This window comes from Sinohyriopsis cumingii, chromosome 6, assembly GCF_028554795.1.
Source record: "Sinohyriopsis cumingii isolate HCF-2022 chromosome 6, ASM2855479v2, whole genome shotgun sequence".
Taxonomy (NCBI): domain Eukaryota; kingdom Metazoa; phylum Mollusca; class Bivalvia; order Unionida; family Unionidae; genus Sinohyriopsis; species Sinohyriopsis cumingii.
Genome location: NC_142966.1, coordinates 165,665,919 through 165,790,177, shown reverse-complemented (window position 1 = coordinate 165,790,177; position 124,259 = coordinate 165,665,919). Strand labels below are relative to the sequence as shown.

At 35.9% G+C, this 124,259-nt stretch overlaps 1 protein-coding gene across 4 annotated transcripts; it reads left to right on the top strand.

The window, feature by feature from the left end:
* Positions 1–44,578: 44,578 nt before the first annotated feature.
* LOC149798471 (uncharacterized) lies at positions 44,579–123,071 on the top strand. Of its 4 annotated transcripts, none has more exons than XM_089963666.1 (9): positions 44,579–44,672; positions 71,115–71,775; positions 73,158–73,253; positions 74,115–74,354; positions 74,874–74,908; positions 78,772–78,914; positions 86,000–86,311; positions 94,616–94,927; positions 121,549–123,071. In XM_089963666.1, exons 2-9 carry the CDS (start codon positions 71,125–71,127, stop codon positions 122,193–122,195), a joined length of 2,436 nt encoding a protein of 811 aa, XP_089819792.1. In that variant the 5' UTR covers positions 44,579–44,672; positions 71,115–71,124; the 3' UTR covers positions 122,196–123,071. The 4 variants fall into 4 exon arrangements, with proteins under 4 accessions (XP_089819792.1, XP_089819793.1, XP_089819794.1 ...); XM_089963667.1 differs by having other exon boundaries at positions 44,580–44,676; XM_089963668.1 differs by having other exon boundaries at positions 44,614–44,761; positions 86,006–86,311.
* Positions 123,072–124,259: the final 1,188 nt, after the last annotated feature.

Below are 124,259 nucleotides of genomic sequence, written 5' to 3'. Positions count from 1 at the left end.
AGAAGATGATCATGCTGAGTGTAAATTTCCAGTTCAAATCATTCAGTGAATGTTACACATGTAGACTAATTAAAGAGAGTGCTGAATATAAATAAATTTCAGTATATTTTGTGTTTGCATTCTGGTTCTGATCCATATGGTGTGTGTATGTGATTTGGATTTTTAATGTAGCTTTACAAAAGTTTCATCCATAGCGCAAAGATGGCTGCAGTGTGACAGTTTATAGTGATGTCTTGCACTGGGTCATCATGCCGCAGACATGGAGCATGATGTCACACTCAGTCACATTATCCTGACACCAGGCGGACCAGTCCTTACGCTAACTTATTAATGCTGAGTGTTAAGCGAGGCAGCTGCTACTAACATTTGTATAAGTCTTTGGTATGACTCGGCCAGGGTTCTAATCCGCAACCTCCCACATCCGAGGCGAACGCTCTAGTCACTAGGCCACTGGACTGGTCCAAATCCATATGGATTTTGCCCTTTGTGACAAGAATTTTGACTAGCTTCAGAACCAGGTTAGGAGGAAAAGTAAATAAACCTTTTCCTTGCATGCTGTAATTTTGGCATGTAATATATTGATTGCACTTATAAACTGAAATTACAATTTGTGCCACTTATAATAGCAATAATTACGCTTATACCTCTGGGGGATGGGTTGGCATGTATTCAGAGTGTGTATGTTATGTCTAAAAAGACCTTTAGTTCAGAATTTTGTTGTCACTTGCATTTCAGTAACACATTATCCAGGTCACATCATATTTGAAAATAATATATTAAACATTTGCCTTTTCCCTGTGCCCATTCCTACCCCTTGGTTGTGTCCTTGGATTTAGCCACGGTGTCATGCATGGGGATGGGGTACACCTCTTATTTTTTAACACCTATTTCCACAACACCTTTTCCAATTCAGTTATATCCGAATGTAATGCAACATATTACGTTAATCATGTTGCCAATCCCGTCCCTGTGTGTATCCATGAGATCAGGAAGTCCATGTAGGACACAATTTGGCTCAAGTGTCTTGGTTGTAGTTGGTAAATAACTTGTATTTAAATAACCCTTGGCACAATTCTCTGTTAGTGCTAGGAATGTAACATGTATACTCTCTTCCATCCCAGATGCAGTAGGTCATGTTACTGTGTGTGACTATGGGGTCAATATATTGGTCATGTTGTGGTTAAACATTCTACTCCATTTCTTGTTAAATATTTAGCGAATTCACTATGCATTTAAAATGTATTCCCCGCGCTATCCTTTTTCTCTTTATCTGTTTGGCCCCTGAGTTATGTCCCAGGATAGGGCATGGTGTCCAAATATAGGACAGGTGTTTGTTGCGAATTTGCTTTTCTAATATTTAAATGATCCCTTAATAGATTCAAGCCAAGGTGGTTGAACTTCAACATCATGATATAAAACTTCACCTTGTACTAATCCTTCGTTTGGATGACGTCTTTGGATACGTTTATTATGGCTGAGAACTGGGATGCATTTTTGTGTGGATTTTCCCCCACAATGTATATTAAATTACATCTCTGTGCAATTTACAGCCTATTTGGAATGTGTAATATCATATATTTCACTTCTTTGTTGCCTCCTACAGCTACTGTTTTTGGATTACGGCCTTGGATGGGCCCGATGGTGTAAAAAAGTGCGAAACCTTTTTGGGTAGGAGTTATCATTTTTCTTCCTAAAAAGTATATTTTAATTAATTCTGCATTCATTTGCATGTGTGATTTATATTGTTTACATAGCTAGAACAATTTTAGTCATATCGCTACAATGTCTGCAGTGTGGCAGGTTATGGCGATGTCTAGCATTAGGGCATCATGATGCAGACATGTAGCATCATGTCTCACCCTTTTTCCTTCGAATACATTAACCAATTACATTACGTTAGGAATATTAGCCCTACTAAAGACGAAAAACGTCTCATCCTGTCTATGTTTAGATAGACAAATGACAGTAACTCTTGACCATTACCTCCCCTTGATACCACCAGGTGTCACCAGTTTTTAGACTTTGCTGTGTGCTGAGACACACGCAGTGCAATAGCCTCCGACATTCCAGCCCAGTTTGTTTTATTCCTATCGAGCCATCCAACGTTTATTTTGCACCTGTGGTGTGGATTTATCGATCTAATGCAGGTTGTATGCTTTACTGTACAATTTCTGCCAATTTGTTGAGAGATTTGCCACTTGTCAGGACTTTGTCTTGTAGGACCACCGTCCCATCACGCTATCATTGACCTTACACAAGGTCATTACGAGTTAGCATAGATTTGACTATATTCGCTTACTCCGTCTGTTACGGAGATCTTAATAGCAAACTTCTGTAGTGCTGCTTGATAAGCATGCTTAATTTATTCATGTTTCATGCTGTTGTCACAATATCAGAGTAGCCTCACGTAGATTACTGCCAGAAGTATGTGAGCTTCACTTTTGAGCGCAACGTTTCGACCGGAGATATTGCAGAAGCTGTTGGCTATTATGAAGAGTAAACCTTCAACCTTCTCGAGTATTACCTCAGAAATTTAGCGTCGTAGAGATAAACTTCGATCTGGTAGGGCCGGTGGCAACAGCACAGACGGTCACCATACTCAACTAGACCAATCAACACAGCCTGTTAGCTTCGCTGGATTCGCCAGTGAAAAATATTGTAGGTGAGAAGATTTCAACTTATCTTCTCAACCATATAATAGTCCCAGATCCAAGGATCCCAGGCTGTTGCTTGTGTCATCAGGAAAATGGGTTATCTTTCATATGGGGAATTCAGCCACTCATCTCCAGAAGTATACTCGAGGTAGAGGTCGGATGCTCAGCATCCCCTCCTCCTATTATTTATTCTCCTAACGTAATGTGATTGGGGAACTTATTCGAACGAATTATGTTTCTCCAAGAATACTTACCCAGCCTACTTAATTAATTAACCTCCCACCGCGTTAGTGTCTCGCTCAGCTAAAACTGGCGACACCTGGTGGTATCAAGGGGAAGTAATGAGCAAGAGTTACTGCCCTTTGTCTATCTAAAGAGAGAGAGGATAAGACGTTATTCGTCTGTAGCATGGCTGGATTCGCTAGGTAGCTGACTAATATTCCTAATGTAATGTCATTGTGTAAGTATTCTCAGAGAAACATAATTTACTTAAAAAAATTGCTGTCACATTATCTTGACACCAAGCCAACCACTCCTAACATCTCGTAATGTTGAACGCCAAGCAAGGCAGTTGCTAGTATAATTTTTATAAGTTTTTGCTATGACTCAGCCGGGGTTCGAACCCACTTCCTCCCGCATCGGAGGCGGATGCGCTGTAACCATTTAGCCCAGCGGAACGGTCATAAGTTTCTGTAAAGTTTGCCATTAATTTGGTATGTATGGTATTATATATGTACACTGTATCTTAGTTTGTGTAGCAGCTATATAGCATTTCCGCCCCTTTGATCATGCATTAGCTGGGGTCACAATGTTAGAGTTATGCCCTTTGAAATATTGACATCTTGTTTCAGGGGCATATCATATGTGTCCAAAAGCAAAGTTGTTGCAGTATTGCATAAAAACTCTCAGACTGTTGAGATATCAAAGCCAGAATTTGTCGTAGACATACCACAGTTGTACTGATCAATTTCCATACAGTAAAGTGACAGCTTTTGATACTGTGCCGAATGTCAAGTAAATAGACTTGCCCACCACACTTTAAAGTAAATTACTTCCTTGAAGTCAAAAGGCTGCATCAATAAGGACTTCGATTTTTGGCTTATTGTCCAATAATTTCCAAACATAAAAATTTAAATCAAATTTTATTAACACAAAACAGAACAGAAAGTAATGGAAAGAACTTTATCTAATACATATGATGTGACAACATATAAACTAAGCTTTATAATCTTTAACCTTGTAAAATAAACGTGTTCTTGTTTTCCCCTCTAAGCACAAAATTTTCATAGCCAAACCTTTCATTGTAACATATTGCATAAAGCAAAGGCTGGTCTCTGTTAACCGATACAATGTCTAATTGCAGAGCAGGCATTAGAATTAGTCTGTTGAGAATCAGTTTGACAATAGTAATATGATATTTATCTAGCTGTTTTAGATAGAAGTAACCTAGTATGTAAGTCGCGTGTTGCAAACTGCTATGCATGTGTTTTCCTCTATTTCTCTATGTTTTTAAATTCATTTATTAGTTGTACAACGTTCTTACGTTACCTTGTACTATCCAGTGTGCATCAGAAATTATGTGCTTTAACATGGTAAACACCTTATTTGTTTTTTTTTTATAAAAATGATTAGCAAAGAAACCATGCAAGACATATCCATTTTGTCAATATAGTGGAATAAGGTTTCCCTCCCTTTTTGGATATCTTGAGTAATCTTTGACATTTTCAAGCAATTGAATTTAATAGTATTATACTGTTGCTGCTACCATATCTATGTAACTAATAATATATTGGGACAGTACTGCATGTTTTCTGCATGTGGACAATGCATACAAATGAAAACGTGGAAATTACAGAACGAATCTAAATATTGTAAAGCTCAATTACAATTGCAAGTACGTACTCGGTCATCTACATTTGGTATTTTAAAACACAAGTTTAAAAATGTTGCCTTTTCTAAGACAATTTGCATGTGCATCTAACACAACTGTTTTTACACAGGAAGGAACTGCCAATATAAATCATCACTCAGTCTAATAGCAATAACAATTCCCTTTTGTAGATGATTTAGTACAATGACTAGGACCAGAAAAACAATCCCATGAATGTTCCAACAACTTTCAATTTATAAGCAAAAAATGATAAAGGTGTATTTTTAAGACAGGTTAAAGATCAATATAAACATGATTGTCAGGATGTTCAAAATTTGGAGAATATTGAACTTTATGGCAATTGAGAAACAGCAAATGGATTATACACACATAAACAATTCAACAAGACATGGGAATCATAGCACAAAGAATTGGTTACGTGATTGTCAACAAGTGTATGCATGCAAAAACTAATGTAATGAATGCATGCAGTTGAGCAAACGTTACCTTCACACCGTCCATCAGTTGGAATAGTGGCCAGTATGTAAGATGCGTACACATATGATTGTACAGTAATTGCAATAACTGTAGCTAGAAATCATCCGTGTATCAGATTGTTAAAAAGCAGTCTGCTGAATAATCTTTTTCATCTGTGAGACCAGTCAGAACACACACGTTGAGCGTAATATCCCTACTCAAATCCGCACTTAGGAAGTAAATTCCGCTCTTAGAGGAAATCGCTACGTGTAATTAAATCAGTAAAGGTTGATAACCATAAAACTTGGGAAGACTTATGATCATCATTCACTTTGCTCCTGCGCTTTTTGTTAGAATTACTATCTGTTTTAACTTTAGAGCCTGATGTAGTACGTGACAGAATATTGTGAGCGCAACTAGTCAACAGATTTTGATGAATCATTTTGTTTTACCTACAGCTGGAGCTAGGATCATTTTGGAGCACGGAAAACTGGTCGTACAAACCTTCTCCTACATACACTTCACTGGCTACTCGTACGCAATAGAAACAAACAAAAACTATCTTCTCTCTGTTACATTTTGTTGACTGCTTTTAGTCTGAAATACCTCTCTGATCTCATCCATGTGTACACACCTGCTAGAAGCTTGCACTCCTCATCTGACACTCGCATTCTCAGTATTTCCAAGGTAAAGACTAAGTTATATGGACAACGATCATTTGCATATATGAGCCCAGCTACTTAGAATGAAATGTCTGAGGATCTCAGACACAAAGAAACCATGTTCACATTCAAAAGTGCTCTCAAGACACATTGTTTCTACTGGCAAGAATATATTTGACATTTATCCATTTTTCATTAATTATTTTATTGAACCTTTATTGCAAACTCAATTTGTGTAAACTGTTTAGATTATTTTCTGTATATTTTGCCCTATTGTGACTCTATTCAGTTTTAGAAAACAATAAACATTAAATTGGTGCGTGCTAACAGTGAAGCTGATTTTGATGTAAATGCAAAATTTTCATTAGTGGCTAATGATTGGGGCTTATTTAGGTCACATCAGTATCTGTTAGAATGCCAAATTTTAGAAGACATTTTTGTATATATTTGCCACAAGCTTCATTGTAGTCTCTTTTCAGATAATTTCAATCTCTCATCAGCTACAAACATGTTTTGCTTTCCGCTAGTACAGAAAATTTAAGATAGATGTCAATAGTACCTCTTGCGACAGCTGGAAATGATCCGAATATAACATGAGCCATTTTCAGGAATTATTTAATACCTTTATGGAAAAGACATTTTATAATTTAGGTTCCGCCAGACGGTGTTCAAGAGTAACTGGTGGTAGATTAGTAGGCGTCATGATCGAATTAACCTAAATATTTGGTTATTATAGAACTATAAACACTATAAAGAGAGGTGTTAAACCTTCATTGATAGTGGACCGAGGCGAGAAAAATAACTGATGAGAATAATGCCACGCTTGCAGATGGTCGTTTTAAGATCAAACACCTATCTTTATGAATGTTCGATGTAGAGCCATCACTGAGCATTGTGATGGATTTAGAAACGAAATTAGATTGTGATGTTTACAAGAAATTATATTTTGAAAAACTGAATATTTACAGCAACAATAGGTTACCACAACTGCATACGAACAATTGCCATGACATGGCTTTGCTGCATTCCAGGCTGTTACAAGACACGAAAAGACTTTTGATAATGCTCATGATAGGCGAATATTTTTTTACGTATCAATTTAGTCTAGTAATTGAAAATACAATTATAATCTAGCTAGTATTGAAAATATATGGCAACTTGGAGGAAACTCTCAACTTTATGTTGGATTGAGTGACGGACATATAATATTGAATAAAACTAATGGCAAGATGAATAGTGTAATATATTGATATAATATATAACATGAATTATGTAACAAGCTTGAGTACAGCGTAACATTAGATAGCTCTATTGTCGGACATTACACTAAGAAATTAAACCATAAAAAAAGATTAAAATTATATTAATATTCTTTCGGCAATGAATTATTCATAAATGAACCACACGTTTTAAATTCCTTGATGGAAAAAGAATTCAAAATGACTTTGTATAGAAGCTAACAGGAAAGCAGTTGGCCAATCAAAGAGGTTTTTATTAGCATTAGAAAAGGTTGCTCCTACATTAGGTTTAGTGGGAGCATCTAGAGCTGTTGATGGAGAGGTACTCATGGCCGCAAATCAATGGTCTGGTATTAGAAACTAAAGAGAAAACAGAAATACTTGTAATTAATACACTGTAATAATATATAAGATGTCAAACATTAATTCTGGAGCTTACCGCAACAGCAAAATATAGATTGTCACAGTATGCAAATAACCCTTGCAACAATATCATTATGGTTAGAATCACCACTGCTCCATAGGAGTGACAATCTAAGGCTAGGCAAGATACGACAAAAGCTATTAGGAAAGTGAAATCTGAAGAGCTAAAATATTTATTCGCACAATTAAAACAAAAATATAAAAAAAAAATAATAAAAAAATGGAAGCGTATTTACCTATCGCTGGCTGGCATTGCTGGAAGCCTTTTACCTGGAATAATATGGTCATATACAAATGCAATAGGTCTTTGAGAAGGCCAGCTAGGTGTATTTTGCAATTGAGTACAATGCCTACTAATGTACACAAATTGTTTAATATTGAAGGCTGCTTTGAAAACAATGGTACAAATTGGGTTGCTTTTATTGACGACCCCGATGATGCGGATATTGATTAGTTTGACTCATTTAGTGTACCCCCGAGGTATTATATAAATGTGTATAATACAATGCATAATGCCATTTAATCATAATACTTCGCATGTATCTCAGGCTAACGTGGGTACGTGAGAAAGCCTGCGAGTAGCTTCTTGTGGGTCGGTGTTTTTTTCGGGATTTTCCAGGGTTCTTCCGCCACCAGTTATACTGAATGCCATGTATAGCCCACAGTACGCTGAAAAATGGCGTTTAATTTACAACAACAACAGCAACAACGCATGCATGGCATATTGAGTCAATAATGATGGATGATATTCTTTGCATTACAAAATCAACCGTTATTAAGCGGGCAGTCAATTATAATATTATTGTGGTATAAGAGTATATCCTTTTTCAAATGTAAAGTTTTACCTAAAATCATTACCACATCACCAAATAGAGTGAATAATTTTTCAAACAATATTCTGTATGCAAGCTTAGTTGTGTATTAAATGTGATATTTAATTGATGACAAAATTTAACGAACATATTAGGGACAACAATTACAACTAACAAAACAAGAAATAAATGTAAGGGTACTCTTTAAAAATATTGGAAGTTTAAATATTTAAACTATTAGTTTTATTTCCGTAATATTTTGATTTCTGTAATAAGGAAATAAAATACATCTTTAAAGTTTTATCTTAACACAAATATCTGGAAAAACGTTTTACTTAGCATCCTTGAGAAAAACATAAACTACCATCAACTGTACTCTGCTAAGCTAAATCATCCATGATTCTTTAAAGCACTACAATACCATTAAACACACATTCGACTTCGGGTTCAATCTAGGCCTCAAAAGCTTTGTAAATAACACCAAACGCGTGCCATATAAAACGTATGCACCCATCATCCCTCTAAAACGCACAAATGAGTATCATTTGAAACATACTTGATGTTGTCTTTGTGTATTCTCGACACTTGAAAGCGCTACTCCATAACATGCGTTTCATGTTTTCTTCCCATCCTCAGCTCTCAAAAACACTGAAGTACCATATTCCCTACTAGGTAAAATGGTTTCTTCCAGATCCCCCTCCCCCCCCCCCCATTTTGCGCAGTAGTACTTTTGTCTGGGTAGTTTTTCTTTCTTCTTCGAGTTTCTGTTTTTGTGTATATCTGTCCTTGACAATCCTTATCATTTGTGATTACAGATTTATAGGAATGACCACTTTTTAATGTTTTAGCTGACAAGTTTTATAGTTAAGAGAAAGAATGATTGTAAAAGACAGATACACATACTCATGAGAACAGAGACACTGAGATTTGCATAGAAATCTCGGCAGGCCCAAGCAATCAGAGGAAATTATTAATCAGTGAATATGTGAATAAAATGGACCCCTGAAGGAAGATCGTTTTAAAAAAACATTATACAATCATTAAATGAGGTTCTTTAATTGCACGTATTATTCAAGGAACACTAATATCTTACTGATGATAAGAAAATAAGAACTACTTTGGAAAGAATACAATTTATTCACAGTAAGAGGCAACCCAAAAATTTGAAACAAATTCTAACCAGGTCTAAATTTAACTTCATTCATAACCAAGCTGGTACTAGAAAAATGCAGATCAAAAGCATCAAAATGGTTACATTTTTTAAGGTTAACCGAACATAGACTGTAATTCAAAAATGTCAAATATCCAATAATATGTGTGAAATGTGAATTCTTTTACATAGATCAGACGCAAAGCAAACTAAGAAAGACTATAGTCAGCAGGCAAGAACATGAGATCTCAGGTTATTGAAAGTTACAAAAATATACCTAAATATTTAAGAGAAACAAAGGAACTTCATCTCATACGCACTCTACAACATGGCTTTCAACGTTCTTACTAATCATTTGAGATTCATGAAAACTTAAAACGAGATAATTTGTACATTGTATCAATGCATTAACACATTTCCATAATTTGAAGAAAAAAATCGTGATATATCTATGTTGACCGTGTGAATGTTTTCAGGATAATGGTAAGTTTTAAATTTGTTCTTTTATCTTCAACGTTGCTTCTTATTTAAATATCCTTTGAAATAATGCGAAGTATAATAACCCATGTATTGAAATTAGTATGCTAGAACTGGGTCGACATCGAGGATTAACCTCTCATATCACGCATGCATGTGTGAGGCATGACCATAGGCATATTCATGGCAATGAGACTGGCATAAAATCATAATGCCGCACTTGCCATTAGATCAGGATCCGCAGCTAATGGCCCTAATGAAATCTGCCCTCTCCTATAACCAATTCAAACAATAGGGAGGTTAATAGAAAAGCATACAAAGTATGGTAAGGGGAGGAGAAGAAAGACGTTGTTAAAAGGGACAACCATTTCACATAACTCGCCTAAAACTCTAAAGAAGCTGATGCAGATATCTGAAAGCTCCACAACAATTGGTGCGTCTGACTCCCACGTAAATCTTTGATGTTGTCCTGGCTAGCAATATCACTTCGGCAGGTGTGCTCCCATACACCACGAGGCTTACAAGAAAATAAAACCCTGAACTTCTTATATATAGGCTATTGTAACTTAAATGTCCGTAAATAAGATGCAATATATGTATTAAAACATTTACATCATGAGTAGATGTGGATGTTAGAGCATTAAAGTAAGGCAATCATCATTAAATTATGACAATATCCTACGTATGTACTGAAAATATTGATAAACTGAATAAGTATGTGAAATATTTCAATTAAACCACTTGCATGAAACTTATAAGTCTTTTGTTGTTCATTAGAATAATGGATCAGAAGCAATACCTGGTAACTCTGAAAGTGTTGAGTTAGCTCTCTTCTACTGTGCTTAAGTGCTATCAAATCTATACGAAGTGTATGTTTGGAATACCTATGTCAGATTCAAGACATGAAGGTAGTAACGAAATGAGTTATGTCACAGTGAATCACATTTGACAATGCTGTAAAAATGACACCGGTTCTTAAGGTCTGACTGGACAGTTTATCTGGTGAATTTTCATCCGACAATGACCTATTGCAGAAAAATGAGAACATGTTTACACTGAAGATGCAAATAAAATCAAACCAATGACTTTTGTAGAAAGCATGCATGTGAGATTTTGACTGCGGCAATGAGGTTAATTCCTAATACAACTTGTGGCTTTTATATTGAACCAACACTGCCACCAACCCCTCTTTTTACATTCTTTTTGGACAGCAAAGAGCTCTTTTAAATATTTCCATGTGACAAGGCAGCTAAATAATTAGTATGTGCCTTATCGATGGACAAAATTCACTAGTACTATACAAATTAGCATACTTTTCATCACCCCTCAACCATCTCAATTTTTATATATTTACCTCTGTAGCAGACATACATAAATACGTGTGACAAGTCGGCTGTTCATTTGCAGCCCAAGTTACGCATTTGATCTCTAATGATAGTCTGACTGTGGCAGGCAGTTATCAAACAAGCCAACCTATTTCCAAGGCTAACTCAAAGTAAATCTAAACCACATCACAGATTTAGCTTCTGTGTGGATTTATAAATGTTAGGCGTATGATAATTAGATTCATGCCTTCTACCTTAGCAATTAGGCAGGTGTCAAAATACGAAACTATCCAATGAGACCTAATTAGGTTGCTCCATTTAGTGTACTTTACCTCCATAAGATCGTCTAATAGACTTTTCTGATGTAGTGTTCAAATGACTTGAGAGTGCATCATCCTAGCTATTGATATATCGGCACTTGTCACTCATACTAATCAATTAACAGGGAGCATAAGTTCGACACACTTACAGACACACTTTGCATATGCCATTTTCCTACCAAAAACTGAATGTTGTGACAATGAAATGGTGATCATAAATATCTAAACATTTTGCAATAGTTGGTCAAATGTTTGACTGATTAAGGAGAAAAAGTGTCATTGGAGGCATTGTAATTCTGACAGATCATTACCCCTTTACCTAAACCTAGACGAAATCTTGGGTGGACAAAGGCTTTTGGTCAGCTGCATGATCATGTACACAATTTATGGTACTTACCACGTGTGTGTCAGTACAGAAGTGTGTAGAAAATCATGTCCTATTGATAGTTTGAAGAAAACACATACAATACATACAGAAAAATGAATATGTCTACAATATCGGTGGATAACACCTTAACCTCTGACTTTGTTGTGTACATTTGATTTCTTTTATCGGAAGCACTGGACCCGATATATCATAATTAAAGTTTAAAGTTAAAGTTTGCATTTTAATACTGGTTTTCCCGAAAACTAATGCATTATCTCAATCTTCCAGACAGTTGAGTGACTAATTAATTTCAGTTAATGGATTAAAGAAGGGGTGGTGGATGAAATTTGAAATGAATAATAAAGAAATATAAATTCAGTGGATTTTAATATTGTCTCCTGATATATTAACAAAATTTACATATTTGCATCAGCATACATCACTGAAAACAATACATCTCGTGAAGAGAGTAGAACATTAACATTATATACAACTGTGTAGTTCTAAAAAGTAAATTTTTACACTTTTGTCATGCATTGTTAATTCATTTACCTCCGAGGCAACCTAAATAAAAGTTAGTGAAAATTAATACATACATGATTGTATACTAAATACAATGACTTCGTTTGAGGTGAATTTCCTTTGACATTCATTTGCAATCAAGCTGATTTAAAATTGGTTTTAGAGATTTTTTGATAGAAAGCAAACAAGTTATTAAAATGCAAACTCAGGAAACAAATATTAATATTGTCTACTGTTGGAAAATTTATGCAGTATGGCAATATTACATTTTTTTTGTTAGGAATAATAAGAATCATTTTTAATAAAGCTACCACCGAAACTGAAAAATACTTCTTTGCCAAATAATAAATTTTCCTTGGAAGTTAACAGAGCATCATGTCACTTGGTTCAATAGATGGAACTATTGTGTGTACAATCAATTTTCAGAAATTAAGAAAACCATGAAATGGTGGTTGATTATATCTGACTGCCTTTCCTTTTAATCGCATCTATGATTGTCACCCGAATAACTGCCCTGAGGATAGTTTTATATGGTTGTTTACTGCTTATGCAGACAACACGCTTCGGATATGTATACTAGCCATAAATATCTCTTTCTTTTTTCCGTCCTAATTATTTCAATTATGTACTTTGTTTTGCAACATGACGGTGTTGGGGGATTTCTTAGTATAAAAGAATCGTGTTTTTTGCATGACATGTAATGGCAGATATCTGAGTGTCCCATAGTACACGTACATGTACAATCATGATATAAAGCAAAAGGTCATGGAGCCTTTATGAGACAACTGATATCACCACGGTACATATTTATTCATTTGATGCTTTCACAGGAATGGCAGTCATCACAAAAATTACGCCAAAAAGTATAACAACAGGTCTTTGCATTATATGTGTAATTACTATGGAATAAATATTATCCAGCGAAATAATAAACATATTGAAACAATGCCAAACAAATTGAACTGTTATAGTATGTCTGAGCTAAATTGCAACTGGGGGAGGCTCGTTTACGTGATCAAAACAGGATAAGAATAGATGTAGCTAGAAAATCTGGACTAAAAACTAATGGATGATCATTCCGGGTTACATCACAAAATCAAAAGAGTTGAAAAGTAATATTGATTTGAAATTGCTGAAGAAAATGAACACTGGGAATTTTTATATTATAATTATTAATTTATAAAAGAAATCAATTTTAGTGCTAACCACAAAAGTACCAACTCTGTCTTGTGCATTAGTAGATACCTGCGCGTTAACCACGTGTCTGTTATTCAAACATTTCAAAAGGTAAAGGATAACTTATGCTTGTTTTGCACCTAATTGGTCCCAGGTTCTGATCCTTGTTCCAACTGAAACAATGGTTATTGTTCATACACTTTGTATAATGGTTTCCTCTGGATTCTCTGCTTTCTACCAAATCAAACAGCAACTGAAATCTTCACACCACTGAACCTATGAACAGTACATAATGTGTGTTGTGAGAACATGTTTCACGAAGTCAATAATGTAAACTGCATAATATTGTTGTTAGTGTGCATACGCTGACAAGAGATCAGGATTTTGTGGTACATGTGAATACTAAATTGCGATGCTAAATACAGCACTGAAGGGGGTAAATGTAGCCCAAAATGCACAAAATATTTTTATTCCAATGTAAGTACAAATTGCAATTTTGATGGCAACTGGTGAGAAGGTATTGTAATATTATGTGAGGAATATTCTATAAAGACTATAAGCAGGTCATTGTGATTCAGTGTTGCAAGTGATACACATTATCATCTTTAGATACAAACATGCTACAAGTTTTGTTTCTGTAGGTGCATTTCAATGCGAGACACGGTGGATAAGAGTTGCAGCATGGATGAAAAGGATGTATGTATATACATATATGGATTCGTACACTGTTGGATGGAAATAGTAAAGTTTTATGCCATTCACCTTTCAAAGTACATGTAGGGACTAAAAAGGGTTTTCAACACAGGCAGTTTGCTTGTCTGTGAATGTCAGGTGATTAATAATAATGCATTTTGTTTCATCTGTGGAAGTGGAACAGAAATGATGTAGAAGAGACTGTTGTTTTCAAGACTATGCTAGCCACCTACTTCACACAATATTTGGGTAGAGTGGTTTGTGTGCCTTCACATATTGAATAGCACACTCTCCAAAGTACTCGAGTGATGGAACAAATTTCCTTTGCAATAGGAGAAGAAATATATGCCTCATTTGTTTTAAATGAATACTCCAATAAGGTCTTCTATTTACTTATCGTTTCTGTAACTGTTGTTATTCTTTACCAAACTTATCATTATGTGTGTTGGAATTTAAACATGTCCATTTCCCAGTCAGCAAATGTCTCAGCATCCAGTTGCATGTAGAACTCACTGCCAGTGTATCTTGCACAAGTCCTGGTGCCAAAAGTTTCGTATATTCCCAACGTTATGATAAGATAGTTCATCTAGAAGGCAGAATATTGTGAGTGTATTTATTAATTTATCAATTTATTACTTTCTCTTACAATTTATGATTTGCATTATTTAAAAATGTTTCTTTCAAGCTTCAGATTTCTGCTTTCTTTGAAATAGTATTAATAGAACTTGCTTGTCTTGTATAGGCTGCATTTCTGCATGTGTTTCATTTATAGACTCTTGCAAAAAATTTATATCTGGGTTAATACGACATTTAACAGAGGGTGTACGTATCTGCATATAATGAACATGACTGCACTACCTGGAAAATATGTACACATGTATAAACATTAATTTGTGTGATATACATCCTCTAAGGATTTGTCTTGCCATTGTAGACAATGTTTATCTGATGTTGCAACAACCCAATATACTTGTTGGATTCTTTTCTAATAAATACAAGATGACGATCCTCCAATAGACCAAAGCGTCTGGCCTACTCGTGCAAACAAAGGATCTGATTGGTATTTGCCTGGTGAAGTTGCAAACAAGGATTGTGTAGCAGTAGTCTATTATGACTGTTACATCTAAAAAGTGTCAGATCATGACGAAGTGATTTCTGATCTAACGTAGATAGCATGGCAACACAAAGAGATGACCAAATCTGATGAACGAGCTCTAAAAACAAAGATATATATTATTCGTCTTAAGATACACGAATGTCCAATCCCACAGGGAAGGTCCAACAAGATTATGCAACCCTACGTAGGATTCGTTTAAAGCAATCTAGGAAAAACGGGAATATTTGCAATCGGAGTAAACAGGTTGATTGCGAATTGCATGTGATTTGTTTGGCTGGTGATTCAATGCCAGATTTTGATGTTTAAATGAACCTGTTTAAAATATAATTAAATTATTTAAAATCAACAAATATTTAACACTAAGGACATTTCTTTCCTAAAGAAAGGTATTCGAACGGCTGATAAATATTCGCCGAAGACCAGAAATTGCAGTGAAAACAGAGTCATGGCAAAGTGGATAAATAGTATGTAGAGACGAAGGATTAATGACTATATGTATATTATCAGGTACACTGGTGCCGTCCAATTTGCAAACGGTCACAGAACACATGCAAATTTAGAAACGTCAATAAATAATATTGACCAAGAAATGAGCATTATTGACATTAGTAGCTGCAAGATCTTTTATAGTTTACTTTTTCAAATCGATCATAAACCTCTAAATCCGCTTTTTGATTTGTTTGTATAAATAAAATAACATGCTTAACTAGGATTGGTACAATGAAGCAAGCACTCTTAAATAATTAACCTTTCAGACCACCAACAACTACAAACAATACCTCTGCTTTTTATGTCTAAACTCAAACAAAACATTTGGTTAAAATTTTCAAATCATGTTAATTATGTCAAAAATGATTCGCCAGGAATAAAATGTGTAGGAGAAAAGAGGAGTAAGTGGTTTTTAAGGAACCCTGGAGTATGAAGTGTGGGAGGTTTCTGAGTATGACAAGCAGCATTTCTAACTATCTTACGAACTTTGCTAGTGAAGATTTTTGTCTGAAGCTAGTCATTGCTGCAGCTATATCGGCAACAGCTCTTGTTACTTTAATTTCTTTAAATGATTGTTTCTGCCTTTGAACACATGACAATTTATTCCTAAGTCTGAATTGATTTTTTTCTCTCGACATTTTCTCTAAAATTGCTCTCCAACCGTGTTATATGTCCAACTACTGCGCTTTTAAACTTTCAATATTTCCTATGTTCTTGCCATAGAGACTTTTGGTTTTGGTCTGTTTCTTTGCTGATTCTATATTTAGGCCCTTCAGTCTGCTTTTTCATATGTTTGTACATCAATTTTGATTAATTCTACTTTCGAATTGACAATATCAAAAGCAATTACAAAACCGCTTAGTTTTCTTTCCTCATGTCTAGTGAATAATAATTCCACTTCAGGTGTAAGTTCTTTGAGAAAAATAAAATATGATGTTTCAAACTGTTAAATCGTATAACATAAAATCTGATAGTTTTGCTCATCTATGTTTAAGCCATGTTGTTGGAAATCTTTCTTGTACCAATTGATAATTTCTACTTTATAAAATGTTTTGTTTATGAATTACAAATCTTCTTATGATAGGTTACGTTAATGTAAATTGGATTCAATGTCCTTTAATAATTGTATGAATTCATTGTCATCTTTTTTTAGTTGTAATTTCCTGAAGTTTCTTAACTTTTATAATCTTCAAAAGGCTCAGTGCCTTCTGTCATGGTATGGTAATTTGAATAGATAAGAAAAAAGTTTGAATGGAACAGTATGTAGTGATTTATCGACCACAAAATATTAATAAACTCACTTTTAAGAAACTGAATAGTAAAAACGTAATTGAAAATGGCCATTGCAAATAGATCATACTAAAATATAACTGGTAAGAATGCGACTGATGAAGAACTAGATCAAAGACTAGAGTCGAATCAAAAGGAGATAAAATCTGTACCGACTGCCAGTTTGATGACTTTCAAACATGTCAGTTTGATACAGATAGCAGAAATATGTGAGCAGCATAACATATAAAAATTCCCTAATAAATTGCAATGATTATCTTATAATATTTGAAACGACTATGTTTGATGTCAAACCCATTAGCATCTTAAAATAAGTACCCACAAAAACGTAAACAAATTCACGAAATAATGGTGCCAAAATTATGAAAACTTCCGATTAATTAACATGACTAGAATAAGACCTTTATCAGCATTGAGGCTAACGTTTAAATCATATTCAAATTTGAAAGTTCTCAAAGTAACATCAGTTAATTCTTACTGAGTGTTCAAGTTTTATAAAACTTGAATGTGTTAGCCAAGATGCTTTATATATGAAAAGCTATGTGCCCAGTACAAAAATTGACCTCCGACTAGCATTTATATTTTGTTACAAGACAAAAGTGTTAACACTGTACAAACGAATCTTAATTCAAATATATATTGTTAAAATTCTTTAAACATTTTGTTTGTAAATATCTGACTAATACAGGCTGAAGCAAAGTATATTATCAGCACAACATACTTTAAAACATTAAACTTTGCTCTTACCGTTTCCTATAGCATACTTTGGAAAATGCTATTGCCATTTACAATGTATCCACCACCGAACATGGATAATGAAAATGTTTCAATTACTACCTATAGATGGTCTGTCACGTGGTGATGATTTGATTAGTGAGACTAAGCACTTTAGAAGTGTTCGAAATCAAATAGAAAAGTTTTGAATTGGGTGGAATAGGCTGATATATGTAGCAGCAGAGAGGGTGAACAGACCATTTGCTTTAAAGTCCATTTGTGAACATAAAATCTCATACGAAAAAATGAAAATAAAAGGAAGATAAGGTCAAACCGAAGTCTCTAACAAGAACTGAGAGTTTCTCTAGTTGTGTTAGTTTTTTTGTTACTTTGACGCTCGTGTTTTTCAAAATTTTGCTTACCCACCTTGACACTTATTTGTGGTCGCACACTCTCTGCTGCTAGAAATGTGTGAGTAATTAAATCATTATTATATCAATAATGGAATCGCACACTAGTAAATTAGCTAGAGAAAGATTAGAAGCAATCAGAAGATATATTCCTGTTTGTGATGCTCTCAAACAAAAACTGCATGAATGTCAAGAAGTACAAGCTTAATATGCAGAAGATAAAGAACATTTTTTTTAAAAAAAACCTGTTACAAAGGTTACTGAAAGAATTGCAGAAGCTACCGAAGGTCTTCTTCCAACGTTAAAACAAACGGCTGAGCAAACTGAAAAGATAGCAATAAGAAACAAACAGAAAAAAGAACTTTAAGAGATCTTCCAGCTGGAATAGCGGCCGCTCAAACTCCTGGCAAGGAAGAAGAGATACTTGAAGGCATTGGTGAAATAGAAAAAGATCTACCAAAACCTAAAGTAAAAAAAAGAAAATATGGCATTGATTATAAAATTTAGAAAAGGTGCTGTTGAAGAATTTAAACAAGTTAAGGAGAAATATTTACCTCATGCAGTAATGATAGGTTTTCTTCAAAGGAAAAAACTTTTAAAACCTGAGAATGGTGATAAAAAAAATTGAATGTTTATATCGCATATATTACAACAAAGGGAAAGTTAGAAATGATGACACAATATATGATCAATATATTGCAGATATAAATAGGTTGTATGCAGTCACAAAAAAAAAACGTCCTTTACCTCCTAAACCTGAACCTAAAAGAAAGAAGAAGAAAAAACCCCCAAAACTGATGTTGCTGTTAAAGATAAATTTGTGATTAAGGGTTTTAATGCTATCGCGAATGCAAGTGTATAACAAGTTTATGATATTGTTGCAAATTATGTTAACATAGAGAAATATAAAAGGACGAACCATGCTAAATCTTGGACAAAAGATGATTTAGTTAGAGATGTATATCTCATCTTTACTAATCAAAGTTCTCTCAGAGTTGATGACACTAATTTTGAAAGATTGAAAGATGAAGTAAGAAAAGGAGAACAGCAATTACAACAAACATCGAGAACCACAATTTGTAACTGAAAGTAAACCTTAGCCAAACCCTGAAGTTGCTCTTAAAGATAAATTTACAACTGAGGGTTTAAGACGTATTAGGAATGTGGATTATAACAGACTAGTAGATATTGCTGCAAATCATAATGCAATGGTTAGATGTTTAAAACCTGAATATGTTAGATCCTGGACAAAAATGATTGGGTTAGAGATGTATTTTTTTATTGATACTAATTTTAGTTCTGATGATCTTAAAGATGCTGATAATAAAGAACATTTTGCATTGTATAAAGATCGTGTAAAAAGAAGAGAACAACAATTTCAACAACAAGAAGAAGGGGAAGAAGCTTTCTATACTAGATTGATTGGAAAACCTCCTGAACCAAGAACAGGAAGTGGATTAGGAATTTGTCTGACAATGTTCTTGCCGTTGTTAATCGATTAGAAATTCTGATCGGAGGAAAACGAGCTGGAAATAATTCTCCAAAAAGTTTTAAGGAAATATCTTATATTTGCCAAAGATTATTTACAGGCGGTATCATGTTTATCATTCTCTCATGAATGAAATTGTTGATGCTTATTACAGCGATTGAAAACAATTAATTAATCAACTTATAGCATACAAAAATGATTATACACAATGCTCAAAGTGGACATGTAATAGTTAGGGAAGTAAACTTACGATTGCCAGCGTACAAAGCGATATGCTTAAATGGACTTGGTGATGTTGTTCAAGGCTTATTTAAGAGAATAGCTCCAAAATCAATACCGATTGCAAAACAATTAGGAATGAAAGCTATTGACGATTTTCGCGAGAAAAGTATCAGTCTTGTTAGTAATGTTGCCGGTAAAGCATTTTCAACAATCAAAAAAAGATTAGATGATTAGTACCAGAAAACCACAGCCATTAAAATTACTCAGTACTGAAATAATGCCTACAAATATCAGTAAAATAATAAATCAAGCTGCAAATCAAAAACTAGCAGAGTTGACTGTTACTTAAGTCGTTCCTGCAAAGTTGACTTTGAAATTATGCCGGTAAATGCAAGTTTTATTTCAGGAAGTCGTCTTCGTGTTCGACGATAACAATTATAATAAAATTGTTTAAGTGTATATCCGATCCAGCTTTTGACATGGACGCACCGATTCCCAAAGATGAATCTATAGCGATTATCAATATTATTCTTATGACGCACGTGTACCAGATCAGAGTGGTCGAACAGAACTACAAGTTCAAGATACAAGCAGGTATTTCTTACATGCTGAAGCGTTTATTGAAGTAGAAGGTGAAATTATAAAACGAGATAGTAGACCATATGGAGCTGATGTTAAATTTGGTTTTGCTAACAATGGTGTTATGGCATTCTTTGACAGCGCTACGTACATGACTGACGGAAGAAATATTGAAACAATTCAAAAATACTTTGATGCTGCTACAACGTTATTAAATTTAGCAAGATATTCAGATGATGAGACAAGATCTTCTGGTCCGTCAATGATGTTTGTTAAAGATAACACTGATCATCCAGAACACGTTAAGGAAGTTGATGGTGAAGTATGAAACGCTACAAATAATGCTGCTACACCAGCAATTCTATCAATAAACGCAATTAACAATTTAGGATTTCCAACACTTCGATAAATGCTAAAAGATAATCGCAAATTTTCATACGCAAATCCACTGTCATATAGCTTTGCATTTTGTAGAAATGTTATAAAAGTTATCTTTGAGTCGAAAGATACAGTTGTACTTGTAAGAAAAGCTGCTGATGATGATGCGATCTGTTATGTTGCAGGAGCTGATGATGGTGCAACTTCAGCAGTACATGGAAAAGTAATATTTCACTGTGGATGCCAGCAATGACTCCATCAATTGCTGAAGAAGAAAAAGTAATTACTTTTATGAATTCAGGCAAAAAAATCATTGTTATCATGGTCGACAATGATAACATATAGCAGTCAAAGTAATGTTAATGGGTTACTTACATGGCATATGGCATCATCACAAGGAGTTTCTGCACCAATATATATTTTTAATGCTTACAAAATGCTGTACGAGTAAATTCACAAATACAAAGTCATATGATATTTTGACAAACTTGGAGTTAGTAAAATTTCTTTAAGGATAAACGGATATCAAGAACCAACTGAAGATATATTCCTAAATTATGCTCTTAATCATGTAGCACGTGCATATCATCGTTTAATGACGTTTATGGGACGTAATCAAAATATAAATACTGGTTTGAAAATATCACAGTTAGACTTTACTAGTCTGTATCCGATCTGTTACTTTTCACTAGAACATATAGACTTATCTAAACAATCTGTCGTTGGTACTCATTTTAGAGCTCGTGTGAATAAGGCAGCTATTCCTAATTACAGAGTAATTGCTTTCATACTTAATGATAAAGCAATGTAAGTTGAAGGTACTGGTGGACGAATGCGAGTTCCTGACGCACCGATAGAAAACATGTAATTAAATTTCTCACGATATTTATAATGTCATATCATCATGTTAGTGTCAGTCTGACTCCTGGTCAGATTAACAAACTTCAACCAAATTCAACAAGGAACTATGGAATGAAAATATCACCAACAAAAAATGATCAGATCACAGGTGGTCAAAATAAACTATCATTGTCAGAACGTCAACTCAGGCATTTCAATGATGTTAAACTATCAAAAACAGGCGTTAAACTCGATTTTTCTGTGAGCGCCATTAAAGATTCAATCTAGACAGATCGTTAATTCTTCCAATGTCAAGTTCTGATTTACTTGATGCTGCTAAAAATTAAACATCAACAAATTTAGAGGTGTTTGTATGCGTGACCGATTAGCAAAACAACCAAACAATATTGAAACATATCATTCATCTCGATAAAAGTTCCGGTAATGGCACTCACTGGATGGCAGACACAACTGATCCACTTGGAATTATTTATTTTGATCTGTATGGACTGGCTCCACTAAAAGAATTTTTAAATTACATAAACACAATACAAACTCCAGTCTGGTATTCAAAACAAACAATAACCGATCCGCCAATACGTGGCCGTGAAATAATTTCTGTACTCGAGGCTGTGTCATCATCAACATTACCACATCATAAAGTGGTGCACGATTATGCAAGTAGACGCGTCGTTTTCAACAGATCGTAAAGAATAATGGTTGATATTTATGGAAGAACTTCCTCTAAACATAAACAAAAGGCCGACGTAATTACTCCTGCAAATATAAGTAAACAGCTTAGTGATAAAATATTTGAATTATTAAATCTTGCAAATGTAGATCCAAACGATGTGGTTGTATTTCGAAATAAGCAAGGAAAATTAAAAACAAGTAATCTTTCATTGAAAGATATTATCGTTAAAATTAATAGAGTAACTCAAAATAGCATACCTTTGTTGATAATAATAATGAAAAAAGTAAACCCGATGTTATTATGTCAAAGATCTTATATAATATTCGTGGTCGAGTACATAAATCTGGTGATACAATGACTGATTCTCTCAATATATCTATTAATAAAATTACTGATCGTGGAGAACCAAAATCAGACTATGACGCTGTAACGAAGAAATACATCCTTCCAATGATGAACTTGTTAGTTTCAGTTAATAATGAAATAACCTCATTTGGAACTGATTATTCTAGTCATGTAAAAATGTTTATTAGTTTTCGTAGAAACATAAATAGATCCATTTATGAATTTTTCGGAAGTCTACCAGCCATCGACGTTAAACTCTCTGACATAAAAAATTAACCAACAGTGTAGTATATAGAGTAGCGTCCGGACAAGCATTACGGTCACCCCTTAATAAATCTATCAAACATCACGCTGAGGTTACCGGTATATTGGCGCAACAACATTTACAATATCTACCACAACCACAGGTGGATTTCCTGGATTTATGTTATTGATGTTGGAGCAAAACTACGTGGAAACATTTACTGTGGAACCCGAAGAAAAAAAAACCTCGACTTGCTTTACTATTGATGTCTTGAATTAGTCACCAAATTCCCACATAATTAAAATATAATGAATATTCCGATCAACACTCAACGTGCAGCGCAACGTTATAGATATAATCAAGCATGTGAATGGCAAACAAAACTAAAAAATATCGTTGACGAGAATACATTAAAAGTAAAAAAAAAATATCGAAGACATATAGTTGTTGTGACATATGTGTGTATTCGGCGTCTGCTGTTATTGCTGGAACCGGTGTATTATTATCAACAATAACACCATCGCTAGCGATGGCATCAGCAGTTGTAACAATTTGTGTTTCAGCTCCAACAGCAATTGCTGGCCTTCTTAATATTATTGCACAAAAATTATGTACATACCAAAATGCAAAATTACACGATTATATAATAAAATTACACACAGCGACGCTAGCATACTCCAAATTATCTTCGTTAATATCAAAAGTCTTAGTGATGGAAAAATATCAGACTTTGAATTTACACAGATGATTGGAATTTACAAGGAAGTAATGAATGTGATGGAATCCACGCCTGATTTAAATAATAATAATAATAATAATAATAATAATAATAATAATAATAATGATAATAATAATAATAATAATAATAATGTCAACGCCGAACGAATTACTCCATCAAATCGTAACTAATACAGCCCCGTCAAAAACAACGATGATATCAGTAAGCACCAATAATACTGAATTTAGCGCTAACTTTCCAACTGCAATTCCAGCGAAAGAAATAGTGTTAGCACAATTACGAGTATATTACAGCTGGCCAAATATCAGATCAAAATCATTTGGTGGATTGCCGGCAAATAATTCGCTTATATTTGCAAATAGGAATAAAGATGATGCAACTGCCGATTGGCATGTTGTCAGAATTCCCAGAGGTAGTTATCAGATTGAACAAATCAATGATGAATTCCAGCTCAGAATTAAACATAGAACAGAAAAAGAAACACAAATAGCCATCACTGTTCATGAACCAACTTTATGAGCTGCGAGATAAATAAATTCACCAGATTATGTTGCAGATATCTTTAAATCATCGATCCGATCAGTGTTAGGCTGGCCTGAAATTCCGCCTGTTTATCACGGACCGCCAGAACCAAAGTTAAACAAATTCCCTACATATGAGAAAAAATTTGTACCAACTCGAAAATATTACGAAGATGAATCTCCATAAAATCCTAATCTTTATGTTCTCTATTTTACCAGTATGTTGAGATCGGTAGAAAGATTATATAATGTTAATGAAGAAACATTAAATTCATTAACTAAAAAATTAGAAATGAATATGTACTATAACAACGACATTAGTAAATCTATTTAAAAATTATGTTCTGGAGTATCCAAATGACGATCTAAAAAAGAAAATCTTTGAAACGATACAACAATTAAATCAAGTTGTATCAGATATTGACTATATTAATCAAAAAAGTATTGAACATATATGTAAGGCAGAGATTGAAATACGACAATTTAATTAAAAAGAAACTTATAAACAAATATTCTTCGCTTATTATAGATTAACTGAAGCAGAATTACCAACGTTTCTAATACCAGGATTTGAAACTGATGGACTAAAAAGATAAGTCAGTAATATTATCAATGAAAATTTCCCAAAAATATTAGCTGCGTGGAGAAAATTAAATCCATTAGCAGGTATTCTCAACATAATAATAATCCATATGGTGAGGGTGGTCATATTTCACCAGGAATCGTTAATATAACATTAAGAGCCGCAGTTAATCTTGTCTATGATGCACTTGATGGCAGCTATCAAATAAATCTTGAAAAATCCAATTAAGCTCAGCAAGGATATATTTAATACACATTTACACCTCGAACACCTTCCGTATATATGAATCTACAATAACCCATTATTCCGGTTTATCTACGTTATCATAATCCGTTATTATCAAGAATACAGTTCAAACTTACTGACCAGACCGGACAACTTATTGATTTAAGACAAGAAATTCTTAATATAAATTTATATGTAAGATCATGGATATTCACGTTCTGCGATTATTTTTATACTGATTTTCGGTAAATAGTAAGTAAAATTAGGAAATCATGGGTAATATATACTCGAAATTGTAAAAGTCTCATCAAAAACAGAAAAAATAAAATAAATCATATAATAGAATAAAAAAATTTAATTCACAAAGACAAGAATAAATATTAACTTTCATTAGCCACGACAGGGACCCCAGCTGCAAGAACTTTCATTGTCACTACTTTCACTTTCACAATCCCCCTTAGTGTCATTGTTACTACTGTCACTGACAGTACTTTCACTTTCACAATCACTTTCACTTTCCTGATCCGATATAAACTTTTTCAACTGCCTCACACGCGTTTTAATAATCTTTTTCTGTTAATATTTGTCAGCTAATTAAGATCCAAGTTTTTCAATCGCGAGTGAGAGAGATACAAATTTTTAACTTCTGTATCTTTAACCAAAGCCAAAGTTTGGAACATGGACTGTTGGATGAGCTTAATAAATCTGTACTCTGCTAGTAGTGTATATATATCTTCGAATTTTCGTATTTGCAATGATTCAAAATCACAAATTATTCTTTCTACATCAAGTTAAATTTTTATACCGTCATATTTTAATTTTTTAATTGCAGAAATAATATTACTATTTTCAGAGTTCACTGGATATATATATATATATATATATATATATATATATATATATATATATATATATATATATATAATAAAAAAATATTTACATATTTATTGTTTTAAGCGATTTACAGCAGTATTAGGAATCTTGATTTTAAGGATGTTAAAGCACATAATCTTATTCATATTAGCATATTTACAGCATTGTATTAAGCTATTTACAGCATATTAAATTCAATTTTAGTTCTAAGAACAACACATAATCTTAATTATATTAGGATATTATTACAGCATTGTATTAACCTAATTACAGCGTATATACAATCTTAGTTCTAAAGACGGCACAATATATATCAAGCTATTTACAGCATTGTATTAAGCTATTTACAGCACGATATACAATCTTAGTTGTAAGGACGGCACAATACATATAATCTTAGTTCTAAGGACGGCACTATATATAAGGGCCTTCTCTACGTTCAAGATATTTCTGCCCACACATGCCAATAATCAACCCCGGGAGCGTGCAAAAGAGTGATGACATGGTGGGGAGGGTGTATTTTTTCCTGTTGAAGTTCTAGCTTGGGATTGACCCCCACGTTTTTAATGAAAATTGCGAAATATTGCCACCGTCGACAGTTTTCAGTGACCGGATTTGAACGCCGAAACTCGAGTATGAGAGTCCAACACGCTAGCATTGCGCTAAGGACATATCTTACAGATATATATTTCAAAAATTATTATGAAGTTACCTATGCTGGATTTCCTACAAATGAACTACAGATATATGTTTAAAAAATTATTATGAAGTTACCTATGCTGGATTTCCTACAAATGAACTACGGCGTGGAATTTTTCCATTTTCCAGAATAAATCGCGTTAAAAAAATCATATATTGTATATATGTCTGCCTTTGAGTAAGTCATGTTTAAAATACATGTATTTCTGTATAACAGAGAGATCTAAACATGACTACTACATTACAAAGCGGGCGATTTATTTTGTCAAGGGAGACGAAATTAAGATGTAATAATCCTTTCACTAATTTGAACTATTACAAAATTATATCACCTCACTGATACTAACTATCACACAGATGGTTAAATTACTGAATTTTTGTATATAATTATTTACGACGACAAAAAATGTGGTCAATTGCGTAGTAACAAGCGAGATAGATACTTAATTATTCGACCGGAGAGAGCTTAACTTGAAAAAGTTATCTCCCTTCAATAATGCTGAAACGTTATTTTTTGCTTACATTTCTTCGAAAAAGCAGATCTGGTAATATTATTTGCAATATATTTTACCGAACGTATAGAAATATCAACATATTTTAAACCTGCGTTCATTGATTGAAAAATTATTTCTTCACCAGTTTCTGTATTTACAGACTTAAATTTTGCAGTTTTTGAATATTTACGAGCACAACCAAATCTGCTGTTCTGGCTTTGTGTAATGGCTCGCAAATTATTTAAAGAGTTATGGAGTTTCTGGCTAATTATATAATCGATCACAAGACCGTCTTTGATTGCCATCCGAAAACATTTGTAGACGAATCCATGACTGAAGTAATGAGTTTTCCCTTTAGTATTGATCATGAGATCATGTATTAGTGACAATACCATTTGGTTTCTTAGTTGATAGTTCCTGATTAAATCATCACGAGATGCTTCATAATTCTTGATGATAGGATATTTGACAAATTCTGTTTGCTCCATTTATATGAAAATATTTTTTGCCTAATTGATTATCTTGAAAATCTAGCCAGATAATCTTCAGCGCTTTTTATGACTTTATTATTATTATCAGTGATGTTTTTTTATCATAATATATATATATATATATATATATATATATATATATATATATATATATATATATATATATATATATATATATATATATATAATATTTCAATTTAAATATATCGTTGTCTTAATTATAATATGGAAGAATTTAAGGTATTAATACAGATTCGATCTTGATAGAAGAACCCCTGACCCACGAAGATGATCTCTGGTTAATCCGACGGAAACTATGATTAAAAGTGTTCGTACTGCTGAAAAAGAATTTCGCACCGATGATGCATCTCATGTGTGGTCAACATAAAATCATGCTCACCACCGATGTTACTGATGCAACAATGAACGACCAACAAGCGGCTACAATTATTAATTATCTCGACAATATATTTTGCAGAGGAAAGTTTTTTAAGGAAGTTGATGATACTTGGATTATCAGTGACAAACGACACCCTGTCCTTCATAATGAAAAAATCGCCTTATTAAGTAAAAATTCCAAACCACGAATGTTGATTTGTATTGACAAACTGTATTATGAAAGAGCGCATGCTGTGACCGCGGATATTTATGCATTATATATGTTAAATGATAAACCCAGCGTTTATGATCTAACCCCGATAAAGTTTTCGAAACTAAATTGTGTAGCCGAACGAGAAACGGAACATTTTACAATTTCGACTCGTGGAAATGGTTTAAGAGATAAAAGACGTAAAACAAGAAATGATTGGGCAGAAGTTGTTTAAGATACCGGAGTGTCATCGAATTGTTACATTTTACCACGGAGATATTTTTGATCTTATGAAGGAAATAAGTAAGAACAATCCTGTATTTGTTTTTTTCAGAGTTCCGATGATGGAAACTCTGATCAGTTTGTAAGACCTAATGGATATATTTATCGCACAGAATGTCTCCTGTAAGAAATGAAAGATATTGCATGAAAATACACCCATGACGAGATCATGCATGAAAAGTTACTCAGTAATTGTTTCCGATTCCATCAGTCGCGGCTCATTTTGCTAAAGGGAAAAATTCTTCGAAGCCTACGAGGTTTGATTTTCTCAATGACATAGGATCGAGTTATGTCGAATACGGATCATGGGATACATGATACGATTATAAGGATGTTATTTTGGTTGATATGATTGCATGCTATCCCGGAAATTTGCTTGGTATGGGAGAGTGTTCTTAGTATTTTGAGCGATTTGGACATCCAACATACGAGATCATCAGAGTATCGATAAATGAACGATTATCAGATTTTGACCTGACTGGATTTGCTTGTATCCTCATCCAATTTGTTATGTCTGGTTTGGCAAACATTTTTCAGAAAAAATGTGGGCACCAACAGTATTATTACGGCATATGATCGACTTAAAAATACTGATATTGTTGATTGTAAGTGAAGCAATCATATAATATAGTTCGCAGAATCTGTTTTGTTACCACAACAAAGGAAATATCAAAATAATAAAAATCCTGATATGACTGATTTTGAGAATAAAATCGCAAAAGATCTTGGCAGAAAAATAATCGGTAAATTCACACAAGGAGGATCAAATGATCATAAACGACATTGTACAAGATTAATTATAGATGATACTGAATTCGATTTCATAATTGCCGATTCAACGAATAGAAACACATTTATAAGTCGAAGTAATACTATTTTATCAGACGGAACTAATTTAGGTACAAATGTGAGTTATATTGATTTCGAGTCATCGCAGTTTATTCGTTTGAGATATCAAATGCTCACGTCTGTTTTAATAAATCTACTATCGATGATAAATAGAGTTTCTGAGTTTGCTGTCATAGTCGCTACGGATTCATTTTATATCAATAAAAAAATACAGGATTGCTAGAACAACTACATGTCGGCACTCATGCATCATGGGGTGAATGGAGAGTAAAACAAGAAAATATACTTAATTAATCGGAATCCGCCGACGATGAAATAAAGGATATTTAATATCACAAAGAAATCTAATATCAAAATTGTCATCTGCACTATCTGTATTTAATCCTGTAGCTACACATAAAAGAGTTTATCTCAATTGGCCAGGAGGTTGAAGTAAAACAACTCGTGTGATTGATTTATTTCAGAATCTTGCTATAGTTGTATTAACACCAACACATAGACTCGCAAGAGAAATGAAAGAAAGAAATATTAAATCATGGACTTATCATAAATTCTTTCGATGGAAGGGAGATAAATGGACTCATGAACGAATGGGCGAGAAATATATTCCAAGGATTATTCTTTGGGATGAAATATGCACCGTTTCATTAGAAGGGTTGCAAATATTTCTTGATTTGTTATAGACAAAAAATGCTGCTGTAATATTATGTGGCGGTCATGGTCAACCACCACCTTTTGGTGGATATTCTCCACATAAATGGCTGAAAAAACGTGTGGATTATTATGAAGATATAACTGATGATCATAGATCACTTGATTCAGAATTAGGAGAGTTTAAGAAATTAATCAGACTACGGCCGATTAAAATTCAGTGTGAAATAATGCGTGAAATAATTTCAGAAATTAATAATTTTCGGACTTTATGGATATTAAATGATTTGATAGTTTCAAATAGAAAGATAGTTCATGATACACTTCAACAATAATTATTTGTTACATAATGAAAAAATTTCAAATCAACCCGTACCATTGTGTAATCGACCAGCAGATACGCGACGACAACATATCGACGCTGACATACCTGGAACGTAAGAGAAACAAAATCTTGTATTAAATGATATTGTTTTAGTTCCTGTCAGTGTTGTTGAGAGCGCACTATCTATAAACTCCATGGACGCTAGTATACGCAATGACAATTCATTCATCACAAGAATTAACCATCCCTGATACAAGTGTCTGGATGTTCGATGATCGTGTCGCAGTTTATCTCGCAGTCTCTCGAGTCAGAAAAATATATCAGTTGCGGAGAATTGTCATAGACGTCACAGAAAATAATAATCAAATTCAGGAAACAAACGATGATATAGTAAGAAAAAATGAGTTATAAATAGTGTGAAAAACAAATTAAGCGCGACTTTGATCTTGATGTTGAATTATCATGACACTGAAACAACAGCAAAATGATCATTGTGCGAGCTGTAACACAGTAATATTGTGGCAATATTGAAATAGTAATCCTTGCCAGTTTACCGTAGATAGAATTAATAGTCAGTCTTGGTCACACACGCGAAAATGTGATGCTGACCTGTCTTGAATGTAATCGATATTGAGGCGATAGTTTACAAAAGTGAATGCGGTGGTAATTGTGAATCTTCAGGAATTACTTGTAATTGTTCACGTACAAATACACGTTGAGGAGCAGTTGAATCTATTCTGTAGATTGCAGGTCTACCTGTGGATCTTACAAAGCTAGAAATTGTTTGTGTCGACACACTCCAAATAAGATCAGTAGCTCTTTTTTTACCACCTTCAAGTTCACCAGATTCATATAAATATCTTACAGTAACATTACCTAGCACTGGTTGTTTTGAAAAGTCATGTCGTTGTATTGGTCTATGTTTTTGTGTGATTGGAATAATGGTTTCATAGAAATTACACGAGTAATTTCATTATTAACGCAGCTATCACACTTGGTAATCTTGCAACCTATTCGCGAGATCTCATATTTTTCTGAAGTAGTTCCTTTGCATATTGATACCCAAATAATCGTTCAGCAAGTGTTCGATTAAATCGTTCAACAATTGCCTGATCCCGATGAATTGCAATATGTCTTCGTCTGATTTTGACATTATGTGTTTTCATCAGAGATGATACTGCCTAAAGAAATTCTTTGCCAGGATCAATCTGTAGCAACCGTGGCCATCGCAAGGATCCTCGTTGATAAATTCGTTCAAAAGTAGATACAACTTCAGCTGCTGCTTTAGTTGATAACGGCTCTGCTTCCTTTTATCTACTTGCGCTGTCAACGACAGTTAACGCGTAATTGTATGTACGTGATTGACGTTTACCAATTTTAATAGTATCGTGTTGTGAAAGCAAAATAATTGCTTGATGAACTTCATTAGGAGTGTTGACATCAAAATGTGCATGCGGAATTGTTTTAGGAGGTGGTAAATAAATTTTCCATATTGCCTGCCGTGCTAACGAATTTGCAGCAACAGAACATATAACATTTGCTGCATCGGTAAGTTTACTAATCGCTGCTCTACCCCTCCAATATCCTCTTGGGCTATAATAAATCAATTCCATTATTTTATAATAATTGGTTGATTAATTACCGGCTCCTAATACTAGTTTAACTTTCAACGCAGATCTTACCACCCAATTAGCTAATGATTCTCTGAAAGATTTTTTTAATGGAATTTAACGAGTGAATCAACTTCACATCTGCAATATTTCCTTGTTGTAAATCTTTACTTTTATAAGCTACATCATGAACGTGACATGCTTGATCAATAGCATTTATTGGATACTTTCCAGGTCTTGGCTGATCTCGCTCGTCAAGTCGGATATCAAGTCGGGTTCCATGACCACAATAATTATATCCTGGAAGATGTTTTTCTCCTGGGTATTTCGCCCATGGAGTTCCTGGTAATTTGCTTAACGGAAGTAGCGATATCACCACCTGTTTTCGTACGAGACAAAATAAATTTACATTTATTTGTACCACATTTCACACTTTGCCTGTAAGTGCACGTTTTTTATTTTTTGTTATTATTGTTGTTAATCCACTTGTGGGGGTGGATGCTCGACATCGAGCACAATATAAATCCATATTATTTATTATATTTGTATAACATGGATGTGATTGATTTCTCAGCGACACGAAAGCAAGAGCCAGTAAAACATCATCCAGTGATACCAACTTCTATCAGACCAATTAGCATAGGCCCATCTGGGTCTGGTTAGACGCAATTATTACTTAATCTAATAATGAGATGGCTCAAATGGGATAAGTTGTATTTAGTGGGACTGTTAGTTGATGATCAGAGATGTTACGATGCACTTAAAGATTTTAATGAAAATGCAAGATCGTTGGACGAAGATGATAATGATATTAATTTTATTATCGATACTGATGAAGCACCATCTGTAGATGACCTCGATGGATTTATTAATAATTTAGTAGTATATGACGAGGTAATGCCGGAGAAACAATCAATTCCAGCTAGAATATTTTATCTAGGCAGACATAAAAATAATGATGGTATATATGTTACTTAGCGATATACACAAATAGCTAAAGTGATCAGAGATAACTGCAATATTTTAGCATCATACAAGAAGTGTGTGTTACCGTGACCATGCTTTCTGCATTGCCTTAGTTGTCACAAAACAACATCTATTTTGGATTTCCCGCGAATAAAATCTTTTTCCCTAAACATAGTAATTTACAGCAGTTGGCAGTAATTGACAGTATGTGGAATTAATTGGCAGTAATGTTGAGTAATTGATAAAAGAAATTACAACTATGGACATTAAATAGTATTATTTGCATTGTATGGACTTAAATACAAAAATCATAAGTAACAAATGTGTTTTTCATTTTGTTTTACATATGTTCAGAACATGTTTTAATGAAAATGCTACAAAGATAACATGGAACTTCTCTCTCTCTCTCTCTTCTATATATATAGTACAAATTAACCAACTTCTATTTCTTTCATGTGGTTTTAATGAAAACATTACAACAATTTAACAGCTTTTATTTCTCTCTTTCCTCTATATCTATACTGATTAAAAATTTGACAAACTTGTATTGCATTTATGTGGTTTTCATCGTTTTACCCCCCCCCTTTTTTTTTTAAATAATCAGTCACATTGTTCTTCAAGTAAAGTGTGCAAGCAATCTATGTCGATCCAGGGAATAACCATTTTAAACTTTACGAATCGCAGTTTCGTCATCTGAGCCGACAAACAAGTTTTATATTTCTTCATTTGTCAAATGACTGGCAATTTGTGAGAAGAAAGCATTGTAAGTTTCAAGATCAAATTTACCACGTAGAAAAGACAAGCCAAAAAAAAAAAAAAAAGATAGGAGACTCTCTGCTATCGGTTCATATAAGTGTTCAGCATTGGAAACGTTTGAAGTTGAGTACATTTCATGAAGATCAAATGTTTTGTCCACATTTAATACAGTTCCCTCCTTCCTAGAACAGAATTGTTTTATATCCCATGTCTGTGCGTCTATGTATATTATGATGGACGGGCCAGACTCAACGTGTCGGGTAACTTTTATGAAGGGGTGTTGAGAATACACTTTCCACATTTAGAATGTGGTCGCCAAGATTTCTGTTGTAAACATCTTTGACGGGTTACTGTTCTTGTCTTTTTTGTTTGTATTTAATGTTTTGGACAACCCTGATATTTCTAGCATTGTCGTAAACATCTTATCCTTGGTTTAATTTTTTGTTGTACACTTTTTTGTTTTGTTTGTTTGTTGGTGTTTTGTTTGTTTGTTTTTTTGGTTTTTTTTGAGTCTTGTTTTACCATGCTTGCAGCTACCTCTTTTGAGCTTTTTGTAATTATTATATATTCTTCATGTACTTCAGGTTTTAATGCGTTTCCATGAATTGTCCTCCCAGGAAATGCACCAACATACTCTATAATAGAGACAGTTGTAGACGGTGTCGTAGTGTGGCACATGTGCTATCCAAGTTACACGTCTCTTGTATTCTAGAGCATTCTTGTGTTTGATATATGCCCCATGCATTACTAACACGTCCGAATCATCTGTTTGTGGTTCAGGTGGATGGTAACGCGCACACCGTTTAATTATTTTTCAGTGCAATATTCTCCGTCTCTCTTCATAAGGTTGATCAGTTTCTCGTTTAGTGTGACAAAGAAATGTGTGGGAGAAGTATCTTTCATCCTCGTTCCAGAATCATCACAAAACTCTCCCCTCTTTCCAGTTTTCCTTTTGTCCTCATTGAGTGTATTGTCAACTATGAAGAACATGTTCTCATTTATGCCAGATCGTACGCGTGGTAGTTTACTGTGATTTTCAATTCGTTTTAAAGTCACAATGTATCTCTTATGTCCATAAACTTCTCATTCTTCAAATTCCAAGTGAGGCCCAGCAAAGATAACTTTACCCGAATTCTCAACGCTTGATGCCAATTCAATAATTGTAACTAAACCTGTCACAACTGACCATGTTTGGTTTGTCTTTATTGATTCCAGTGCAAGGTTATTGGCGACATATTTGTCAAGTAGACTGGTATATCTCTTCGTCAAATTGACGTATGTTGAAGCTCTGTTTTGAATGACCACGAGGAGCATTTTTAGGCACATTCAAGCAAGAGGGGTGATCCCGTTTAAACCGGTCTTTGTCGCGCGTTAGGATGTAAGAGGGAACGCACTTGCGGTGTGGAAGAAGTTGTACTTCAAACATATACAAAGACGCGACAATGTCGTCATTTATAAGCAAAGCCTGACAAAACGCTTACATGAAAAATACCGGTACTAATTATTTCAATTTGTACATGATAAATGTTTTTTCCCATACAAGTATATTCTTTCATACACGTAAAGACAGTAGAAACACCGCTGTCAATTCAGAATTTTGTTAAATTTTACATCATGCTAAATTATCATTTTGAAGAAGTGTTATATGTACAAGTTAAGAATAAAACTTACTGTATGTTACTTCTCTGTACCATTCATGGTTGAACATCCTCACCGGAGATGACTGTAAATGCGTGCAATTTCTTATTTACGCGAAGATACCTCCCCCCCCCCCCGCACTAGTAATAGTTCAATCCAAGATCAACATTCGTGACCCAGTCAACGCCGAACTGTCATTGTAAAAGTCCATAGCGATCGATAATTTTCGTTTGGAAATTATGTAAAGACAATTAAAGTGCAGATCACTCAAAAATCATAATTAGAAAACATTGTTATAACTAGATTAAAATTAAATTTTAAAACTAAAATTAGTTTTTACATTTATATCAGCGTTAACACGATCCGTGTGACTTTTACTATACGTTTAGGTATGTCATTACTGGGATATTCACTGATGGCCAGGATACCTATTGATGCTGTGAATCTGCTTGGTCGTTCACTGACCATCGGTTTACAGACTGGTGGTGTCCGGACGGTTATTTCACTGATGGTTGGGTTTCTGATTCGCAGTTCGCTGACGGTTAATGGTTCACTGATGGTTTTGGAAATGATGGTCGAGTTTCTGATTGGGGGTTCACTGAAGTTTGGTGGTCGGGTAACTGATTGATGGTTTACTGATGATCTGGTTATTGATGGATGTGCCATTTACATTGTTTCTAGTTAAGCCAGGAAATGGTTAGGGGTCAATGTTTTCCTTTTTTTTTAACCCAAAAGGGCGTTAGTTGGTTTAGCAACATTGCTCCACATTACTGAATCATCGATCCTACTGATGCATTGTTGAAGGTTGCATTACGCGCCCTAAATGTCAGGTCTAATGCACCATTTACAGCTGGATAAACATTACGTAATGGAAGCTTTGTAACCATGGAAAAGACAATCATAGTCCATTCCGAGGTAACGCTCCCTGTCTGAGCGCATTCTAACGCGGCGTCGGAACAATATGGCGACAACAATACTTGATCTATCTGGATGTTCTAATATCATTGACTCTTCAAGCAGCATCATTAAATGCTGTTTTGTTGCACAATTCAACGGACTTGGATTCAGTATCGCACAAAAGGGTTGAGACGGCATTAAAAAGACAGTCTCCGTCCCAGACCCCAGGACCAGGCCAATATGGGATTCGTTGTGGAACCTAAATAGTGACTATGCAAACAAGAGGAGTGATGATGTGTTGGAAAAGGTCAAAAAGCTTCCACTTGAACTGATAGAAATGATTTACAAGTTTTACGTACAAATGAAAGTGTTGGAGAAAAAAGACTAAAGTATACATTGAGAATGGGTCAGAGAGAAATGAATAGAAGACTGCATATGCAGCATTGCTTCGATTGTATCGGGCAAGATTTCCAGGATGATTTTTATGGTGGTAAAAGTATGTGTTGTGGAAAAGCAAGGGAAATATTTGAAACACTGATTACTTTGAAAGATAGATTTAATGCCGTGTGTTATCGTTTATAAAGTGTGGAAGAGAAAAGTTAGTGAAAGCTAATGTCTTCACAATTGGCTAAAAGTAGTATATGGATGAGAAATATGTACAGACTTTACATGGATACGTGAGGAGCATATGAATGATACATATTATTTGTATTAGGACTTTGAAGTATGGAAAGATCATTGTGTACATGGGATTTGAAAGTTTATGAACTAGAATGTGTTGAGTAACGAGAAATGTGTAAAGTATTTTGAATTGGAATATAGAGATGAACATGTAGATAACTTGTAAATATGTTTGTTCCATGTTCAAATTTTATGTATTAAATGGATAGTGTTTAGACCCAAGAACAGGCCATAGACCCCATATATATCCTTGAATAAATGTTTTGTACCCAAATAATAGACTTTTCTTTTTGGGAGTCTCCATTCTTTCTGTCAGCATTTCTTTGCAATATTTTGTTTCTGTGACTTTCCATCTTCTGTGACTTGGAAGCTGACTATCATTTGATTCAAAATCTACCACAAAACAAACAAGTCACAAGAAAGAAAGACAGCTACCATCATCAAGAGGGAGAATTTACTTTGCTGTAGATACTGCAGAAAACTACAGTGGTCGGCAAGGATGTCTCATTCTCTGTCATTTCTAATTTTGTCGTTGAACCACGATGGCAACCAAGACTGATTTAACAAACTTGTTCCCTTATATGATATATTATTTTTTTTTTAAATCGTAAACTCATTTCTTCACCTTTTTCTCCAGCATCCACGATGTATCTTATTGCTCTTACCACTGTTACTTCACCCACAAAGGCGATCTCTCCTAAGACCAAAGTAAGAGGCAGAGCAGGTGTGTTGTGAAGTTGCCTGGATTTTATCTAAACAACAACTATCACCACATTTATTAAAGTGGAAATGTCTACAAACCATATAAAGTCATTAGTTTTTGACACTTGCACAGACTTTCCGCTATACAAGTGTCACGCGAAAAAAAATTATAACCTATTTTTGTGCCATTTTCCAAAACACGCACACACATGCAACTTGACTAGAAATGTTCACGTCATATAAATCCTAAATTAGCTAGTTTGAAAAAAAAACTCCCACCCAATACTTTATCACTTCTCTCTCTCTACCTATGTGAATGTGTGTACGTCAAAATGTCCAAGTGAGAAATCTTTTGTCAGTTTCAAAACGCAAACAAAAAGGGTAGAGTTCAGTAAGTGTGGTAAAAAAGTAGTACAATACACAAAAGAGGGATTGTAAATCGACACTCAAGATAGTCGATGTGCCCTGCGCCTAGGCAATATTTTTGCCACACAATCTTAGAAAAAAACAATGCGTCACTCATTAAAACCTTACATCACTAAAAATTCCAAACCGATATTTTATCTTCCATAAGTCAATCGTTGGATGATATAAAATCTTGAGTTGACTTGTGCTTGTGCTTACTTTGCCCTAGTTTGGTACTGCTATGTGTCACAGAATTTTTTTTCTAACATTAGATCTACTGTTTTTCAGAAAGGAAAAACAAATACATTTCTTTTTCAACAAAAACATGAGTTTAACTGCATTGTGTGACCCACCTTATGGTAAACTCTGATTCAAAAGCCAAATCCATTCGTTCAGGGAGAAAAAATGTACAACGTGTGACCTATTTTTGTCTCTCCGTTGCATTTAGAGTGCAGTAGAACAAGACTTTGTTTTGGTGATGTTCGTAGTTCTGTGGAAAGCTTTGTTTCATTGTTTGTAGCGTGTGCTGCACAACGTGACATCTCTTAAATTTGGGATATACAGCAAATGCTCCTGGCAGTCAGTCGACAATACATATAACATTTTCTTTTTTTTAAATCGATGGATGAATAAAAATGAACATTTCTCAGATATAAAGTATAGTTGTCTTAATTATCTTTGTCCTACAAAACCGCAAAAATAACAGAACCAAAAATGGTGTCCTATGTTTCGCTTTTTCCACTCTTTCCTTCCTTCTCTCCCTGTACAATATAATACTAATAATCTTGGTCCATTTCTAAAACAAGAGCATCCAAATTAAAGTATCGTACGACATGATGAATACGAAGTAAATTTACCAACAATTTTTCATCATATTTCTTTGTCATCTTGCGATAACCAAACTTGTTTTTTGTTGTTTTTGTAAGAAATTACTTCATAGGTTATCGTTAATAACGTTAAAATCTTAGTGTTTAACATTTCTTTCGTAATAACACCATTATAGCCCAACCTCGCTGGGTTTTTATGCGTAGCAATCTTTGAAATTGACACTGGCATCAGTTTTATTAAAGTGTCTAACAAATCAGATTGGTATCACATGATGTATACTCGCTGAAAACTCGAATGATTCAATCTCGGCAAATCTACCAAGATGGATGTTTGGTAGTGGCCCATCTATTGCAAATCTATTCATTTCGTGTGTTGGGTGCCCGAATTGTACAAAATAACGATGATATTCGCAAGTACAAGAAAGGCCACCGGATAAGCAGCGACATTGTCAACAGAAATCATACCGGAGGAATTATATTTTATGTTCCAAAAACCGCCATTTCCAATTCGGCACAAGATTGTAATACATCATCGATAAATTCTTTTGGAGTTGGCCACCATGATTATTTTTTGGTTATATGCACAAGAACAGATGACGCCGTAAAACAGTTTTTGAGTAATTCATCGTTGTCTATGTTATATTTTATCAAACTATTTTTCATATTTTGTTGGAGTGATTCATTCCGATTAATAACTCCAGACCGTAACATAAACTGATCAAATGTTCATTCATCTATAGAAACATCTCCCTGAAATAACCAGACTGATACAGGGTCATGCTTACTTATTTTGTAGATTTCTTCGTAGATGTCACCGTGGTAAAGTCGTATTATTCTCTTTCTTTGATTTTTTTCACCGAGTCAGTCCACGCATGTGAATTTTGCTCATATAAAATTATTTGAGAACACTTACTACAATATTTACCAGAATTGTACAAAATGTCGTTTGTTATTGTTTTTATAATTATCGGAATCTTTAATGTTTTTTTTCTTTCTTTCTCTCAATTAACCAAGTCATCTATCTTAGCTCTGTTGATTAGAGAGTTTTCCCATTGTGCTATTTTTTTATTCGTGATTCTATAAGTCTATTTACACGTTTAGAATTTACAAAATGTTGTCTGACACGTTGAGTAACCCAATTTAGCCAGCCTGTTTTCATCGGAACAAGAGCATCTATGTCTGGTTCATTTAAACGATAAATTGTGTAAACAACTACGGAAACTGGATAAGAGTTATTATGCTATGGTTAGTTTATTCCAGTGAAAATACCACGTTTAGAATTTTTATTTATCGTAACGACATTATGTCGACGTGATCCCTTGACAGGGTTGAGTTTATCACGAATAATCCAAGTCGAACCATCTTCGCTGATATGTTCGACAATAACTTTAATTCTGATTATGTACTTACTGTTAAAAACAAGCTTATTAATAGCAGAAGCCGCTCGTTTGCCATTCATTGTGGAATCAATAAATGTTCCATCGCCATCAATCTTAAATGTTAAAAAAAAACAAAAAAAAAAAAAAAAAAAAAAAAACAAAAAAAAAACATGAGCAGCGCCATCGTTGATCAATGCGTACTTCGAAATTTGGTTAAAATCATGCAACTGTAGTTCGAATGGTGGTTGTTTCTTATCTTTGGTCGTTCTATCCAGATCAAAGCTAGTAGCGTGTTGTGGTTCCATCTCCTATAATTTATTTCGTACTCGTTCAAAAAACTGGTCTCCACTCTTCTTTGGTTCTGTTGCGGACAATCTCTATTTAACTCGCGGTTATAACGCTTTTATCTCATTTCGTAATTTTTCTTGTGCAATTTTCGACCTTGAAAAATTTGGTTTTATCCTGGCTAGACTAAAATACCGTTATTGTATTTGTTTTGCAACAGTGGAATTAGTCATTGCTAATATATGATATGCGTTCTCTAATATAATATAACTTTCTTCTAATTAGAAAAGAATGATATACTATAATTATGCCTACGGCAAAAAATACCTGCATATGGCTAAAGATCGATCAGTAATTCCTTGTGAAAAGCCCTGTCGGGGAGATTATTATAGTGTTCGCATGATCAATGTCATAATTGGCAGTACTGGCCCTAAACTGTATTTTATATGGGGCGGGGGAGGGTGGGGGAAGAAAAAACATAGATATGTGTCACTTATGGGGGACGAAAATATCGCGCGTTGAAAGTTATTTTGAGATAATGAACGCTGATGATAAACGTAAAAATAACACACAAGCCTACAAGAGAGATAAATAAAAAATAATTCCGTATTAGAGAAAGCAAAATAATAAAATGGAGAAAGCTGAAAAAAATATTGATCTCGACGAATCTAGATGTCATCCAATATTCGTTAGTTACGAAGCGAGCAAAGCCTGTATTATACGACACTGCAAGAAAAGAAAACTATAAACGTTGTCGAAAATACGTGCTACATGTGATTCACTGTCGGGAAAAAGATATCCTGTTCATAGATTTGTTTATGAGTGTTTTGACGGCATTATCAATGATGGTTTAGTTATTGACCACGTAAACTCAACTAGAAGAGATAACCATTTGGAAAATTTACAGGCCATCACAAAAAGCGAAAATACAATGCCTGGAAAGACAGGCAAACACAAAAAAATCTGCAAACAGTTAGTTCATCAATTTAGAGATCGGAGAAGAAAGAAAGATTTTTCATTGACGTACGCTGCTGGAAAATATTTCTATATCAATCCATTATCAGTACAACTTGTCGCAAATTGTGTAACTAACTCAGCTACTTCAAACTTGTTTAATCAAAAAGTAAATTTTCAGTATATCCAGTAACGTATTTTTCCCCCAACTACAATGAATTGCTGGAATCTCAATAATACTCAAAATTAAGACATTGCCTTGGTCACGTGTACGCTCTAAAAATACCTATGCGCTATTAATAACACGCATTGTTTCCCACATGAGATCACATGGTTGAATACGCTATTATCTCACTGGTATTTATAAGATAAAAATCGATTATTGTTCACTCGTTAGAGAAATATACCTGTTACATTAAAGATAAATTGTTAATAACTCAGTTATACGATCTGAATGCGCGTGTATGTTTAATGTATGTCTGTTCAGTAAACGTGTATTCTCATATAAATTATTTTATCGTATATTCTTAACCGAAACAGTGGCCGAAGTTATTAAAGCGTACAAACTTTCGATCAACCAGCGAAAACTACTTCATGAATTCGAGTCCAAAAAATGATAAACGCGATAGACATAGTGTCAGCGTCTGCGACAGATGCTGTTACAGTGTGTGTGTGTGTGTGTGTGTGTGTGTGGGTGGGTGGGTGGGGGTGGCGGGACACACTGAAAAATGACGAAATCCCGTTAAATTGGTAATTGTAAACTGATGAATTTAAAACTAACCCGGGGTAACTTGCCTGGGCCCTCCTGAACCCCCAAAAGGGTGTTAATTCATAAGAATCCGGGGTTCATTAGGGTGTGTGAGCTTGATTACAAATTAAGAAACCAAAAACCTCATTTCGCACTTAGCGATCCAACAACTGCAATGTAAAAATAAAAACCCTCTGAATTTCTAAAAGCTCGCACGTTGCGATCCAACAATTATAATGGAAAAAGAAAAATATAACAATTGCCCAAGATTTAACAGATATCCAGCGTCATTCAACCTGGCTGTGGGCAGTTCCTTTTGCTATTTATTTTCGGTGAGATGAACTTGTCGGCCACCATGTTTATTTATTGGTCGCGCTACCCACCCTCGGTAGGGTACTCATGCATACAAGCCTAGGATTGCTCTTTGGATAGTATAATGAGTCAACACCGCTTTGTATTTTAGCCCCATTTTGCAAAACGGGACCTTGATGAGGGGCTCCCTCCAAAAATCGGCCTCCACTCTTTTTCGGTCTGCCCCCTCCACTAGTACTAATATTAGTACCCTTACTCTTACCTCGTGGACAGGGTACTAACATGAGCATATACGTGTTAATGGAGCAAGCCGGGTGTGAATCACACCCGGCGCTCTTTTAGCCTAATAATAACACTTTAAACATATTCCTTCCATATAATCCAATAAATAGAGTAGTCCTCTTATTTAATACCGGAAGTATCGAAAATCATTGTAGAAATAGCTGTAAAATCTCGTTTACTTTTTTCAGCCGATATTTTCGTTTAGATCGTCCGCCATGTTATTTCAAATAACGATTACTTCCGTTCTCAGCCTCGTTTGTTTGTGTGCCATATAAGGATATTGACGCCTTATTTGGAAATGTAAACAAATCGTAGTAAAACTTTGGCGCCGTTTGGGTCAGAAATTCTGCGCATTAAAAGTAAATACGGTTTATCGGCAACTTTGAAATTCAACCAAGAAGCGATTATTCGCACTTGATTGATAATAATATAGCGTAGAATATCCAAAATATATTCTGGCAAGCCTTACGTAGAAAAGAGGTCACGGCGAGAGTCTCGCGTTATCTGTCATGGCGGACAGGATAAGGTTAGAGTAACCATGCCAATTTATTTTATCGGGTAAGGGCTTAATAAATTCAAAATAAGCCAAACTTCTTTCACAACATGATTATACTTATGTAGTTGATTTCTACACTGTTTGTTTTTCTGACCTTAGTGATGATTTTATTTTGCTCCATTCCATGATATGGGATCAGTTCTTAGCCTCAACCACAACAAATCAAGTTGAGGCTACGACATCGTAGCTACCCCCTCCACCACCCCGCTGCTCTGACACATACACACACCTATCGTTGTAGCAAATACCTATAGTCTGATAACACAAACCCGTTTGTTTGTACCCCCATACCGATTTAAATAATATAAACCTTTAATGTTATAAAAAGTGCAAGGAACTTAGTCAATTCATTTATTGGTTTAAGTTTCTAACCTGACTCTGAGTAGAGTGGCCCTAACACCGTCATCTTATGCGCGTTTCATGCGTAACGGAAGTTTTCGGTGCAATAGACGGACATGTTAGGATCCATTTCCAGTTTCTGGACAAGTCCATTTTCAACAAAGGGGTGTATCAAGACTCATACATAAGTCGTCTGCTTCCGATATTTTCAATGTCGAATCAACCAAAGGAAAATGAGAACTACGCTTTTCATGTGGATTTAACAAGCGGTTTAATTTCTATGTTCATGTATGCAGAGGGATATAATTCCAAACTCTCAACGTTATGTAATTTCTGCAATTATTTAGCAGTTGCCGAACAGGATGAACTACGTCATTATGTCGTCTGATAGAAATAAACTAGCCAATAGTGTACGCAATATGGTGCTGTGTTAGTATGGAAAGTCCCTTAAGCATGAAATGGTGCAGGAGAAAGTCAACAATAGTCCATTCTGGTCACAGTTAGTTAGAAATTATAAATCACTGATTCAATTGACTTAGTCTATAACTTTTTATCACATTAAACATTCTGTTTTTTTTTTTTAAATCGGTAGGGGGTACAAACAAACGGGGATGTAGAGTCAGACTATAATAATAATACGAAAGGGAGATAACAAGATTGCCGAAAACGTCTTTTATATTCTATTGTATGCATATATATTGTATGTCAGGTTCGCCAACCCATTTTACATTACATTGCGTGCCACTTTTTGTCCGGATCAATTACAAAATGATCGAGTGTGTGTCACCAGTAAGAGAGTAACACTGTTAAAAAGTTTTGGATGCCCTTCGCGTCCCACAGAAAACATCTTGACGTGCCCCTCAGTGACACGCGTGCCGCAGTTTGCTGACCCCATCTCTGTTATGTAAACTCATTTCTGAATTGGTTCACAGTTGTTCCGTACAATTAGTACCGAGTTTTCTTGTTGGATTCTGATCGTGGAGAATGCATTTGGACTGGGAACCAGGCTAGATGGGGTCTTGGAAATTGATCTTCGGGTGCGTGAGTAGTAACATTATTTTGTTTTTACTTGAAACCGCAATGCATGAAAAGAGAAAAGGTTCTTCTTTGAGAATGTGCGCTATGAGTAAGTACTACAAAATAAAGTGATCATCAAGTGATACACGTGCAAAATGTGTCCCAAACACTTTGTGGGCCTTAGCCCGGAACGTTGGCGGTACTTGTTGTTGTTATCGGTATATATTAAAACTGTTTTGCTATTGCTTCTTACTTATAATTTGTAAAGTTTCTATTCCTATATAAAAAATCTTTGTCAATTGAAACGCGTAACTGTGAATAAAACTGCATATGGTAACTGACTCAAATTAATTTACTGATACCATGGGGGAACAACTCTTTATTGTCTCGGTATTCGCCTAACTTAGGTATGATATAGTACGCACATAAGTTAATAAACGTAAATTACAACTTACCTATGAGCAGGAATGTCATGCTTGCACTGACAGAATATTTCCACACACACACACGCAAAAATACCCCCCCCCCCAATGATCCAATGATCAAATTGAACGCACAAAGAATTAAGGTGGAAAGCCATGAACAACAACATCACAAATTAAAATTTAGTATTGAACTTTATAAAATTTGTATGTGCAATGTGGGCAAAGAAATATAAATATTAAAAAATTTATTATTAATCTCGTTATTATTATTATTGTTATTATTAAGGATTTCAATAAAGTTTAACTTCTTGTATTATTTATGTATGAGAAGTATGATCATAAGCAACATTTTGTCAATTGTGGTCCATATTGGCTACCATGGAATGAAATTCCAAGCTTAACGGTATAACCTTGTTAGGATATATATGTCTCCATTGCTATATGACCTATAATCATCAAACATCAGACAATACACTGAGTATATTTCATAAACAAAGCCAACGCAGGTATATGAAGTTAGATGGGAGCTTTGTATCTGATGATAAACGGAATTGTATGCACTTTACAGAAAAGTGATGCATATTCTAATTCCTGTAAACTTATTAAAAAATGTTGATATTTTAGAGGAAATTGTGCTACAAGATATTTGCGTCCTTACGGACTACAGCTTTACATCTGTAAACAATCGCTAGATGGCATATGTCCGAAATTATTCAGAAAATCCAGTTTGTGGTGATAATATAGAGCCTGCAAAAATACATTGTTGGAGTATATTTGGCCTACCTCCCAGAAGATAAAAGCTTCCCCCCACCCCTATGAACATGGGCTTGTTACAAAAGAAATTATGTACCGGTCAATGTATTAATTTGTATATATTTAGTTTACAATTACTGCAAATGTAAAAAGGAATCATTTCTGAATATTTTGCTATTGAAAATGTCTATTTGCATGGCTGGAGATATGCTACTTTTGAAAAGACTATCTGCATGGCGATAAGTAATTGCTTTAAGGATGAATACATATCTAAGAAAATAAATTGAATTTACAATATTTTGGACATGTGCTCATTAAACATTTAATAACATGTTTATATAGTTAATTGGAACAAGAGGTAGTTGTGTGTCTGGATGCCTAAACTTTCCTTGAATCATTTGATGTTTGCAACTTGCTGTGTTTGATACCTTACAGATTTTGATTAATTTTATTTTCTTCCCTTTCCCATGAGTGAGATTTAAATGAGCAGAACTGCATCAATGTTCAATTTTTTACTTAGATATCATATTTTCACTTAGATTCAAATGTCCAAAAATGTTGAAATCAACCTTGTGTTTTATCTAAAAGGATGAAAATCACATTTACAGGCATCAAACTTTGACCTGTGTTAGGCTTTCCCCATCTAAAAATAGAGCTTGTCATCACATAATATTGTCACATGACAAATCAGACTGGTAAGTTAAGGCGAAAATTGCAGGAGTGGATGGTTATGCTTTCACATTCATTTATGTGATAATATAAAAATATGTACAGCTGTCACCCATGGAATGAAAGAGTTGAAATACATACTTGTGTACTGAAACTAAAACAGTTTTTATATGCAAGGATGAAATAAAAATCAAATTGATAAAACATTCAGCAGCAGCAGGGGGGCATCAGCTTATCTCATCAGGGCATTTTTAAGGGTCTACTTTTAAAACTGAACCTTCTAGCAAAAAAGCCACGATGACCTGCAACAAAATATTTCACGAGTTACAATAAGGCCCAGTACGCAACCTGGCGGTCTTGTTAAACAGGGTTCTTATGGTCTTTGAAGGTCTTTGACAGTTTGGGAAAAATAAGGTAGCATTTTCAAGGCCTTGAAAGTTTAGGAAAGTCAAGCAGATTACCCTGAGGTCTTTAAAAGTCTTCGAAAATTGAAATAAGCCCAAACATTTTAATTTCTTTCCAGCATAATCACAAATAAAATTGTCCAAGGTTGTTAGATTTGGATGTGGTCGAGTTTTCCTGGTTTCTTTCTTTTGAAATTAGGAAATTAATTTAGTTTTCAGAGGTCTTATTAGGATTTTAAAACTAGGAGTCCATGATAACTCCCATTTTGGTAAAAATTGGAGTCCCACCAGCAGAAGTTGCAGTCTCCAAAGAAAAAGTGTGGAATATTTACGATTAGAAGAAATATTGGTTGCTACTGAGTTTAATTTCCACATTCTTTATACCACTGACATATAGTTCTTGTTTGTCCAAAGGAAAGGTCTTATTCCAAACACTAAGTCAGGCATCGCACACTTTCTTACACTTGGCTACTGTCCCATCTAAACTATCAGTTCTAGCAACTTTAGCACTCTTCTGAATCTCATTACAATCTTAGTCATTTTGCTTTTTAACCCTAAAATACTTCTCCAGATTTGCAACAGCATTTTGTCTGTCTTGATGTGTCTTGATTTTGAGGTCACATGCACTACTTATTTAGCTACACTCCGAAATGAACACAATAATGAAAGCTAAAGTTGTTTATTTGATGTATTTGATGCGTCATGCCCTTTTGATGAACTTTTATAATGACAACATGCACATCTTGGGGTCTTTCAGCCACTGAATGCTGTCATTGTAAATATCAGCACAGCCAAATGATTAATTGATCAGCACATTTTCCTCCTCAGCAGGTGGCTGAAGCAGAACTGGTAAGTCTTTAGAATTTGCCTTCCAGTTATTGTATGCATATGGAGGACTCCCATCTAAGTGGTTTTCTGTGTCCCAGATAAAAATTTGCATCCAAATACGCGTGATTAAGTGTTTCTAAGACCTCTGGTTTGAATTTCATCATTAAACAATATTATATTATTTTGCATTCGTTGTTTACTCATATAACATAACTTGTATACAAATTGTTAACAAAAATAGGTATTGGAAATCTATGTTTGTGGTCTTTGAAAGTTTGGGAAAAGTCTTTGAATTTATCATTTAGAATTCTGTATGAACCCTGTTGAAGTAATTTCTGTATGACTAAATCTTGATAGGTGAAAACATACATTTAACTTGCATTATCGAGGAGTTAAAATGACAGTACTAAAAATATAACATGATCCTTCTGACTTTAATTATCTTACATCAGAAACACAAAACAGAGGGAATCCTTTAAAGGCCAGCATTAAGTTTTTATTGTTTAAAGATGATAGCAGACCTATGGTGAGTGAATGATGGATATTGGTGAACAAACAGCATCTTAATATTTTGATTTCCATATATTATTCATAAGAGATGCTTGTTGACTGTATTATCTGTGTAATGTAAGTTTCGAAAAGGAATCTGTATTGATAAGATAATTCTTGATTAAATACATATCATTAAAAATAGCTTTCTTAATTTTTTGCACTCTTATAGAAACTGATGCTCTCATAAATGCATATCCTCTCTCTCTATCTCTCATCACATGATCACTTAGGAAAGGGCTTTTTCCACGTCTGGATAAACCTCAGCAAAACCAAAAACTTTAAAAACAGAAATATTGGATCACTGACCTCTGTCTGTGTTGGTTTGAGTCTCGGGCTCTGTCAATGCAACGTTATTGTATTTGAACTTTCAAGAAAGAGATCCCTCTGTAGTGTATCGGTTTCCGACTTGTATTAATGTGTTATAATAAAGGATATGTCTAGGAAAGAAGAGGATGCATTGCAACTATGGTTAGCATGGGAGTGGATCGCTTCGGTGGCCTAGTGATTAGAGCATCCACCTCAGATGCTGGAGGTCGTGGGTTTGATCCCAGGCCAAGTCATACCAAGGACTTATAAAAATGGTACTAACAGCTGCCTTGCTTGGCGCTCAGCATTAAGAGGCTAGTGTTAGGACTGGTTGGCCTGGTATCAGGATAATGTGACTGGGGGGGACATCATGCTACATGTCTGCGGCATGATGCCCCAGTGCTAGACATCAATATTAACTGCCACACTACAGACATCATAGCAATATGATTGAAAAATTGTTAAAGCTACATACAAAATCCAAACCACACACAACATGGGAATGTGATAACTCTTTGTCATTTGTTTTGTATGAGTCATTGGTTCTTCCTGGATATTCTTTCAGTTTTTTTTTTTTGCTGCCCTGTATTGCCAATCATTTGATGAGATATGGCACTTAAACCAAAACCACAAACCTTGACCGTGCTGCTGTATGGGTATTCTGCCTTTTCACACATCCACATAAACTTTCACATATAAACATACACAAATAGTAATCTGGATATGGATGTGGAACCAAAGCCAGCCTTAGATTTCCTTCAGAAAATTCTTTGATTTGCATAGAATATAGATTATTTTCAGATGTAAAAAGTCCATCTGCTCCAAAAAATTATTATTTCCAAATACAAATATGAAAAAAACATATGCTACATAGAGCTCAGCCATTTCCACCCCCAGGAAGCATGTTTTATGTGACAATTATGAAAGAAGAATTGTATCTGGATTAGTTACAAAAAAATTATGTTCCTGGATTGATATGATTTAACAGTGTTAAAGCTACTTTCTCTTCGAAAACCAACAGCTGAACTTAGAGACCAACCATTAAATTTTAAGTCCTACCTCAGCGGTGCAGATTTTTCAGTTTTAAAAAGATTTGCATACCCCACAGCTTGAAAAAAATGTTCTTGCTTTGGTTAATAGAAAAAAGGAAATCATTATATTATTTATATTGGTTACTCATTATGTTTGTTGAATATTTGTTCTGCTTAAAATGAAAATTCCATGTACCCCCCCCCCCCATCTACAGAAAAATTAACTGGTCAGTTCATTATATGTCATAAATTAAAAAAACATTTTTGTAAGACTTTATGATCATTATTTTAGCTTTAATTATGTGCACATCAGAGTGTAACGTTGTACCAGTTTTACCTACAATCACTTCAAACCCCCCCCCCCCAAAAAATAAAATTTGAAGATCAGGTACACATGTACATGACATACATATTGACAGCATTAAGTAAATTATGTATGCAATGATCGGCCATGTGAATAGTTTTCCGAGTTCAGGTAAAGTGCATTTTATAAGGAACGTGAGCAGCAGTATGAATAGTATTTTCAAAAGTGCTCACTTGGCAACCATGCAAATAGTATTTTCAAGTGCCCACATGGCAGCCATGCAAATAGTATTTTCAAAAGTGCCCACATGGCAGCCATGCAAATAGTATTTTCAAAAGTGCCCACATGGCAGCCATGCAAATAGTATTTTTGAAAGGGGCCACATGGTGGCCATGTGAATAACTTCGGCCTTTGCTATCACCAATATTTGTTATATACTTGGTGAAACAATTTTCATTTTTTTTTCATTATATTTTTAGATCTGAAAAATATATCATATTTTCACATGTGAAAATATAAGATTTCCCTTCATGCCATGTAACACTTGATATTGTGTGCTTACAAAAATTGTGCTTGCAGAGACAAAAACGAGTACTTTCTCAGATAAAATAAATAAATAGGAAGTTCAGAGACAAAAACGAGTACTTTCTCAGATAAAATAAATAAATAGAAACTTCCTTACATTTTAGACATGTAAATTAATCTTTGATGAAGAAATTGGACCAGATGCAGATCATTTATCATTGGAGTTATTTATTTCTCTTTCTTTGACAACAATGATAAACTTGCTCTGATGCATAACTGTATCGGACTTGCTTTGTTTTCAGACAGGATCAAATAGTTCACAAAATATCAAAAATCTAATTTCCTGCAACAGAATAAGTGAACCCAATCCTACTGGTCTCTTAGTAGCATGTATTTATATACTGCTCCGGTTTCCTAGTGGTTTGAGCATCCACCTAGGATGCGGGAGGTCATGGGTTCAAACCTCGGCCGAGTCATACCAAAGACTGATAAAAATAATACTAGCAGCTGCCGCACTTGAAGCTCAGCATAAGGAAGTTAGTGCTATTACTGGTCAGCCTGGTGTCAGGATGTGACTGGGTGTGACATCATGCTACATGTCTGCTGCATGATGCCACAGTGCTAGACATCACTATAAACTGTCACACTGCAGACATTGTAGCGATATGACTGAAAAATTGTTAAAGCTATGTTAAAAATCCAAATCACACACATACACATATTTATATGATCAGCCAATGAAAGTGATTTGAATTTATGAAAAGGTTGTGGGGTGAAGGTGTTGTGCCAAGGAATGAGTTTAAAACCTAAACTCTGCTTCTGGAGCAAGTTTCTTTTGTAATAAAAAGAATTTTGTTTCCTATGTAAACACCAAATATTTTTCATCTTTTGGTAACATAAATGATATATTTTAACTTGTTGCTTTGCCACTTGTTAAAATATTATGCTGTTTGTACCACACCATGAAATATATCAAGCATTAATATATAAAAAGGAAATATCCTGTATATATTTTTTCAAAAATGTATTTGATGGATACTCTGACTGTAATATCATGATTGGAATGTATTATTGTTTGACAAACTAGTAAATTATGAAATAAATGATTACCATTTTGAAAACTTGGTTAAACTGTGCCTTTGGATTTTCTATTCTGTATTTACATCAGGCACAATTATTTAATAAAGAAACAATTTTAATAATAATAATAACTGATATGCTTATCCGATGCTTTCACTTATTCTTAGGCCAAGAAAAAGGTCTTATGTGTTTATGCTGTAATAAACATTAACAAAAGAAAGAGTGAAAACAAGCTCTGAAAAATTTAACAAATAATTTTTTTCCCTGGAAAAACACTGTAAAAATGAAAAAATAAGAGCTACAGTTTTAGGAATCAAATCCAGAAATAATCCAAGAATAATCCACAATTAAATTTTAGAAGTCCTAGTAATGAAATGTTCTAATAAATTCAAGTCCGAGTCCCGATCCAAAACGGAAGGCGATGACGTATACATAAATCTGATGTGTTTGGAGTTCTTTGTGAACCACTGACAATAATATTCCGGTGTTTGAATTTCTGAATAAAATTTAAATAAATGTCTTTGAACAAGAATTCGGTTTGAGCACTGAAATATTTCCAGGAAAAAGAATTAATCTTTTAGAATCCCAATATTTTGAATACAAATTAAAATGTAATCCAAACTGATACAACAGACACTTTCCAGTGTAAAGTAAAAGCCCATCTAATTAATTTCTCTATAGACATCGGTATAAAACCTGAATACTGCGCAATTTTGGAAAGCCCAGATTTGCAAAAATAGAGGCTGTTTACATATAAAATCACGTACTCCCAGTATGACCTTGATAGAAACCAATCATTTTACTCCGAGAATAAAATGAAAATAAAAAGTTGTTTACTAGTCTCAGTGATTTCTGAATCAAGGTCAGGAACTAAGTCAAAATTAGAAACAGTGTTTCTATTATTAGTTATTTATAAAAAGATTGAGGTCAAACTGAATTTTTTGGAAAATATCAAATTCCTAGTAAACAAAATTACATTACATTGACATGAAATGAAATTAAAAATAAAAAAAATGTAAAACTTACAAACGGACAATTATATTAAATCAAACATAAATTAAATCAAATATACTTAACAATGGTATGTGTGTTTTCTATTGCACTAGTTTTAAAATTAGGGTAAGTAGGCATTTTTTTAAAAACACTATATATATATATATATATATATATATATATATATATATATATATATATATATATATATATAGGCTTAATTATATGTGCAAATTAATATTGGGAATATTTGTTTGGATTTGTTTAATTTTTTAATTTATTTAAACATTAGATATACACCCCTAAATAAAACTAATACCCATTATTTTACAATATTATTTCTATTTTTATTTGTATTCATCATTGATATAGTAATAAAACATAATGACATCTGAATTATTACCTTAAATGTAGTCAAAGTACATCCATTTTAAATCCTGCATAGTTATGAGTTTTACAGAAATATTATAAAACCAATTTTATTCACCTGCATTATTTTGGAATGTGTGGCATTCCGAATAATTAAAAATGATACAGTTTTTATTCTACTTACATTACATTTTTATGATTCAGAGAAATTTTCACATTTGTTTCATCCCTATTATTGTAATTTTACCGGTTATAGCAGTTGGTATCTTGTATGTTATTTACAGTAGTATGGAACTACAGACTTTTATTTTTACCAGCATGAGCAACCTTGTCCCAACCATGCACCTCACGATGTAAATTAGGCAGCAATACATACTAAAAATAGCAAATTTTAACATTTCTCCTTCGAATATGTTCCCCAATCACATTATGTTAGAAATATTAGGCTGCTACCTTGTGAATCCAGCCCTATAGAAAGATTAAAATTGTCTTTTCCTGTCTATTTCAGTAGACATGAAGGGCAATAACTCTTTGCCCATTATCTCCCCATGCCACTGCCAGGTGTCCCTAGATTTTAGTTTTGGCTGCTGGATTTCATAACATCATCCAGTTTATCCTCCAACAATCTAAGCCATTTTTGTGTTCTAATTGACTCGTCCAATGTTTGTTTTAATTGATTGTGTGGATTAATTATTCTGCTGCAGGTTGTACACATTCTTTTTTTACAATTTCTGCCACTTTGAGTGATTTTTTTTACCTTTAGGGACTTTGTCCTTTTAAGACTAGGTGACCCATACTATCCTTGACCTCTGCAAGATCATTACGAGTTAGTGCAACTTTGACTTTTTTCACTTGCTTCATTTGTTGCGGAGTTGGTTTTAGCGAGTTATTTTCATACTGCATTTTATGCTTTTTTTTCCTTCTATGTGTCATTTCTGTAGGAAGGTTAATTAAATACATGAATGCATAAATTCAAAGCATAGTCTGTAAGTGTCTAATACGAAAATGACTTTGTTCGATTACTCCATTATTAATGGAGAATATATTTATTTAAATATGTATTAGCGAGTTAGTAACATAATGAACTAATGATTGATACTTTGTGTTTTTTTCTTGTATTGTTTCAGCAGAATGTCATCTAATTACATGTACTATAATGCAACTCTGTAGCATGGAAGTATACCATGATTCTTTGTCTATGTTTTCGAATTTATTGTCACTCAGCATTGCCATTGTTCTATCTTAAATATGAAAGGAAATAAACAAGACCATTAAATTGATGTCTGTTTCTTAGATCTCAAAATGTTTCACATACAGCAATGTTTTCCTTCAGGTCCTAATGTCAACGGATGTCCAGTTGCTCTACAAGTTCCTCCATTCTCACTGGATCAGCGTGTTGATGTTCATTAGCATCTGAAGCATGTCTTGCTTTATACAATTTCTCTTTATCCTTTTAATGAATTTTGTAGGTGCTGCATAATATGTTTACCATTGCTGCATTGCTTACACAAGAGTTTCAGCAGCAGAGGGGGGGAACAGACCGAAACTAATTTTTTAAACAAAAACCCTTTATGAAACTATTCTTCGATTTTGACGAAATAAACCCTTCTATTCAGAATACAAAACAAAAAAAAATGTCCCCCGAAAACTCGAAGAATTTCCAGGGACAAACTCGTTGAGTTTCCGCTGGCAACTTGGTTTACTTCAATAAATCTGAAACAGTTTCCGTGGCGGGGTCGTTATTGAAAAATCCATGGGTCGGGTCCATTCCCCTCTGCTGCTCTACGAAATGAGTTTCCAAGGAAAAACATTTTTATGTTAACCATACAATGTATCAAGTCCGATACGGTATCGTGTCCGCGGGTCGTGTAAATTTATTGTCACAAATCCGTGCTGGTTTCTTTGAGCGTGACTAAAGAAATTCTTAAACTTATTAATATCCATATCGCCGCTACACCAGGTTTGATGAATATTTCTCAGCGTATGAACATCAACTCCATTAAACACAGCAAGAAGATTACAATTGTCCCGAATTACTTTTGGAATTTGTGTGTAACGCTGCGTAACATAAATAACATCAGTGTTTTTGTGACGACCCCGGGAAAATATTCTTGCAGGATTTTTTTGCTTGTCCAGCATCACATCATCATACACTACTAAATTATTTTTATCCCCGTCAAGATCCTCAACGGATGGGGCTTCTTCGATGTCAGTTATAATTTCAACAACATCTTCGCCGTCTTCACTAATCTCTTTTGCAGTCTTATTAAAATCTTTTATAACATTATAGCATTGCTGATCATCTACAGATGGTGCTACCAAATACAGCTTATCCCACTTCATCCACTTCATTATCATGTTCAACAGCAGTTGCGTTTTACCCGATCCTGACGGTCCTATGATGATCATTCTGATAGAATTTGGTAGCACGGAATTATGCTTAACCGGTTCTTTCCTTCGCGTCGCAGAAAAATCTGTAATTTCCATTTGTATATAAAGAATAATAATTATGGATCTATATTGTGTGAAGTGTAAGGCACGAACCCCTACGAATGATCTAACAACGGTTACAACAAAAAATAACAGACAAGCACTTTCTGGTAAGTGTACGCGATGTGGCACAAAAAAATTTAGATTTCAAAAAAAAAGCAAGAATTTAGCGGAGGTGACATTGCAGCCAAACTTGGAAAGCTCCCCGGAACTCCCTGGGCAAAGTATCCCGGAGAAAAACATCTCCCAGGATACAATTACTGCGGTCCAGGGACCCGACTAGATATCAGACTTGATGAACAATCTAAACCAAAACCGGGAGAGTATCCGATAAACGCTATCGACGCAGCGTGTCACATACATGATGTTGCTTATCGAAGTAAAGATCTACAAGACAGGCATATCGCGGATGTGAAATTAATTCATGCACTAAGCGCCATAAAAAATAAATCATTTAAGGAGTCACTCGCTAATTGGTTAGTAAGATCAGCGATGAAATCTAAATTAGCATTAGGCGCTGGATAATTAATAACAATGGAAGCGATTTATTATTCCCCAATCGGATACTGGAGAGGTAACTCGGCAATTAATAAACTCGCCAACGCGGCATCAGTAACACGCGAGGTTGCCAAAAATTGGCTATCAAAACAAGCAATATGGCAAATCTACTTACCACCACCTCGACAAATCAACTTTGCACATTTTGATGTTAGTGTGCCCAATGAAGTTCATCAGGCTGACATTACTATTCCTGCCTCATGATACTGTCCGTAGAAAAATATACAAATACGCGCTAACAGTAGTTGATGTTGCTAGTAGATACAAAGAAGCAGAACCGTTAGCGACTAAAACAGCCGCTGAAGTTGCCTCTGCGTTTAAACGAATTTATCAGCGAGGACCTCTAAACTGGCCACGATTATTACAAGTTGATCCTGGCAAGGAATTTCAGGGCGCGGTGTCATCACTGACAAAGCAGCATAACGTTACCATACGACGAGGACATACTGAAATTCATCGGGATCAGGCAATTGTTGAGCGATTTAATAGAACACTCGCTGAGAGATTATTCGGATACCAGTACGCGAGGGAATTCATTTACGATACGAGATCTCGTGAATGGGTTGCAAGACTGCCAAACGTGATAGCCGCGCTGAATAATGAAATTACCAGAACAACAAACATGAGACCTGTAAATGCAATCACAAAAAAATATATACCCCGCGTCAGTGAACGCGGACAACAGCAACAAAATGTTTCAACGCAGCCAGGGACGCTAGCGTCCCCACTGCTGGGTAATGTCACCGTTAGGTATTTATACGAACCAGGTGAACTAGAAGGAGGAAAAAAAAGGGCAACTGATCCTATGTGGAGCGTTACAACACACAAGATATCTAGCATAACCAGATCAACTGGGAGAAACGCAATCTACAGATTAGATTCAACTGCTCCTCAGCGTGGATTTACACGCGAGCAACTTCAGGTGATTCCCACGGATACACAATTACCACCCCGATCACTTAAATAACTGCAGCAGCACCTCTGCGTCGGTTACACTCAAGACAGGTCAGCATTACATTTTCACGCGTATGACCGCGATTACTATCTATTCTATCTACGGTAAATTGCCTTGGATTATTTTTCGAATACTGCCACAGCAATAAACAATTACAACTCGCGCAGTGATTATTCTGCTGTTGTTGTAATTGTATAATAAATGCTTCGTCGAGATCAAACTCGTTACCATTTTTTTTGTCGCTCTGTTTGTAACCGGCTAATTTCTTTCTTATTGTATCATCAGCGATTGATCTGTTGATGCTGTCGTTGACAACATCATCTAATACAATTCTTTGTAACTGAGCTATCCTTCTTACTCTTGACACGGCTAAATAAACTAAATTTGACCACTCGATGCGATCATCAACAATCCAAACTGTTGTATCTGAAATAGTTAGTCCCTGCGAACTGTGAATGGTCATAGCGTATCCTAGCGTCCACGGGGATTTGCTCATTTTCAGTGCCTGTTCAACAGCATCAACATCAACTGTGACAATATCATTTAATACTAAATTCTGTTTCTCCGGACCCGACGCAGATACGCGCCCTGGAATATCAACATCAATATTCTGCAATCGCGTATCAGCTGGTCTATAACACAACGGGACGCCCAACATGGGAAATTTCTTCTGATGTAACTGAAATAACCGCTGCTGAAGTGTGTCCCTGACTATCTTTCTACTTGCCACTATGAGATCACTTGGTTTCCACATTTTCCAAAAGTCGCTCAGCGAAGTCTCTGGAATTATTTCACGCATTATCTCACACTGGACTTTATTGGTTTGTAGCCTGATCAGTGCCTTAAACTCTTTCAGCGTTTCATCGAGTGCTCTAACATCGTTAGTTATTTCCTCATAATAATCTACAAAAGTTTTCAGCCACTCGTGTGGAGATTCACCTGTAAATGGGGGTGGTTGACCATGATCGCCGCACATCACCACTGCGGTATTTTTCTTTAGCAACCAATCCAGAAACTGTTTTAATATATCTAACGGCACAGTGTCTATCTCATCCCAGATTATTTTCTCGGGAATATATTTCTTACCCATTCGTTCAGGTGTCCACGTGCCGCCGCTGTATTTGAAAAAACTGTGATACGTGCACGCGTTAACATCCCGTTGTCTCATCTCCCTGGCAAGTCTGTGTGTGGGAGTTAGCACAATCATGTCAGAGTTTCTAAATAATTCAATCGCTCGAGTTGTTTTACCAGAACCACCAGGACCGTTCAGATAAACTGTTTTGTGTCTTGTAACAGGATCGTGCACCGGCGGCAACAACGAAGTTGCCCCCGACGAAACCGTCGAAGACATTTCTGCGCTGCGATACTCATCCACGATTTCAACGTCAGCTGATTCACAATATCCTTGTAACATTTCATTCTTTATTCTCCACGAGCCCCACGATGGATCATCCGATATAACATTATTCAACACCGCTAAGTGTTTTTTATCGATATAAAATGAATCCGTTGCAACTCTCACTGCGACAACAGGGAATCTATTAATCATCGACAACAAATTTATGGATACATAAGCTAGCATCGAAGATCTCAAATGTGTGTACTGAGATGATTCTCCGTCGATATAACTAAAAACAGTCCCTAATTTTTCCCCGTTTGACAGAAACACATCTTCGCGGTTACAGAACATGTTGTTCGTGGCTGCATCAGCGACAACAAGATCCAATTCAGTCTTGTCCATGATTAATCGACTGTGATGTTGTTTATGATCATACGCTCCACCTTGAGTGAATTTCCCTATTATTCTTCGTCCTAGATCTTTTGCTGTGCTTTCGTCATTTCTGAGTTTGTTTTTAAGTACTTCAGGAGCTTCCTTGATGATAGCGTCGATAGAAGTTTCTGGATGTTCTCGTGACCAATCTTCGATGACTTCTTCTAACGTAACCCGCGTTGGAGTTGGCAACCAAACTTCGGTTTGACGACAATAACATATAATCGCTTCGCTGACCGTCAGTGACAACAGTATTCGACTGTCAAGCATGTATCGCAATAACACTATCGGTGCCCATCGCTTCTCAACGAAATGTCTGCCAAACCAAACATAACACACAGGATGTAAATCCTTAGCGAATTTAAACGACGACACACAAGCAAATCCGGTCAAGTCAAAATCAGGCAATGGTCCGTTTACAGCAACTCTTGTCATCGAGTTTGTAACGTGGCCAAACCGTTTAAAATATTCGCTGCATTCTCCACGCCCAAGGAAACTTCCTGGATAACACGCCGTCATGTCCACGGATATCATACCGCGGTGATCATACTGAGTATTCCACAAACCGCCGTGTCCGTATTCGACACAGCTCTGCTGGATATCCCCAAGGAAACTTTTCGGAGTTGGTCTCCATGAATTTCGTTCCCGGGCTACATGCGCGACAACTCCCGGGACAGTAAAACAGTGTGTCAGTAACGTATCAGTGTTGCCCGCATGATATTTTTCTGCGAGTTTTTTCATTTCCTGCTGTAACGCCGTTGTTCTGTATATTTCCCCGTCGGGTCTCACAAACTGATCATATTCTCCATCTTCACTACTTCTGAATAACCACACAGACACCGGATCGGTTTTACTTATCTGATAAATAAAATCAAACATACCCGTGGAGTGCCTTGCACTCTCCCCGCTAGCGGTTCCCTTGCTCGGCAATTCCGGATAATACTTCACAACACGGTCTCGCGGGAAGATCCTAACCGAGTCAGTCCAGGCGTGACTGTTATGATCGATAATAGTTATTGGTGTTCCACGGGAATTGTATTTACACTCATACAATACCGTACCGGTTAACGATGAAACCGTTATAGGAAATTTTAGCAATCGCTCTAGCTCAGCAACATCATTTATTGACGCTCCTTTATCCGCTACTCGTGTCGCCCACGCTGTTATTTTAGTTTGTCTTAGCGGTGTTAGGCCGTTTCCTCGCATTGCATTTTTAAAATGTTCCATTACTCGCTCAGCTACACAATTCATCTTTGACTCTGTCAACGGCGACACCTTCATCGGTTTGAGTTTATCAACGCGTGGTTTCTTCATCGGATAAATTCCATAAATGACTGCGGTCACAGGATACGCTCTGGCATAATATGGTATATCAATCCCAACAAGTACTCCCGGTTTTGAGTCTTTACTTAACAGAACGGTTTTTCCACGAACGCCTCTGGCATCAAGAACAGGGTCTAGTTTGTCTCTGATAATCCACTTTCCGTCGTCGACTTCAACAATAAATTTTATCTGTATGAAATATCTTCTATCGTCGAGATACCCAATTATGTTACGCGCGATTGTATCGTTCATGGTAGCATCAATGATACGGCCACGAGAAATGCCCGCGTCGGGGATAATTTTATACGAAGACCACGTGTGTGCGGCACCATCACGACGAAACTCTTCTTTGGCGTTCTTGATAACACCAATTACCGTTGCTAACTCTCTTCGTCGTGGATCAGCGGTTAACCGGTCAAGATCGAATCGAGAACCTGATACGGGTTTTATTCTGGATAGTCTTTCAAATTCCTCCATATTATAATTAAGACAAGTATTTAAATAGACAAAAATATTATATATAATGAACCGATGCAAGTGGATTAAACTAAATTCATCAGCGCCGTGCAGCAAACCATGCAGACACGAATACTGTGGACAACATGCTCAACAGGTCCGCGGGGGAAGTCTAGGACCGATACCGTGTATCAGATGCGGCATTGGAGTACGAGGAAAAACGCAATTATGTTCAGCGTGTGGGGGAAAACGCTATCGAGAACTAAAACGGTATTATGATAAAAAAAATCCAGCCTCGAACGCTCTCTCGGAGCGTGATTACATAAATAAGTTTTCAGACAAATTATGAATTAGACAAATGATTTGCTTATAGTATAATGAATCAAGAATTCGTCCCCGAACAAGAATTTGTTCCACATCCAACTATTCCAAATTATGAGGCAAACCGAGATGGCATAGTGAGACACTGCACGCGAAGACGACCAGTTGGTGGAGTTAATAATGGTGGTTATTTAAGATTTACTGCCGCGTACGGAAAGAAGTATTTATGTCATCGTTTTATTTACGAATGTTTCTTTGGAGTGATCCCTAAGGGTTTTGTCATTGATCACATTAACGGTAACATACTTGATAACTCCATAAACAATCTTCGCATGGTCACTCAGAGCAAGAACTGCCTACTGGGTAACACAGGGCGTTGTAAAACAGTTGCAAGAAGAGTTATTAAATCTATAAACGCAATTACAGGTGAAGAAATAATATTTCAATCAATGAGCGCCGCCGGTAGGTATTTCGGTATTTGTTCACCTGTTGTACAGCGTGTCGCAGATGGGATCTACAAAACAGCATTTTCCAAGAAGCTCAAACAGAAGATTTCATTCTGTTATAACTCCGCCGATGTTGTAACCCCCCCCCAAAAATAAACGGTAACATGAAGGTCTAATATTAGACCAAGAAAAAAAAACAAAGCATCGTCGGAAACTCTTCGAGTTTGGAAATGCAAAGCATCGTTGGAAACGCTAGCGTTTCTCGCGAAATGCAAAGAATTTCCACGCATTTAAAAATATGAAAATATATAATAATATGAATCACGAAAATATAAATACCATACTTGTTGAAATTAAAAAATTACAACAGCGAGGTTTTAATATTTTACTAGACACTGAAACAATTATGTCAGATTTTGAATCCCTGAATGAGCTATCACGGTCCGGGAAGAACAATCTCCCTGCCAGATATAGGTTCATTAAGGGTTTGCAAGATCGCATTTACAAATCACTTGCCACGATAACGTCCAATCAGGTATCTGAATTTATTCCACTGTGCCACGCAGTTGAGAAGATTCGTCTTGAATTGTCACGCGAGTATGAGACTCGAAAATTAATTAACACCAGGGTGAGACTGTTAAAAGGTTATATAAAGGACGCGGAAATGCCTACAAATACTAGTATTTGTGACGCCGAAGAAGTATAAATACCACCCCGATCACTAAAGTGATCGGACTCACACCCGAAAGTAGAACCTGAACCAGGGAATGAATTTCCTCGCCAGCGTGGAAATGTAAAGCACATTCGGGAATGAATTCCCGGTAAAAAAAAAGTGTATTATTTTTTTTTTGCCTGGGAACCGTTAACGGTTCCAGTGGCGTTTTCAGATTTTGGAAATGTTTTACATTTTCAGGATTTGCTCGAGCGCTTCAGCATCAATACAACAATGAGAATAGTTCATAATCTGTTCTCGTTGACACCAAACTATGATCATATGATTTTGCTGTAACAAAGTCAATTGTGACGGAGTTAACAAGAAGTCTTCGTCGCCGTACACGTCAACGATTATTTTAACGGGGAAATACTGTTCCCCTAGGGTTCCCCTAGGGGGCTGTCCCGAGAAACTCAAAGAGTTTCCAAATGCGGTTTTTATTGCGTGGTGAAGAATTTGCTTATCATGAATATGAACTCGTGCGTGAATGTATTCACATTGATACATTATATACAACCGTTTTTTTTTAAATGCGCGCTAGCACGAGAAACTCTTTGAGGAGAAACTCTTTGAGTTTCCAACGATAACTTATGCCGAACCACCGGGGGGGGGAGCATTTTAGGATTTCACCAGTAAGTTCACGGAGACAGTCTCGCCACGCAGGTCCAACAAATTCCCCCGTTGGTCGGTGAGTTTGAAATTTATCGTTGACAACCATGGGTTATGACACCGCAGATAGACCACATTGATTGGTTCTTGCACAATCAGAAAACCAGGGGGGTCTTTTGGTGTGAACGTATACAGGATAAACCCCTGTTGGGCCGTCGTTGTGTCAGCGCTAGCGCTGCCAGCGCTGTAGCTACCGTCGATGACGTCACATACAAGATTGACCGCGATAACATCTGTGATATTTACGATCCCGGGTGAGATGTGTCTGCCATCGGATGCTGTACTGTTGTCATGCTTGAGAATAACAGGTTGTGGTTTTGTTCGCGTGTACGCGGCAAGAATATCTTCGAAAGATTTCGCGACAAGATCAGAGACTGATTTTCTCAGCGTGTGCGCGTTATATCCCGGAAATTTAAAAGCTGAAATATCATCAACGGAAATATTATACAATGTTGCAAATTTTATTCTTCGTTCCGGGGTAGGATCATCCAGAAATATTTGAATTACTGTTTGATTTATAAATTCCATTACGGCTGCGAGTTTGTTTAGTTTTTCTATTGTTGTGATAATTTTATCGCGAGAACTGCTTGCAGTTCCAGGACTTGTTATATCAGAAATATAATCCTGGAAATATCCCCGCAACAGTTTTAGTTGTTCTTGATGCATTTGTTTGATCGGAACAAATAAATGAGATTCTATCTCGGTAACATGCGTAATGAAAAGCGAGTTGGGGGGAAAATGCCCCTTTATGTTAAAATGTAAACCCAAACCATCTTTGAATATATTACTGAATATAACTTCTTCTATTAGTGGTTGATTTCGAACTAAAACAAACCCTTTACTGTCGACTTTGTTGATAAGGTCGTGTACTTCTTCTTTCGTAGTCGTGAAATCTGATTTAACAGGTGGTGGTGGGCGCGGTTTAACCCCGGGTGGGTCTTGTGGTGGCCATCCTAATAATGTTCGGATTGAGCTGTTATAAATATCCACGGCGTATCCCGGTGCTGAGATTTCAATGACCGCAGACAGCGTTGGTTCGTGCGCGGTCACAGATATTTTGGCTTCCTTGCCGGTGATTCGTTTTATTTGGCGTTGTATCTCATTGTTGATTTCTTCGATCTGATAACTCCCAGTGGGTAGCGTAATTGTATCCCAGTCGAATTCGTCAGAGTCGGCTTTGGTTTTCCACGAAAACACAAACGAATTATTTGGCTGCTGACCACCAAATGATGCCGCTCTGACATTAGGCCAGCTGTGATACACACTGAGCTTTGCTAATGCGATTTCACTCGCACGAATTGGAGTTCGAAAATTAATACCGAATTCTGGTGTCGTCGAGGACACTGAGATCATTGTGGTCCTTACCGGTGTTGTGTTTGTGACTATTTGCTGAAGCAGTTCCTGTGACATTATTTATTTGTTTAGTTTTGAAATAGTCATTGTACGCATCTGACATTAGTTTGAATTCAGAATCTGATATCAACGCAGCATCGCTACTTTGCACGTCTAACGATGATGATATCAGCGATGATAATTTCTGATATGCGGTCGTGGCTGTATTTAATTTTGTCGTGTAATCGTGTAATTTTGTGTTAGCACACGAGGATATTTTTTTTGCTATGATGCCGAAAACTCCTGCCGCGGTAGTGGTCGTACAAACAGAGATCGTGGCAGCGACTACTGCTGTTACCGGAGTGACCGCTGATAGTATTACTCCCGCGGATGCAACAACGGCAGATACTGAATAAACCATAATGTCTAACACTGTTATGCGTCTGCGGTATTTTTTTACCTTTCGACTGGTTACTTCGATGACAGTTTTTAACTCAGATTGCCACTCACGGACTTGATTATATCGATATTGTTGAGCATCTGGAAATGTTTCGGATTTCAACGTTGACATTTATTTAAAAATCGCTGCCGATTTTCAATTACGCGGTCACCAACTCAGGCGTTGCAGCGACGAATTCCAAACACCACCAGTAAGATGTCGCGGTTAATTTCTTGTCTGCGGCTTCAAGTATAAATATTTCTTCGGTTCCGCTGTTTAGTATTATAGTTACAATCCCGGAATACTTATCGGTGGAATGTCTCCAGGGAAACGTTGTGAAGATTTCAAATTTAGCGGCTGAAAACACAGACAACCTGTACACGCCAGTGACCGTTGCTGTGTATTTGATAGTGTTATTTTGTCGGGACCATGTTGCGAATCCCGATGATACCGTGAATACGATGTTGGTGATATGCCCGGGAGTAACTCCAGTGGGAACTTTAATCAAACTGGTTTTGTTAACGATCTCAGGAATTCCCGATACGATATCCTGCTGTGTTTGTTTGATCGTGTTAATGTCGGTCTGTACATCGGTGAGTTTCACATCGACGACTGGGGGAGTTCCAAAGAACTTATCCACGGTCTCATCAGTTTTTGCGAAGTTTCTTTGGAGTCTTTTAAACCCGTTTACGTGAACATCATACTCTGACCGCAGCGTATTTAGTTTACCGTTGATGATGTCCACGTATTGTTTGTTTGACGCATCCTGGTCGGATTCGGGATTCGCTAACGCGGTTATTTTGTTGCCGCTCATGCTGAGTTCGCCGGTCATTACGTCGCCGGATTTTATTACTCTGTCGATGATTAGGCCAGCAACGAGTTGGTACTGCGTGTCGACGTATTGTTTATTTGCGGCATCTTCGAGACCTTCCGGATTTTTTAGAACGGTTATTTTGTTGCCGCTCATGCTGAGTTCTCCGGTCATTACGTCGCCGGTTTTTTTCACGCACTTGTCAACACCTTTATCAATACTGTCTTTGATGCTTGCGATTGATATATTCGAGTCCTTGATCCGGCCGCCATCACTAAATGCAACGAAGTTATCCTTGGTAGCTCCAAGAACTCTGCGAATTATATCATTCCACTTAATGTTGCTCGTTCTTAGTTTTCCTTGCCTGTCTTGAAAAATAGCAACTTCATCTGGGTCAACTCCAGCTATATTCAAAAGATTATCGACTTCATCTCGGGTCGCATATTTTGAGAGATCAACATCTGTGCTTGGTTTGCCTCTTCGTGTGAAAGGTCTTCCGTAAATATCCACCATTATTCTTATTGCTGTTTTTTAAATGCGAGCATGAAAATGCTAAGCATTTCTCGATGCGGTATATTCATACACTACTTTATGAGGAGAAGTTGCTGGATTTCTTGAGATTGCATCAAGAACATTTAAAACCTCGTTCCCACAAATGGGCGGATCAATTAATGTTTGTGTTGGTAGCGTCGACTGCCACACTGGAACATTAAAAAATCTGCTGTTGAGAGTGCGAGGCACTCCGCGGACATACCTGAGAAACTCAACTGGCGGTGCTAAACCGTACGAATCGAAATAAATAATTCCACGTGGATCGATCGCGTAAGCAACCCAGTGAGTTCCAGGACCGTCTTTGTTGTCGAGATTGATAATGCCAGTTTCTGGATTATTCGGTTGTTGCGGTAATTGATCTCGCATAAATACTCCTCTGAAATGTTTTATACGCAATCGCTTAACTGCATCGAGTAAATCAAAATTAGAAGCTGGAAGCTTCAACATCGGGGACATTTTATGTTTCGGCGTTAGAATTATTTTGGATACCATGATGCGGGAGTTCCCGGTAGTCTTAGCCCTGATCCGCGAGCGGATCTCCCCTTTTTTTTGTACCCGTGTCCGGTTGCTTTCTTTAGTGCCATTCCAGCTGCGGTTCCAACTGCACCAAGTGCTGCTGCCTTTGCTACGGCTGGTGCTGCCGCGGCAATCAACGCCGGTATTGCTGCGAGAAGAGGAAATATTCCACCGGTTTTAGTCATGTCCTTGATAGCTGCAGCAGAGAAATTAAGTCGGACACCGGTTTTTGCTGTTAGTGCCTTATTAAAATGTTTAATCTGAGTATTAGTCAACGACAGCTTGTTTGGACCACCAACAAGTTGATCTCGTTTTAGTGTTATTGATGTCCCGCACGTGCTTGCGTTCTTCGATTGCAATTTCTTTGTCTGACCGGAAGTCAAGGTGACGTTAACGTGACTGTATGACATTATATTTCAGAAACTAATCTAATTGTTACATGTTTTTGGAAAACATCACATGTTTTCTACGGGAGCGTCAATAACTCTCATTCGTCCGCCAACACCTTCAAGCAGCATTGCTTTATCGGAGAGTATGACAGCGATCGCTCTAAAACCAGCAGGCGGGCCGAGGGGAAACTCACCTACACGAGCTTTGAAGTGTATATCAACGACAGATTGTTTTGTTAGATCCAAATGTTCCAGCGAAAAGTAATAAATCGGATACAGCGTTGTAAAATCCAGTTGTGATATCTGCAACCCGGTATCAATATTTTGATCACGTCCCATAAATGTCATCAAACGATGATACGCCCGTGCAACTTCATTTCGCTCATAATTTATTAATATATCCTCGGACGGTTCCTGATGCCCGTTTATCCGCAGCGAAACCTCAGAGACATTAAGTTTGTCAAATATCATATGACTCTGTAGTTGGGAAGTCAACCTCGCATTTTGCTGGAGTGCAACAAAAATATGTCGCGGCGCTGATATTCCCTGTTGTGATGCTATGTGCCACGTAAACTGCCCAGCACCGGCACCCTGAATGGAATCTGTTGATGTTGTTAACCACGATATCAGTGATTTACCGCCTGTGTCCATGAAAGAGAGTAATCGTTGCTCTTCAGTGATCGATGGGGACATCACTGGCATCCACAAAGCAAGCTTGAATAATATTACTTTACCGCCAGCAACACCGTCTTCTCGCCAGATGGCGTCAACGTCATCACTTTTTCGGTTAAGTACAACTGTATGATTGGCTCCAAAAATAACCTTTCTGACATGTCTGCAAAATCCAAAGATGTGAGACAGTGGAATTGCGCATGAAAATCTCCTACGGTCACCTGATAACATTAATTTACGCGTAGCAAAACCTAAATTGTACTCTGGACTAGGCCTTAATATTGAAAAATCAGCACCTGGCCTGGCCTCAAATCCAGCCGGTTGTGGGTTTAAAGCAGTGCCTTGTGCTGTTTGTACCGGAATAACAGGTCTGTGTTCAGGATGATCAGAATTATCCTTAGCGAACATCATAGTCGGACCAGCTGATCTAGTGTAATCATCTGAGTATCTCGCTAATCCCAAGATTGTTGTAGCAACGTCAACATTATCCTGAATTATTTCAATTTCTCTTCCGTCGATGCTGTATGAAGCACTTTTGAACAGCGCCATGATACCGTTATTAACAAAACCAACTCGAACATTATTTCCGTATGCTGTATTAGCGTCAACATTTGTTACAAGTTCACCCGTGACTTCAAGAAATGCTTCAGCGGGCAGGAAATATCTACTTGTATCCTGGACTCGTAATTCAATTCGTCCGCGTTGATTAGGTACTGTTGCCTCATAAGAATAATACTGATAATCGCGCACGGACTCATCTTTTAGTGTTGGTGCATCCATGTCGAACGCTGGATCAGATATAGGTTTAAACATTTTATATAAAATTATTGTCTTCTAAAACGAAATCCGCTTCCTGATATCAGGCTTGTATTTATTTGTTCGGGTGTTTGGGTTACAAGCTCTGCAAGTTTTTGATTGGCAGCCTGATTTATTACTTTACTGACGTCCGCGGGCATAAGTTCAGTACTGGCCAGTTTCACCGGTGGCGGTTTTTTTGATCTACGAGTTAACCGTAACAGTCTATCCTTGATTGACGCGAATGCCTTCCCGGCGAGATCACCAACAGATCCAAGGGCTTTATCCTTGACAACATCAATAGCTTTCATCGACAATTGTTTTGCAATCGGTAACACCTTAGGGGCTATTCTTGAAAACAAACCAGTAACTGTATCACCGAGACCATCTCCGTAGGTTGCTCTGTAGACTGGTAATCGCGAGTTCACTACGCGGACTGGTAACACGCTAGCGTGTCTAGGTTGAGAATTGTGCACGATCATTTTATTTAATTATTGTTTCTCTAACTAAATTTGCTAGTCGCTGTAGTAACCATCCGCGAGTTCATCAATGAGTCCCCGGTAAATGCCGATATCCATAATGCCACGCTGAAATAGTCTCTGACAGATATCTGCGGCTTCATTAATTATTTCTGGTGAGTTATTTCCGGCACGTTTTCCTCCGATGAGAACTTCTAGCCGTGATACATCATTGATGATATTATCAGGGCAGATAGCACCGCCGTGATAACCATAGCCGGTGTATCCACTTCCCGATTTTGGTTGTGAAATATCTAGATCGAATAAAATATCCCGTGATGGATCGACAGGAGATAATATCGGCGACTTAGGAGGCATCGGCGTCCCAGGTCGTGGGGGGAAATCTATCTCTAACGAATCCTCGTATCCACTTGGTTCTCTCGTTTCTATTTTTAGTAGACTTTGTTGTGGTGTTTGTATTCTTGAAGCAACTGTCTGCTTTTTTTGTTGTTTTTGTTGTTTTTGTTGTATTTTTGCTTGCTTTTTTTGTTTATCATCTTCCCTTTTTTGTTGTAGTTCTTCCTGCCTTTTCTTGACCTCTTCCCTTCGTTGGTCTCTTAATTTTTTATTAACCCCAATTACACCCGTTTTTATAAAATTATAGGTATCATCGGTTTTAGATATTCGAGGGATACCCCGGTGTATTTTATACACATAATCTCGCCACTCATCCTGAGTCATACCCTTGCCAGCTCCTGGATTTAAAAATTCTTGCCTACGAGAATAATTTAAGACGATCCAAGTAGAAAACTCTTTAAGTTCATCTGCGTTAGTAAGTGGAATATTTCTTATTTCTTCAATACCTTCTTCAGTAAATTTGTTTATAAATGTTTCCTTGGCAACTGCAACTGCATCAGCATCAGCCACCGTTTGTTCTTTCTTAAGTTCTTCTATGGCCTGAAGCAAACCTGGCACTGATTTAGTAGGATCAACAGGGTCAATTTTTCCTGTGATAGCAGTTTTAACCTCAGTAGTAGCTGCCGTAACAGGTTTGAATAATTCCACGGCACCTTCCGCGAATTCAACTTTTGCTTCTTGTCGTGCTCGTAATTTTTTTTTGACACTATCACGGACAGGAATAAATCTTTTAATCGCTTCGAGGCGTTCTCGGGCTAGTCTAGTTGTACGAGATTCTCCGATATTTGCCATTATTTATTTGTCCATGATTTAATTCCCCCGCATGGATTTGAGCAGCAGAGGGGAATGGACCCGACCCATGGATTTTTCAATAACGACCCCGCCACGGAAACTGTTTCAGATTTATTGAAGTAAACCAAGTTGCCAGCGGAAACTCAACGAGTTTGTCCCTGGAAATTCTTCGAGTTTTCGGGGGACATTTTTTTTTGTTTTGTATTCTGAATAGAAGGGTTTATTTCGTCAAAATCGAAGAATAGTTTCATAAAGGGTTTTTGTTTAAAAAATTAGTTTCGGTCTGTTCCCCCCCTCTGCTGCTGTTTCTGCCAAAATTAATTTTTGGTTGGTCTTTCATTTGTATCTTACCTCTGCCAAAGGACAGCTGATTTTTAATCCAAGGCTCAAGAGCCATCATTGCCCACTTTTGATTCTATTATTACTTGTAATATAACACCTCAAAATACCTCTCACATTTGTCTAAACTCTCCATATTACAATGTTCAGTAAAGTAATCAATTAACAGCATCTTGTGTACATACGTAAGCCTTAATCCTGTTACTCAGCCACCCATCAGTAGCATCCCATGGGCCGGTGGTTCTTTCTGGGGTTTTCCCAGGTTCTTCCTCCACCATTAATACTGGCCGCCATGTATAGCCTATCATGTGCTGAAAAATGGCATTTGACCCTACAGCAACAATCAGCCACCCATCATTGCACCTGTTGCAATGACTGCCAGAACAGTTCTGTTCCCCATTAGACTGGTTCTGGCTGTTTACTGTAATGAGTGGATAGATTGTGTAAAAATGCCAATTGCTTTTTGTTTTTTTTTCTGATTTTAAACAAATCATAATTTTCAAAAGCATTTGATAAAAGCAATATGCTGTAGATGGCCTAAAAAATGATATTGTTGAACTGAGCCAAGTGAGACCTGCACTGTAATTATAGGTAACTAGGCAATCTGCTCCCCATGCATAGGTCACATGCTTCACATTGTACACAAAGTTGACAGCTTTTGATAGAAATATGGTAAGGAGGCAGTCTTCATAAGGGTAAGGGGCATTAATGGGGATAAATATAATACATGTGCAAGACTTTTAAAATAAAATTCTGCATTTTGTTATTGTGATAGAAGTTTTCTCAGGCAGATTATATATTTTTTTCTCAACAGGCCCTAAGGGCATTTCACTTAGATTACAGGAGCCCAATCTGAAAGGTCCCAGGCTATCAGATTTTTGAGCACAGGTTATGTATACATAAGTATCATGACATGTTCCAGGTATGCAAAAATGCTAAAATTTGCATTCATGAAACATATTTTCATGTGAATAATGATATTCCAGATGTGTACATCTATTTCATTACAGATGATAAATAATGGCAACAGTAACTATAGAAGAGGAGCTGACATGCCCAGTATGTTTAGAGTTGTACAAAGATCCTAGGCTTCTTCCATGTCATCATTCCCTTTGTAAGTCATGCCTTATAGGCCTACATTCTAAGAAGGAAAGTGATTGTGATTATGAGCTCCAGTGTCCAAGTTGTAGACATCTCTTTCAAGTAAAGGATAAGATTCACATAGAATCTTTGCCAAAGAATTTTACTCTTGCATCGATAGTATGCAAGTTTCAGGAATCATTGAAAGTAGAGAGAGTTATTCCATGTGATGTTTGTGAGGAGGGCCAAAAGGGAAAGGCAGTGAAAAAATGTTTGCAGTGCCAGCTAAACTACTGCAGGTTGTGTCTGGAACAACTGCATCCAAAGAGAGGAATTCTGGCCAGTCACAAGCTTGTGCATATTATGGATGCGTATGGAGAGAAACGTGAACATGAGGAATCAAGGTCTGCTTTTACGCATTTGGCAACCGAAAATCAATCTGTTGCTTCTCAGAAACATGACCAGCTGAGAAGAGAGAGATACTGCATGTCTTGTAATGAAATTTGCACTAAGGGAGACCAAAGTTCCATAGATGGAATCCACGAGCATCATGTCACAACTGAAATGCAGTCAGCTTATAGAAAGAAAAGGGTAATATATACTTCTAGGTTATGGATGAGAATGTTTTATGTCTGTATTCATCATGTACTTGTAATTCTAATTTCTTTTGTGCAGAAATTGATAATAAAGATTGGAAATAGTTACTACCTCTTGGATGCCTGGACCATTGTCATTTCTGATGGTGCAGATGAACAGCAAAGCTTCAGTCTGTGAATTCATTATTTATGACCATATTTTCGCGTGTTCTGATCTTCTGGGTCAATTTACATTCACTAAGCTACTAGAAATGTATTGTAATATTTACATTATTATGTCAAGTTACCATAACGAAACTAATATTTTGGTATTGCTAGAATGATTTCCTGCTTCAGATTGTTGTTAGGTTAGTATGAAAAAAAATGGTTTTACCAAGAAAAATGATTCCCCAGTGGAGTGGAAGTAGAACCTATATTTAGTGGGAGGAAATTGTAATTCAGGGTTGTTGATAGATTTTAAATCTGAAGAGTCATCCGAGTGACCTGTTACCTATACTCAGTTCATATTGATTTTGTATGAGTGTGATACTATTGGTAGATAAGATATAATGATAAATAGCAAATGACGATTACTGGCAGATACAGTATTTTTATAATGGACAGCACATTTTCAGTAGGAAATTATTCTACAGACAAATCAAGGGTAATTAAGACAGATGCTCTGGCCCAAACCAATGTGCATCATAAAATAGCGCTGGTTGGAATTTCCATGTTTTAGAAATGGTTCAGATTTAAATTTCAGGCGTCAAAAGCTGAGGGTACATGCCTATTAAGAACCCTGTTAATTTGTTTGGTTTGGGTTTATGGATTTACTGCCATTTTCGAACACAAAAAATATTTTTATGCATTTATATATGTTTGGGATTTGTTTATATCTCCCAACAGAATGTCATTTCTAATGTCCTTCTGTTTTGTGTTCCCTAACTTGGAATATATGTTTAGGTGAGATGAATGAAGTAAAACAAATTATTAATTGACCATTAAAAGTATCTCTACATTAATTATTACCAGTATATGTTCTTTGACTCCTGAGATGTATAAATATCCATTTTTAGATAGAGGCATGCTGTGACAACACCCCCAACTGTGATACTGTTAGCAAATTTAAAACTAACTTCTTTAACTATGGGTAACAGCATAATTTTTTATTCAGACTGTCATTTTGAATTTACTTGAACATTATTCTAAGCATGATTTTAAAGGTGCTTTATATCAAAATAGCTGTCAAACTGGTCACAAGGTAGTAACTCCTTCATTCATGGTAGTGCTATATTTGTTGATTGGAACTACACAAGCCAAGCAGAATAAACAACATTATTAAAATCAATTTTGTGAACCTAGCTTGAGGTACTGTAAATTCATTTGTCTATTGTTTAGGAGGAGTTGGAGTGTATTCTAGCAAGGCTTCTGGATGAAGATCAAGACTTAGAAAAGAGACTAGCTGATATAACTGGTCTAATACAGACCATACAGGTAAGCTTCTCACACTCAAGTTGCATATTACCACTACATAGATATTAAAAAAGCAGGCAAAAAATTGTTTTTAAATCTTTAATTTTATCATCTTCAAGAGGAAGCATGACATGAGTTTTAGAGCTCAAATGGTTTGCTTGTGGCATAATACAAGAAATTTTTGTTTGTCCTGTTCCTGTTCAGTTTTAACAATTTGCATCTACAGTGCAGTGTGAAGTATTACATTTAGTAATTTTTTCTTTCCGCTTGGTCAGTTTGAATCTTAGGCAGCTGAAAAAAGTTGTTTCGTAAGCATGCCTTCATTCACGTGCCCCCGCCTTAATATGTTTCCTATTGCTCCAGTTTTAAAATGAGGGTAGGTAGGATTTTTTTTAAAACCATTATATGTATATTATAATGATTAACATATACAATGTACGAAGTGCTTCAGGTACTGGGCTAAACCTGCTAATTTATTTTGGCCTCATAGAGGAAACAAATAAATTTTGTCTAACTAATAATACAATTTTAAAACCTTACTGAATAGTTTTAAATTTGATTCTTTATGTCAAATTTGAGTACATAACTTCAAGCAAGCAGATAACAATCTAGTTTATCCTCAAACAGAATCTATTATTCCCAAAACGTTGTGTCAGAATTATATATTTTAAGTGTAAGTTGATTTTCATTATTTCCCAGTAAAAATAAAATTAACAGTTTATTCACGGTGGCAACAAATATATGTAATAAATACATGGAGAATGTGACAATATTATTTATGTAAATATTTGAGACATTTTGATGTACAAATCAGGAATAGATTACGTTTCTTAGAATTCATTTCTTATTTTTTCTTCTCTTTTTCTTCAAATGAATACACAGAAAAGGGTGGAAGAGAAAAAGATTGAACTTGTTCAGAGATTTGGAAAAATGACAGAAGAAGTTGAAAGAAGAAAAATGGCAGCAGAAAATAGGATTCAGGAAGAAATGAAAAAGAGTATAACTTCTCTTGAAAGTCATCTACATAGATTGGAAGATCTTAAAGCAAAGACAGTGATTAAGATAGCAGCTTTTGCTGAACTATCCAGTCTTACAAATGATGATGCAAGCATATTTTTGATAGTGAGTGCTCAGTGAATAAACACAGTATTTATTTTCTTCAACAGAAATCTCACAGAGTATATTAGTGTAAAGTGATTTCAGTCATTACATATGTAGACTTTTCTATTACATTGAGCTGGCTGCTTCTTTGTTAATCTTATCTGTACTTGAATGAAAACTGAGCACATATCGATATGCACACATGCACACACATTGACTATATGTATATATATATATATATATAGAGAGAGAGAGAGGTACAGTTAATATCCTCTATGAAAGTGGTTGCACCCATTAACGTAAGTGCATTGTAAAAACAATAGTTTCGTAATTTACAATGTGTGCTACAGTATTCCAATATATATTGTAAATGATAGTTCCACTTTTCCATTACTTATGAATTTAAAATTGATACTTGGTTTCAAAATTACTGATAAAATATTTATCATATACTTGGAAGAAAAGAAATAGTTATGTCTTTGTTTTTTCTCTGTCCCATATTATTCTCAAATTGATGGAAAATGTTTTGTATCTTTTCAGAAATTGAAGGCACTACAAAATGAGATTGGACCAATGTAAGAGTTCTTTCATATATTTCTCTTTTACATGATACTTGATTTCTTCTAACTTTATTGGAACTGAAAGTTCTTTTTAATATGCAAACATGTAATGAACACTATTAAAAAAAATATTTTAAACATCATTATCCCCATTCACTTACACCTGTATATAAATCATCATTTGAGATATACTGCATTTTGTAAATTGTAAGCAGCATTGGACTAAAATTTTGATTTGATTTTAGGGTTGTTTTACATATGGTGTCTTAAACGAGAAGCAGGTTTGTCTCATGTTTGTGTGTCTTTTAATGACTGGTGTTTGCTTTTACCATTTAGATTGAAATAAGGAAGGAGATTTTCAGAAAATCTGTTTCTTTTATTTTGAGTACTGGCTGCATACTTTTAGGGACTTAAAAGTGTGCACACTATGTTGCCTCTTTTCTTTGTTGTTTTTGTTTAAAGGACTTTTTGGTGGAAAGGTCTCTTTTAATGGTGGCTCTATTTAACTCACTTTAGCCACCGGGCCTGTTGGTTTGTACTGCATGAATGCTTTGAAAACATCTTATTTCCAGTTAAATGTCTCTATTGAACTTAAAGAGATTACGATGTTATCTTCAAAACAGAAGAAATAATGCACTTTCCTCATGCAAAAGAAATCTCATCTAGAACAGATCTGGGCATGGGAATGAAGATGAGTACCAACAATCTATTAATATTACTTCTTGCAGATGCAAGAGAATGCTGCCGCCAGAGGTATTTGTATATGTTAATGATGAAGGAAGACTATTGACAAAACCCAGTCCCATTCTATGTTTTCTTAAAGATTGACACAAGGTGATAAACTTGAGTGCTTTGAAATCTGCTCCCTTGCTGATTCTATGCTAAATTTTTTTATAACATTGGCATCCTCATTCACTGCTTAAATATTTATGCATTTAAAGAGAAATTCCAAATTTGTTCCCCATGTACAATTTAAGCAGAGATGCTGCCAGGATTTTTAACTTGAGGCGCACCTCACACAGTGTCACCAAAATAAGGGTTGAGTAGAAAAGGAGGAGGGGAAAGAGAAAATGGCCATAGTTCAGTATTTACCTAACACTTCAATATCTCTCTTTCTTTCTGCTTCAGTTTCTTAGAGCTATAATGAAATCAAAATCTTTAAAAGATGTCAACTCTAGTTGTATAAGCATTAATCTGTTAAATATACTCTGCTCCTTATCTGTGTATGAATATTGCTCTGTGCTTCTTTCTGATGGGGCATATACATAGCTAGCTTTTTCAGCTTGAAAATGGTGGGAAACTGATCTTTATGGCTGTTATGTACGTATTTCTAGAGCTCACATATATTATCTTTTGGGTACATCGGCTTAAAAATAGGATTTTCACTAATGAATATGAACTTTCTTCTTGAATCAGTAGTTGATTGACTGCTATCATGTTAGATCTCTTATTTTTCCATAATGATATATTAGGATTTTAGGTCATCAAATGATATACACTGCTTGTGCAGACAGAGATATTCAAATAAATATCTTTTATTCTTAATTTCATTTTTGTCATCCATATTTTTGAGTTTAGCTTAACCCTCATATAGATATATGGTATTGAAGTATATGATCTACAATGCCAAATTGATTGATAAAAAAAATGAAAATTACATTCATCTTTTTATTATTTTAATTAGGCTCAGTATTCTGCACTTCTGAATTTAATTTTGAAATACTGCTGAAATGGAGACTACTGTTATATCATCTGTTTTTTTGTCCATGCAACATGTACATCGACTTGTATTTAATACCATTTTCGGGCTCAAAATCACTCACTGGTATTTCCATTAACACTTCTCAGGCTCCGAAAATCTGTTATACTTTATAACTTTAAAAATTATTGTCATCATCACTATCATCATCCAGTATTTGCCAGACAAAAAAGTAATGAACCATGCTGGGTCTGGCTTTTCTATGTAGCCCATATTTTGAACACATATTTTTAAAACTTCCATGAAGAAAGGTTCAAATTATGCCATAATACTTATTCCAGAGCACAATATGCCAATCAAATTTACTTTCACAACCATTTGTATCATGTATGAAGAACCCAGATGTGTAAGCAGTTCCCTGCCCAGAAATTGATGTCGCAGCAAGAATGGTTACATAAAATGTGTATACTTTGTTGAGCACATTTTCATAATTTTCAGGAGTTCTCATGCATCACTGTTCTCCAAGTGTACGAATTTGTAAAAATTTTGCACAATTCACACAATTGCACACCCTGGCAGTATCTCTTCTTAAGTTCTTTATAAATTAATGACTTTTGCACAAGGTTTCTCTGTTGCTTTGCCAATACTTCCTGTTTGTCACACAGGGAGTAAGGTAAATTAATTTTTGATTGGTTATTTTTGTTTAACTTGGACTGAAATGAGCAGTAACCACCAATGAGAGTTCACTGTGACATATTTTAGTGTGTAGCACTCCAGTAGTGAAGCTTTCAAATCAACCAGCGTAGACAAGATACAATTCAACATAAAAACTTTGCGTGAAAGTGGTTATTAAATGATGAGTAAAGTACTTAACTGTACACGTGGAGCACATAAAGTTAATAGTAAATAGATATTTAACAATAAGTGAGCATGCTCTGTGAAAAATAAAAATTGATGAAAATAAGATTTTCAAGATGGCTGATATGGTGGCCATATTGGACATCAGCTTGGCACCATTTTTACTTAGCACCATCTAGACGTCATAAAAAGTTGTTTAGTGACAATCTCATGTTAATATGACCATCCGTGTAGGAAGAGAAGGGATAATGAGATTTAAGATGGTCTCTCTGCCATATAAGCACCATATTTGCTGAACATAATGCTGGGTGAAGATAATTATCATTTAGTGGGGGGGGGGACAGATTATGAACCATATCACTTTGCGTTAATTTGTAGATGGCACGTGAATATACTGAATAGTCCTTTTCATTTTTACTAACAAAAATGAGTGCCTGTGACTGCAAATGCTCTTTCAGATGAATTCTAAATTTAAAGAAAAACAAGGCAAACTAATAATAATTATTCATGACTCCTGAGTGCTAAAATAATTTGCTGACGGTAAGTATTTTTTTGTATTGATTCTCCATCTCTTGTATCAGTATGTGTATCATTGCAACAAAAGTATTGATACATTGATATATCGATGAATCGTTTCACCCCTGATGCTAGATTGTTACTCCTGATTGAAAATGGTGCCAATCTGAAATCTAAAAGATTAATAAAAAACAGTACAGCAGTCATCTTGAAAATCTTGTTATAACTACTTTTAAACAAGAAATCATAAAAGTTTTTTACCAGATGACTTATTAAGTTGTCTAGTTGGCACTAAATAAATTGGATGCCAGTCTGACATCCACTATGGTCACCATTGCAGCTATCTTGAAATCTTGTTGCCACTATTTTGCCTGAATGGATAGTCATATCGACATAGTGTTTTGACTGAAACATTTCTATGGGAAGATTGTGCCAATCGAGTCACCAGTATGGCCTCAAGATGGTTTCAACACTCAGCAATTAAAAGAAGAAACAATGGTCTTATCTTAAATTGCTGGGAATTCTTTTTGGCATGTAGACTGTTAGTCGATATCATTATAAGATATTTAAATAAAGATAGGTAATTCAAGCATAGAGGAAACTTAAGAAGCAAATTCAAGCATAGAGGAAACTTAAGAAGCAGACTCAAACTGTTTCTTATCAGAAATTACAAACAATTTAAAAAATACTAATCTTAAAGTAGTTGGTCATCCATCATATGTATGTACTTAAGCTCACTCTCCCCATCCAAACATTTAACTTTTGATTTTTAATCTTTACCATTGTTTTTGTATGCTTAATTCAGAACAGGGGATGACATAAAGCAAGCCATGATAGGACCAGAGTGTGACTTATTATTACCCATTGAACGGTTAATGAACGAGATTGTTGCCAATGCTGTGCATGATATCTGTCTTACTGAGAGTGAGAGAAGACTTAAGATCCCTGGTTAGTATTAGAGATTATTGTATGGTTTTATGAAAATGCATGACTAGAAAAGATTTCTAAATAATAAAGTATAACAAATATATTTAGTTTGGAACATAATACTGACTTTGAGGATATATGTATTGGGCATCAATGACAATGACTATTTTGCCCAAAATTATACAAGACTGATAGGAAATTTTCTACCTTGCTGTAAATATTCCAGTGAAATTAATTGAGGTTCTATTTATTACATAGTAACATTCTTTCAATATGTTAATTCTGTGTTTACATTTTTTTTAAATAGAGCTGTATTAACATTCCATTTGTCAATAACCATTACAGTGTGACCCCGCTATGCGCGCTCCGTTATAACTCGAATCCGGATATAACGCAGTCGTGGCATGGCTCCCAAAATTTCGTATGCATATATTTTTCTTGTGCACAAAAAAATTCTTAAACAGTACGCAAAAACCGTAAAAAGTTGCTTATCATTTTGGGGAAGAGATCGCGTATGAATAATACAAGACGATCGTGGCTTCGCTCCTGAAATTTTATATGAACTTTTCTCGTACATGAAAAAGTATTTTTCTCGTACACGTAAAAGTATTTTTCTTGTACATGAAAAAGTATTTTTCTCGTACATGAAAAAGTATTTTTCTCGTACACGAAAAAGTATTTTCTTTTTCTTCTTTAAAGTAACAAGAAGAAAAAACGCATAAAAAGTTGATTCTGGGATCACGTAGGTCTTCTCCAATGTCGCAAACTTGGATTATTTTTCCTTATTGGCTGCAAAACATACCATGTGGCTTTTTTATTTGTTGGCGACAAAGGTCCCATGAAAGGAAGCCGCAAACTGGATATAAAATGCACTGAAATTTATCTATTGTTACATAAACAATTCTCTGTCCATACTGACAAACCATCTAAACAGCGCATTGTTATAATCTGCTTATCCTGACATCTAGCATGAGTTCTATATGTTGTGAAATATCCGATTTTTTTGTTGTTGACATTTCTGGTAACGGAGTTCAACCGGACGAGGCATTGTCTCGTAATCTATCTTTCATCGGATTTTTGGCCTCTCGCTAGTAATTAATATATTTAAAAAGACTGACATTTATATGAGGATGGTAAGTAAAATTCCTCTTCCTTTCAGTCAGAATTAAATTCTTCAGAACGCTCACGTTTTCTGTAATAATTCCTGTCATCAGAACACCTGCATCTCTATCGTCCATTGACCCTTTGTTAATTTTCAGTTGTGGTATTGGCTTATTCAATAGGCATGGAGGGACAGTAACTAGATTAGTCTAAATGATGGCCAATTTCTTTTTAAAAATGTACCCAGATAAAACAGTTTGCTGAAATTTCAAAGGAAACAGATTACCTTTGAAGCACCGACTGTTATGAAAACATGCTCAGCAAATGGAAAAAAATACCAGTTTCAATCATGCAATACAATTATTTGATGTTGCTGCCACAATAAGAAATGGGCATTCGTTTGGTCCTCCAAAGCTGTCCTTTAGTGATGACTTCAATAGCGCATGCACCCTTCATCAAAGAAAGCCGACTACACTCTTCCAATAACAGCAAAGAACTTTTCTTCAAAGGAAGTCAGTACCAAACTTAAATGAAAGTGATAGAATCTGATGGATTTTTGCATTTTCCAATGTGACTGGAACACGTTAACTGTGCTGTGAAAGTTTAAACGCAAACTAACTTTTACTGACTTGGAACATACTTTAAAGTAAATGTGCTTTGTCATTTGTTACGTGATTGTGCTATGTTTTTCCACTGAATTCAGACCAATATGACCTGTTACAAAATTAATGAATATTTTAAAGCTGTCTGTGCATATTTTCGATGGAACCACTTGTGGATTCAATGTATATGATGAGGTTCGCAGGTGAGTACACGGTGTTGATAGTGTATTCATGCTATACATTTGACATTTATATATGAACAGGATTCACGTATATGTACAAATTCATGGTTCTCTAAATAAAGTAAACTATTATATTATGTCTTCTCTGTTTTCACTACAGGTGTATTTCTCATTTAATATGCATCAATTCAAGATGGTAACTGTGCTGATAAAGCACGTATTTTACCGCCCTCATTTATTACCTACACACCCCCACTTTTTTTGGGGGGTGTACATTTTCTTCAGCTAACTGACTTGGTTTCATATAACACATTTTGGTATATAACGCGGTCGGGTTTTATGGCTCCCAACTACCGTGTTGTAGCTGGGTCACACTGTATATTGCACAATGCAGTATATACTCCAGTTTACAGTCTGTGAAATGGGAGAATAATTGGTGGGTCCTTTTTATGAATATCTTAATTGGCGTCACTTTTTGAGAATCACAATGTTTTGAGATAATTTTAGTAACCATCATACCTTTCTTTGTATATAATTTAAGTTTATTCATCTTCTAAGCTCTTATAAATGAAGTATTTTCAGACTTTATAGGACACTTGTTTTAGCTCTATTGTCTCAATTCCTCATGACAAGTACTGGTTTCAATAAATGATGGTAGTTTTAGGGAGTAACTACTGTTGTGTAATGCTGTCATGGAGAACAATAAGTTGATATATTAAAATGCTGGCTGATCAATCAAAACATCTTTTTTATGTCACTGTCATAAGACTTGTGCATGGCTAGCTGATCTGCTATGTATATTTGTACAATATTAATTCAAGTAGCAGCTGCACAAGTGTTCCACTGACATCGTAATTACATTTTGTTTTTCCAAAATTTTGACAAAACCTGGTTTTGGCCCAATTACCGTCACATCATCCCATTTGGCCACTACGTTGACATGTGACACATGTCAACATATGTTTGAAGGACCATGTATATAATTATATTTGTATTTTCAAAATTAATTTGCGACAGATACAACTTTTTTGTAAAAAAATACAATTTCTGTAATTATTTTGGTATGAAAAATTAAAACTTGCTGTTAATATTATTAAATTTGTAAGAAGATTACTTTGGAAACTGAAGAAGTACCAATACAGTAAAAAAAGTACCATGGTACTAAAGCATTATATTGGTATAAAGGTAAAACCACACAGTTCAAGTATCCTCGAATGTTAAAAGTAAGCTGTATTACAGTAATGTTCTAAAAATTATATTAGACAAAATTTGATTCCGAATGGACTAAGATTTGTGTAGTTACAAGATTTAGCTTCATGTAAAAATTGTTATTTAACATTTGATGAGGCAACATTTCATAAAACTGATGTTGCTATTATTGACGATAAACAAAATTAAACAAATCCTCCTTATCAACTTCAGTTTGATCTCTAAAATGGTATTCAAACTAGTATAAGTTAATTGGGACCCTTATAGGCTACATTTCTCATATTATCTGTCATTTATCATTATATTTTCCTCAGCTACTGTCGTGAGGGGATGAAGAAATAGCATCCATCCATCCACAAACTTGTGAACACCTGAGCATCCACATTTTGTACTTGATTGAAAACAAATGTTCTTGGAAGCATCATCTAAATAAGTACTCCAATGAGTTTGATGATGAGTGGATTTGGCTTGTATTTCATGTGGATATTGCACTTGTAGATGTTTTGAATAAGTGTCTAGTTTTTTGTGAACACTGGTATTCACAAATTATTTCTGATTTTATTCAAATTGTTTGTGGCAGGGCATGGTGTCACTATTGTCAGTTCATAATGCAGCTCCACTTGTTTGTCAATCTCACATTTGTCCAGATTTGTGTTCAGATCCATTTTAGGTACATTTAGGGACATTTAGGTTCCTTGAATACATTTTTAATTGACCATCTATTACAGAATTATGTTCCTTGATAAATTTACATTAGGTAATTCACATTTCATTAACTTAAGGAAACTAGTAATCACATTTGTTTGTTCACCAGACATACTTATAGAAAACATCGGGTATGTCTTCCTGCCCATCCATTGGTCCATCTGACATTCATTTCCACATAATAACTCTCTTACTTGCCACAAGATTTCAAGCTGATCTGGTATGCAGCATGATGTTGTTAAGTCATTGGTTAAGTTCAATTGTCAGTATTCTTCATCATTGTTTGGCAGAGTTATGGTTTCTTCTGTTTGGTTTCTAAGGCACTTTTAACAAATTATTGCCTGTATCAGGTTGAGGAAATGGGAATTAAGTGCATTTCCCCACGACATGCAGAGGCAGCTTACCCAGGCTGGCTTGGTTAGGTATTGAGCCCACAACTCATTGATTACAGGTCTAGTGCTTTACCAGCTGAGCTACTACAACTCCAGCAGTTATATTTCCTGATTGACAACTATCTCTGTTCATTTCCACATAATACCGCTGTTAAATATTATTAGATTTTAATAATATTTGCTATGAATCTTTATATTGATGATACCTTGGCTTAGTTTGAATGTCAGACTTTTTTGCCATTGCATAGCGGAGCTATAGTTCTTGATTGCCACAACCACCCAATTTCTTTTCCCTTGTGTATTATTGGATTTTAACCAAATGTGGTATATGCTGTTTGATATTGATGAAACCTTGGATAAATTTATTTGTGAGCATTTTGCATTATCTTTTAGCTGAGTCTTAGTCCATAATTATCAGACCCACCCTCTTCTGTTTCTGCACAATAACTCCTTTTTTATTTTGACTTTCAACCAAATTTAGTATTCTGCGTGATATTGATGAAATTGTGACTGCTTGTCAACTTTGTACATAATTTTGCAGAGTTATAACCCCTGATTTTGACATGCTTACTTTTCTATTGGACAGCGTGACTTTTTTAAAACTATCATTAGATTTTAAACACAATTGATACTGATGAGGCATAACCAGAGTTTGACTGGAACAATGTGCACCAATATTTAAAGGAGATAAAATACCTGATTGTCAAATCTATCAACATTTATTTCTTTGTAGTACTCCAATAACTTTAAATGGATTTCAACCAAAATTTAATGACAGCTTGATATTGATGAGGCCTCAGCTTTGTCTGCCAGCATTCAACATCAATTACTGTTTTTATAACCCATGGTGGACAGACCAATGTACTTTTATTTTAAATGCAACAACCACATACTTTTTGTGTGGTTTTCAACTAAAGTGAATAGAAAGCTTGATATTGGTAGATCTTTCTTCAGGTTGATTATCAGAATTTAATGACATTATTTAGTATAGTTATTGTTTGGACCATTTCAGTTTTACTCATACTTAATAAATCAATGAAATTTAGTTGGATTTCAACCCAGGTTGGTACTTGGTCTTGATGAGATTTCAAATGAGTTTAATTGTCAGCTACATCATTAGCAGAGTTGTGGTCCCTGATTGTCATACCTAACCAAATTAGTTCATACACACTGACTCCCTTATTAGACTGTAAACAGATTTATTAGGCAGAGTGGTGTTAATGAGACTTCACCTGACTTTGATCAACATTTCTGCTAAGGTATATATTCAGTATGCAGCAACTTCTTTTGCAGAGTTATGGTCCCTGATTGTCAGCCTTGCCTTCTGTCCTTTTAATGCAGTAACTCCTTGGCATGCAATTTTTTGTTGCAGACACCTTGGCTTAGTTTGATGATTCAGCATTCAGTCTGCATCATCAGTTAGAATGGTCATGGCCCCAGATTGTTCAACTCTCCCGATTATTTTCCACACATGTTACTAAACAACTCACTGTGATATTGATTGCAGCCAGTAGGATGTGGCTGTATAGTTGTTGTTTACATGCTACATATATATATATATATATATATATATATATATATATATATATATATATATATATATATATATATATTTAAATTGGCCTAGGTTTTGGTCAGCCTTAGACAACTGTCTTCTTGCTGAGACTATCAAGGGATGAGGCTGTTCAAAGGGAATGAAAATGTGAACAAAATAAAAAGTTGCACAAACATCCTTGTGAGATGTCTTGCTTTCAGTTAACTTGACAGCCAGATATCTGTAGTTTCAGAAAATGTGAAATTTGTGTATCAGGCTGCCATTGGTAACAGTCGTAAGCACAAGCTTTTTCCCTGCAAAAAGGGAAACTTTCACAGCACAATAAGCCTGCTCCATTTACTTTTGGAAAATGCAACAATCAATCAGATTTCATTGCTTTTGTTAAAGTTTGGTGCTGACTTCTTTGATGAAAGATGCTTTGTATTTATTGAAGATTGTAGCTGGTTGGCTTTGATGAAGGGTGCATGTATTATTGAAGTTGCCATGAAAGGCCAACTTTGGAGGACCAATCAAATGCCTGTTTGTTTTTGCAGTGGCAACATCAAATAATTGTAGAACAAGATATGGGTCGGAACTTGCTGCTTTTTAACATAAATGTTTAGAAAACAAAGGATTGTTCAGTTTGGGACCTAGGGCTTCTGTTGACATACCTGTTCATATTTGTATAGCGACATTGTCTTAAGCACAACAAATTTGGTAGTAACAGTAGACCACAGGCCTGGGACTTTGCATTTTCATCGACATAGGCACCTTGTCAACATAAGTGATGTTGGTATAATTAGGTAGGACTGTAATAATAATAAAGTCTTTATTTTAAGAGGGTGACATAATAAAACTAAAATTAATCTACCTTGTAGCCCTGAAACTGGTTGATGAGAGTTATCTCTCGAGTCATTTTTGCTATTTTTATCCTGATGCCGAATCCATTAGTTGAAAATATCTCACTCTAGTGTTTATAGTTTAGTTTTAAAATGTACTTTTATGATAGTGTGTGTAGAGAAAAGTATTAAATGGATTTTTCTGTCTGAGTAAGATACCATATAAATAAATATTGTCTCTGAAAATGATACATGATCAGGTATTGTTACAGTTAAATAATGTTATTTGTCGAAATGGTTTTAGAGGATGAGTTAAACATTTTGCCCAATGATGGTATTCAGGGCAGGAGAAACTGGAGACATTTAGAGGAAAACGGACCTTCATAGGTTGACTACTTATCCTCGGATGTGTTAGAACTGAATGTTGAACCTGGCAGGGGATTAAAGCCAGTACTTTACCGCTGTGATACATAAATGATTTATTTTCAAGTCTGTTCAACAGAACCAAAGATTTGAGTATGTATTTGTACAATTGCTTCCAGGTCCAGATCTGAATAATACGGATGCATCTTCAAAACGTGCAAGAATGGAAATAAAAATTACCAGTGTCCAAAAGGAAGGGTCTTTGTATGCAGACATAGATTGGGTGGCGATACATCAAGCAGATCATTATGAAATTTCATACTTTTGCGAACCAGGAGAAATAGTTTTACGGCAAAACATTGTGGAAAACAGATGCAGACTGAAAACCCTCAGATGGGATTCAAAGTATAAAGTTACAGTGACTGCATATCTGCCAGATGGGAAGACCACTTTTGATTCTGCAGTTTTCAAGACGGATTCCAAAATGAAAGGTTGATAATAATAATAATAATAATCTTTTATCGAGTAGTTGTTTCTTACCTTGATTTGATAATGCACATTGCATTATAGTTGTAGTTTATCAAATGTTTACTCATAATTGCAAATACACCTCTCCCTTGATAACTTGTGCACATCAGGGTCCAAAAGCTCAGACGGCACTATAATGGGGGGTGGGAGGGCGCGAGTTACCGGGGGACCTAAAAAAATCCACTAGACATCAGAGAACTGCAGGGTTGGTGGGAGTGAAGTGGGCTATTTATTGACTGAATCCTTGTTTTATAATCATGTCGAGAATAATTGTCAATAAAGTGCTTTTTCTGATGAAGTCATTCCTTATTCACTGTCAATTAAATTTATTTTAAAATTTTGAATATATGAAAGATCGATAACATGATTCCAACTGGTTTCAAAAACCAACACGGTATGCAAAAACATTCGTGTATTATTTCTTTTTGTTTTGTTGACTAGTCTGGTGCCGGGAGTGATGTTTAATAGTATTTTGCGAAACAAGGAGACTACGAAGCAGGGATCCAGATTAACTGTTGATACACTATGAAATAAGATTCCTTTTAAAAAAAACAAGCAATATTTATTTTGTGAAACAATCATCTATGTCAAAACTCAAGATTTTTATTCTTCAGTTAGTAAAATGTTCAAGCCATGATGTCATAAGTAATAGTGAAACTTCTTATCATCTATGTGCGAATTCAGGAATTCTCTGAAACTTGTTTTCTCCACAATAGTCCAGATATGTGAAAACAAATTATTTTAGAAAGTACTCATTTTGATTGATTGCCTTGCCATCTTTAAGGACAGTTATGATTGAGTAGGTTAATTTAAGGTTGTTTAATTAGATTATGTACACAATAACATTTATAACAGTGTTAATTGATCAGCTGAAATGAGTTACCTGACATACGATCAGAGGTGCTTGTTCTTAAGCATCTATGATTTGCATGCCGTTTAACTTTTTTATTTATCCACCTTCTTTATTTGATTCAAAAGATGTGTGTTTGTGTTGTGTAGTTGAACGCCATTTTTCAGCACATGATAGGCTATACATGGTGGCCAGTATTAATGGTTGAGGAAGAACCAGTGAAAACCTTGGAAAGAACCACCAACCCATGAGAAGCTATTGGCAAGCTTTCTCACATACCCACATTGGCCGAATCCGAGACTCGAACCCACGCAGACAGAGGTGAGATGGCAGTGATCCATAACGGAGAGCGCTTTAGACCACTCGGGGCCCCTTCAAAAGATGTAATTAATATGATAATAGAAAAGGAGGGCCGCTTTTTATATAGTGCAACAATACAACAAATGCTTCCACTAGTCTGACATCAAAGCACGGTAGACACTTAATTATGTTCTTAGAGAGATGCTTGCGGACAGTAGATTGAACTATTCACGTTTTAATTACAAGAGGACACATCACATTTATGATGATTACACTTGAAAGGTACTAAATCTCAGAACTAGAACAAAAATTTCAATTGATAATTTTTTTAAAAATTGATATTTATTTAATAAAGTACTGCCCCCTCTAGGGATGACATTTTCATTGATCAAAATTTCCTTGAATATCATTAACTGCAGTGTACTGCGAATGTCATTCGGAAAGAAAATGTAACAAATTATATAACTTCTTATTAAAAGTTGATATTTCATAATGTTAATTAAAATTTCCAGGTCCCATATGCCGTTTTTGACAATAAAAGGAGCGGTATATCAGTTTCTGTTTCCAATTTTGGTCATGATTTTCTTTAAGTTCAACAAATAAGGATAAATTTTATGGTATTTTTTGGTTTAAAAATGTGATCCATGCGTGTCCCTGCATTATAAGTGGGTTCATGAGTTATCAAGGTGCGAGTTATCGAGGGAGTAGTGTACTTTTATTTAATAGGCTTTCTAGTACTCGATATACAGAATCAGGAACAGATGGGGAAATGAATTGGGAGTGTTTTTACTTTTAGATCTTCTTGAATTATTAGATGTGATAAAAAGTGTCACACCAGATGCTTCATTGTTACATAAATATGGATTGCTCACTAGATTGGCAGGTAGGTAAACTAATAGATCAGTGATTAATAAGTAGGAAGCAAGAAAGAAAAGCAGACAAACAAAAGATATAATATTAATAATAATAATAATAATTTATTTTAGTACTTTGGTCCATCAAACTTTTATTGAAGTTACAAAGACAATAATACATTCTTGATCCCTTGCATAAATCCTGCAGGTATGTGTTGTGAACTATTGTCAGTGGAAACAATGAAACACACAAAATATAGAGGCAGATGGATAATAGAGATAGAGATAATGTAAATTTACTGCTTTTAATAATTTTACTAATTTAAGTTAAACTAAATGTACAGTAATACGTTCACAGACATTCATATGTTCACATTTCTGACAAAATCAATTCATCTGTAATTGAGCATCTACATTAGCTAGTTGTAATACCAAAAAATATTATTTCTTGAACTCTTCCATATAGGCTAGTAGAAGTAATTTTAAAAAATTATTTTTATTTTAAATAAGAAGTATCCTTGTTTTAGAAATTTCCCAGAAAGTTGCAAAACATATTATTGTATTTCTTCACAATCACTGATTTAGCTAACAGAAATTAAGTGCAGTCTTTTGACAAATTCAGGAATGAGGTGAGGACATCCACACGACTTTTCAAAATACCCATTTTTTTTGAGCTCATGTTAGTAGGATCAATCACTTTTTTCCAATGGCAGAAGTACCAGGAAAAACATTTTGAGGTTTTAGTTATAGGTTTTCATTTGCATATATTTCGTAAAGCCAGTGATGGATTTTCCTCATTCTTGGTTTGAATCGTTATGAAACTGAAGCAGTTCTTTCATCCCATTTGCTTTGGGGATAAGTTAACAGTTGAAGACATTTTTCGTTTAAGTTATGTTTAAATTTTTTTTCAAATCAAGCTTGACATTAATCAGTATGAAGTAGATACAGTTGATTCTCTACCATGCTTGCTTGCCTTAGTGATCATGCAATTAAGATAACAGTCATAAGATTTGCTTTTTAGGTTTTGCTTTAAGTTTTTCAATTTAATTATAGATCTTATACAATTTGCTGGATTTTCTTTGTAACTGGTGTCAGTCATCATGAAGCTAAGACAATTCTCTGACTTGGTTGCTTGCTCCTTTTTCGTTGGAGTCAAGATCACTACAACAATTCATTCTGCAATATACTTACTAGCCCTTGATCTTGGCGTCAAGGTCAAACATTTTACTTAAGTAATTCAATCATGAGATGCTTATAGGGTAGATAAAAATTGACTCCATGAAATAAAAATTCATTGCTGTTAGTTTTAGACTGAATTGGGAACATCCCATGCTTACTGAACAGAGTGCTCTCATTGCCAATGGAACAGAAGACAATAAATTTCATTGACTGCAGAAATGTTGTACTGATCTTATTAACATGGGTACCAGTCATAAGAACATTGTTATTAATCATTAATAGAACTATGAAGAAGAGAAGATGAAATCTTAACTGAAAACACTACAGCGTTTATTTCCAAAGTAGTGTACACAGAGGAAAAATGTAGACTCAAATGTTCAAAATAAATTCTAGGCTTGTGGCAGGAGGTTGGGGTGGGTGGGGCTGATATTGTTTGCAAGCACTCTGGTTGTAGATTTATTAATTTGAGCAGTATGTGTTCACTTTTCAAACATTATATATTTTGAATCAGTCATATTGAGTTGGACTATTGCACAGTTTGAATTTCTTGAATAAGCAAGAAACAGGAAAGTGTATTTGCAACCTGTTTCTTTTTTCTAAGTGACCCCACTTTTTGACTTGGTCAGGGCAGTTTAGTCCCACATTTTCCATTTATGGAATAAACACTGCATATTAATTAGGTGGTCTTGTATAAGATTAGCTGAGTTTGTTACCCCTCTCATTGGCCATCTTTCTCCTTCAGTGCCATTAATGTTGATATCATGAAGAACTCAGAGATTGGATTATTAGTCGATCCTCACAACTGATTCTCTTTTCTTTGTGAACACTCTAGTGAATGTATTTCTGATCTGTTTGATCAAACTTGATAAATAGCTTGTAAAACAAATATTTCATATTTATGAAGAAAATCTAGATATATTAATGAGGTGGTGGTATTTCTGCACTGATTTGTTTAGCTGAGCTTGATAACATTTGAGCAACAACATTTCTGAACAGGTTTTGATCAAATGTTTTTATAGTCTTTCATCAGCAAGATCAATCCCAAGATAGAATTTCAAATATGTTTTACTCCAGCATTATAAATAGTTTATGTCATCAGGATATTAGACAGGCTATATAGTTGGTGAAATCGGCAAATATTGGTGAGGTCATCTGAATATGATCAGATAAACTTGATGCCTTTCTAGTGACTACATTTCTCATCACATTTTGAAAAAAGTTTGTAAGTATGTTAATATCATCAGGCTGTTGGGAAGGCTCAGTTTTGAATGAGAAGTATTCATATAAATTATGCAATTCTGTTTGGGAATTATATTTAACAGACTATAGTAAGGTTGGTAAAATCAACAGGATATAAATTATGGGAGGTAGTTGTCTCAGGTTTGTGTTCTTTAATACTACTATGTGAAATAGTTTAATGTTTTATCATAGTAAGGCAACTTAAGCCTCTTTAGCTATTGATTCTAGTCAACATTAAGATTCTATTGCACCTGTGAGTGGGAAACGTGTTCTAGTTAGTCAAATAACAGACTTTATGGCAGTTAAGTCTGTGATCATTCAGAAGTTTTGGACCATGAATGATGTTATGGCTCTCCCTGTGAAGCGGTGCTATTAAGAAATGTGTTTTGCTGTATTTGACAAAGTATTCAGTGGTGTGGTCGAAAGATGGTGATAATCAAATGTTTAAGTATTTGAGGAAGTTAATGGTGGTTTTGGTGCCTCAAATATTCATTTTACAGATTATCCTCACACCGTAACAATAAAACCAAATTTATGACATTAAAGGTGACATTTAATTTGAAATCCTCATATACTGTTATGCACTGATTGATACAGTCATTATTTTTAGACATTGGTAATAGCACCGTTGAACTTTGTATATTTCTTTCTGTAAATATGTGTATGACACCTCTTAAATATTCAGTTGCTTATATGCTGCAGTAGCCATTTGTAAATTATTTATAATGGATACATGAAAGTGGTGAGAACAGTTGAAGTTATAGCAGAAAACAGAGGATTTGACATGTGTGTAAATTATGGTAAAAAGATCAATGTAGTACTTTTTCTGCAAGTTATGCAAGTGTAATAAACTCCATTTAATAGAAATTAACAAATTAAGGTTAACAGTACTGCTGTGTTTCTCCTTCTTGAAGATTGTTATAAATAAATAATTTTTTCTGGCAAAATTTGATAGAATTATACAATTTTAATACATGTCATTTTCTTCCATCATGCCCAGCATTTTGAATGGCAGGTATTTTCCAAGGTTTACCACCTTTGCAGAAGCTAAAAATTACCGCTATTGTATTTACTGCAATTTTTGTCATTACCCAAATGAATTTTTCTTGATATTGTTATTGCTTGTTTTGTGAGCTGACCAAGACAGTTTTTCTTTTCACATTTTGTTTTTCGTCAGCTTTATTATTTGTACCTAATGTGACCATCGATTACCACCCCATAATGCATTTCTTGACATTGGAGTTATTATTCTCCATTTTACAAACATGTGTCAAAATCAATACTATAATTTCATGATTTTCTTTTTGAATCGATGCTTGCTTTAAAAAACATATGCACTCCTGAAAACACTGGACAACAAATTTTTACAAAAGTCATGTTACTGAAATAAAATTAGTCAATTCTTATCAATTTTTATGTGCTGAACACGAATATGACAGTCAAATTGCAAAATTGGCTCTAGTTTTTTTGTAATCTGCAAGGAATTAATGTTTACATAACGAAATGCATTCCAATAGTAAAAGGTCAACTGTAATAGCCTACCTATAAAAAATCAAGTCATTGACTACATCTTAGATTTCTTCGCCTGTCTCTTGTACAGCTGTTCGGGAGCATCTCTGAGGAGTGTCCAGCAGTAGTCAGCCAGCATTGTAGTGGACCATTTTCCCTGGTATCTTTGTTCCATTGTTGCGATATCTTGATGAAAACGTTCGCCGTGTTCATCACTAACAATACCACAGTTGCTAGGAAAGAAATCCAAATGGGAATGAAGGAAGTGAATCTTTAGAGACATATTGCAGCCAAGTTTCTTATACTTCATCAACATGTCTTCTACTAGTTCCTTATAGTTTTCTGCCCTAACATTTCCGAGGAAGTTTGTAGAAACTAGGCGAAAAGCATTCCATGCTTGTTTCGCGTCACCTTCCAGCAAGTTGTTGAACCGGTCATCTTTGAAAAGCTCTCGAATCTGAGGACCCACAAAAACTCCCTCTTTAATCTTTGCTTCGCTGAGTCGAGGGAATTTTTCATGCAGGTATCGGAATGCTGGCAAAGTCCGGTCAATGGCTTTCACGAAGTTCTTCATCAAACCTAGTTTGATGTGAAGGGGTGGTAGCAAGATTTTCTGAGCCTCAACCAGAGCTGGGTGTTGGATATTCTTCTCTCCAATGGCTACATTCTGCCTGTGAGTCCATTCCTTCCTCATGTAGTGCATTTCCCTTGCTCGGCTATCCCACTCGCATAAGAAACACATGTATTTTGTATATCCTTGCTGCAGTCCCATTAAAAGGGCAACTACCTTCAAATCACCACAGAGGTGCCAGCTGTACTTGTTATACTCAATGGAATTCAGTAGCTGCCTTAAGTTATCGTATGTCTCTTTCATGTGGACAGCATACGCTACTGGAATAGATGGAAGAATGTTTCCATTGTGCAAAAGCACAGCCTTGAGACTCAGTTTCGAAGAGTCCACAAATAGTCTCCATTCTTGTGGGTCATGAGTGATTTTTAAAGCATTCATGAGGCCCTCAATATCGGAACAGAATATCAGATTACTTTCCTTTCTGAAGAAAGGCTCCAATTGCTGGTGGCGCTTTCGATATGCAGTAATTGTGACATCTTCTTCTAGAAGATTCCATTGTTGGAGTCTTGATCCTAGCAATTCTGCCTTGTTCTTTGATAAGTCCAAATCACGAATCAGGTCATTTAGTTCTTCCTGTGTTATTCTGTGTGGGGTTGATGATGCACCACAGTGAAAATCTGGATCACTGCATGCTGATGGACCAGGAGAAGAACAGGTCGACTCACCTTTGTCTTCGTCAGATGAATCAAGAGAATATTCTGCTGGAGGTTCTGGAATAGGAAGTCCCTCACCATGTGGAACTGGTCTCAATGCAGACGGAATGTTTGGGTAGACTATTCTCGACTTCTTTCGCTTCGTTATTCCGCCGGAAAGAGGAGGAACCAAGCAGAAGTAACAGTCATTTAGGTGGTTGCTTGGCTCTCTCCACACCATTGGGACTGCAAACGGCATTGATGACCTTTTGCAATTCAACCACTGTGAAAACTGTGTTGTACATGTAGCACAGCATATATGCGGAGCCCAAGGCTTGTCTTGGTCACCAACCTTGCATCCGAAGTAAAGATGATATGCCTTCTTCACTTGAGAATTGATACTTTTCTTCTGGTTGGCAAATGTCACTTCCCCACAAATATAGCAAAAATTGTCCGCGGTATTAACACACTTTCGAGGCATTACTGTTCTTTATTGTACGTAAATGGATAAAATAATAAGTTTTATGTAACAGTAGCTTGAACTGTCTCGCACAACGTCTAAAATATTTTAAATGCTGAACCTATCTGATTGGGCTTTATATAGTACACTGCTTACGTCAGCTTCAGCAGCCGCCTGGCATTAGTATAATAGGCCTACACATGTATAGTACACTGCTGACGTCAACTTACTTCAGCAGCCGCATGGCATTAGTATTGCATTGCATCAGAAAATGATGCAATCAACTGTGGATGATGTGAGCATGATGGTATTATGCAATGTTACATCATTATTCCAGATGTTGCTGCAGTCCTACTGGAGAAATTTACACAGTGAAACATAGAAAATGAGGTATATGAATATCTTCAAAACGAGAGCCAATACAAATTTTTCACGGTTATATTCGTGTTCGGCACACCAAAATACTACAGATTAGGGCCTTTTCAAGTCAGTAATGATTTCACTGTTGACCAGTGAAATCACATGACTCAGATCTTAAACTTTCTTAATATTCTATAGTTTAACCAAATTTTATAATATTACATGTGACAAAATTTTGGTCTGTTATATTTAGATACAAAACCAGCCATTATGGATATACCACCAAGGCGTGTGAAAATGGCATTACAGGTGACCAACGTTCAGAAAGCAGGCATTATGTCTGCAGATGTAAAATGGACAGCAAAATATCAGCCTGGTCAATATGAAGTTTCCTACTATTGCAATCCAGATGAAACTGTTGTGTTAAAGAATATTGCAGAAAACAGGTGCATGCTGACCAACCTCAGATGGGATTCAACTTACACTGTTATGGTGACGACACAGCTGCAAGATGGAACTAGAGTTTTCAATGAAAAGGTTTTCAAGACAGATCCTCAGGTGAAATGTAAGTATTGGTAGATAGTATCTTGAAGAAAAATGATTTAATTATTCAGCAATTCATAGAAAATATTTGGTGCAAAGTTCAGTTACAAATGAAGGTAAGTACAGTCAACTCACTTATCTTGACCTCAGTTACCTTGAGAACCCATTTATGTAGAGTATTTTTGTCTGGTCCCCCAAAAATCCTTCTTTGTTATGCTAAATTTTCCCCGCTTATCTCGAGCACAGTTATGTCAATAACCCTGTTATGTCGGGTATACGTTTTGGTCCAAAGTAACATGTGGACCCGCTTAATTTAATGAAATGCAACTTTTAATATCCATCTTGGAGAAATTTTACAACAACTGATCCGGCGTTTCTGCTACTACCAGTACCTCGTACCGCAAGGATGGTAACAGGCGGTCGAAGACCAAATTTTACTGGTACAAATGATAATCAACCTATCTCATTAATGCATGGTTTATCACTTGCATAGAGTAAAGAAAATTATGTTGTAAACGATACGTTAGAGTAAGGAAATTTAATATACGTTTCTGACCTTTACAGGAGCTGCATTAATAATGGACAGCATCACATGTCAACACCATGATAATATAATTCGTTCCAGACTGCAGTGTGAATTTTACCAATATGTAACTCAGTACATTATCAGGTCAGCATCATTAAATTTAGTTAAAGATACCAAATTCGTTTTACACTATATATTTTAAACGAATTAGGTAAATTTTAATTACATTTAATGATGCTGACCTGAAAATCGACAGAATTACAGTTAGTATAAAATTCACTATGCTTTTTGAAACAAACTATTGTGTAATCACATTTTAATATCGTCATGTTTAATCATCAACTTAATCCATACACAATTAACAACTTTGTTTCTGAGTTCACTATTAAAGTAAATAGTTAAAATGTTTCTGTGCTTGGAGCGAGTGTAAGTCTTCAAATTCAGCATGAATAGATCACGTAACTTACAATCATCTACAAATAGAAACTGGGAAAATTCCCAACTCAACTGGTATCCACTCCACCCCCCAACAAATGAATTGGTTATTAATTAGCTTTGAACCAGAATAAATACAAGTACAAATGGTATTTTTTGTGTAAAAATCATAGTGCCCAGTATTTTTTATTAATAAAGTTGTCCATCGCTGTGGCATGATTATAGATTTTCAGCGCACACGGAACAAAGCAGAATGTGAATGATAAGAGTTCCATCCATGAAACAGAAAGCGGATTGCTTTCATTTGCGTTATTTTATCTTGAGTCGATTATCAAAGTCTTGCATCCACCAAAGTGATACACTGACACTCCTTCTGGCACTATGAAGTTGCTGATAGTCACTGATCAAAGTCAGGAGCGATATGGGACTACAGCTATATGAATATAATTTTTATGTTGAGACGGTTAACTTCAAAGACTTAAAACATATTATTACAGTTTGTCGGTACATGAATACCGGCAGCTTCATTTGTTTTCTGGAACAGAGGCAAATTATATCAGTAAAAATCAGCATACCACTGTAAAAGAACCTCTGATGATCAAGAAAAGCGATCAATTTTCAGGCAGTTTTGATCAGTTACATTTTGCTACTAGTCACAAGTCAATGCTAACAAAAGAAAATACTTTAAAAAGAAAAAACAATTTTAAAACAATTTTTAAAAAAAAGTACAGTCATACTAGTACATGTACTAAAATTTGCCTAGATTTTGTTCAGCATGGAAAAACAATTACCTTGCTGAGGCTATGAAAGGGATGAGGCTATTCACATGGAAATAATAAGAACTCTAAACCATTGACATTCTTAAAGTAACTTAAGTATTGAAAAAATGTGTGACTTGTGACTTAATCTCATTTGAAAGACCTCCAATCTTTTTCTTCTCTGCAACCTGGTATGACTGAATTATTGTTTTTATTGTGCATTAGAAATGTCATTTGTTCTTAGAAACAAAACTCATGATTTTGGGTGCTTCAGATGCATAATCATTGTTCTGCTGAGTCAATCTAATTAAAATCAGATCTCCACTAAACCCTGATATCTCGGGACCCAGTTATGTAGATGATTTTTTTTACACACCCGACTTAATTGAGATAACCAGGTTTGACTGTATTAAAATAAATATTAGGAATAAAACACCTGCAAAGGACTAAGCATTTGTACAAGTATGCCTTTTCAGGGTTATAGGAAAGATACAGTATACTTATTATATTGACCTTTGGAAAGATATAAAAATTAATTTCTAAGCAGTTGAAATGAAGCCTACCTATATTATAAAATCCTCCCCTTTCCTACATTAAAATTCTCCCCTCCCTCTGCATGAAGTTGGCTTGTTCACAGAAATTACTTTTGTACATATATGTGACACCATCATTGTTGATATTGTGTGCTAAGGTAAATTTACTGATTGTATTACATTCTAGGAAAGATATAAATATACTTATTACATTCAGCACAGACAGGCTTCTTGCTTTATGTTTCAGGAAGGAGACAGTATCATCCTTATCAAGTTGTTTTAAAACATTTTATTGTTTGCAGTAATTTTCCGATTCTGGTTAGAAATTATAATCAGTTCTGGAGGTTATTAAATACTTTCTCAGGCATAGGATCAGCTCAGAATTCTTATTGTTGGTCAGTTTTCTGACATCTGAGAATTGGTTATCATTGCTCAGATATTTAGACAGTCAGTGGTCAGTGCAAAGACATGAGCCAATCAGATTTTTAAAAAATTTGAGGTGATACTGAGATTGAGCATGAAAATACGATAATAATCCCAAGAGAATGGAAATATGGACAGTACTTATGATTTTATGCTCAATAAATGACAAGTGCAAAAATAATCTCTGTTGTATGTGCTGATTAAATTTCCGCATATAATGAAAATGATGTGATTCACAATATCATTTGTGTCAGTATTTCTCCATCGAATACTTTCCCTTATCACATTTTGTTTGGAATATTAGCCTGATACTTCGTGAATCCAGCCCTACTAAAAGACAAAAATCGTCATTTCCTGTCTATATTGATAGACAAAGGGTAATAACTCTTGCCCATTATCTCCCCATGGCACTGCCAGGTGTCACTAGTTTTTAGCTTCACTGTTGTACAGAAAACACATCATACAATTCATCCTCCAACAATCCAGCTGTTTTTTGTTCCTGTGGGGAGTTTTCCACAATTTTTGTCAGCCCACAAGGTGCGAGTCCCCCTGACTATCTGAGCATGGCCTTTGGGCCTGTAAGTCAGGATGCATGGGGTTCATGCTGGATCCACTGGATCCAACTCTTAATACTGCTCTATCATTACTGGCCATCCAGCTGACACAGGCAGTCCAGGCATCACAGCATGGAGACCTTTTTGTTGAAATGGTCCAGCCAAATAGTTGATACAAGGATCTTAGTGGTAGATCCGTCCATCTAGCCACACCATTGGCATCTTTTCATTGCTGTACTAGAGATTTCAATTAGAAATTTGTCCATTCAGCCAGGCCTTCAGTGCAGCTGGTACCTGTGATAGCAGAATGTCTTACATACCGCCAACATCTGGGCCGACCAGACGCCGTTCACACTGGATTGTATCTAATGCATATTAAGACCACACTGTCACCGGCCATAAGGCCATCACTGGCCATCCAGCCATTCCAGCATGAGGACCTTTTCCTCGAATCAGTCCAGCCAGCTGTGATTTAAAGGGATCTTAGTGACAGATCCAGCTGTCCAACCACACCATCAGCGACATGCCATTTCATTCACAGAGATGTTAGTGATAAATCTGTCTGTCCAGCCTGGCTTTTGTAACGACCAGTACTGGTGATAGCTGGACTGTCTTTTATACAGCCAGCTTCCAGACTGACCATTCTCCGAGTAAACTAGCCAGCAGTACCAGCAGTGCCGGACTTCCGTATGTTTGCTGATTGTTAACAAGGGAGAGAACTAGTGATATTTTTATAGGGATGTAATTGAGTCTTCATACCACCTGATATGTCATATGTCATTTGGGCCATGACACACAGTGAGTGGGACAGAACTCTTTCAAATCCACCATCCTTCACATCTTACTCAGTTCCAACCATGGAATGGACTTAAGTTTAGCTTTCAAGCCGCTGTTGGGACATTTACAGGGTGTTGGCTTCTTCAGAAAGTCCTTTACCCCTACCACTGCTTTAAAGAATCGGTAGATCTCAACATGGAGGAAGATACAGACTTAAGGTGACAGACGCCTGATCTCCGAGCACTTGACAAGAATATAGAAGCTGTTCATATGCCCCTGTTTTATTGGGCGGATAAATCTGTTTCATGTCTATCAGAGCTGGTTCGGGATGTCATTGCACCTTCTTCATTGTTGGGTTTGGCTTCATTTTCACCATTCAGACTTGACGGATGCACCTGGTGATAGCCATGCTTAGGAGGCAGTGGCCAGGATTGCTAGGGTAAAGGACCAGGGCTGCTCACCATACCATGGCCAATACTTCGATGGGTTCAGCCCATCTACACTTGATACAATGTGTCACATGTCTATGATACATGTCTCTCCCACCCTGTCACTACCCTCCATGTTTGGACGACCCTGTTCAGGTCACCATCGCTTTGGAGGAGGAAAAGAGGAAGTTCGGAGGCAGGCAGCTCAGGATCTGCTCCTCCACCTCTCAGCTCAACCCAAATGGGAATTTGGAACCACTCAGTCCCCGCCAGTGTGAAGAGATGTTAAGCAACCAGACAATGGGATCTTCTCAGTCACATGTGCACCAACATTGATCCCTAGGAAGCAGTTGTTCAGAGGTGGTAAGAAACTAATTTTTCAGTTCACTGGGTCTCCCCAGTTCCCTTAGAACAGGAGGGTGGGGTGTGATCCAGGTCATTTGGAGGGGCTTACAAATACACTGTCAGATCGGGAGAAGAAAGACTTTCCACAACAGGAGATATGGTCGCTCATAAAAAAAGTGTGGTGGAGCTTGTGCAAAGGCCACAATTATTGGGTTTTACTCAGGTCTGTTTCTTTTTTGGAAAGCAAACAGCAAGTTGTGACCCATCATCAACTGGAGTTGACTCAACTAATTCAAGATGGAGAGTTCAATCCACCTCTCATTTCAATGGAACGAGTATGCCGTCAGTCTCAGTCTGACCGATGCATATTTTCACATTCCTATCATGAACATTATTTCCTTTTGTTTTTATTTTTCTCCTTTCTTGTTTTTTGCTTACCAAGACACAGTTTATCAGCTCACCATTCTTCCCTTAAGCCTCAACATCAGCCAATGTGCTTTTACTCAGAGTATGGATTGCATTGGCTCCCAGTTCTTTTTGATGTTATCTACAATGATGGCAATGTACCTGGATGACATCCTTCAGAAACACATGGTCAGTTCTATCTTACTCCAAGGCAGGAATGATCCTCTTTCTTTTCTAGATTAGCTAGACTTTTCAGTGAACTTGGAAAGTCAGACCTTCATCCATCCCAGAACTTTGTCTGATCTGGTATGAAGTTCATAACCAACTGGAATCCGGTGTGGCTTCCTCGAGTTAGTGTTATCAGAATTGGCAAACTCATTGAGTCCGTTTCCAACAAGACTTGGATTTCAGCAAGAGGGTTATTGCAACTCTTCGGTTTATTCAGTGTGGCAGCAGAGTTGATTCCACTCGACCATCTTTGTTATGTAGACATTGTCAGCACAATGGCCCCTTCTTTTCAACTCTCCTTGATCACACAGTCATGATCACGCCCGAGATTCTATCATTCCTGCAATGCAGGTTGTTGACCATGAGAATCCCGCTGAAGAAGCCCCAAGTGTAAATAACGGTAGGTATTGATACCAGTACACATGGTGGGGTTACCCACCTATTGCCGACCTTCACTACTGTCAGTGATAAAACGGAGCCAGGGGAACAGCCTCTGCACATCAACATCCTAGAAAGGAAGGCTGTCATCAACACCTTCACTTCTGAAAAGATTGACACTGAGGTAAAATGGTCCTCATTGGGTCAGACGAATCTGTGGTGGTGTCCTATCTTCTCAAACAGGGAGGTACCAAACTACCTGACCTGTTTGTTCTGATTTGTCAGTTTCTACATTGGTGTGACAATCTCCATATCAATGTACAAGTGAAACACATTCCCAGCAGATGCAGTGTCTTGGCCAAGACTGAATCCTAAGAGGTCAAGTCCTTCACACAGAATGGTCTTGCCATCAATCAGTCTTCACTCAGATTTGCACACTTCAGGGGTGACCAATGATCATCCTCTTTGTGACGAAGTGGAATCACAAGCTTACCCGTCTTTGTTTTTCTAGTTCCAGATTTAAAAGCTTGGGCCATGGATGCACAGTCAACCATTTGGGAGTGATTGAGGGATTTATAGGCATTTGCCTCTCCTCCCACGGTGCTGAGACCAAAAATAATCCAGAAGTTACGGGGTAAGAATGGCAAGATGATTCCGATCACCCCTCATAGGTGGGACAAGTCATGGGTCACCAGTCTACTTGTTCTAGCAGTAGATATGCCCAGGAAGTTTCTGGCCAACCCGAATCTTCTCCAGCAGACACGGTCATGGGTGGTCCTCCCCTGCCCAGACCATCCTCTTCTGCATGCTCAGCTCTTGTCAGGATAGCCATGTGAGACAGACAGTTCAAACCTTTGAATGCAGAGAGAATATTGAGAGCAAGGAAGCCCTTCCACTTTGAAGACATGTGAGAAATTACCAAGATCATTGTCCCTCTGCATTCCTCAGTCCCTCAGCTGGCCTTTCTTTTTCTCTAGCTCAAGGAGTTGGACACCCATCTCTATCAAGGGCTACTGCCTCATATAGTTCTGTTGGATCTTTTAGATAATGTTGGTATCAATCAACCAAAATCCATCATTTTTTCTCCAAATGGATCAGATCCTGGGTTTTAATGCAGCTCGATTCGGATCCATTCAAACCTCTAACCTACACTTTACTAAAATGCACCCCATATAGACCTATTGGATCCTTTAGACAGTTTTGGTGTCAGTTGACCCAAATTTCTCATTTTATCTCCAGATGGGACCAGTCTGGCTCAGTTCGGATCCATTTGAACCTCAAGCCTACATTTTTCTTAATTGATCATCATACAAGTCATGTTTCCAGATAGCTTTAGCTTTCACATGCAGGGTAAGTGAGCTGCGTGCCCTTTATGTTGACCGGACTCTCTTCAGTTTAGATTAGAGGGTTCGGTGGTTCTCTTGACACAGTCGGTCTTTGTAGCCCAAAACAAGTGACCATCTGTCAGTAATCAAAGAATTGTCACTCACTTGCTCTCTTCCATAGACAGGTTGAGAACAGCAGCCATGCAAGATTCCGTTTGAGCTCTCAAGTACTACTTGAAAAGCACAGAGATCCCTCTTCCATCCAGTTTGAGCTGGAACACAGGATATCACCCTTCAAGCCTTTTCTTTGTGGCTGATCTGGGTTGTTCGCTTGGTGTACTCTAATGTCTCACAAGATCAGAGTTGCCTTGCGAAGATTATGCTCAGATTCTCAAGCAATCTCTGCAATCCTCACTTAGTGTTTCGATCCTAGATATATTAGAAGCTGTTAGCTGGCATGCAGGACACACGGTACTAATTATACGGAAGAACTGTGAACCAGTCTAGAAATGGGTGAAGAAATAATAGAGTATTTACAGGTTTGGTGGTCCATAATTGGTTAATAATGAAAATTAAAATTTTAGGAAAAATATCTTTTGAGAGCTTATCCTATATGTAATGTAAAAAAAATATTGACAAATTTCTACTGATGCAATTTTAGCATTTTTACAGGCTTGACTCAGGAGTACTCAGTACTGAAAGTAGCACCTGATTCATTTGTTGCAGAATCAATAACACGTGTTTCATGCACATGTATGTAAACAAAATGCCGCGGGTCATATGGTGTTCTCCACATATAAGCTTGCACCAAGGTTAGATGTGCATGAAGAATTATAGGTCTCATTATCAGCACCCAGAAATTTTAAGTTATTGAATTTTGAATATGATAGTGTTTCCATATGTTAACCATTGGAGTTGAATTAGTACCGTGGGTCCTGCAGAGTCAACATTCTCAAGCCTCAGTCTCATAGACTTAGCATCATAGAGGCAAACCTTGAATCTGATAAGTCAAGGTGGCCACCAGACCCACCTAAATCAGTCAACACTGTCTGTTAGCCCGCTGGATTTGCCAGTGAAATTTTGTAGGTAAGAAGCTCTCAACAATCATCTTCTTAACAGTATGTTAGGGTCACAGGTCAAGTGACCCCAGGCTGTGTTGCTTATGTAACTGGGAAAAAGGGTTATCATTCGCTTGTTAGAATTCAAGTATTCATTAAGAGTGTAACGATTTACTGATTTACCGGTAAATTGCGATACAAAATGCTCGAAACAGTATGTCGCGACACAAGTATAGTAATATCGGTATACCGTTTTTTTCTTCACCAACATTAGCCCATCCGGAACTATCTTTGAGCACACCAATGTCTTTTTTTAGGCCTAATGTAGTTAACAAAATGGTGGCTTATGTGTATGAGCAAGTGAAGAAGCAAAGATTTCTTTTTGGAATAATTTGTCACTAAAAAGGGACTTTAGCACTAATACAATTGACAAAACTGTCACTTTGTGTAATATATACAAAACTGAAATCAAGCACGCAGGCGGTACGACAAACCTCTTGACTCATTTACAGCATCACCATCCATCAGTACTTTCCATAAGTACTGTGAAACAGAGTGACACAACCTCTAACGCAACAGCCGAAGGTTCCATTAAAGGTGTATTTATTGTTTCAGATCGACAACCAAAGATTGTGGATGTGCTAGGTGCACAGACTAAGTACAAATCTTCATCACCCAGGTCCACAGATATCGTTTATGCCATTGCTAGTTTCTGTCACTCATGCCATTGCTAGTTTCATCGTTCACGATTTGCGGCGATAGTGCTGTATCAAACAAAAGATTTTTAAACATGGTATCAGTGCTTGATCCACGATGTGTTGTGCTATTTAGACAGGTCTTCTCTGAGAAAATTTTCCCAGATATGTATTTACAAGTTAAAGAAGATGTAAAAGCATGCTAAACACTTAGCATCTAAAGTTGCATTAACAACTGATAGATGGACTTCGAGAGCAACAGAATCATATGTTACAGTAACTGCGTGTTTTATTTTTCTTGAATGGAAACTTCAGAGTTATGTGCTACAAACACGGGCTCTACCTGAGAGTCACACAGGTGTAAATATTGCTGCAGTTCTGTTGTCAGCTATTAATGAATGGGGAATTCCATCCAATCCTCCACTGGTAACTAACATTGCTTCAAACATGGATGTTTCAGCATCAGAAGCAGGATGTAACCCACATATTGGTTGCTATGCACATACTTTAAATTTAGCTGCCCAGAAAGTCCTGAAAATCAATGATGTTGGCGGACTTCTTGTCAGGATCAGAAGAATTGTCAGCTTTTTTCAACAAAGTGCAGTTGCTGCAGGAATACTTAGAGACAAAACTGTGCTCCTAAACTTACTGAAAAACAAACTATTTCAAGATGTTTGGAATTCAGCAGCTGACATGACTGAAAGGTTTCTGGAACTACAATCAGATGTATATGCTGCCCTAACCAGCAAAGAGGTGCGCAGTGTGAACAAAGATGTACCTTGTCTGAAACTGATATTAGCAATGCTGAAGAAGTATTGGCATGTTTGAAACCACTACGGACAATCACAACAGTGGTGTGCACAGAAGAAAGACCCACCATATCCATCATTCTTCCACTGCAGAATCAGCTGTTGACTATACTTATGGCACCGTCCGATCATGATTCAACATTGGTGAAATACATGAAAGTAACTGTTGCTAATCATCTTTTGACTAGATATGAAGGAAACAAGGATTTCCTCCAGATAGCAACTGCTCTGGACCTCAGGTTCAAAAACCTCTCTTTCCTGTCTAACAACAATCGATTTGAAATCTTCAACCACTTGGCTCTGGCTGCATCCACTTCATACAAACAGAATCAGCCAAAGAAAGTTAAACAGGTATCATGCCAACAGGATTCAGCTACTGATGTTCCACCTCTTCCTGCATTACCAGCCTTGTCAGCTGAGGATATCAACACAACTACATCTCACCACATGAAAAGAATAAAGACAGATGAAGATGCTTCTGACTCATCCACATTAGTTAAAGTTGACTCTGTTTTTGTCTTATCTACATCTGCTGATGCCTGCATTGCCCTAACTGATGCAAGTTCTTTTTCTCCAAAATGCTGGTCTTGCTTCCATTTTTGGAGATGTATATGTTGTGAAAGTGGAGAAAAATGCTAAGACTGTTCCTGAAAATGTAACTGAAGAAATTGAGAGCTACAAGGATCAGTAGTCCATTCCTCTTGCCCATAACCCATTACAATGGTGGCAAGATCATCAACATCAGTTTCCTGTGTTATCCAGTTATGCAAGAGAGTTGTTCTGCATACCAGCAACATCTGTCCCTTCTGAAAGAGTCTTCAGTACTGCAGGAGATATTGTTTCAAGCCAAAGGGCAGCAATCAGAGCAGAGAATGTTGATATGCTACTATTTCTGAAGAAGAACATGACTATACCTTAACGTCTCCTTTGTAAACACAGTGAACTCTGGACTTGGATGGATTTTTACTTAAGAGAGGCTAGGACACATAAACAAGTTTCTCTTGAAAAATGTTATTTACTAATCCTTTGTTTCAACACAGCTAATTAAGCTGACATCTTCCAATTTTGTCCAGTCATAAAAGACTTTGTTTTATCTATAGTCACATTAAATATTTTGTGTTCTTTCTTTCATTTGAGAAATTTATAGTTTGACAATGTTGACAGTGTTGCCAAGTTATAGACAAAAACAAGGGGTTTACATAGGTGATCAAATTATATTATTAGTTTAATTTTGATAGTCACAAAAATACTGTTTCTAGTCAGCCAAATTAGGTTCTTCTGTGATTTTATTTCTGCTGCCTGTTAAGTATTTAGTCTCCCAGATTCAAGCCAAGAAAGGTTAGGAATCACTGATATTATTAATTTACTATATTATTAATTTTTCTAATCCAAGTAGGATATTTATCAATGTGATAATTTGTGATTATGTGCGGTTTTTCTTGTGTTTATCCCTTGTCATGATTGTACTGCAAGAAATGAATCTTTTGGATCATTTTGATTTGAGGACTTTCCAATCAGGCAAAATTATTCTATAACTCTTTTCCAGTATTTTTGTTTCTTGCTTGTAAAAGTTTTCACATGTTGATAAATTTGTTGTTTTCTAAACAAGTGATGTGATTATTACAGTTACTGGGTGTTTTGGTGGAATTAAAAGCAAGATGGTTTCATTTTCTTCTTCATATTTTATTAAATGCAAGGAAATTGCTAATTATTTCAGTACAAAATATGCAAAATCAGCATTCAAGTCATAAGTTCTACCAATGACTGACACGTATTGACACGTATGACAATACAGACATTCCATATTGCAATACATTGCAATACATTTTTTCCTGGCAATACTCACCCCTAGTATTCATCCCATCCTCCTATTACTTATTTTCCTAACATAATGTCATTGGGGAACCTGTTCAAAAAAGAAAGCAAATTTTGAAGTAAATTATGTTTCTCCCAGAATACTTACTCCATCACATTACTGAAAACTCCTCCCAACCACCCCACCATGCGAGCATCCTCATTAGTATCTCACTCTGCTAAAAACTAGCGACAATTGGTGGTACCAAGGGGAGGTAATAGGCAAGAGCTATTTCCCTTTGTCTATTGATATAGGCAGGAAAAGTCAAATTTTTGTCTTTTAGGAGGGCTGGATTTGTGAGATAGCAGGCTGATATTCCTAACGTAATGTGAATGTTTAGTTGTTCTTGGAGAAACATAATTTACTTGGAAATTTACTATTTCCTCCTCAAGCTAAATTAAGCCATATTAAAAATATTTTTCCTATTTAAAAACAGGAGAAACAAGATTGAAAAGAGATCATTTGTAAATCCATTTCACTTGCAAATCCTTTTCACAATTCATATATTTATATGGTAGTTTGGCACAGTGTTTATATTGGAAAGATTTTACTTTAGGCAGATGAAGTGGTTTTTTGCAATGCCAAACTTGTTTCAGTTTAGTTCTTTGAGACACTGAGAGACATTGTTTATATTGCAAAAGAAAATGCAAACAGTACTAAGAATTTGGATTTCATACATGAAACCTTGTACTGTGTACAAATTAGAAACTTACATCAAGTGCTCCTCTCCTTCACTACATATAAAGTTGAGGTACACTCCAAAATATTACATGTAGTGCTCAAGGCAATGAATGTTTGTAAACAAGAAGGTGCTTTATTGTGCACAAGTGCGTGCACTTAGTCAAGAAATGCATTCTAGTGCAATAGGCAGTGCATGATAGTGAGAAAAGCTGGTATACTAGGTTCAACTCGTTTCAACTTTGGATACAGCAGAGTGGACATGAGGAGTCACATAACTGTGGAAATGTTTTTTATATTCTCAAGTTGAGCATACTGAATATATACGTGGCCAAGAAGTGATTTTAAACTAAATTTAAAGACTCGCATTAAAGAAATAGGAACATGATAAGGTATCCTTCATTCCATATTTTTTCTTTTTTTTTTCTTCTTTTTTTAAGTACAACAGAATAATTGAGCAAACACTGGTTTATGCACTGCCAATTTTAACTACATGTATTGCCATTGTTGTAGTCGAGGTGATGGTAATTATTTGATCTTGAGGTCAATGATGATAGTGCCAATAATGATAATTGTGAATATTACCAGTATTGTCATTATTGTAATTGTTGCTACTTTTCTTCTTCTTCTCCTTCTTCTTAATGTTATTGTTGTTTTTGTTTCTTCTTGTGATGGTGATAGAGTCGATAGTATTGTGGTGAAGGTGATGTTATTCATTTCAATAAATATATACTGGTAACTGCCTTGATTACAACCTTGAATGTTTTATGAATCAAATGTTTTTAAATTCAGTCCTTAATTTCATTGAATATTATGATAATATCGGTCAGACTTTTAAAGCAGGGAATAAGTCTTCTGTTCCAGGATTTGAAGACATTAATAGTTGTTTTGCTATAACAAAATTGAGTTTTACCAGTGACTTGTTAAACACTAGTACTTTATCCTCATTGTAGCACATAATTTAATTCTTCTTTAGATAAATTCATTAATGTTAAGTTTATAAACTTGCTACCTCCCGAAAACCAGCCCTGCTAAAAAGACCAAAAATCCATCTTTTCTATCATATAGACAAAGGGCAAAAGTTCTTGCTCATTACTTCCTCTTGCCATCACCAGTTGTCACTAGTTTTTAAGCTTAGCCATCATACAACATGGCATGAGACACAGCCCGTAAATTGAAAGCCAAATTTGTGTTAAATCTGAAACTTCCATGCAGGATTTCTGATCTATTTGCATAAATGTTCATTCCTAAACAGGTCAAAAATATTATTTTTTGAAATTCTTGAATAGTTTTGACATTTAACACTTTTTCAGACTTGGAAATATTTTTAAATCACATGGTACAAGACACTGTTGTTGATGCATGTTGCTATTTACAGTTTCAAGCACACAGCCAATTGTTCGCCCACCCAGTTAGTAACGGGTGTTGGTTTAGTGACATATTAATGTCAAAATTCCTCACCCTGTTTCAAACTGGAATCTGTCCTCCTGAATCTTATAATTGTTCCTTTGAATACATTCCCAATCACATAACATTAGGAATATTAGCCTACTACATTGCGAAACCAGTCCTAGTAAAAGATGAAAATCATTCTTTTTGCAATTTCTGCCAATTTGAGTGATTTTGTCGCCTCTAGGGACTTGTCCTTTGAAAGACCACATTACACCACACTATCATTGACTTCTGCAAGGTCATGCCAAGTTAGTGTGACTTGGATTTGTTGGCTTGCTCTCTTTGTAATGGAGTTGGTTTTAGTGAGTTTGACATGCTGCATTGCTAATTTATGCTTTGTTTCTTTTCCATTTAAATACTTGAAAGGCTTAAGTTCAAAGCATAGTTTATTAGTTTCAAATTCACTTTTTTTATTCCTTTCTTAGTAACGGGGAATATATTTATATTAGCAAGTTAGTAACTTGATGAATTATTAATTTGTGCTTTGCTTTCTCTTGTATTGTTTCAATATAATGTCATTTAAATGCTATTTATGCAACTTTCAGAGCACAGAAGTCTACCGTGACTTTTGTTTTGTTTATACTAAGTACACAGTCTGTGACATTCAGTGCTTTTAATATGTGGTAAGAGGAAGTCTAGGCTACCATATTGGCTAGTTAGTCACATACTAATTCCCTAATCTATGCTTATTTACTCTTCCTTTGTGATTTCAGGAGAAATGTTTACTAAATGCATGAAATGCATGTTCAAAGCAATAGTCCATTTGTTATTAATGGAGCGGAAAGACATAATAAGTCAAGGAAAAGACAACCTACAATTTGTTGTTGGCAATACTGACTTTTTGGGGTGTGTTGCCCAATTTTAGATAGCCCAGTGTGCATAAGTCCCACAAGTGTCCAGGCATGGCCTTTCGGCCTGTAAGTTAGGGTGCTTTGAGTTTATACAGGATCCATTGGATCCACCTTCTCATACCACCACACTGTTACTATACATCCAACTGCCACTGGCCTTCCAGCCATCACTGACAGTCCAGCATGAGAGACCTAAGGGGAAGTTGGCCCATTCAAATACACCACTCTCTCGATAACTTGCACCATGATAACTCGCGAACCTACTTATAATGCAGGGTCAGGCATAAATCCCATTTGTTAAACCAGAAAATACAAAAAAAATTGATCCCTATTTGTTGAACTTAAAGAAAATTGTGATCAAAATTGGTAACAGAAACTGACATTTTGCTTGTTTTATCATTGAAAAGGTAGATGGGACCTGGAAATTGTAATCAAAATTATGAAATAGCAACTTTTAGTAAGAATTCATATAATTTGTTACATTTTAGTTCACATTTTCTTTCCAAACATCATTCTTAGTTCACCGCAATTAATGATATTCAAGACAATTTCTATCAATGAAAATGTCCCTTCTAGTGGAGGCTTTACTTTAATAAAAAAATATAAATTTTAAAAAATTTGTATCAATTGAAATTTGTGTTCTAGTTCTGTATTTTAGTTCCTTGTAAGTGAAGTCATCATAAATGCAGTGTGTCCTCTTGTAATTACATGTAAAATGTGTCAATCTACGGTAACAGCTATGTCCGTTAGCATTTCTCTGAGAACCTAATTAAGTGCCCACCATGTTTTGGTATCGGACTAGTGGAAACATTTTGTTGCATTGTTGCTTTAAATAAAAAGCAGGGTTCCATTTCTGTTAGCACGTTGAATCAAAAAAAAGGAGGTGGAATAAGAAAAAAGTTAAAAGGTATACAAATCTTACATGCTTGAACACCAGCAGCCCCAGTCATATGTCTGGTAACTCATTTCATTTGATCAGTTGAACACTTATAAATGTTATTGTATACGTAATCTAATTAAACTACTTTAAATTAAGACTGCTCCAGTGGCCTAGTGGTTAGAGCATCCACCATGGAAGCAGGAGGTCGAACCCCTGCCAGGTCATACCAAAGCCTTACAAAAATGGTACTAACAGCTGTCTTGCTTGGCGCTCAGCATTAAGAGGTTACTGTTAGGACTGGTTGGCCTGGTGTCAGGACAATGTGACAGGGTGGACCATCATACTACATGTCTGTGGCATGATGTCCCAGTACTAGACATCATTATAAGCTGCCACATTGTAGACATCATAGCAATATGACTGAAAAATTGTTAAAGCAATGTTAAAAATCCTAATCACACATACACACACTTTAAATTATTCTACTGTCATAACTGTGATTAAAGATAGCAAAGCAAATTGAATACTTTGTAAAACAGCTTTGTTTAACAGATACGGACCATTGTAGGGAAAACGAGTTTCAGAGAATTCCAGAATTCGCACGTAGAGATATCATCAGTGATGATTAGTTTCACTATTACTTGCAATGAAATCATGGCATCAATATTTTACTAATTGAACAATACAAAAATTGAGTTTCCATGTAGACAATTGTGTCACAAAATAAATTTTGCTTGTTTTTGATCAAATGGAATCTTTTTTGGTAGTGTATCAACAGTTAGTCTGGTTCCCTGCTTCGTAGACTCCTTCTTTCTCAAAATGCTGGGAACAAGACAAATCAACAAAACAAAAGGCCATGACATAACACACAAATGTTTTCATGTATTGTATTGGTTGATGAAACCAGTTGGAATCATGTTATCAATCTTTCAAATGTTGGACATTTTAAAAATAAATGTCATTTATAGAGACTAATGAACAACTTCATCAGAAAAAGAGCTTTATTGACAATTATTCTCAACGTGATTATAAAACAATGATTCAGTCATTAAACAGCCCAGTTCCTCCTTCAAGCCCCTTTGTTCTCTGGATGTCCAGCGAAGTTTTTGGAGGTCCCTTGGTAATCCACACTCTCGCTTATAGCGCAGTCTATGTTTTTGGACCCCGATGTGTGCAAGTTATCGAAGGAGAGTTGTAGTTTGTCACTTGCATTTCCCACTCATTGGGGTACTTTTCCCAAATATTAGACAGCCCTGCATGTTTGAGCATGGTCTAAGAGCCTATAAATCAGGACACATGGGGTTTGTACTGGATCCATTGGATTTAATGCATAATAAACTGCACTGTTGCTGGCCGTCCAGCCACAACCGGCTGGCCATTCCAACACTGGCATCTTTTCATTGAATCGGTCTAGACAAGAACTATTATTTATAGGGATCCATCCATCTCACTATATTTTCAGTGATGTACCCTTACTGTGATGGAGATTTCATTGAGAAATCTGTCTGTCTAGCCAGGCCCTTAGAGGAGCCATTACCGGTGATAGCAAGACCATTTGCGATACTGCCAGCTTCCAGGCTGACCATTCATCAGGCACACAGGCTAGCAATGCCAGATTTCCATATGTTCATCGCTTGTCCATAAGGGAGAGCTAGTGTAGTTTTCATAGTGATGGAGTTGGTTCTTCAATGCCACCAGTTGGATCTTCTCCAGAGCTGTGAGTAGACTCAGATTACACAGTGCATGTGATGAAACTCTCAATTAAAATCCACCATCCTCAACTTCATACTCAGATCTGATCATGGAATGGACTGTAGTTTAGCATTCAAACTGCCCCTGAGGACATTTATAGGGTGTTGGCTTCTTCAGAATGCCCTCCACCCCGTACTGCTACCCAGGACTGTAATGCTAAGAATCAGTAGCTCAATGGATCTCCCTATTCCCTATGAAATGAGGATGGTTGATCTTGGTCATTTCAGAGGGGCTTTTGATTTAGTTCATCAACAAAACCTCCGCTCTCCCCTCTTTATGGATAAACTATTAGATCGGTGGAAGGATGCGTTACAACAGGAGATAAGGCCACTTCTAGAAAAATGTGGTGAAGCTGGTGCAAAGTCCACAATCCCCATGGTTTTATTCAAGACTGTTTCTTATTCGGACAGCAAATGGCAAGTTGAGACCCATCATCAACTTGAATCGCCTCAACCAATTCATTGCACCTCCAAAATTCAAGATGGAGAGGGTGAAATCAATCTGGCTTTCCATTCGAAGGTATGAGATTCTGACCAATGCTCAGCTCAGTCATGAAAGTTTCTCTGTTTTTTGCTTACAGCAGCAAAGTTTATCAGTTCAAAGTTCTCCCCTTTGGTTTGAACGTCAGCCTTTGAGCTTTTACCTAGATTATGGATTGCATCATCACCCTGTTCTGATCGTTGTCATCTACACCAGTGGCTTGTATACCTGGACCACATCCTCCAGAATCAGATGGTAAGTTCTATCCTACTCCAAGGTAAAATCGTCAAACTCGTTGAGTCTGTTCCAGCTAGACTTGGATTTCAGTGAGAGAGTTCTTGCAACTCATTGGTTTATTCATTGTGGCAGCAGACTTGAACCCACTCAGCAGTCTTTTGAGCTGCCCCTTACAAATGACAGTGGCTGCCCTTTTCATGCCTCCTCTACAAAGAGTCATGATCACACCCAATTGACCATGGGAATCCTGCTGCTGGGGAATCCCCAAGTAGAAATATTGGGGTACCCACCTGTTGCTGGACTTCAATGCCATCACTGGCATGTGGGAGCCAGAGGAGCAGCCTCTGCACATTAACATTCTAGAAATGAAGGCTGTCATCAATGCCTTTAACTTCTGGAATGATCAACTCTCAGGCAAAATTGTTCTGATTAAGTCCGACAACTCCGTCGCTGCGATCTCCTCAAGTAGGGGAGCACCAGATCACCCGACCTGTGCGTTCTGATGTTTGGCAGTTTGGTGCAACCATCTCCATATCAATGTACAAGTCAGACTCATTGTCTTGACCAACACACTATAAAAGAGAGGTCAAGTCCTTCACATGGAATGGTCTCCATCATTTGATTCTTCACTTCGATCTAGACACTTTGGGTACATCTGATGAATGACCTCTTTGCGATGTGTTAGAATGACAATTTACTCACCTTCTTCTCCTCAGTTCCAGACCAAGAAGCATGGGCCGTGGATGCACTGTGAATCAGTTTGGAGGGGTTGTAGGCATTTGCCTCCCCTTCTACAGTGCTGATACCAAAAATAATCCAGAGGTTACAGGGTCAGAATTGCAACATGATTCTGATAGCCCTTTATGGATAGGACAAGTCCTGGGTCACTATCTACTGGCCAACCTGAATCTTCTCCAGTAACCACTGTCATGGGTGGTCCTTCTGTGCTTGGACCATCTTCTACACACTCAGCTCCTATCAGGAGAGCCTTGCAAGACAAACAATTCAAACCTTCAGTAATGGAGAGAATCTTGAGAGCAAGAAGGCCCTACACTCTAATGGCATACAAGGGAAATTGACTTGTTTTTAGGGACTGGTGCCATACCAACAACATGCCTTAATCCCACAACTGGATGACTTTTTTTCTCTGTCTCTTTGACGAGAAACAGTTGGCCTCAATCTCTATCAAAGGCTATTGCCCCATGATATTGGACTGCATCATAGCAGAGATTATTTTGGGCATGATATCAAATGTTTTTGCCCTTTTTGGTCTCAATCAACCAAAATCCCTCATTTTGTCTCCAAATGAAACCAATCCTGGGTTTTAACATGACTCAATTCGAATCAGTTTGAACCTCTAGCCCACACTTTGCTAAAGTTACTAGCATACAGGCTTTAGCTTCTGCACCATGTATATTCTGCTGCCATTGTTGGGGATGACCAAAATGGAGACCTGTGGGATGGACACAGTCAGTGACTGTTGGATGCCCTGGCACGGTTTTTAAATACAGATATGAGGGTGCAAAACTGATGATCAGTTCTCTGGAACTGAACCTAAGAATCTTGGAAGATTAAATGAATGGAGATGTAAAGACAAAACATAAGTTTGATCTAGACATTTTGGATATATTCCTCACATGTCTGAAGTAGCGGATAGCATATGTACAGTCTGACTGTGTCACAAACATTAATTTTTGTTAGGTCCTATACAACATGTGGGATTGAATTATCCATTTTCTGGAGAGCAGATTAGGGGCCTAACTTTGTACCTGTATATACATTAGCTGTATCCTTTTGTTAAGCTTTAATGTTCAAAAGGATTTTCACATTCTGTATTACTGTTATTACTGGATTAATCAAACTTAGTGAGGGGATGTGTCTTGACAAGTCCTGGATCCTCATCACAATAGTAGGTCGCTGTTTGCAAGGTTTCTTTGTTTCTTTCTTCACTGACTTTGATTACATTTTGTGTCTTAAGTAAATTTTTCAAGCCCTATTTATGCTTCTTTAGAATCATCAGAAGACGGTTGTATGCATCTCTGTTAGAATCACTCCCTTACAACTATTGTTGGTCATTGTGATGTACATTTTCACATTTTACTGGCTTTTGTTACACTTTTGCATTTTATGACCAGATCAATTTATGCTTCCTGAATGCTTACTGTGTCACATAGAATCATGGTACTCTGTGAAGGGATGCACCTCTGAGAGTATTACTTCTTTGTAAGAAAAATAAGTCACTGTGGTCTATATTTCTTGCTTTACTGACCTTGGATATATATTGTTTTAACCATCTAATCTTGAATTAATAACTTGATGATGATTGTATGCATCTCATTTAGTACCGCACTAATACAAAATGGTATTGACTCACATGTCACATGTACTAGCATTTATTAAGCTTTTGTGTGTAACTCATGTATGTATGTATGTATGTATGTATGTATGCATGCATCTTAAAGGCAAGACAGAAAAATACACAAGATCGCAGCACTACTGTAAGGAGAGGTATCAGTGATGATGATTTAAGAAAGGTATCTCTGCTCACTAAGACCTGATTGCATGACATTTTGTGGATGTTTCCTGTTTTTCTGTTCATCGCCATAGCTATACAAAAAGCAGACTCAAAGTATGATAATGTTTATTGTTTCTCCACTTGATTGATACTAAGTCCAGAAGTAAAGACATGACAAATATGTTTCTGACAAGATTCAATGGAATAAGTGATGCTTGATTTGATAAACTAGATGGGAGTTCGTATTAACCTCCAGAATATCTTGGAAAACATGAATAGGAAATGCTTCTTACTATGACCTATGATGCTGTACAGGATCCCCTTACAGCATAGTCCAAGTCCTCTACCTTTCTAACTGGCTCATGTCAGACAATCTCACCCAGGATAGAAGACAACTGACCTCAAAGGTTTATGGGACCAAGTGGAGAATTTGGTGTAAATAGTGCAGTACAAAATACATTGATACTCTTTGCTTCTCTTTAACTGCATCTGGAGTTGAAGACCAAGATTGCTAAGCATCCACCATTAAGAGCTAAGAGCAGCTTTCTCTTACACTCTAAAGTTTACGTGGGCTCTACAGTAGGTAGGACCCACATCATACAGTTAATCATTTACTGAGACTAGTCTCTCATTAATGCTAAGGGGGAACCTGTTGTGTATACTTTGCTTGTTATCTAAACCTTTTTATAAACCTTGAATGAAACTACCATCGAGATTCTTACCCATTAAACTGTTCGTCCTTCCCTTGCCAAGGGTGCCACCAGATGGTCGCATGGTCCAAGGTGCTCGCCTTTACAGATTACTTCCATCTCACATCTGTCTGCATGGTTTTGAGTCTTGGCTCAGCCAACATTGGTATGTGAGAATGCTTGCCAATAGTTAATTGCGAGTCATTGGTTCTTTCTAGGGTCGTTCCTAGGGTTAAAAGATTTGTGAAAATGTTTTAAATGCCCATGAAGGAGAAACATGTTTTTCAGGTTATTAAGTGCCTTTTTATGAGGCTGTCAAAGGTCAAATGCTGGACTGTCCTGCAGAATGTGGAACATCTGGCAACCCTTGTTGTTCCAGACTCTTCTGTCACCAGGTGTACTGGTCACCATGCATAGCCTCTCATGTGATGAAAAATGGCATTAATCCCTCAAAACCCAACCAAAAACCTCTCTCACATTAGCGAGGAGGAGGAATTACATGCCTTGTCAGTGGAAAAGAGCTGTTTACTTTAAAGTGGCAAGATTGATTCAGTCTTCTTTGCCAACTAGGGTTTCTGGCCAAGAAGCAGCTACCATAGCTCCTGTTCATATTGAAAGGTTATATCTCAGTCATATTTCTGATGAGGATGGTCTTTATAGACTCTATTATTCAGCTGCAGCTTTATGGTTCTGTTTATCTTAATAAAAGAAAGGATCATAATGGACTTTTTCTCTCGCTAAAGGTTACTTCTGATATATTGGTAGCAACATCTTGAGGTGATTTGTTGGGACCATTTAAACAGTTTATCATTGTCTTACTGAGAGGGATCTTTTCCATGAAGATCAAAATCCATAAGATCAGGGCCATTGCTGCATCTTGGGCCTTTTTGAATTATTCATCTTTCACGAGAAGTCAAGAAAGCTGCCTTAAGGCATTCTTAGCCAGCTTTCTTGCCAATCAAAATCTGATTAATTTCGCACCAGAGTGAGACTATTTATACTTTTCATCCAGTTGTATTGAGGCAGTAAGTTGTCAAACCATTCTCCTGCCGGCATTAAAACAACCTACTGACAACATTGGTATGTTCACTTGACAGTCTCCCACCTAGCTGGTAAATTCAGCAATGCAGCAATGGAAGATTATCTATTACTGATATTAAAATGTAGTTTTTGGGGAGTAAAACTAATTTTAAAAAATAATACTTACAAGCTATTGTGGCACAATTTCTGCCTCTCTCCCCACTGATATCATTCAACATCTGTCCAAATCAAAGAAATATATGATATTGTTATTGTTGGAAGTAGACTAAGGTGTCAGACTGGGATCAAGTTGTCTTTTTTATTCCAGAGGAGAAAACAGTATCGTTGGACTGGGAACTAATGCCAGGAAAAGGCATGTCAGTGCAATAATAGCAGATAAGGATCCATAATTAAAATCTGTTTTTCCTCCTAAAGATAAAAAAGAGCAAACCAAAAACTACTTTTAATTGCAAGAATGAGTACTTCCTCGAATTCTCTTAAGCTTACTAACAGTGCAGACTTTAAGCCAAGAGTGGGACCAAAATATGTAACTCTCAAAACTCTTGCTAATGATTTTGTGTTTGGATGGAGGCTTTGAATCTCTGTCTCTGATTGCTTCCATCTTGCCTGTGTGTCTTTGCTTTTAAGTTGCTTTGTTATGACTATTTCTCGTATACTGTCTGTGCAGATTCTGCCAAAAAACGTTTAAAGAAAATTTGCCTATTCCAAACTTGAATAGTGCATATTATCGAAGACCTTTAGTCTCTTATAGTTTGGGTATTTAGTCACCACTGTGCCCTGAATTGATGAGAAAAAAAGTAGAAGAATAATGTATATTCTCACTTATTAATTCACATTTTTTGCTAAAAATTTTATTCATGCAGCATATGGGGTGTCTAATAAGCGCATTGTACAAAACAATACAAAAAATGATGGAACCTTGAGATGTTTGTTGTAGACAAAGGAATTCAGCTTGTTATTACTTGTATGTAGCTGCTATTCCCATTCAGTAATATCTACATTTATTTGGAATTTAAAGTATTACAGGTAAATTAAATACTTCCCAACACAAAATGAAGTGTCCGTCAATTTTGTTTACAATGGGTGTTGGCTACCAAATGTATTGCTTCCATTTTCTTGCTAGTGGCTTCCCAAGGGGTAGTGGTTCTTCCCTGTTTTTTTTCTTCGGGTTCTTCCTCCACCAGTTACAATGGCTGCTATGTAATTAGCCAATCATGTACTGAAAAATAGCGTTAAACCCCATAACAACAACAGCTTCCATTTTTGTACAAGTCCTAACAACCAGTGTTTGTATTAATTATGTGTTTTGCTGTATAAGAACTGTATTTGATGCAATACAAGTTTTGATATGCCCATTTCTTTTAAAGGCAACACTCACTTGTTTTCAAGTTGACAATCCTTTTGATTGAGCCACGAATTAGGTAAACATATATTTCAATGCCAGATGGAGTTCTTCATCATCCAGTGAATGTTTGACCATAATCCCTTTTAGCTTGTAAAGGCGACGCTCTTTATTTTCCTACATGACAACGGGTCGCTTGACAAATTAGACACTTGCTCAGTGCTAAGTAACAGTGGATGGATATTTGAACTCTATGGTCTTGCCACACAATTGACAGGTGTTCAGTTGCATCCTTTAATAGATTTCACTGTATGATCAAAGTGTTACTTACAGAGCCCAAGCTCAGTCTTAAGCAACCACACATGACAGTGAAGCAGAGGAAACAGAGTCAGATGATGCTTTTGATGACTAGACCACAACGATTTATAATCACTAGATGACAGTGGGGGATTTCAGAACTTTATCAGACAGGATAAATTATAGGATTTTGTACCAGATGACATTAGATGGTGCCATTTGTATAATACTTTGAATCAAAAAAGTTGTCAACTTAACAGCCATTGTTTAGGGGCCCCGAGTGGTCTAAAGCGTTCACGGTTATGCATCACTGCCATCTCACCTATGTCTGCATGGGTTCGAGTCTCGGTCTTGGCCAGTGTTGGCATATGAGAAAGCTTGCCGGTAGCTTCTCATGGGTCATTAGTTCTTTCCGGGGTTTTCCCAGGTTCTTTCTCCAGCATTAATACTGGCTGCCATGTATAGCCTATCTTGCAGTGAAAAATGGCAGTAAACCCTATGAAAACAACAACAACAACAGCCATTGTTTATGTATAAAACACATGAAGTTAAAATATTATGGATTAATGTGAATCGGATCATTCTGAACTATGTTTATACCAGTATAGTTTAATTCAGATTCATCATATAAGTGGATTAAATTGTCAAGCATTATGGATTTAATGGATTTAATTAGGAAGTTGTCATTGTATTTGTGACATGTTCCACTCAACATTATAATTGTATTTTACATTGGTTCTGTCATTATTTTGAATATCTATCAAGCTATTGATCCAGTTGGGTTTGTTTGTTTTAAAGAAGTCACCCCATCAGACAGATCTGACTTGCAAAATACACCAGGACTTTATGGAGGTTCATAGAGAACTTGTCTTTTTGCAGCCCTAAAAAAGCGGGGAGGTCAACTTATAGTCAAGTATATACAGTAATAGAATGAAATTGGCAAAATAGTGTGTAAGCAACACAAAAAAGTGAAAAGTGTTCTATGTGGTTAGTGAAACAGATTTAAAAATAAATGCATGTAAGTTGTATTAAAATATAAGACATATCTTAAGTGTGCTGAGATTAAAAATAGCATACAGTAGAATCTGTCTTGAAAGACCACCTCATTTGCTAAAAAATAATGGTCTCTCAAGACAGGTGGTCTCTCATGACAGGTCATAACACCATATAACCTATAAATATGTGCAAGGAGAGCCTGGTCTCTCAAGATATGTGGTCATTCATAGTAGTGGTTTTACTGTAGTATGAAACTATATTTACAAAGAGTGAAAAATATGAATTAAGCATTAAAATTAAAATATAAAAGTGTATGACCTAATTACAATGGCAGTGTAAGATAAGATAAAGATGCCAACAATTGAGAATTAATTTCCAAAATGGTAGAAAATCCAGTGAAATTTTGTAGGTGAAATTAGACAGTAACCTGTTGCAGAAATAAAATTAAAATTTGTAAACATTCCGTCCATGGTTAGTTATCTAGAAGAAACAGTGAAAGTAATTACAGTGGTACCTTTGAAGAGTTCCTTCTGATAGATATAATTTAAAAAATATGTATGGTACATGAGAGACTGGTCTGTCTACTTTGGTATCGCCCTTCCAAATGTTGCAAAATCATTATGAAACATCAAACAAAACAAACTTATAAACTTTAAATTATTTAGTTGAACTTACAATTTAATATTCATACATGTATATTAGTTATTAGTGCATGTGATTTTTAACAAAATAATCTGATATTTTGTTTTCCTACCGGATCTAAAATGTAGATGAATTATGAATCAAAGACTTAACAAATTAGTAGTTATCTCAAAGATATTTTATTGTTAATTTTTGTTTGTTTGTAAAGTCTAACTTTCCATGATGAACAGGTTGGTTGATCTGATATGCAAGTGAAACAATTCTGCATTTTTTTTATTGTTCTTTAATGCCTCAACAGTTTACTTTATTATTGTGACAAGGAATTTGGCTGGTGAAAAATGACTATATAATATATATTGTTATTTTATTGCTGATTGCTTGCTGGTAAGATCTTTATCCTTGTTGTCTCTGATCCTCATTACATAATCTTTCTGGACTCCTGGACTCTTTATTGTTTCTGCAGGGTACTTTCTGTCGAATGTGCATGTCATTAAGGACAACAGAACCATGAGAAATTCTCTGTTTCTACTTGATCAAATAATTTTGCAGTGATTGAGTTTGATACATTTTTCGCACAGTATGCATTTCTTCTGCTCATTTTTAGTTCAGCTATGATCGTAATATGTGGACAAAATCATCCTCTATACGGATATCTTCAGGATGTGCCAAGACATGAAAAATTAAGTACATTAAGTATATTATCAAGACAAAAGAGAGGCCAGAAGCTCTAATCTAAGGGAGTAGGTGGGTAGATATAGGGTTTGATGGGTGGTCTCAGAATAAGAGGATGGATATGAACTCACATTCTCTCTGTGTGTCTGTTTCAGCCCTGCAGTGATTCATGTGTTCTAGGTTTATAGTTCTTTTTTGTTGTAATAATACCTTATTTCATTTGTAATTACATGATGGAGCATTCGAGTACACATTGTGTTTATTTAAATAACTAAAAACATTGCTTTAAACATGTACAGTTTTGCCCATTAGTAATTCTTTCAAAATTCCGTGTCATTTATATGCTGAAATGAAGGATTCACTACACTTTTAATTGCAAATAAAGTATGTGATTTACAGTATGTATGTACATGTACAATCAGGAATATTTTAAAGATAATAATATAAAGCACAAATGAAACAAAAATGGTGTTGTCTTAAGGACTAATTTTATTATTTACAGCTGTTCCAACTCTTATATATACTTAAAATACAACAAGACAAGATGATTTCATGATATTAAATTAATATTGCCATTTCATTTTCAGGCTTTCCAATGGCTGCATCAGAAATTTGTAATGATAAAATTGATGTGCCTGATTCATTCCATGAATTCACAGCATCTAACAGAATACAGCAAGGGGTGTCTTTTAATAGAATAGGAAAGTTTTCAGGGATTGTCTATACACCATATCTTGCAGAAGACATGCGCTTTTGGACAATGAATGTAGAGCTGTCTGTGTTTGAGGAGGGGACATATAATGACATTTTTATGGATTTTGGAATCATTGAATATTGTAATCTTAAGCATTGCAATACACTTACCAACAACAAAGCAGCATATTCATGCTCTATTCTTCAGAATAGAGGAAGAAAGTTTCATTTAGTGTTTAACAGTCGTTCCAATGATGAGGGCCAGTCATATCTACTGCCTCTAGAATTGTATCAGAAAGCACATTTTTGTTATGGCTTTCTGTATAATAAGATCAATAGGCAGTTTGCTGTCATGGATTGTTCGAGCCAAGAAGTGTTGCATGTTTTTCATAACGTAAACTTCCGCAATGATTATCCTCCAATCTTTGCAATATGTCCATACCACACTGAGATGAAAATGCGGGTTAAGATTGAACTGGACCATGTACATGCCACTAACGAAGACGTATCAAGCTGGATGCAGAAAATTTTAAAATTTTGATTGACACTTAAAAGACTCAGTCTTATGGGAAAAAAGTATGCTAACATATGAAAAGCATATAAGATGTTATATATATATATATATATATATATATATATATATATATATATATATATATATATATATATATACATACATGCATGCATACACACACACACATGCATATGCAGAAAGAATATTATTATGCACATTAAATAATTTGTCCCCTATTCTGGATATGGCACTCATCACCTTGCACCTTGTTAATTACTAATTTACCATGCAAGTGCATCTGATATGCATGAATGTCGATATCCACAGCTAGGTATGATCTTTGTTTAGGACTATGTTTATTCGAGTGTAAGATTAAAGAGAGATGGGGAGTTGTGCATGCAGGATAGACGACTGGTGCCATATCCCAAGGACCCAGGTTCACTTCTGAATAAGGGGAGAATTAAATTCTCTTAACTTGTTCAGTAATATTTTTATATTCTTTCTCAACTTATATTTCACTTAGTATTATCAAGCATCCTCTTGTATGTTATGTTGATAGCTCTTTCTTCTCTGTTTGGTATATATTGGTAAGTTTCCATACCGTATGTACATCTATATGACATGATTTGTATCAGAGAATTGAGATGAGTGAAATGTTGGGTCAGCATGCAAGCTTGTTTGCTGTGCTCAAATGCCTATATTTATGACAATGCTCCACACCTTTTTGAGTATGTGCACTAATTTGAGGGTGTACGGGGATATATTATGTGCAGGTAAGGTAATGGATGACACATATGTGATTTGATTCTTAGTAGTGTACAAATAAAATATTCTCTACCCAGTATGATATTATTCTTTCACAGTGTAGTTAGCTCTTGCTACAAAATAAAAGTTTTGTTCCAACCACTTCGTTGTTATATGAAATGAAAAGGTCATGCCTTTAAGTTAGAAGAGTTATATGCCTTGTTGTGTCATCGTGTAACCAGAATCTTAAATATGAAGAATGTGTAAGAAATAGGAATGAATAATATATTGCAGATTAGCCATTAGGAACTTTTTCAAACATATAACTACAAATTAAATAATAAAATATAAAATAATGGCGAACATATATGAAACAATATGCACCATAAAACCATAAATTGGTTTCTTTGAATCACACAAATCAGTTCAAAATGCCGAACTGAGTCATATAAAATAAAACTTTATATGCATATATATCTGAATATATTTTAGAATATATGTTAATTGCTGCAAAAGAACTTTTGAACACGTTAGCTGGAGAAGACAAAAACAATTATAAATATTTACATTTTTAAAAAAAAAGGGAAAAATGTATTGACTGGCTCAGTTAAGCAACAGATGTAAAAATGTACAATTATTATGTTATATAAAAGTTGTAGCTAGTTCAGACAGTATCCTTTTAATTAATTATTACTAGTAGAAGCCTGCAAAATAGAGTATAAGTGGGGCTCTACGTTAAATAGGGTAAAAACTTATGGCATACAAGGCAAATTTAACATGGCCATGATCTTAGTTCATAGCTACATTGTAACTGTGAAGCATGTGGCGACAGTCTGCACTCTAACTAAAATGTTGGTTAACATTATAGACTTATCCTGTTTGGTGACTTTAACAGTGTAGCATTTGGATATGTTTAGTGGTAGATATGAACTTGTCTGCTGTCTAAATGAATTGTAGGTCATTTTGCTTGATAATTTTAGGGGCATAAAAGTACATTAAACATGTATATGATAACAGCGGTAGGTGTTGCTGAGGAGCAGACAATTTGAAATCCACCCAACAAGTTAGATGAGATGTTTACCAGTGCATGAACAAATATAAAAAAGTGAATACAAATGGCATTTAAAAATTGGATACTCCAGCTGGCGATATTTTGAGTGGATTCAATGACATGCTGTTCCTTAATACAGAACAGTTTTGTGCAACTCAGTAATATTCAGAACTTTATCAATATCTCACATGTAAATTTCATTACTTAAGTTGTCATATCTGGGCACTACTTGTGCATTTTTGACTTTTATAAAACTGTTTTTTTATTTTATTTAAAAAAAAAATGTTATATTGTAT

What these genes read in the sequence shown, in the direction of transcription:
- LOC149798471 (XM_089963666.1), top strand. Translation starts at nt 71,125, where the DNA reads ATGGCAACAGTAACTATAGAAGAGGAGCTGACATGCCCAGTATGTTTA. An exon ending in CAAAATGAGATTGGACCAAT is followed by an intron (nt 74,909 to 78,771) that starts GTAAGAGTTCTT and finishes TGCTTAATTCAG; the next exon opens with AACAGGGGATGACATAAAGC. An exon ending in GAGAAGACTTAAGATCCCTG is followed by an intron (nt 78,915 to 85,999) that starts GTTAGTATTAGA and finishes AATTGCTTCCAG; the next exon opens with GTCCAGATCTGAATAATACG.